General features: G+C 41.6%; 1 protein-coding gene across 15 annotated transcripts; it reads right to left on the bottom strand.

The window, feature by feature from the left end:
- Window positions 1-50708: 50708 nt before the first annotated feature.
- Window positions 50709-136895, bottom strand: EPB41L3 (erythrocyte membrane protein band 4.1 like 3; the record flags this gene model as incomplete). Of its 15 annotated transcripts, none has more annotated exons than XM_079717206.1 (21): window positions 50709-50819; window positions 51098-51178; window positions 51607-51705; window positions 52192-52323; window positions 53120-53503; window positions 54108-54230; window positions 63226-63417; window positions 64130-64165; window positions 67019-67072; window positions 71950-72513; window positions 76205-76425; window positions 79608-79783; window positions 80484-80581; window positions 84681-84833; window positions 90273-90360; window positions 90715-90933; window positions 92933-93008; window positions 98202-98244; window positions 99753-99857; window positions 133678-133875; window positions 136707-136889. In XM_079717206.1, 21 exons carry the CDS (start codon window positions 136887-136889, stop codon window positions 50709-50711), a joined length of 3336 nt encoding a protein of 1111 aa, XP_079573332.1. The 15 variants fall into 15 exon arrangements, with proteins under 15 accessions (XP_079573332.1, XP_079573339.1, XP_079573340.1 ...); XM_079717213.1 differs by having other exon boundaries at window positions 76205-76371; XM_079717214.1 differs by lacking the exon at window positions 71950-72513.
- Window positions 136896-144179: the final 7284 nt, after the last annotated feature.

Raw genomic sequence — 144179 nt, 5'->3', positions numbered from 1 at the left:
ACTGTTATGGCCTCTCCTGTTGAGGAGCACAGGCTCCGGACGCACAGGCCCAGAGGCCATGGCTCACGGGCCCAGCTGCTCTGCGGCATGTGGGATCCTCCCGGACCGGGGCACGAACCCGTGTCCCCTGCATCGGCAGGCGGACTCTCAACCACTGCGCCACCAGGGAAGCCCTAGATATACCATATTTTATTTATCCATCAGCTGATGGACATTTGGATTGTTTCCACCTTTTGGCTATTATGAATATTGCTGCCATGAGCATTTGTGTAGAAGATTTTTTTGTGTATGGGGAACATATGATTTCAATGCTTTTGAGGGTATAGCTAGGGGTGAAATTGCTGGGTCATTTGATAATTCCATATTTAGCATTTTAAGGAACTGCCAAACTGTCTTTTAAGGCTGCTGAACCATTTACGTTCCTACAAGCAATGTGCGAGGGTTTCTCCCACAACGTAGTCCATATTTCCTTTGTCCTCAACAAGCACCTCAGTTGGTTGTGGCTTTTTGCCTGGTTGGGTAAAACAAACATTTTTTCCTGAAGGGTCTGGGCCGTTAGTATTCCTGCGTGTACTGGGTTCTGTAGTTTTCCACTGACTTTAATTCCAGGGCACAGTAGTAATAAGGGCTCACCAATACTCTAGGCATACCCTTTCTTACTCCCTTGTGGAATAGCAGTCCACTTCCCCCTTGGGACGTAGGATCCATTGCCCCAGACAGCACAGTATCTCTTTACTCTGTCTATTGATTTAGAGGCAAGACTGGTTGGGTGGCAATCTTATCTTCCAGTTCAATGGAATCATTGTTGCATCTTTTGGTGGAAGCATTCCTCCCTTTAGAGTAAGACCTACAGGCCAGCAGAGCATGAAGTCATGGGAACAGGAAGCAAAAATGTTGCTACTATATCATTAGGGGTAAGAGTAAGTGGTTCTACTCCCATTTCCACTCCTTGATGCCTGGACCTGTGAATCCTGGCTAGGACAGAAAGAACATCGTCTATTGAATGCTGACTCAGCACAAGGTCAGCCTCCTGGAGAACCCTGCCCCAACCCTGCAAGGTATTGCCACCTAGCTGACATGATAACTGAGTCTTCAAAAGGCCATCCCGCTGTTCTATGGAGACAGCTGCTTCAGGATGGTGAGAAACATCTTAAGACCAATGAATTCCCTGAGCATGGGCACACTGCTGCACTTCATTTGCGCTGGAGTTCCTTGATCAGAGGCAATGACAGTGGGTGAGGCAATGACAGTGGGTAAGGCACTGTGGAAGCCCACAGAAGGTAGTTTTGGCAGAAGCATTGCATGCAGGGAAAGCAATTCTGTATACCAAGTAAGCGTCTATTCCAGTAAGAACAAAACGCTGCACTTTCCATGATGGAAGTGGACCAATGTAATCAACCTGCCACCAGGCTGATCACCACTGGGAATGGTGCCATCTTGGGGGCTCAGTCTTGGTCTCTGCTGCTGGCGGACTCGGCACTCAGCATTGGCTGTAGCCAAGTTGGCCTTGGTGAGTATATAGCCAAGTTGGCCTTGGTGAGTATAAGTCCATTTTGCTGGCTGCTTATATAACCCCCATCCCTGCCACCAGGGCCACTTTGTTGATGAGCCAATTGGTGGATGGCAGAAATGGCTGGGGGAAGGAACTGACTGGTATCCACAGAAGGGGTCATCCTGTCCACTTGATTATCAAAATCCTCCTCTGTGAGGTCACCCTTTGATAAATATTTACATAGGACATAAATATCTTCATGTTTTTCACTCATTCAGAGAGGTCTCCTCACATTCCTTTAAACCTTGCCACCAATTTTCCAATCATGTTCCTTACAAGTCCCTGACCATCCAGTCAAACCACTGGCCACAGCCCATGAATACATAATATTCAGCTCAGAATATACAATTGTACATCTAGCCATTTCTCCTTCCAAGAAAAATGAACAACCAGGTGCACTGCTTAAAGTTCTGTCCACCGGGCAGATTTCCCTTCAAAATTGTCCCTTAGGAATGTCCTAGAAAGGGCTTCCAGAATGCAGCTGTCTACTTTTGGGTGGTTTCTGGGTATTATGCAGAACCATCTATAAACCTGATCCAAGTTCTCTCTTTCTCTGTCAACTGATTGTAGGGAAATCCTCACTCCTCATAGGCACAGGCTGGGAGAGCAGGAGTGGAGACCATGGGCATTTGGGCCACTGCTTCATGTAACTTACTTGTGCCTTCAGGGCCCACTTGAGCCGAATCTTGTATATTCCACCTCCATTTGATGGTGGGGTGCTTCTGTGAACCCCCGACTTTATGGCTTGGTGGGTCAGACAACACCCGCAGTACACGATGGGTAGCACAGGGTCACACAATAACTTGATGGCCCATGGTTAATTGTTCAGCCTTTACGAAGGCCCAGTAGCAAACCAAAAGCTATTTCTCAAAAGGAGAGTAGTTGTCTGCAGAGGATTCCAGGGCTTTGCTCCAAAATCCTAAGGGTTTGGGGACTTCCTTCGTGGTCCAGGGGTTAAGATTTCACCTTCCAGGGCTTCCCTGGTGGTGCAGTGGTTAAGAAACCACCTGCCAATGCAGGGGACACGGGTTCGAGCCCTGGTCCGGGAAGATTCCACATGCCGTGGAGCAACTAAGCCCGTGCACCACAACTACTGAGCCTGCGCTCTAGAGCCATGAGCCACAACTCCTGAAGCCCACGCGCCTAGAGCCCGTGCTCCACAACAAGAGAAGCCACTGTGATGAGAAGCCCACGCACCACAACGAAGAGTAACCCCCGCTCGCTGCAACTGGAGAAAGCCCGCGCACAGCAACGAAGACCCAACGCAGCCAAAAGTAAAATAAATAAATAAATAAAATTTTAAAAAATTAGCCCTTCTGATGTATATGTGTGTAATGTACAGTGTATTGTTGTTGTAATTTGCATTTTCCTCTTTACTGATGGTGTTCAACACTTTCATGTGTCTTTTGGCCATTTGGGTAGCCTCTCTTATGGAGTGCCCATCTCCATTTTTCTTCTGGGCTGTTTTTTCTTTTTTTTGTAGAAGTTTAAAAAACATATTTTCTAAATTAAAGTCCATTGTTACACATATGTTCCTACTTTCTGCTTTGTTTTTAAACTTACAGTGGTGAATTTGGTGGATAAAATTTCTTATTTTAAATGCAATTCCACTTATTCAACTTTTCCTTTATAAGTATTATGGTCCCTGTTGATGAAGCCTTTCCTTATGTCATGCTATAAATTTGTATTATATTTTCCTTTCACATTTATATCTGAAATTCACCTAGAATTGAGTTATGTGTATATTGTGATGTAGGGGTCAGGATTTATTTTGCATGTTTGGATGTTCAGTTGTCCCAAAACCTTTTACTGAACGGGTCATTTTCCCACCCTGCTCACCTGTGTGACCTTTTCATAAATCAATCATCCATGTAAGTGTAGCACTGATTGTAGATTCCTTTCCTGATTGTAGGTTCTGTCCTCTGGTGTATTTGGCTATCCTTGCAGAAAAACAACACTCCCTTAATTACTGTAGCTTTATAATAAATCTTTTTATCTGCTAGAGTAAGTCCTCCTGTTTTTTCCCTTCAACATTTTTTTCAATATTCTTGGCCCTTTGCATTTTCAAATAAAATTAGAACTATTTTGTAAGTTTTTATACAAAAGAAACCTGCTAGCATTTCTTAATGGGATTTTATTAAATCTATAACTCTATTTGGGGAGAATTGACTTCCTTAACTTTAAACCATTAATATGAGTTCTAAGTCTTAAATGAATTAATCCAAGTCTTTAACTCATTAATATGTTATGTCCCTTCCATTTATTTAGGTCTCAATAATTTTTTTTAGTTTTTGGTGCAATGGTTTTTACACAGTTTTCATTTGATTTATTCTTTAAAATTTCATATATTTGATGCTATTTTGAATTAAAGCATTTAAAATTATATTTTCTAATTGTTTACTGCAGGTATGAAGGAATACACTTGGGTACCTGATGATATTGCTAAATTCTAATAGTTTTTGTCTTATTTTGGATTTGACATGCATAATTATGTCATCTTCAAAGAACACTTATTTTTTTATTCCAATCATTATGCCTCTTCTTTATTTCATTTATTTGTTTGTTTGCTTGTTTACTGCCTTACTGTGCTGGCTAGGACACATTACAGTGTTAAGTTTAAGTGGTAAGAGTTGTAAGACTGAGAACCTTGCCTGGTTCCCAACTCAGAGGGAAAGCTTTTGCTTTACCATGAAGTACAATTCTTACTATAGGGTTTTTGGTACTCTTTATTTAGATTAAGGAAATTCCTGTCTATTAATAGTTTGCAAAATGTATTGACCTTGGATGGTGAGTTTTATTGAATGCATTACTGTCTATCTTTTTTATGACCATATATGATTTTTTCTTTATTAAAATAAAGAAACGAATTGTAGTCATTACTTCTCGAATGTTAAAACAACCTGTGTTCTTAGAATAAACCCAACTTGTTAGCGATGAATTATTTTTATATAACTTGGACTTGATTTACTTATTTTTTTGTTTAGGATTTTACATCTATGTTTATAAGAGGTATTGTCTGTATGCATTCTTTGATTTTATTTAAACTTCCCCATAATGACAACAACTTCTTCCCAACAAGATGTTCTTGGTACAAATGAAAATGTTCTCATTGGCTATGAACTGAATCGTGTCCCCCTCAAAATTCATGTAAGAACACTAACCCCCAGTGTGACTGTATTTGGAGACAGGGTCTTTAGGAGGTAATTAAAGTTAAGTGAGGTCCTAAGAGTGGGGTCCTAATCCAATAGGACTGGTAGCCTTATAACAAGAGGAAGATCTCCCTCTATCCCCTGATGCATGCACTGGGGAAAGGCCACGTGAGGACATAGTGAAAGGCAGCCATCTACAAACCAGAAGGCGAGCACTCACCAGAGACCGAGTTTTCCTGTACCTTGATAATGGGCTTCTAGCCTTCAGAGCTGTGAGAAGGTGACTATTTGTTGCTTAAACCACCCAGTCTGTGGTCTTTTGTTATGGCAACCTGAGCAGACTAAGACATCACCTCTATCCAAGAAAGAAAGGTATAAAATCCCACCAGTTACATATCTATCCACCTCTGGGTGTTTTTTTGTTTGCTTATGTTTTGGTTTTGTTTTTCTTGGCCACGCAGCACGTCATGCAGGGTCTTAGTTCCCCGAACAGGATTGAACCTGTGCCCCTGCGGTGGAAGCTCCGAGTCTTAACCATCAGACCACCAGGGAAGTCCCTCTGTGTGTTATTAACTAACTGCTTTCCTAGCTCATTTACAAGCCCACCTGAGTACGCTCTAATGCAAAGACTAAACTGCAAAGTCAACAACCATGAAATTTCTTTATACCAAGTAATATAGAAAAGAGGGAGGATGGCAAAAATATTCAAAATATGCAAAGTCATAAAAATAAGCAAGAAAAATATGCCTCACTGCTACAGTCTTCATTTCTATTACTGACTGCAAGGCTGTAGTTGATAATAATAATTTCATTTTATTCTACTAACAATTCCATGGTTCCTGGGCCCTCAACCAGCACCTAAGCTAGTTGGGAATTTTTACTTGGTGAAGTAATCTGAAGTTTCATTTCTGAAGGGCTTGAGTTCTTAATGGTTCTGTCTTTGCTGGGTTGCAGTGGTTTTTCTGTTAACTTTTATAAATGGACAGGGAAGTAGTAAGAAGTGCCCCCAGGGAAAGTCTTCTCATGTCCAGATTTTATTCGCTGATGCCATTTCATAATAGAAATCGACATTGCACTGATTTGGTTATCAGAATCAATTTCCCCAACTAGTCTCTGTTAGTTCAGGGACATAGGACCTGAAATGGCCAGATGGCAGACTCTACTTCCAATCCAACACATCCTTTTATTGTGTCTCCTGGTGGAAGCATTCCTCCCTTGGGAAGTAAACCTTGAAACCAGCAGAAGCCAGATGTGTAGGAGTTAGAAGCAAAAATTCTGGGAATGGGTTTTAGGTTTAATAGTGAGAGGAGCCACTCCCACATTCACCTCTTAATTTCCAGACCAATATATGCCAGCAGTTAGAGAAATGGCATTATATATTGGGTGCTGCCTCAAAGCATATTCTGTATGATAACGTCCAACATAAAATATGGGGGGTGGGGTAAAAGGACAGAGTTTTTGTATGTGATCAAAGTTAAGTTGTAATCAGCATAAAACAGACTGTAAAATCTATAGAATGCTTTATGTAAGCCTCATGGTAATGACAAAGAAGAAAACCTACAAGGACTTCCCTGGTGACACAGTGGCTAAGATTCCATACTCCCAATGCAGGGGCCTGGGTTCCAACCCTGGTGGGGAAACTAGATCCCACATGCATGCCACAACTAAGGAGCCCATGAGCCGCAACTAAGGAGCATGCCTGCTACAACTAAGACCTGGTGCAATCAAATAAATAAATAAAATAAAATATTTAAAAAAAGAAAAAAACCTACAGTAGATAAACAAAAGACAAAGAGAAGAGAATCAAAGTATACCACTATGGAAAATCACCAATTCACAAAGGAAAATAGCAAGAGAGGAAGAAAGGAATAAGACAACTACAAAACATCCAGAAAACAATTACTAAGATGGGATTAGTAAGTCCTTACATATTAATAATTACTCTAAAGGCAAATATATTAAACTCTCCAATCAAAAGGCATAGAGTGGCTAAGTGGATTTTAAAAAAGGGCTCAACTATATGTTGCCTACAACAGATTCACTTCAGCTTTAAGGATACACATAGGCTAAAATTGAGGGTTTGGAAAAAGATATTCCATGCAAATGGAAAACAAAGAGATTAGTGGTAGCTATAGTTATATCAGGCAAATAGACTTTAACTCAAAAACTGTAAGAAAAGACGAAGAAGGTCATTATACAATAATAAAGGGGTCAATTCATCAAGAGGATATAATAATTGCAAATATATGTGAATCCACCATTGGAGCATCTAAATATATAAAGCAAATACTAAAAGATCTGAAGGAAGAAATAGAAAACAATGCAATAGTAGGAGACTAGAATACCTTACTTTCAACAACGGATGGATCACTCAGACAGAAAATCAACATGGAAATGTTGGATATGAATTATACTTTATAGCAAATGAACCTAACATACATATGCAGAATATTCCACCAACAGCAGGAAAACACATTCTTCTCAAGTGCACAGAGAACATTCTCAAGGATAGATCACAAAACAAGTCTTAAGAAATTTTTAAAAATTGAGATTATACCAAGTATTTTTTCTTACTATAATGGTATGAAACTAGAAATCAATAACAGGAGGAAAACTGGAAAATTCGCAAATGTGGGGAAATTAAACAACACACTTCTGATCAATCAATGGATCAAAGAAGCAATCAAAAAAGAAATTAAAAAAATCTCAAAACAAATGAAAATGGAAACACAACACACCAAAACTTATGGGATTCAGCAAAAGCAGTTCTAGGAGGGAAGTCTACTGTGGTAAATGCCTACATCAAAGGAAAAAAGATCTCAAGTGAACAACCTAACTTTACACCTCAAGGAAGTAGGAAAAGAAGAATTAACTAAGTTTGTTAAAGTTAGCAGAAGGAAGCATATAACAAAATCAGAGCAGAAATAATGATATAGAGACCAGAAAGATAATAGAAAGATTAGTGAAGTGAAGAGCTGGTTGTTTAAAAAGATAAACAAAATCGACAAACCTTTAAGCTAGACTAAGAAAAAAGAGAGGACTTAAGTAAATAACATCAGAAATGAAAGAGGAGACATTACACAGATACCACAGAAATACAAAGGATTGTAAGAGACTACTATGAACACCAACAAATTGGAGAACCTTGAAGGAATGGATAAATTCCTAGAAACATACAACCTACTAAGACTGAGTCATAAAGAAATAGTAAACCTGAACAGACTAATAATGAGTAAGGAGATTGAATCCATAATCAAAAGCTTCCCCAAAAAAGGGCTTCCCTGGTGGCACAGTGGTTGAGAGTCCGCCTGCCAATGCAGGGGACACGGGTTCGTACGCCGGTCCGGGAAGATCCCACATGCCACGGAGCGGCTGGGCCCGTGAGCCATGGCCATGGAGCCTGCGCGTCCGGAGCCTGTGCTCCGCAACGGGAGAGGCCGCAACAGTGAGAGGCCCGCGTACCGCAAAAAACAAAAGAAACAAAAAAAAACAAAAAAAAAACTTCCCCAAAAAGAAAATCTAGGACCAGATGGTTTCACTGGTGAATTCTACCAAATATTTAAAGAATTAATACCAATCCTCCTAAAACTCTTCCAAAAAATAGAAGAGGAGGGGACACTCCCAAACTCATTTTGCAAGGCCAGCATTACCCTGATAACAAAGCCAAAGACACTGCAAGAAAATAAAACTACAGGCCAATAGCCTAATGAATATAGATACAAAAATTTTCAACAAAATATTAACAAATAGAATCCAATGAACATTAAAAGGATCATACACAATGGTCAAGTGAGATTTATCCCTGGGATGCAAGGATGATTCTACATACACAAATCATTCAATGTGATACACCACATTAATGGAATGAAAGATAAAAACATATGATCACCTCAACAGATACAGAAAAAACATTTGACAAAATTCAACATTCCTTCATAAAAAAGTTCTTAACTTATTGGGTATAGAAGGAACATACCTCAACATAATAAAGGCCACATATGATAAGCCCACAGTGAACATCATACTCAGTGGTGAAAGGTTAAAAAAATTTCCTCTGAGATCAGGAACAAGACAACTATGCTCACTCTTACTACTCCTATTCAACATAGTACTAAAAGTCCTAACTCAAACAATTAGGTAAGAAAAGGAAATAAAAGGCACCCAAATTGGAAAGGAAGAAATAAAGTTGTCCCTGTTTGCAGATGCTATAATCTTATATGTAGAAAATCCTAAAAACTCCACGAAGAACTAATAAACCAATTCAGTAAATTTGCAGGATACAAAACCAACATACAAATATCAGTTGGGTTTCTATATACTAACAACAAATCAGCTGAAAAAGAAATAAAGAAAACAATCTCATTTAGAATGTCATCAAAACCAATAAAAATACTTAGGGATAAATTTAACGACGTAGGTGAATAATCTGTACGCTGAAAACTGTAAGACTTTGATGAAAGAAATAAAAGAAGACACAAATAAATGGAAAGATATTTCATGCTCATGGATCAGAAGAATGAATGTTCTTTAAATGTCCAAACTACACAAAGCCAAGTATAGATTCAAGGCAATTCCTATTAAAATTTCAAGGATACTTTTCACAGAAATAGAAGAAAAAAAATCCTAAAATTTGTATGGAACCACAAAAGATCCTGAAAAGCTAAAGCAGTCTTGAACAAGAACAATGGTGGTGACCTTACACTGACTTCAAACTGTATTACAAAGCTGTAATAATTGAAATGGTATGGTACTAGCATTAAACAGACACATAGACTAATGGAACAGAATCAAAAACCCAGAAATAAACCCTTGCATATGTGGTCAAATAATATTTGACAAGAGAGCCAAGAATAATCAATGGGGAAAGGACAGTCTCTTCAATAAATGGTGTTCAGAAAATTAGATAATCACATGAAAAACAAAGAAACTGGATCTCTACTTTACACCACTCATGTAAATTAACTTAAAATGGATAAAAAACTTAAACATTAGACATGATGTTGTAAAACTCCTGGAAGAAAACATACAGAAAAAACTCTCTGACATGGATCTTGGCAATGATTTATTGGATATGACACCAAAAGCGAAGTGACAAAAGCAACAATTAGTAAGGGGGACTGCATCAAACTAAAATCTTCTGCACCACAAAAGAAACAATCAAGAAAATGAAAAAGCAAACTATGGAATGGAAAATATCTGCAAACCATCTATCTGGTAAGGGGTTAGTATCCCAAATATATAAAGAACTCATACAATTCAATAGCAAAACTCCAAACAATCTGATTTAAAAAATGGGCAGAGGAACTGAGTAGACATTTTTCCAAAGAAGACATCCAAATGGCCAGAAGCACATGAAAAGATGCTCAACATCACTAATCACTGGGAAATGCCAATCAAACCCACAATGAGATACCATATCATGCCTGTTAGAATGGATATTTTATATATATATAAAAAGACAAGATATAACAAGTGGTGGTGAGGAGGTGGAGAAAGGACGCCCTTGTGCACTCTTGGTGGGAATGTAAATTGGTACAGTCACTATGGAAAACAGTATGGAGGTTTCTCAAAAAAATTAAAAATTGAACTATCATAAGATACAGCAATCTTCCTTCTGGATATACATCTGAAGGAAACAAAAATAGGATGTCAAAGAGATAACTGCTCTCCCATGTTCATTGCAGCACTATTCACAATAGCCAAGAATGGAAACAACCCAAGTGTCCATTGACAGATGAATGGATAAAGAAAACATGGCATGTATATATACAATGGAATATTATTCAGACAAAAAAGAAGGAAACCGTGCTATTTGTGACAACATGGATGAACCTTGAGAGCATTATGCTAAATGAGTTAAGTCAGACAGAGAAAGACAAATATCGTACAATTTCATTTATATGTGGAATCTAAAGAGTCGAACCCACAAAAACAGAGAGTAGAGTGGTGGTTACCAGGGACTGGAGGTGAAGGAAACGGGGAGGTGTTGGTCAAAGTGTACAAACTTCCAGTTATAAGATGAGTGAATTCTGGGGATGTAATATACAGCATGGTGCCCGTAGTTAACAATACTGTATTGTATTAAGAGAGTAGATCTTAAATGTTCTCAACACACACACAAAAATGGTAACTATGTGAGGTGACAGAGGTATTAACTAACCTTGTTGGGGTCATCATTTCACAATATGTATATATGTGTATCAAATCATCACACTGTACACTTTAAACTTACATATATGTCAATTATATCTCAACCAAATGTAAAATAGCTAGCTAGTGGGAAGCAGCAGCATAGCACAGGGAGATCAGATCGGTGCTTTGTGACCACCTAGAGGGGTGGGATAGGGAGGGCGGGAGGGAGGCTCAAGAGGGAGGGGATATGGGGACATATGTATACCTACAGCTGATTCACTTTGGTGTACAAGAGAAACTAACACAGTATTGTGAAGCAATTATACTCCAGTAAAGATCTATTTAAAAAAATAAACAGAAGAAAAGAAGAAAGAGGCCTAGGATAAACCCTAGGGAGAGAAAAGGAAGCTTACAAAGAATTAGAAAAAGCAGCCAGAGAAACAGGGGAGAAACAAGAAGAGTAGGTGTTGTGGTAGCTAAGGAAACAAAATATCTCAAAGAGGGAGATTGCAGTGGTGTCCAATGATGCAGAAAATGAGGAATGATTGGGGAGGTCTTTGATGACCTTGGCAAAAACAGTTTGGGGGAATGGTGAGGGTGGAGACCAGAAGGGGAGCGGTGGGTGGGCTGAAGTCGGAGAGGAGGCGAGGTGGTGGGGCAGCTGTGGTCAGAGTGGGGCGTGTGAAAGCCAAGTCAGTTTCCTGAGTTGCCTTTGCAATTCTTTCTCTGCCCACTGGCTCCCACCCCCGCCTCACGCCCACACGTGTGCGTTCCTCTACAAATACTGCTGGTGGCAGGAGCCCCGTACGTCTGAAATTGGGTGACAGACTTCCTAGATGTCTTTCATCCTTCATCCCTCAGGTCCACCCCCAGCAACCACAGGCGCAAATGGGTCGTTATCCGTAGCTTCCCAGCTGGCCTCCCCAAAGCTAGTTTTGTTTGTTTCCAATTTCACACGCCACACTGCCAACAACTTATAAAATGCAGACCTGATCATCTTTTCCCTCTGCTTAAATTAAGGACACTCCAGTGCGTGTAAGTTATGTGCGAATTGCTCAGCATAACCTCCTAGGCTTTCCAAATTCTGGTTCCTGCCCCTCCCTCTCCTCTTGGCCAATGAAGCTTACGCTCTCGCAACTACAGCTCCTCAGACTTTTTCAAACTAGCCCTGCTCTTGTGTCTTTTCCTTTTTCCAGGTGTTTGGAAGAGTTGCTACTCATTTTTCAAGATCAGCTTCAAGCACTTCTTCCATGGTAATCCCCTCCCTGTCCACCCCATGACCACTCCTGTCCTTCATTCTTTATTTCTGTTACTGTTTGCTACCCTTTATCCCATCCATCCTTTATTGTGTTGTATGTTTACCTTCCCCAGCAGACTATCACTTCCTGGATTACAAAAACTATGGTATTCATCTTTGTATTTCTAGGATTTATGACAGTGCCTGGCATGGTGAGTGAATCTTAAATTGCTGTATCAACTACAACTAGGGGAGCAGCCCTGAGATTTCTGATATCTCTGTTCCTGCTTTACCAATATCAGAGGTCTGTCTGCAGAGCAGTGCAGGATGTGTGCCTCATAATCACATTAAGTCCCCAGGTGTCCCTGGGCTCCAATGAGCAAGCATCCTCTCCTCAGCAGACCTGGGTCTTTTGTTCAAGTCCACCTGAGATATCAAAGACCTTTCTTCCCATTGTCAGGACCCTGGAGCTCTTTTCTTGGCTTTTCAGTCCAATCGGCTTCCTGAGGATTCTGCCCCAGAGACCCAGAGGGAGCCCCATGGCTGGGTGCGAATGAGATGCCAGATGGCTACTCCTTCTTGTCCCCTGACTGTGGACTCAGGGCTAAAGGCGATATTTGCTTCTGGGAAATATCAAAAGCTGGAAATAACAAAAGCTGCTGTAGCACCAATGAGGCTAAAGGCAATATTTGCTTCTGGGAAATATCAAAAGCTGGAAATAACAAAAGCTACTGTAGCACCAATGAGGCCAGTCTAGGTAAAACTGAAAAACAAGAATTATTCCAAATGCACCTATCCTTTACTCTTTGTTCCATCTGATTATACTTTTTCTGCTTTTATCCTGTTCATATCTTCTTTAGACCAGTTGACAGTGGATACAAACAATTTTTTTCTTGGTCACTTCTTCAAGTAGATCACATTTTCACTTGGTCTGGGTTGCTTTAAAAGTTCCCCCATTACTCGCTATTATAGTTTAATTCTTGAATTCTGATAGCATAAAAAGAAAGTGATTCCACGCTAGTATCCTGCTTGTGATCAGTTAGGCACGACTGAATTCCCATCCACTAAATTGATACCAATAGGGGTCACGGAAGATCGTTCTTAATAGGCCAGCTTGTAGTAATTGTTCCTGCTATAAAGTGATTTCCACTTCATTTATATAGTACTTCATTTTTTAATGTGTTCTAAGGAATAATCCGACAGGGTCTAATTCAACCATTTCTATAGATCAGTTATTTCAAAGGTAATAACTTGCCTTATAAAGTGACTGAAATTATTGTCACCTCCATGTGGGTTTCCCAGAATGGCACTTTTTGAACGAACCAGGAACATCATTATGTACTTGGGTCACGTACTACATATTTTTGTGTCTTTCTTCCTTGGGCAGATAAGACTGTAAAGGTGGTAGGAAAACACAGGCAACCAGGAACGAGGGCCTGGGGCCATCATGTAAGGCCAGACTCTTTCTCCCCTAATAGCCCAAATGGGGTACACTTCGCTGCCCCACTGTGTCTAGCACGTGGGGTTCTCCCTCTCTCTGTATGTGAGGGTTATAGACTAGGGTAGGGTCAAACTCCGATGATGTAATGAGGGTGGCAATCTGCTTGTTTACCTGGCCAATTTCACCCCTGTGTGGTGCAGGGCTCAGGGTGAATTGCTATTTACCTGTCTACAGGTCTACCTTGTTATTCTCTTGTTTCCTACATCCCAGGCTGATTTTGGCAAAGTTATGTTTCGAAGTAAGAGTTGTCATTTACTGAATTACTCAGTAGCTCCCAAATGACTTTAACGAAAGAATTAGTCATACTCCTTCCTGAGTGGTAACAATGAATCTTGACATAAAAGATGTGACTTCGTAAAGCCAGTGCTGCTCAGGACTGCTCCTAAGAGTCCCTTCACCAGGGCCACAGGACCCAGGAGGCCTTCAGGACTGTGACACCCAGCAAAGACACTGGCTATCTGCAGAGGTGGCCAAATTGGCTCTCAGAAAAATATTGCTCTAGGGCCTTGGAGCTTTCAAGTTTACTTTTGAGAATTCTCATTTCAGACAAACTCAGACCTATTGACTTGTGAGATTTGAGGAAAACAAAGATAATGTAGCGGAGATTTGCAGAGGTACCTAAAGCAAGTTCAGTAAGTGTCTTATTACTTTAGAAAAAGAAATGCCACATTCTTGGGAAATCTAATTTGTTCAATAACAAATCATCCCAGAAAAATGACAATTCATGCTTAAAATGTCATAAGACTTGTTGTACAATATTCTGGTGCTGAATCATTTATTCAGTAATATTGACTGTCACCTAGAGGTTATAGCCCAAAGGAAAATATCAAATTATGCGAGATTTTATCTGTAGTGCATATGTCAAGCTCAAAAGGAAATCATATTAAAGCAAAACCAAAAGCCTTTGAATGTCTTTCTGGATACTTGGAAATGGCAAACTGCTTCTTATATTCAGATTATCATTCCCAGGTGATGTCTTTTAGGTTGATTTCCCGGTTAATGTCAGAGATGATACCACAATCCCTCCATTCAAAGACTCGCCTAGTCTTGGATTGGAAGAAGGATTTATAGTTTCCAATGCCAGGTGTGAATGAAAAATGTTATGTCATGTTAAAGTCTCTAGTCAAGTGGAAACTACAATTAAGTTTGACCCCTGCCATCCACCAGATGGAATAAGAACTCTACTGATAGATAAAGAATCTGGCACACGGAGTGAAAATAATTTAGTGGAGCCCAAACCCATATCAGAAATACTATTAAATAGTCATTTGTATGTAGCCCAAGGGTGAGATTAGAAAGGCCCAGAGGTGCATTTTTATAACTCTGTCCTCATTTCTTCCAATGGCATAAAAGTCAAACATGAAATGAAGTGATAAGAGTTAACATTAACATTAATGTAATTAACATTAAATGTTAACATTTTCACATTAAGAGTTTTTTCAATCATACACTCTCTTTAGGACATAGCAGGGCAGGAGGCAGGGAGGTGGGAGTGGGGTGGAGGGGTGAACTAACCTATTGAATAGAATTCCTAAAAAAATTACAGGCAAATTGGCTTCATCTCTACATACTGACAACTAACAATGTGACCACCCAGAGGGGTGGGATAGGGAGGGTGGGAGGGAGGGAGACACAAGAGGGAAGAGATATGGGAACATATGTATATGTATAACTGATTCACTTTGTTATAAAGCAGAAACTAACACACCACTGTAAAGCAATTATACTCCAATAAAGATGTTAAAAAAGTTCTATTTACAATAGCATTAAAAAAATACTTAGGAATGAACTTAACCAAGAAGGCAGAAGACTTGTACACTGAAAAATATAAAACACTGCCAAAAGAAATTAAAGAAGACACAAATAAATGGAAAGACATCCTGCATTCATGGATTGGAAAACTTAATATTTTTAAGATGTTAATACTACCCAAAGTGATCTACAGATTCAATGCAATCCCTATCAAAATCTCCCAATGATGTTTTTTTGCAGAAATAGAAAAATTCATCCTAAAATTTATATGAAACCTCAGGGGACTCTGAATAGGCCAGACAATCTTGAACAAAGTTGGAATTCTCATACTTCCTAATTTCAAAACTTACTACAAAGCTACCATAATCAAAACAGTGTGGTCCTGGCATAAAGACATACATATAGACCATTGAAATAGATTAGAGAGCCAAGAACTAAATCCCCACATATATGGTCAAATGATTTTCAACACAAGTGTCAAGAACATTCAATGGGGAAAAGAATTTTTGCAACAAATGTTGACAAAACTGAATATCCATATGTAAAGGAACAAAGTTGGACTCTTACCTTATATCACATGCAAAAACTAACTCAAAATGGATTAAAGACCTAAAAGTAAGAGCTGAAACTATAACACTCTTAGAATAAGACATAGGGGAAAGACACATGTCATTGGACTTGGCAATTAATTCTTGGATATGACATCAAAAGCACTGGCAGCAAAAGGAAAACTAGATAAATGGGACTTCATCAAAATTAAAAACTTTTGTGCATCAAAGGATACTATCAACAGAGGAAAAAAGCAACCCACAGAATGGGAGAAAATGTTTGCAAATCACATTTCTGATGAGGGGTTAATATCCACAATCTGTAAAGAACTCCAACTCGACAACAAAAAAACAAACGACCTGATAATGGGGTAAGGACTTGAAAAGACATTTCTCTAAAGGCATGCAAATAAGCACATGAGAAGATGTTTAATATCATTTATATTTAGGGAAATGCAAATCAAAACTATAAGATACCACTTCACACCTATTAGGATGACTGTTATTAAAACAACAACAACAACCCCTGAGCCAGAAAATAACAAGTATGGGTGAGGAATTGGTGAAACTGGAACTCTTGTGCACTGTTGGTAGGAATGTAAAATGGTATAGCCACTATGGAAAACAGCATCTTATCCAGCACTTCTACTTCTGGGTATATACTCAAAAGAATTGAAAGCAGGCTCTCAAATATATATTTGTATAACCATGTTCACAACAGCATTATTCACAATAGCCAAAAGGTGGAAATAACCCAAGTGTACAACAGATGAATGGATAAACAAAATGTGGTGTAATGGAATATTATTCAGTTTTAAAAAAGAAGCAAATTTTAACACCTGCTACAACATGGATAAACTTTAAAGTCATTATGCTAAGTGAAATAAACCAGTCACAAAAGGACAAATACTGTATGATTCCAGTTATATGAAGTACCTAGAATAGTCAGATTCATAGAGACAGAAAGTAGAATGGTGGTTGCCAGGGGCTGGGGGGAGGGAGGCTGGGGAGTTATTGTTTCATGGGTACAAAGTTTCTGTTTGGGATGATAAAAAAGTTCCAGAGATGGATGGTGGTGATGGTTGCATACTATGTGAATGTATTTAATGCCACTGAATTTCACACTTAAAAATGGTTAAAATGGTAAATTTTATGTTACATATATTTACCACACATACAAAAAAATTGCAGGCAACCCTATAAGGAGGGTTTAGGGTATAATCATTTAAAGATGATAACTTGTGAATTCTCTCTGATAAAGTAACACAAAAAGCCCTCTGTAAGTAAGTCATGAATCATATTTCCCTTGGAGGTAAAAGTATTATATTATCTAAATATGTTCTAATTTCTAAATTTTAACCAAAGGAATAATAACAGGAAGTTAAAAATTATTGACTTATTGTTGATTCCCATACTTATGTTGTGAAAGCGTTAGAAGCATGAATGCAAAACATCAAGAATTAAACATATTTCCAGAATAATCGGTAGCTAAAAGAAAATGTAGCAACAGGAAGAAGTAGATTTGTTTCTGGAGAGAAGACTCAGATTTCTGAGCCTCAGGTTGTATTGAAATATCTCTAGGAATGTTGCCTTTAAATATTTATTCAGAAATGCTTCTGGGCCATTGAGGAAATGTGTTCAGGGACAGGAAAGACAGAAAAATAATTGATCAATAAAACTTTTAATTTTTTAATGTAACACAGAGTTTCTTCATAGCAATATTTACAATTTTTATGTTTAGTTTAGTCTCTCCTGTACCAGAATACAAGCTCCATGAAGATAGAGTTCTTATCTGCCTAAATCACAGGCGCCACTTTGTATACAACAAAATCTAGCACGTAGAGAACATTTATCATATACTTGCTGTATGAAGGAATAAATGACTCTTTATTTCTAACACTACCTAACACAGTGCCTTATGCGTGAAGGATAATAGATAATAAATAGTCATTGATCTGGTTATATATGCCAAAAGAAGACTGATGTTAATTGAGTTACAAGTTGACGATGGCACACTAAGGCTTTTACTAGGATCTCAAGGAATAGGTATTATATTTTACTTAAGGCTCCACTGATTGAAAGATGAACAATTATTTTAGGAAAGTTTAAGAAAGAAAAAAAATTGCTGATTAAGCCATGACCAAACATCAACTGTAATTGTAAAATCGCTTCCATCTTGATTGCAGAGATTTTAAGAATACAAAGAATGTGCATCTTAGGATTTAAGAGGTATAGTATATAACATAGAATTTCCCCTAAGACCTATTGTAATATGTCTCTCTTTTCATGGAAACCTTGGACTGAAAAGAACCCTGAAAAGGGCATTAGTCTAAATTTTCGTACTGTGCTAAGGCAAACATTTGTTCATAGAATGATGGGAATGAAATTCAGGTCCATATAAACTCAGTTATGTTTAAGCAGCATTTGAGACGTGGAAAAAGATGGAACTGAAACGCTTTCCCTCTTCAATCCTTACTACTTTATCAGATTCCAAGCACGCATTCTTATGAGAACAAAGAAGGAAGCAGCAGCAGCAGCAAGTATGAAGGGAGTCTGGCGGGAATCTTCTAAAGACCACCTTGTACCAATGACAGGTGAGAACCCAAAGAAGATGCAGGGAGACAAGCTAGGAGGCTCCCCAGTAAGTGATGCTGGTAGCTTGCACTAGGATGGTGGAAGTGGGGATGCAGATTCAGGAGACAGTGTAGAGGCAACATGGACAAAATTTGGTGATGCATTACATTGTTTTTGCTTCCCACCCCAATCATGTTTTTTAATTGTTTGGCAAGGACTTGTAGTGATAAATGCCTTTGATTCTAAGTTTAATTTTATTTATTTATTTATTTATGTATTTTTGGCTGTGTTGGGTCTTCGTTTCTGTGCGAGGGCTTTCTCTAGTTGTGGCAAGCAGGGGCCACTCTTCATCGCGGTGCGCGGGCCTCTCACTAGCGCGGCCTCTCTCGTTGCAGAGCACAGGCTGCAGACGCGGAGGCTCAGCAGTGGTGGCTCATGGGCCTAGCTGCTCCATGGCATATGGGATCTTCCCAGACCAGGGCTCGAACCCGTGTCTCCTGCATTAGCAGGCAGATTCTCAACCACTGTGCCACCAGGGAAGCCCCCTGATTCTAAGTTTAAACAGCAGCACACATAGGAAACATTCTATTATTTTAAAAAATGTATATTTGACTTAAAGTTTCTTTTAGTAGCAGAAATAACAAGATTCCCATATTTCTGAGCATATTTTTCATTTAATTAGTTTATTTTTATTTATTTATACTTTTAAATAAATTTTAAAAATTAATTTATTTATTTTTGGCTGCATTGGGTCTTTGTTGCTATGAGTGGGCTTTCTTTATCTGCGGCAATCAGGGGCTACTCTTCACTGTGGTGCACGGGTTTCTCATTGTGGTGGCTTCTCTTGTTGCAGAGCACCGGCTCTCGGCATGCAGGCTTAGTAGTTGTGGCTTGCGGGCTCTAGAGCGCAGGCTCAGTAGTTGTGGCGCACAGGCTTAGTTGCTCCGCGGCATGTGGGATCTTCCCAGACCAGGGCTTGAACCCGTGTCCCCTGCATTGGCAGGCAGATTCTTAAGCACTGCACCACCAGGGAAGTCCAGTTTATTTTTAAATACTAAAATTTTAAAGACAGAAAGAGTTCCCAGGGTCTGATTGGCATAGAATGATAAAGGTGTGCTGTTTCTTAAAGGGCCTGGCTTCAGGGGGTATTTAGAAATTAGGGGCTTGTACCCCTAAAAACTGTCGTCTGTGCTCACCGCACTGCTGTGGTCACAACCAAGTTGAAGTATCTTCTGTATGGATCCATGCAGTAAATTCTCATTGTATTCACTGTGAATTATCTATCCACCTATTGATAACCTCTAAAGCGCTAACAAAGAAGAAATAACATAAAGTTCCAAGTCTAGGGGTTCTTTGCACAATTACTATAAAAGGTAGAAATAACTATAAGATCGGGACCTCCACTGCCACCTGTGTCCACCTTTGTTCCTTTCCACACACTCTATTGTATTCTGACCTAGATTATGAACAGATTGAAAGATCAATTGTAAACTACAGTAAACAAAATTACATTTGTGTGTGTGAGAGATTTAAGAGTAAGACTTTCAAGAAGGAGAAGGTTGAGTAGCATAGCTCCTACTGAATTAAAATGATATAGCAAGGGGCTTCCCTGGTGGCGCAGTGGTTGAGAGTCCGCCTGCCGATGCAGGGGACATGGGTTTGTGCCCCGGTCCAGGAAGATCCCACATGCCGCGGAGCGGCTGGGCCCGTGAGCCATGGCCGCTGAGCCTGCGCGTCTGGAGCCTGTGCTCCGCAATGGGAGAGGCCATGACAGTGAGAGGCCCGCGTACCACCCAAAAAAAAAAAAAAAAAAAAGATATAGCAAGTTAAAAACAAGGGCAAATTTATATTTTTTAATAATCCTGTGTATATAATACAGCACTTACATAGGAAGTAGAAAATGCTGGAAGCCATTCATTCCACTCTATTTCCACTGCCTCTAACTTCAGTGACATCTGACAGAGTGGGGTGGACTTTTAAAGACACAGTAGAACCACGATCTGTAACTGGACAGAGAAAAAGCTAGCATTGAATCCTCAGCTCTGGCTAGAGGCTTATGCGTGAAGAGGCTTTATAGAGATCCATATCATTGGGACCGTCAACAACTGGATTTTTTACTTTCTCCCTAATTATACTCTAGCTTTAAGATTTAGGATTCTGGCTTCTACCTCATTCCACTTTATTTTCCCTCCCTTAATTTTTAATCTTGACTTAAAAAGAAAGACTTTAAATATATTCGAACACTGAATTCTACTTGGGCTACAGCAGGTGTGTTATTTTGAAGAAGATGAAGCTCTTTGCTCTATAAACATCTGTTATGGATTGAATTGTGTCCTAGGACGCTGAAGTCCTAACCACAGGTACCTGGGTAGGGGAAGTAAGGTCCTGCCAACACCTTAATTTCAGGCTTCTGTTCCCCATAACTGTGAGAGAATACTGATACATTTCTGTTGTTTGAAGTAACCCAGTTTGTGGTCCTTGTTAAGGCAGCCCTGGGAAACAGATAAACCCCTCATCTATCCATCTATTTATCCTTACGCCCATCTCCTCATTCATTCATCCATTCATTTAAATAATATTTATTTAGCACTTGCTGTGTATCAGGCAAAGTGCTAAATATTTCCAAGGAGGCCCTAAGACCTTTTTTTTTTTTTTTTTGCGGTACACGGGCCTCTCACTGTTGTGGCCTCTCCCATTGCGGAGCACAGGCTCCAGATGCGCAGGCTCAGCAGCCATGGCTCACGGGCCCAGCCTCTTCCCGGACCAGGGCACGAACCCGTGTCCCCTGCATCGGCAAGCAGACTCTCAACCACTGCGCCACCAGGGAAGCCCGCTAAGACCTTTTGATCTCAGGAGACAAGAGACTTTGGGACACAAGGAGGAGGGACTGACTCTTCCTGGCACGTGGAGACGGGGATAGGTGTTGATCGTGGAAGATGTAACAGAAAAGAAACTTAAAGAGTGGCTTTAAGATGGCAATGGTGGAAAAAACTTGCATTTCAAATATAAGAATTTAAGATGCAGTGAAAGGAATTTAGAGTTTAATTTTTTTAGCTCTAAATAAAGGAGACAGATGCCCTTACAGGCTGTGACTGGCCCAGCATCACACAGCTAGTGGTGGAGCCAGGATGAAAATTACTGAGAAGAAAAGCTTCTATGTGCTACCCACAGTGCAGGGGCTGTACCTGCACCATCTTCCTTAGCCCTCACCTCAGTCCTCCTTTTCAAAGAAGGAATCTTAAGGTCCAGAGAGGTGATGTGATTTGTCCAAGTAAACTGAATTGTCTATTAAATGGCAGAGCCCAGGTCAGAGCTGCCTTCAAAGTCTTAGGGCCCTGCATTATACAACATACCCCAGGTTTTAGAAATTCCAGATCTAGTTTTCTTTCCACTCTCCCACATCGAATTACAACAATTTATAAAAGATCACATTAAAATGAGACAGTTCCTTGTAAAGTCAATTAAAACTCCTGGAAAGAAACTAGAATTAAACATGTAATTGTGCCTTTAGGCCTCACATTCTTTTAGCCTCAATGGAATGTACTATTCATAAATCATGCGAGTGATACAAGCATATTCATGTATTCATATAAATATTGAAATTAAATTACCATTCCTATTGTCATTGCAATCGTCACAGATAATAGATAAGATTTATTTCTCTTTCAAATTTCAGAGGGAGAAAAATATAATGAAAACTATTGTTCTACTTTGATGTCCAGAGTGGTTCTGATACTAAGATGATTTAGTCCCAAGAATATTTCCAAACTGATTGCAGATGCATACTGATGGTCTTAGAGTTCATATATATGTACAATTTATATGGATAGAGAATAACTATGAATTATTCAACAAATATTGTCATACTAGGGTAAGGGGGTATCCCTTGAAACTTTAAGAAGCAAACTGAGGACTAATAAAAGTAATTCAACCTTTACAGAGCAATAGTCAATTTACAGATGCATTGTCCTAGGAGGTAAAGACAGTATAAACAAATTATAATGGTGTCATCATCCTGGGACTTTTCATGTTCTGGTCCATGGGGTCCAGGGGTAGGGCGGCCATGTTTACCAAAGGCTTGGGAAAATACATGGGAAGGAGCTACAGAGAACTTTTGATCCTTAAGTATCTGTCTCAGTGAATCTCTGTAAATCTTCCTTCTGCATCTTCAGTTGGTGGCTTAGTACTCAGACCCTCTCAGTTCTGTTAAATGAGGCCATCTTAGCATCTACCAAACATGGGTCACTTCAAGGACACCTACATTATTGGAATCTATAGCCAAAGGAAGAAAACCTCAAAAAAAGAAAACGAGTTCCTTTTCTGACCTCCTTGAAGCCTCCCATTCTAGACTTCATTTCCTGAAGATTAACCTCTTTCATGGAACCTCATCCCTGATCTAGGAAATGACCACACCTTCTAGGGCAAATGAAGACTTCCACACAGGGCTGTGGGATTTTTCTAAGAGGCATCCACGGGCATTCATTATATTCTACAGGGATACAAGGCAACCCTCCCACATTAACATAGAAGAGCCACACAGCCAGGACTGCCTACGGCGGGGGTGTGGCTTTCACTGATACGAGGGTCGGATTTTTTCACAGCTGTCATTTGTTCAAGTGAATCAGAAACTGGAGAAAAATCAGTGGGGCTCTCCTTAAGCATCATTTAAGAGTTTCAGGTCATAGAATTGATCCTACCTATGTATTTCTTCACTGAACTGTCATAGAAAGTGTAAGTATGTTATTTGGCTACAAAACACATAACTGATTTTCATTCCTGGCTTATAGAAATCAACCTTCTAACATTACAGTGTACCCTATAATGAGCCAGTTCTCCTACCTGAGTTAAAAATGATTTTCCTGATCTCTCCCTGGTCTAGTGACTTTGTTTATGGTATCTTTTCTCAACAACGGTTTTACATATTCTACAGTCTTTTTTCAAAAATAGCTTCTGGGTTTCCAGCCGTGAATAATAAGGTCTTCCTTGCTGTTGGATTAGATAAAGTTTCATAGCATTTCTTGTAAGTTTTTAAATTATTTTATTAACACCAGTTACATCCATTGTGCATCTGGCATGAATTTTTGGCTATGCCTAAGTTGGAGGCCGACTTTTATTTTCTTCTAGAAAGACAGCTCTTTACACCAGCATGTTTATTAGACAAACCGTTTCTCCCACGGGGTTAACTGTTTTTCGCGTAGTGATTCTCACTTACCGACGTTGTTTGTTGCTCCTTATTCTGTCCCATAGACCTGTCTCCGTTCTGACACCAGCACCATGTTGTTCTGATGGCGGGGGCTTTACTCTGGGTGCTACTCCATGGCCTGGCGCAGCCCCACGTGCACGCTCAGATCTCCTGCAGGGGGAACTCAGCAGCTTAGCTGACAGGAGTTAAGCGAGCTGCCGGGGCGCAGTGTTGGGGCCAGGCAGCCCCCAGCGAATGACTGAGCTGATGTGGCAGAGGCACGAAGAAGGCCTGGTCACTTCTGCCCAGTGTAGGAAGCCACCAACCGCGGAGGGTTGTTTTTTTTTTTTTGCAATACGCGAGCCTCTCTTCCAGTGCGGAGCACAGGCTCCGGACGCGCAGGCTCAGCGGCCATGCCTCACGGGCCCAGCCAATCCGCGGCATGTGGGATCTTCCCGGACCGGGGCACGAATGGACCGGGGCACGAACCCGTGTCCCCTGCGTCGGCAGGCGGACTCTCAACCACTGCGCCACCAGGAAAGCCCCCAACCGCGGGGGTTTTGCTCCACCCAGAGCTCTCCACTGGGTTGGCCGGGACTATGTCACGTCTGCAGGGCGGCTGAGGCTCTTCGGGACTCTTTCCTTTCACAGGTGTCAGGCCTCTTCAGGGCCTGAAGGCTTCCTCCATTTCATAGGCATTCTTTCCCCTTCCCTTCCCCCTCCCCAAATTAACCTCTTGTGCTCCTAACTCTATCTCAGTGTCTGCTTTCCAAGGACTCACACTTACACCCAAGGTGAATTCCCCTCCCCTCGCCTCACCAGATCTCCTTCTTCCCTTGGCTAGCCTTGGTCTTTTATTCTTCCATATACATATGATCAGTGTACTACAGAATTATTTCCATCAAAAAAAAGTTTGGGGGGCTTCCCTGGTGGCGCAGTGGTTGGGAGTCCGCCTGCCGATGCAGGGGACACGGGTTCGTGCCCCGGTCCAGGAAGATCCCACATGCCGCGGAGCGGCTGGGCTCGTGAGCCATGGCCGCTGAGCCTGCGCATCCGGAGCCTGTGCTCCGCAACGGGAGAGGCCGAAACAGTGAGAGACCGGCGTACCGGAAAAAAAAAAAAAAAAAAAGTTTGGGATTATAAATTGAATCACGTTGAATTTAGGTGTTAATTTTGGGGAAATTGACACAATTTGTAGTTATATATTTAACTGTGTATTTGCTTTATGTTTACATCTCCCACTAAACTGTAAACTCCATGAGGACAGGTATTTTGTTTATTTTGTTCACCGCTCTGTACCTAACGCATATCCCAGTGCTGGTTCGTAACAGATACACGATAGGTATTTGCTGAATAAATGAAATAGCCAACATCCAAGGCTTATCACTTTAAAAGGTGAATAAAGACACTTAAGGCAGGGATTTCCCTGATAGTCCAGTGGTTAAGGCTCTGTGCTCCTAACACGGGGGGCTGGGTTCGATCCCTTGGCAGGGAACTAGATCCTGCACGCCACAAGTAAGACCCAGCACAGCCACATAAATGAATAAATATCTTTTAAAAAGACATTTAAGGCAGGCAATATATGGTGAGGAGAGTAGTTGTTACTAATAACATGCTTTGGTAATTGAGCAATATATGATGCTGTTTCTTTTTTCCATAACCAACTGTCCAATATAAATGGATTTTTTTTATTTAAAAAATTTCATTTTAGATACATTAGCCAAACTTGGAATACATTTACCTACAGAAACAAAATTTATAAGTAGAAGTTAGATTATTAGCCTATTCCACAGTGTACGCAACTCAAAACTATACTTTGGCTTAAACAGGCTTCTGTGGCACTAACTGCTATTTGGAAAAGTACTATAATAAGAATAAAAGCATTAACTAACTCAACTGGGAAGACAGGAGATATCACTCTGCTCTCTCCTACCATCCCCACCACTTATAACAAGAGGAAAGGAAGCATAGCACAGGGAAACAGCAGGTTCAAATTACAGCCCTCTCACTCAGTGGCCAAATGACCTTGCAAAATTTACCTTTCTGTTTCTAAGCCTTATTTCTGTAGTATCTGTAGTGCGATGATGTTGTCTTTCAGCTCTTGTTCTTCATTAGGCGAGCATGCATCCAACTCACCTGGAGAGATCTTTTGAACCAAAACACAAGGGCCCAGATCCCAAGCTGGGATGGGGCCCAGGTATGTGGATTTAAAAGTCTGCTCACGTGTTTCTGATGGGAACTTGCTCTTATCAACCGGGAAGGTCTAAGTTATGCTGTAGTAATAAGGAATACTGAAATTCCTGTGGCTTAACACAGAAATTTATTTCCTATGCATGTTACATGTCCCATGTGGGTTTTGGGGGGTGGACTGCTCCACAGTTATTTGGGGCTCAGAATCACAGAGGCTCTGCTGTCTGGCACATTCCCAGACAGGACAAAAGAGGAGTGTCATGCACAAGCAATTAAATGTTTGTCCTGAAAATGACCTACGTCACCTGCTCACAGCATTTTGGCCAAAAGTAGTCACGTGACCCCGCCTCCCCACAAGAGGGCTGGGAAGTGCCCTCCTCTGGGTGCCCAGGAAATAAAGAACCTGTCTGGTGAGCAAGAGTAATGTCTACACACAGACATTGCTAAGAATGAGCGCATTCAATTTGCTAATTAAATGAGATACTAAAAATATGGTATTACTTATCTATCCAATATGGTAATCACTGCACATATATGGCTGTTTAAGTTTGAACTAAAACTGAATACAATTTAAATGCAGTTCTTCAATCACAGTAGCCATGTTTCAAGTCCAAAATAGCCAAATGTGGTTTCTGGCTCCTCCACAGGACAGCTTAGATGTGAAAGATTTCCACCACTGCAGAAAGTTCTGTTGGACAAGGCTGGTCTAGTCCACAGTCGGTTTCCTTCCTGTGTGCCATCATTTTATTCTATACCCGCACATGGCCATTAGTAGAAACTCTGACAACATGCTGCAACTACTCAGGAGCTTTCCACATGAAGGGTATTTGCAAGCTAGATGATCATAAGGCAGAGAATGTAGGTAGGGGCTGGGGGAAGGTGTGTGATACATTTTCAGGTTAGCAAAGCTAATGATAAAGGGCTAAAGAAGGATAGATATACATAAAAAAGGGGTCAGGTGGAAGACGTGTGGGTCAAAAAGGGGATAAAAATTGTTGTCAAAGCAAACCTGTAAGGATTACGATTAAGCACATCGAGAAGGCAGGGAGAATTGATTTTCCACGTTTTTACAAATAGGAATCTTATGCAGAGTAAGTGGACTAATCAACCTCCATCTCTACTGAAAACAGAATCAAAGGTGATGGGATTAAATTTGATTTATGTATAGGGTAGGATGTATTGGGTGAAAAATAGCTGATTGCGAATACTTATCTATAGTATTGTAAAATGGAAGCCGTATTATATTTTTATAGTTTGGAGAAGACTGTACCCTTTGAAAATGTGGCACAATACGGTGTAAAATTTTGCTGAATGACCTCTCGATGCCTCTTCTAAAGCTGTGATTCTATTTGGGGGTCCCTCACATATCCAGTGACCTATGATTCTGTAATTGTTTAGGACAGTGTCTCAAGTGTGGCCCGCGAGCTCCAGGAGGTCCCCAAGAACTTTCAGCTCAAACTGTTTTCCTAATAACACTGAGACATTGTTTTCCATTTTTAGTGTTGACACTTGCATTGCAGGTGCAAAAGCATTAGTGGGTAAAACTGCTGGCCCTTTAGTACAAATCCAGCCAGTGGGACAAATCTGTTCTAGCAGCCATTGTGTTCAATACAATGCACTTGCAGTAAAAAAAGAAAAATTTAAAAATGCTAGTTTCACTGGGATAACCTTGAGGAAGCAGTAAAAACTACTAAGTTTATTTGATCTTGACCCTTAACATATCTCTGAATGTTTTGGTGGTGAAATTGGAAGTATGTGAAAAGCACTTCGGCTGCTACCGGTGCACGATGGTTGCCTGGTGGCTATTTGAGTTTATCTCAGGGACTTCCCTGGTGGTCCAGTGGTTAAGACTCCACACTTCTACTGCAGGGGACACGGGTTCAATCCCTGGTGGGGGAAATAAGATCCTGCATGTGATTCCACATGTGGTGAGGCAAAAAAAAAAAAAAAAAAAAGTCAATGAGCTGCAAACCCAACTAATGGTTTATTTTATGCGATATGATTGACTGAGAGACAAACCAGAGCTAGTCAGACTTAGGGATTTGGCAGGTATTTTCTCAAAAACAAAAAGAGGTTCCCACTTCAAGGAAAAATACTTCAACTGAAATTATTTTTGCTAATAATGAAAGTCAAGCTTTCAAGTGAAAATGAGAATGGAAAACTTGTCTTTGCCACTGTAAGCTTTTCAGCTCTCTAAGCCTTGAAGATTTTAAATATTGTGACATTAGTGATTATACAAATGAAGGAGATTTTTTGGTATTGTATAATGAAATATGTCAGTGCTTAAAAGATCTGCGTAACCCAGTGAATGGTATTTTCCGAATGACCAATGCATAATATTACAATCATCACTTAAGTTGTAAGTGCAAGATACAAATCAGTGTACAATAATGTGATAGAGTGTGAGAAGTATGTTGATACGGCTTCAGAGTCCCCACATATCATATGTGGAGTTTTGGTGTCATATTAAAGAATGCACAAAATTTTGTGAAAAATATTCTTTCCTTTTCCAAGTATTTCTGTGTGAGACTTGATTTTCTTCATACACTTCAACCAAAATAATGTATTGTAACAGATTGAATGCAAAAGCAGATATTAAAACTCATCTACCTTTCTATTATTCCAGACATTAAAGGGATTTTTGAAAATGTAAAACAATGCCAGTGTTTTCACCTTTCGGCTTTGGAAAATAGACCTATTTTTAATAAAAATATGCTATGCATGCTAACATAAAATGGATTTATTATTTTAAAATGGATGTATATTTTTAACATTTCTCCCTTTAAATTTCTAATAACATAAATATTAGTAGATATAACTGACATAAAACACCTCTCTTTGGGTCCTCAATTATTTTTAAGAGTGTGAAGAGGTCCTGAAACCAAAACATTTGAGAACCACTGGCTTGGGACTTACTCTGCACTTTATAAAACAGAACACCATGGACAGCTCCTACAGCTGCTTCAACAGCACAGGAAATACCTAAGGTCTAGCACATAATAAAAAATGATAGAATTCCAAGTGTTCACTCTATCGATCTTAAACATTGCAGGCCAGGACAAACTTTTCAGGGAGTTTTAGAAAAATATTTCAGAATTGAACTTAGGGAATATTTATTGCTACTGATCTGTTCCTTAAGTGGACATTAAATTTATTTTTATTTAAAATATCTCACTAAATGATCTAAAACTGCCAGAATGACACATTAGGTGATAGCATGCTATATTGTTCATAAATATGAATAAATGTAAGCATAAATATGAATAAAACGTAAATCATGTTTAAAAGGCATAGTCATCCGGAAGAACAGTTTTATTTTTAAAAATGTACTGGAATTATATGAACAGATGCACTAATTGCTCTTTAGTTGCTATGCAAATGTTTCTAGGGTAAATTTTCTTGTTATATAAACTTTTCTACTACTTGTAGTAGGTGCTTATTTTATTTTTTTTTTTTTTTGGTGGTACGTGGGCCTCTCATTGTTGTGGCCTCTCCCGTTGCGGAGCACAGACTCCGGACGCGCAGGCCCAGCAGCCATGGCTCACGGGCCCAGCCGCTCCGCGGCATGTGGGATCTTCCCGGACCGGGGCACGAACCCGTGTCCCCTGCATCGGCAGGCGGACTCTCAACCACTGCGCCACCAGGGAAGCCCAGGTGCTTATTTTTTAAAATTTAAAGCCCTCATCACTGTGTAAGAATGTGGAATGAAACAACATGCACCGTGATTCGATAGGACAGTTGTTAGTTGTCAGGCACACTAATAAAAGCATCTAAAAATAACTACACCAGTGCGTTTCCTTCCAAACTCTTCAAGCTGCTAAGAGTTTGCTGTTATCTCTAGATTAGAAATGGCTTGTGATCATTCTGGTTTTTAAAAAAGGCAACAATATCCCATTTCAGTAAGTTCACTATATAATATTTTATTTTAAGCATTTCCCCCATATCATAAGACGTATATGAGAAATTTCCAAATGTTGTTAGATAATTACCTCCAAAAAATTGCATCTATCTCACTTTTTGGAATTACTAAGCTGATCTTTTGTGCCCAAAACAAGTGAGATAAAAAAAATAAAATATGGATAATATTAAGCAATTTTATTATACATGACCTTTCCAAATGTTGATCTCTTTGTTGACTTCTGGGGGTTGTAATAACCATCAAATTATATTTACATGTGAGTGAATAGAATGATATTGACATGGAGTGTATAAATATCTAAATATTGGCTTTTATGACAATTCTAACATTGAAGCTTCAAAGATACACAGGCTTTGGAAAAGAGGAACCAAATATACTGAGGTCATTTCCTTTTGGAATTACTCTGTTATCGTTGTGGGTTTCCCTTTAGTCATTGGAAAGACATGCATGTAATACTGAATAAAGGTTTTCATAATGAGATCTCATTTTTTTAAACCATATTTCATCCAAAGAATCAAATCTAATCTTGAATATTTACTAAACAATGTTCAAAATAGCTCCCTGAAGCAGAGAAACTTAACTCTTCTTACTTAATAGATAGAAAACTAGAGATCATGAGACAATTGATAAGTACCTGCATTACGGTCTGTGCTCATTGCCATGCTAGGTAGGTATTGCTAGGTTAACACCTATATTGAATATATTGAATATATTGAATATATTCAATATTCATGTATTGAATACATGATCCCAACCTACATGAAACTTACATCTAGTTGAGCAGTAGATGAAAGACATAGAATAGAGACAACTTCCATCCTAAGTCTGATTAAGAACACAGACAACGAGGCAATCAATTTGGATTACTTTAAACCGCTGAATAAGCTTTACAGACAGGGAATCCGAGTTCTGCAATCATGTATTAAGTGGGGCAGGACATGGGAATTTAGAAGTAGACGGGACATCCACTCTGACCACTGAAAGCTTAGAGTCTGGTGGGAAAGACAAAGCAATGCCTTCAACAGAATATTCTACATCTAACAGCAGACGAATGCAAAGGGGGCACTTTGGGGTGTTGCCCATGATGCCTGGGTCGAGCCCTGAAGAATGAGTAAAAGTTAACCCATTAGAGAAAATGGGACAGAGGCTCCAGGCAGAGGGAGCAGCGTGGATAAAGTCGCAGAGGGGTGAGATGGGACTTAGTGTGTAGAGAACAAGAAATTATTTACTTTAGAATAAACGCAGGCAAAGGCTGGTGCCACATCTACATCTGGCTGTGCATGTAGGGGGCAGCGGGTCAGTGAGGAATGGGGCTCAAGCTGGAGATGAATTTGGGTCAGGGTTGGGGGGACCAAGCCTTTGGAGGGTGACAGGGGACGCTTGGTGTCCTGAGCTCTATTTGACCCAGTCACACCCTGCACTCATATCTACATAATATTCTAATTATTTCAGGATCTTGGTTGAGAAAACCTGAGACTAAATGTCTTGCTGGTATGAATGGGGGGACCACACAGAGGAGGACCCAGGAGCCACTTCTCCGGGTGGGACAAGTGCAAAGGCAGGGGTGCAGAGGCAGCTGCCTCAGTCTGAGCTTCCCTAGGGATGAGGATACAGCCTGATGCTGTCCCTTGTACATGAGAATAAGCAGAGCGAGCTTATTCGTGAGATGCTGGGATGCAAGGAAATTCATCTCATTTCAATAATGTCCAGGCTCAAGAATCCTGGTGCGAGGGTTCAAACTTGGGTGCTTTGATTCAGGATCTCTGGACTCCAGGGAAATTAAAACCTGAAACTGAAACAGTTAAGGTCCCTCTGTGCCTGCTTTAGCTTAGTCTCTGGATGCTTCAGAGCAGAACTTCCTGACTGGTACACGGGAGCAGGTGTGTTGTGAAACGCTGATTCTCCAATAGTCTCTCGTCTTTGGCCTGGATTATTGTGAAGGCCTCCTAATGTTCTTTCAGCTGCAATCCATGCCCCTTTGTAATCTGTGATGGTTCATTTTATGTTCAGCTTGACTGGCTGACGGGAGGCCCAGGTAGCTGGTAAAACATTTCTGGGTGAGGATGTTTCTGGAAGAGATTAGCATTTGGTTCAGTAGGCTGGGTAAAGAGATGTGCCCTCACCAATGTGGGTAGGCATCACCTAAGCCATGGAGGGCCTAAATAGAAATCAAGGTGAAGGGAGAGTGAATTTTCTCTCTCTGGAGCTGGAACGTCCATCTTCTTTTGCCCTCGGACACCAGAGCTCCTGCTTCTAAGGCCTTTGGTTTCTGGAGCTTAATACCAGCAGCCCTCTGGTTCTCAGGTCTTTGGCCTCAGACTGGCAGTTACACCACCAGCTCTGCTGGTTCTCAGGCCTTGGAACTTAGAGAATTACACGCTGGCTCTCCTGGTTCTCCAGTTTGCAGACGGCAGGTTGTGGGGCCTCCTGGCCTCCATAACCACATGAGCCGGTTCCTGTAGTAATAAATGTCCTCTTCTACATACCCCTGTATGTCCATCGGTACTGTTTCTCTGGAGAACCTTGAGTAATACATGCTCTATCTTCAACCAGCAGAGAAAGTCATCCTTTAAATATATATGTTTCATCCCCCCTCTGTTAATGGCCCACATCAGCTTCTCATCCAGTTTAGAGGAAGTCCTCACAGTGGCCTACAGAGCTCTCTGTGGTCCGACCTCTGTTATGTCTCAGGTTTCATGTCATACTACTGCCTGCCATGGTTATCTGGCTCAATCTATGATTGTCATCAGCGTGTTTCTGGACCAAGCTGGACACACTCTTGTTTCACACTTTGCATATGCTCCTTATGTTGGCCTGGAATGCTCCTCCCACACAGCCTCATCTTTCCTGGGTCTTTGTCCAAATATCACCTTCTTGGTGAGGTCTTCCTTGACCATCCTATTAGACCATCCTAATAGACCATGACTATTCAAAATTGGCCAGCACTGCCATTGCTAAATATCTCTCATTTTTATTTTTCTCTGTATCACTTACTACTATATAAACATACTAAATATTTATTTTGTTTATTGTTTGTCTCCCCTGACTAGGATGTTAATTCCATGAGGGCAGGAATTTTTCATTATTGTTGTTGTTCAGCACTGACTCACTGGTATCTAGAACCTGACAAAGAATAAAAGATCAGTAACTTTTTTTATATGAATAAGTGAATCTGACCTAATTGATATAAAAAGTTCAACTGCATTTAAAAATCCATTAACCTTATCACAAGAACTTAAAATTATAATTGTCAATAGGAGAGCTGTTGCGATATTTAAATATAATATCCTTATAATATAAATTACATAAATTTAAATATAATAGCCTTATAAATTAAAAAAATTTAATAGTGGCTTTATTTATTTTCAAAATTTATTTATTTTTTTGGGCCACATGGCTTGTGGGATCTTAGCTCCCCAACCAGGGATTGAAACTGCGCCCTTGGCAGTAAAAGCACTGAGTCCCAACCACTGCCAGGGAATTCTCGCCTTATAAACTTTGAATGATTATAAAACCAATGGCTGATACATTTTCCTTACCTATTTATTTAGAAAAAGGTTCTCATCAAGGGAGACTATCAGAATTTGAAGAAATCATCATTAAAATTTCTTGTTCAGGAATAACACGGAAACATTTCAAGCATACAGATATTAAAAAATACATTCATAGAAATATGAAACCATGTAGAGTTTATCACTAACACTGAAAATATTTTAAAATATTATTTAAAAATCAGAATTATTTCCCCTAATATACTGTCTTTACATTTTATCATGATTCTGTAAATAAAAAATAATATTTTTTTCTCAAAGCCCCACAGACATCCTCAAATCCTTCCATCTTACTCCATTTGCCATGCAAAATTATGATATATGATGTGTGCTATTAAGTAAATAAGGTAGGGACGCACTAACATAAAGGGCTCACCATCGATGAATGTCCTGAAGTGTGAATATAGGCTTGAGAGATGGGGACCCAATGTGTCTACAGTCTAGGTCATGGGGTGGGCTGGGAAGTCTGTGGTGTTGAAGCTGAGAAGGTGGGTAGGTTCTGCCTGTGCGTGGCCTTGAAGGCCACGATGAACAGTTCGGACTTTATTTTATGGGGGTAGAGCAAGTGGTGGCAAATGATGTTCATAAAATATTAGACCATGTCTACAGCATTTCAAAGGCCAAATGATCTATCGACATCCTCACAGTGGTCATTATTTGCATAGAACATGATTTTCATTTCATTGAGACCATTTCATTGGTCTCACCCTTTCGGATTCAAGCCCAAATCCACTCCCTGCCCCTAGTCTATACTGTACCCCCTCCTGCACGAAAATCAACCTGATAGAGACAGCTGTCTTCTAAATTTGTCAATTAGCCTTGACCACAGCCTGTTTAAACTTGGAGGGCCATGTACACAGAAAGCCAAAGCTGCTTGTTCTTCTTGATAAAAGTATGAGAAGGTTCTTTTTGGGGAGGAAGGTGCTCCCATAAATTCTGCTGTGATTATCCAAGTATGGGAGATTTTGCTTCAGGAAAGTGGCCCTTTCAAGTGGAGTCCATGCCTCCACGATCAGGACATTAGCAGCTGTTCCAAGAAAGGAGGTGAAAAGAGGGAGCTGCCAACCTCAGAAGCCCGGACAGCATTCTGCAGTTCCCTACACTGTAGCCGACCTGAGTTACCACCCCTGAAGGCAAGGAGTCTGCAAGCATGGCCCTGTCAGGAATTAGAGGAAAGTGTTAGATTTCAGGTCCTATAGAGGATGGCTAGGAATGCTGTCCCATCCAAAAGACTGGAAAAGTTTCTAGGAAAAAGTAAGAGCTGGTGATGTCCAGGCTGAGCAGTCCTGATGAAAGACAACGCAGCTGGTGGAGGAGATGGGCCATCACGGGATTGAGCTGATTGATGACAAGCTGGCCAGTGGCAACTCTGAATCATCTAGGGTGGTCTCAGCGCATATATGAAATCAGAGTCAAAACCTCAATCTAGACAAATAGCAATGTGATGATCTTGACATTGGGCCTCAAGATTCAGGGGCTGGATCATGTTGAAAGACTTGGGAGAACGGTGATGGCCCCATGGGTCCCCCCAGGTGTAAAGCTGGTTGGATTCTCTCCAGAATGCCTCCGTGCCCTTGATTCAACTCAGGTGGGCCGTCCTTCCTGTCTGGGAATCAGGATCAGATCTCATCAACTTCAGTGATCACTTCAATGGTTCAATAAACATACGTATCTCAGGCACTGCCTTTGCTGCTGTGAATGCAAAACATAATGTAGTGTGTGTCCTCTCAAAAATGGACTGCCTGGTGGGATTTTAGACTGCTGACTGAAGACCAGTGACTGATCCTGCTAGGGACACTGGAGCGGGAGGGGGGTGGTGAGCCCCGGGAGGGATTTGCTCTATGTTCACTTTGAAGAGAGGTATTTTGAGCAGGATCTTGGCCACCACCACGTGGGTGAGCTTGCCAAGATGTGGATTTGAGGCTTTCCTACACCTGGGCAGCCGTGGTGACTGTTCATAATCCAGACTTAGGGACTAAAGGTGAACCCTGGTGATTAGAATCTTGAGATTCGCTGATAAATAGCTTCTTTCCATTTATGCTTTTCAAGAAACCCTCAGAGTTGAGCCACACTTCTTGAGTAGCAGTTCAGAGCTAACTTTTAACACCTTATCAACCAGAGACGTACCCGAACGTTGTTGGCCAGAGACGTTTCAATATTCACTTACATAACAAATCGTCAGCCACAGGCATTCGTTTCTGCAAAAATCCCCCAGTCAATGGTTAAGAATCTGCCTTCCAATGCAGGGGATGCAGGTTCGATCCCTGGTTGGGGAACTGAGATCCCACATGCCGCAGGGCAACTAAGTCCACATGCTGCAAACTACAGAGCCCATGCGCTCTGGAGCCTGCGCGCTGCAACTAGAGAGACACCCTCGCGCCGCAACGAAGAGGCTGAGCACCGCAACTAAGACCCGATGCAGCCAAACCAAACCAAACCAAACCAAACCAAACAAACAAATAAAAAACCAGCCCAATACCTGAGGCTAATGAAAAAAACACCTTGAAGTCATCACACGGTACTAAGTCTGAGCTTTATGAAAGGCCAGACTCAGGGTGGCAGTTAGGCAGGTTCCCCACATTGAGTCAGGAGGCAGCCAGCTAAGGGTCCTTCTGGTCCCAAAATACCTTGTATCATTTGGCTGCTCAATACTGGATGACAGCTTTTCTGAAATCAAACTAGGTAGCATTCCGTAAATAAATTCAAGCCTCCTGACAAAACTGTTGAAAGCAGAGCAAAACGATCCCTGAAATATAGCAATGTCTTGCAACATTGCTGCAAATACACTGGAAAGTGAAATGTTATATGAATCTGACAACAGTTAAATTTAGAATGCATGTGACATTTGCGTGGGCTAAACCTCCATCAGGCAGAAGATGCCTAGGGAGACTCTAAAATCTGGTACTGGTATTTTCTCTTCTTTGAGTTAGGATAAAGGAATTACACCACTGTTTGAATTACCTTGCATACGCAAAATTATATACTCTTAAAATACTTGAGTATGCTAAGTTTGCATTTAAGATATAGTTTGGAAATGCACACAAACTTTCTCTGTGTAAAAAGGAATCAAATTTATAAATATACAACGACCTAACTGAATGCAAAATGAAAACGTTGATGGGGGGATGAATTTTCATAGGCAAAAAAGAAAAAAGGTAATTGGGTGAGTTGATTTATCAGGCCCTATCTCATTCCCAGAACCAGCTGGATAAGCCCATGAGTTATGTTTGTTGAATTCAGTCTGAATCATGTTTGCTGTTAACCTCTTCCTTCCACTCACCCTATACCCATAGTATAGGTGGGGTGGGTGGGTTTTCCATCTCTTAGCAACAGTGCAGAAAAAGTGTTTCCACTTTAAACTAATTAATATGCTCCATCAATCCTGGGCTTCTCTTGTTAGGAGTTCATCCCTAATGTATTAATATTTTGCTGATGTGAGAAGGAAGCCGCTGATCCTTCCAATAGCGGGACCCCTGAAGGATGCCCAGCCTACAGAGTGTATGTGGCTGGAAACTGTTTCTTTGACAACAGACTTAACAAAAGTAAGGGAAGGTTTGGCCTCATTAGTACCATTCTTTTGTTTTTTTTTAAAGGCAAATAAAAAAGGCACCATCTCCTTTGCCTCCTTTGTCCTTCAGCATATTATTTCATAAGTTCAAAAGGGTTATGGAGGTGTTTTACCTTTAACTTGTCTTAATTCTTCAAAGTTACAGGTCTGCTTCAGTTAATATTTCATTTCCATAAACATGTTCTAAATTTAATTCAAAGGTGAAGGGAACTAGAACCTGGCTGGGACCTAGTGTTGAGGGGCAGGATTCATAAAGTTTATGACAAGCCTAGACAGTAAAGCGGGGCCTCAGAGAGGTTCTGATGTTATTTAGAAGTGACAGCTTACACAGGAAGCACAGAGTTGGAAGAACTGAGCTGCAAAGAACTAGCACAGTCGGTGCAGGTGCAGGTACACATGTATGATTTCACTTATTTGGAGTATTCCTCTCCATGGAAAATTACCCCCCCAACACACCCCTGGACAACTTAAGCTACGTGCTGGTTTTGTGTGGGTCACATTCAGCTCATCAGATAGCTCAACATCCCCACCCCTTAAGCCCTGCAGGTTACATTTCATTTGTAAGAAGTATGAAATCCAGAACACATGTTCCAAAAAACCAAAATGACGCAAAGGTTCTTGAACTTATAGGCCAGCGCACAGAACCCCACTTACGGTGGTAACTGCAGCGGAGTCAAGTATTAATGTTACTAAACCAGGTTCGTTTTGCCCAACGCCCAGCGAGCCAAACGCTGAGACGCTGAGCTTTGCAGCAGTGAGAGGGTTTATACACAAGGCAGCTGAGCACAGAGACGAGAAAAGAAAGCCTCATCATACCTGCCTCCCGGAAGTAAGGGCCTGGGGTATTTATGGGATGAGCTGGCGTCTCGAGCGTGGGGAGCGTGGGGAGCGTGGGGAGCGCGGTGAAAGGTGATGGGAAACAGGGGCGTCATCCTCATTCTGTGCAGGCGCAGCTCAGCCACAGCCTCTGTTCAAAAACCGAGGCGCTTGGCTCCATCTGAGGGTGGTTTGGAGCCCTCTGACGTCAAAAGGTCATCGAGCGGACATTCGCGCATGCCCAGATGGAGGGTCAGGAGTCCTATCCAGTTTTAAGCAACCCAGCTCCAACTAGACACAGCTGATCCAAGTCCCTGGAAGACAACTTGGGCAAACATCTCATTGTTTAAGCTCCGTGCAGCTCGAGGACAAGCAGGTCTTTTCCAGCAACCATTAAAAGGACCTTGATTAGTGAAGGCAGGTTACAGGTAAAATGGATCGAACTGGTGATTACCCACGATTTCATCACCGTGATGTAACCGTCAGGCAGAACATTTCTATGAAACCATTCTGTTGCGAGATGCCAGGAGCACACTGTGGTGGGCCCCTTGCACTAGACCAGCGGGTGGTGGGCATGGAAATCCCTGGAGGGCAAGGCCAGAAGAACAGGGCCATGGGGTTGAAAAGCAGTGCCTCTTCCCTTCCTAGGGTTTGAATTTGCCTCTGGGCTCGGTTGGAAAGCCCTGCAGTACCTGAGCGGTGTCTGCCTGGGATGGGGCAGGAGGCAGCAGCACAGACTTGCTGCCGTTGGGCAGAGACATCATTGATAGCACCCGGGCATCATAACTAGAAAGGCGCTGCTTACATCGTGCCGGGCACTATTTGAATCGTTTTACATTGAAGTCATTCTCACAGCATATGACACTGCCATTTCTGTAGGTCAGAGCGGGTCACACATTGTCATTTGACATTGTTCAGACGAGCACTTTACCGACTCCACCTGAAGATGTGAAGGGAAGATCTTAAATAACTGCCCAGCATCACAGAGCTAATAGGTGGCTGTACAGGTCAAGTGTTCTTGCAGGGACAAATGGCACCCTCAGAAGAGTATGATGGAGACATTAAGGAAAGACTGCTTACAGATGGGGTTAAGTGAACTCAACAAGAATGGGGAAGCTTCTGGAAAAGCCAACCTAGAGGGGTGTGGTGAGCACCAGGAGATGGCTGGAGCTGTAAGCAAAGGGCTGAGGGTGTGTGTGTGTGTGTGTGTGTGTGTGTGTGTGTGTACGTACAGGAGGGGTGACTTATAAGTCACCTTGTGCATGGCCTTATAAACAGTGCTAACATTTTTCTTGTTTCATGTCAAAAAGGGCTGAAGTCAGGTGTTTATTCTTTATAACATTTAGCACCTGTCAAAAAATTCTGTAGGAGCCATTCTGGGCACAGCAGGGCCATCTCATGGACCATGGCAAGAGAATGACAGCTAGATATTAGTCATGGGTTCTTAAATAACATCCACTTATCATCAACCCTTTATTAATAGGTACCCAACTGCCCGGGACACTCAGCTAGACTACTGCCTCCCCGTGGTCTCCTGCTCCTGCCAGATCACGTTTAGGAGGAAGGAGAATGACAAGCAAACACGCCAACACCAGAATTTTCAAAAGCCGTCCGCACGCAGAGCAGCCAGTCCTTGGTAAGTTTTTGGACTCTGCCCATAAAGCCCGACCTCCCTCTCAACCTTCCTACTTTACACCGTCTCTTGCCAACCCTCCTGCCGCTCTGACTTGCTGTGTTCGTGTGCTCTTACCTGTGACTGTCACCTGGCCCCGGGCTCACAGCATCCTCTGATTCCTGCCAGGTAACTCCAAGCGCAGACCCAGGCTGTGCTGGCTGGTCCCTCTGGTCCCGGTCCCCACCTTCCAACATGCCCCCTTCCTCCACTGACTCCCACCCACTAACCCTGATGGATGGAAAAAGCTCACTTTCTCAGAAATGACTAGAAGAAACCTGAGAAATGATTCCTACACAAGGAAGCCAAGCTGCCCCACCCTGAATGTTTGAGCATGTCTTCAATCCTAAGGGTAATTTCACCTGCTTTAGAATCTAACAGAACATCCCAGCCAATACCAGTGACACCCAAAGCTGGCTAGATTTCCCCAAATGCTCCTGGTAATCGAGCTCTCTCCAAACAGAAGGGGGGATGTCATGCTTCAAATGGATCACCCCTGTATCTTTTTTTTTTTTTTTTGTGGTACGCGGGCCTCTCACTGTTGTGGCCTCTCCCGTTGCGGAGCACAGGCTCCGGACGCGCAGGCTCAGCGGCCATGGCTCACAGGCCCAGCCAATCCGCGGCATGTGGGATCTTCCCGGACCGGGGCACGAACCCGTGTCCCCTGCATCGGCAGGCGGACTCTCAACCACTGCGCCACCAGGGAAGCCCACACCTGTATCTTTTTGTAGGAAACTCCCCTTCACCTTAAATTCAAGTTTTTAAAAATTCAAAGCACCTAATGTTTGCACTTTTCAGAAAGTCACATAACAAACAGGCTGTCACAAGGAATTTATTCCAAAAAGCAACTTTCAGACTCTGAGGTCAGTGACGGCCACCTCCTTCACCTCCTGTCTCCACGACACTGTGTAGTGAGAAGAAATAATATATGAAGACTCTGATACACGGAAAAATCCTTAAAGAGTGCTTTGAATTCTCAAAAGAGAAATTATTCACAGTTTTATTGGCATTAAGTATGTTACACGGTATTGTCAGCCTTTCAACATTGTTAAATCATGTATCAAAGATATGGCAAAAACTAATCAGACTGTCTGTCCCACCTATTTCTGGTAATTGAGAGGTTTTATACAAAAAAATTCCATTGAATTCTTAGTTCTCTCTTTTCAAATAGTTCCGATAATTCTCCTTGTACTTGAAGAACATGCTCTTCTGTTTTTAAACTTTCCTTACATGGAAAGTTAACACTCCTATAGATCTAGAATTATAAAGCTGGAAGAACTACTGGATAAGAAATCCAATCCAGCTCCGAGCTTCTTGCAGGATATCCTAAGCCAGTCCCCAGAGCTGACATCTTTTGTATGTGTTGCTTTTCCTTACCATCTCTAGAGAGGAGATTCCCCACGACCTCCATCACCTGCTCCAAGTTATAAAAACCCTTTCTTCGCCCCCACCTTTCTCTTTACAGCCCTGACTTTGGACTTCAGCTGTGGCTCCTTCTGGGGGTGGGCATTGCAATCAGTAGCCCTTTGGTGACTCTCGGTCACTTGTACTGGCATTGTCACTCTGGGGACATTTCCCTTAGACCTCTGATGGTCTCCACTGTCATTTAGGTTAACGTTTCCGCAGTTACCAGAGCAGAGGACAGAACTGGTAACAGACGGCTATTTGGAATCATGAAATGCGAGCCTGAGGAACCATTCCTGCGTGAGAAGCTTCTAGCATTTCCTGTGTCCTGCTCCTCACCTTCCCACCACCTCCTTTGTCTGGTGTCCGGTGGACGCTCCACATCCTTTAAGGGTCGATCCCAATGTTGCTTCTCCTATCCCACCCTGGAGAGGCTCTTTCTCCTTTGGGCTAATTGTCACCACTATTACACCTCCCATCACATCTATTGCATACTGACTTTTCTGTCTGCTTGCTCACCTCTTTACGAGCATCCTTCTGAGTGGCCACGATTGGTTCTTCTCTAGTGTAGTTTATTTCAAGGCTTTCTGAGCCTATAGACCTGTCTTGGGTGATTATAACAAGCTAATGCTGAAACACTTTGGGGGGGCATCACTGCAATATTTTAAAAATCATTTTTGGTGCCTCTTTGGAAACTTCCTACTTTTCTGTCACTTTGGTTATTCTTATCAATGTTTACAAGGCAATTCCTGATGCCCCTTAAAGGTACAATTTCTTCGACCAGAGTTGTTATTTCCAGCCTAACTACAGGTGGTACTAGCGTTGCCTTCATCACCTTACCATCGTGCTTCTCTTAGTGTTCCTGGGGGCCACACCCTCTGTATCTCTCAAGCTCCCAATACGTGGGGGAGATAATGGTATTGCCTTAGGCTTATTCAGCACTAGAAACGTTCCTTATGTGACTCTCAGAATACTGTCTCAATAAATCTTCACAGTAATTTGTATGTGGATAAGTTAATTTACTTTTCTAGAAGATGAATCACAATAGGTCAAGAAACTTGCCACCCAGCTGTTCTCCTAAATCAATGCTCTTTCTACCAGGCCAGTAGTTGTCAAAGTGCCATCTCCAGATCCCTGGCATCACCAGCACCTGAGAACTTTCTAGAAACGCTCATTCTCAAGCCTTGCCCCAGACCTACTGAATCACTGGGGGGCGTCCGTGTATTCTGACGCATGCTTGGGTCTCAGGGCCCCTTCACGAGGCCAGTGAGTCTCCACGCTGGCCATCCATGGCATTTGTCTGCGATCTCTTACAAAGCAGTAATGCTGGGTCCCACCTCCAGACCAATGAACTCAGACTCTCCGGAAGCTCAGACTTTAGTATCATTAAAAAAAAATCCCCAAGTGATTCTAATGGGCATTTAGGCTTAAGACCCACTGCTCTGGAGGACGCAGAGCCTGTGCTGCCTGTGAATTCCTTCTTAGTCCTTGGGAAGCATCCCCAGGAAAGGTGTCGGACATGACCCAACTCAAGCACACAAATGTTCTGTTATCACTTATCAACTCTCTCTCTATTCATACAAAAAGGACCCATGCAAATATAAAATCCCTCTACAGAAAATTAATATAGTTAATCCACTAATATGTGCACGCCCTTACACACACACACCTTACCTGACAAGCCATGCAAGAATCTTACGAACATGCATGTCTAGGTTTTGGATTCATGCTGAACGTTGCGAGGCATTGTGCTGGCTGCCTCGTGGGCATGGTTTCATTGACAATATCAGCTAAATTCTCACCATAGGAAAGCATGAGGTCATCATAAACACGCGTTTCTTTTTTCCCCTCTGAACAAAGTGAACACTGACCTGGATACAGGGAAGGATCCTAGCTAGGGTCACTCCCATTGCTTGAATCCTAACAAGAAAAAGATTTTTGCAGCTTCTGAATTCTCTCCAAGCAGAGGGCTATTTTTTTCCTCAAGCAGAGGCAATTTGCTCTTCCTGAGATAAACGAGTTTGGATTCTCACATACAGAATAAGGGATGCACAGCGTGGAGGGGAGAGGAGGACAAATCAAGTCATTACATCAAACTGCCATTTTCTATTTTACAAAGAACTTTCTCATGCGTTCCTATTTGGTAAGGTACTTTGTCAAAGAACCAAAGGGTTTTCACCATAACAACCTTTGTAGTTGGCTACTGTTCTCTTTTTGAGTCAACCGAGGCTCAAATGCTTAAGTCACTGCCTTAAGGTGACAAAACTCATTAAGTGGCAGGGATTGCTGAGTCCAGAGTTTATGGGTTTTGTTTTTGTTTTAGGCCATGACTGCTTAAAGAAGACAGCGCTGGTGAGAGACAGCTTTATGGAGAGAGAAGTAAAGGTTAAGCAAACCCAGAAAAGCACTATCTTTCAATTATACTGTGGTAACACTTAAAAATTACTTGCATGGTATACTAAATTACTACCCTTAAAAAGCAAACGCACCACTTAAACCACTAATGTGCAAATTCAAGGCAAAGCTTATTCATTTGGAAAGATCTCACACAGAGTGTTACTATAAATAACTTTAATATCTGTAATAGAAACTCATCTATCACCATTCTAATTAGAATGTGACTAAAGAAATCAGTATTGAACAAAGGCGTTTGTAACATTTGGTGCGGGTAATAATGGCTTTGAAGTTCCAGGAAAAAGTCAGTTTTCCAAATTTTTCCTCATTTACATCTCACTCAGTTCCCAAATAAACTGTTTTTAAAAATATGTATAATAATGGTGACAGACACTTGAAGAAACTGGAAAAGTAGAATCGCACAAAGAAGAAAACAAATCATTACATATTTTCCCCTTAGAGAGAGAAAATCACTGCTACCACTTTGGTAGATGTCTCTGCATTTTCTGTGTCCAGATAAGCAATTTTGCCTACTTAGCATCATAATGTATAAACTGTTTTTCCCACTTTTACACTTATTAGGATTATTTCCTCTATCACGTCAGTATTCTACAATTTTGGGGGGTTGCACAGTATACTGTCTTATGTAAATACCATCATTTATAAATTTTCCACTGTGCTGAATATTTAAACACTTTGGTTTTTATGAGCAACACTGTGTTCAACAGCCTTATACGTTAATTTCTGTAAAGCTCTGTGCCTTATTTAGGAAAAATTCCCAGAAGCGGATTTGCTGGGTCAAAAGGTTTGTGAAATATTTAAGAATATATGTCTTAACTGAGTCTACTGCAGACAAATTACCAACCTACACTCCTAATACAAGTGGCTTTTGCTTTGCATCCTCCCAAAGCTTAGAATTACAATGATGTTTTGGCCAACTGAAGGTTGGAAAATCATACTGCATTAAACTCTGCATTTCTTTGTCATTGCTTGTCTTCGGGGATCATTTAGATTTCAATTTTTTTTTAACATCTTTATTAGAGTATAATTGCTTTACTTTGTTGTCTTAGTTGCGGCTGTATAACAAAGTGAATCAGCTATAAGTATACATATATCCCCACATCCCTTCCCTCGTGTCTCCCTCCCACCCTCCCTATCCCACCCCTCTAGGTGGTCACAAAGCACCGAGCTGATCTCCCTGTGCTATGCGGCTGCTTCCCACTAGCTATCTATTTTACATCTGGTAGTGTATGTATGTCCATGCCACTCTCTCACTTCGTCCCAGCTTACCCTTCCCCCTCCCTGTGTCCTCAAGTCCATTCTCTACATTTGCATCTTTATTCCTGTCCTGCCCCTAGGTTCTTCAGCACCTTTTTTTTTTTTTTTTAGGTTCCATATATATGTGTTAGCATATGGTATTTGTTTTTCTCTTTCTGACTTACTTCACTCTGTATGACAGACTCTAGGTCCATCCACCTCACGACAAATAACTCAGTTTCGTTTCTTTTTATGGCTAAGTGATATTCCATTGTATATATGTGCACATCTTCTTTATCCATTCATCTGTCGATGGACACTTAGGTTGCTTCCATGGCCTGGCTATCGTAAATAGTGCTGCTATGAACATTGTGGTACATGACTCTTTTTGAGTTAGGTTTTCTCAGGGTATATGCCCAGCATATAAAAAAAATGGAATAACCCAGTTTTACTTAATGAGTAAATGCTCATTCAAACATGAGGCCACCTCTATGGCAAGTCACAGCAGACACTTCTGACACAGGTTAATTTACTGTAGTGAGAAAGATAAAAGAGCATCTGTGGAGGTACAGCTAACCCTCATTGGTAAGTTAGGGCAATTTTAGATCCCTGTTCTAGACTCCATGCTGATTTTTTAAAAATAGCTAGGATTGATGCTGACTTAGAAAATAACATAATATATGTGCTAGAAGGAATGAAGGAAATGGATTAATTGTTTAAAAAAAAATGGACTGAACAACTCTATAAGGTGCATGATCTAACTCACTGTGTCCAGCAGGAGGGACATGGTGGTTCTGGGAAATCTGAAAGGAACAGGGAAGAGAGAATGGGAAAATTCTTCTGGGAGAGTGAAACTGCATGAAATCTCCACATTATTAGCGCTGCCCTCATTTTTCTCGCTGGGGCAGTGATGTCTCAGCATCAGTGCAGCTCCATCCATTAATCACAATACTGAGGAAGGAGCAGAAGTGTCCACACAGGCTGCGGTCTCACGACTAGGTTGAGCTCCATGCTGGCCGCAGTGGACAGAAAGCATGCAAGGAGGGCTATTCCCTCGACTTGGTAATTCACTCTATGACTCCAGAGAAAACATCATGAAGATTTTTTAGGGCTTGGCAACTCCACAACGAATGTTTCTGCAGATCCCTGTGTGATTATCATGGAACTGCAAGTTACCAGTAGGCTGGACCACAAAGCCTTTAGGTTTGTAACTTGTTTTTCTGCTCATTTGAGAGACCCACAAATTCCTGTTTTCTTATGACTCTGGACCTGAATCTTAGAGCAAACTAAGAAGCAAACATTTCTTTTCTGGGAGGCAAAGAGCTAACTGTAGTAGAAATCTTCAGTTTCTGCAAGTGTAGTAACTAGGGTCTTTTATACACCTCACACAATGCAACAACAGTTTTCTGTATTAGTAGTATTGGCTAAAAACAAATGTTCTGAGATTTCCTAAGAGTTTAGCAATAAGCACAAGCCAGTTTTATACATTAGTGGGATCTAGCTTTAAAACTGTTGGATTAGGGAATGTGAGATAGTGACTGATTAATCTCCAAATCTGAATTTTAAATTTGTTGGTGCTGTGAGCAGAACCTGTGACTTGCTTGTGATCAACAGAATATGGCAAAGGTAATGGGAAGCCCCTCCCTTGATTACGTTACGTTGTATAATACTCTGTGTTTTGCTAGCAGACTCACTCTAGGGTATCCTCCTCCATTTCTGGCTTCAAAGAAGCAAGCGTCCAAGGGCCCTACACAACCAGAAGAAGAATTCTGCAAACAACCAAAGAGAACTTAGAAGTGTATTCTTGGGACTTCCCTGGTGGCACAGTGGTTAAGAATCCGCCTGCCAATGCAGAGGACACGGGTTCGATCCCTGGTCCGGAAAGATTCCACATGCCGCAGAACAGCTAAGCCTGTGCGCCACAACTACTGAGCCTGCACTCTAGAGCCCGTGAGCCACAACTACTGAAGCCTGTGCGCCTAGAGCCTGTGCTCTGCAACAAGGGAACCCACCACAATGAGAAGCCTGTGCATCACAATGAAGAGTAGCCCCCGCTCTCCGCAACTAAAGCCCATGCACAGCAATGAAGACCCAACGCAGCCAAAAATAAATTAAAAAAAAAAAAGAAAAAGAAAAAAAAGAAGTGGATTCTTCCCCAGTCAAGCCTCCAGATGATACCCCAGGCCCGGCCGACACCTTGATGGTATCCTTATAGAGAGGACCCAGTAAAACCATGCCTGGACTCCTGACCCACAGAAACTGTGAGATAATATATGCATGCTGTTTTGTGCTGTTAATTTGTGGTAATTTGTTATTAAAGCAGTGAAAAGCAGATACAGATTTTGGTTCTAGAAATAGGGCACTGCTGTCACAAGCACCCAAGTATGTGGGAGTGGTTTGGAAAAATTCTGAGGAGCATAATAGAAGGAAAAGAAAGCTGAAAATGTGTAACTCCCTTGATAATGTAGAATTTTATAAAAATGAATGGGGCTTCCCTGGTGGCGCAGTGGTTAAGGATCCACCTGCCAATGCAGGGGACACGGGTTTGAGCCCTGGTCCAGGAAGATCCCACATGCCGTGGAGCAACTAAGGCCGTGCACCACAACTACTGAGTCTGTGCTCTAGAGCCCATGAGCCACAAATACTGAGCCCACATGCCACAACTACTGAAGCTCACATGCCTAGAGCCCGTGCTCTGCAACAAGAGAAGCCACCCCAATGAGAAGCCTGCGCACCGCAACGAAGAGTAGACCCTGCTCTCCACAACTAGAGAAAGCCCACGCATGGCAACGAATAGCCAATGCAACCAAAAATAAATAAAATTTTAAAAAAATTATTTAAAAAATCCCAAGAAAGAATGAGCCCTCACTGCTGAGGACAGAGAAACCTGAAAACACTAGGTTTGGTAAACATGGCAAACATGGACAGCATGGTGACTATAATTAATAATAGAAATAAATATATAGTATTATATATTTAAAACTTGCTGAGAGTAAACTTTAGAAGTTCTCATCACAAGAAAAAAAAACTGTGACTATGTATGGTGACCGTGGTACCCAGCTTTATTGTGGTGATCATTTCAGAATATATACACAATATCAAATCATTATGTTGTACCAAGAAAATACTATATGTCAATTATACCTCAATAAAAAGTTTAGAAAAATAAAAGAGTGAACTTTTTGGACACAAAGTAAGCATATCAGATGCAGGCATATCAATAAAGGGTTAATTTTCATATCAATAAAGTGTTAATTTTTCTCAACACGTTTCTTTGGATTGGCTTTAAACACAATGAAAATGATGCTTCAGTTCCTAAAATGAATACTTAGTACTGACAGTAAGGACAAACTGAGAACTCCTTCAGAGATAAATGACAAGACTGACTCCCCTCAGTAAAACTAAGCTCTGTGGTCAAATCTAGTAATTTTCTGAGGGAGAATAAAACATTTTTTTTAGAGTTTTTTGAAAAGTCCAGAAGTGAGGTAAGAAATGCCAGCGAATGCATTTAGGCGTTAGGTGGGCGGTTGGTAACAGAAAGGCTGATTCTTAGTCCCCGGCATGCGAGCAGCTGGATGTCAATGAGCTGCAGGAACACTCACCGCCCTGCAGACCCAGCTGCTAACCTGCTCATCTCTGGAGAGGATGTGAGGCAGAGGTGTCTCTCTGGTAGATTAAAAACCCCCCAGAAACACTGGGATTATAGCACAGCCTCTCTTCTAACAGAAAAATGAAAACTCTGAAAATGAGATTCTGTGATACTAGTTGTACTTTTCAAGGCCTGCATAGGCAACCAACCATTTATCTACACGTATTTTGTTCCCCATCTGTCTACACTTTTTATCCTGGAAAAAGACAGGCTTTCTCTACCCTGAAGATGAATGAGGCCTTTGATGTCATGCAAATGTTAGCTCTGGGCCAAACACATACAATCCTGAAAGTAGTACACTTAGAGAATAAGAGGTTTAAATGCATTTACCATTTTTATTTTGCTATGCGGAAACATACATTCACCATGGCTGTGCGATGCGGTTGACAGTGAAATGGAGAATATAACTTTTTGAAGGCTATTTATAACTAAACACTAAATAGTTTTATTACAGTGGAAATTCTGTACAGTTTAAGGCTTGGCTCTGAACTAGACTGCAAATATGGACCAGATTTGGAAATAAAACACTTTTTTTCAAGTAAAAGAAGAAAAATCCATTAAAAAAATACAAGGACAAAGAAATGAAGAAATGAAGAAAGAAAACAAAGCAACAGAAGCCCAATGGGTTTTCCCGGAGTGAAATTTCATCATACGGTGAACTAACAAAAATACAGGTTTTCTTTCCAAAATAATGACAATTTACATATTTAGGACTTGTTAGGGAACTCTGGGAAGCTTTCCAGACTGAACACAGACCAAAGCGGACGACGGGGAAGAAATCACATTAATATGCTAAAGTCAGTACTACTTTATAACGGTTAAATTAGATTACATAAAGCAGGATTGTGAGCATTAAGTATTTCCAGAGGATCGGAGAGTCGTTACTGCTGACAGGTAAGAGTAATAAACCAGAGGAAATAAGTACAAGATTCAAGTTATTTAATGAATAAACTCGGTTATTGGCACATCTAATCTGGGAAAAACCTGACACACTGGACTAGACAGCTTCTAGCAGTTTAGGGTAATCTTTGTTGATCTGTAAACAAAAGATCTGTCACCTAAGAAACGGCAATTTTGTTTAGACTTTAATAATAATCAGCTATGAAAGGCATGGATTGTTTTATGTGTTACATGAGATCACGGTTTCTATTGTTGGTTATGAACGTGCAGGTGTAGCTGAGAACTTAGACACTGTGAAACGTAAAAATGCTGCTTGTTTTGTAATTGTATCGTTGCTTCATGCAATATCAGTTTAGTGATGCTGACTCAGATTGCTTTATTATGGGAAGATCTCTGCCAGTGTCTTTATTAAATGGTCAAGGTCAGTTCTTCTGGATTGAAATTGTCCATGGGCAGATACAAATCAGTGGGTTGGAAGAGGAAACTCCATATAGACTCTGGTTTTTCTAATGGTTTGCATGACTGGCTTCAGGTGCAGCCTAGGTTATTCCTGTAGAAGAGAGATTTGATCAGTTACTCATTTGAAAACACCTGAGTTTCCCTCAGATCGAGGTCATGGGAAAAGTATCTTGTACGGTTATAAAATGCTCTTTTTGACAAGATACTGTAAAATACCAGTGTACGTCACTGATAGGCTTTCTCTGAAATAACCACATCGTCACCCAAGTGGCTGAACTCACTGAAGAGAACTCTTCTTTGGGTTTTTTTTTTTGCTTTCTATCTTCCAAATTAGCTTCTTAATTTGAATATAATGAGTGATTTTTCTATTTTTTTCCTTTGAGAGAAGCCACTCATCAATCAACATTAACCAATGTTAGAGAACGTACTTATTTCATTTATACATGTAAAGCATTTAAGAGACTTTTATCACATAACCAAGTGTGCAAGGAGCTGCATTCAGCATTCAAAGCCTTCCAGGGATGCTCAGGGCCCCTCGAGTTCTCAAGGGGCGGGTTAGTATGCATGACAAGTCTGTGCACACACAGAAGATGCTGTCTGCTCATGATGTCGGCCAAACAGTGGCTGGAAAGGCACGTGCTTTCTGGAGGAAAGCAGGACCACAAGACTGTATTTTTGCTTCCTCCTGAGACACAATACTACACTCGGGAAAAACATCATCCCAAAGCATACAGGAAATAGAGGACATCCACAATGAGAGTGAGTGCTCTGGTCTCAAATTGTAAAACAAAGCAAAACCAAAAACATAAACAGGCTAGAACCAAACACAGTGGAAGAGAAAGCTTACAATGGGATAATGCTGCCAACAGAAGGAGAACAGGCTGTATTTTATTTCCCTAGTATTTGGAACACACAAATTGCACCTCTCAGAACAAAACCATCTTAGTTCTGATTAGGCTACATGGCAAGTGAAACCAGATCTGACCTTTCAAATGTGGATAATGAGAGGAGCACAGAGCATGCATTAAAAGGGAACATGCGCAGGACCATGCAAGCAGACTCTGCTTTCTCTTTATCCTCTAACTGGCAGGGGATGTAAAAAGTCCACAGTATGGAGCCTCCAAATATGAAACAAACCAGCAGCCGCAAACCAATTTTCCATCCTCTTGATACCCAGAGCCCTGCAAATGCCAGTGAGAGAAAAAGGAGAGGGAAGAGGCAGGGGGAGGGAGAGAGGGAAGCCCTGGGCCACATGCCAGCCGAGGCCAAGCCTAGAGAACCAGCGCCACCTCTTACCTGGGCTCAATCCTCTCCATCTTCAGGGGTGATCTCTGTCTCTTTATGGACCACTACTTTGGTCACTGACATGTCAGGGTGCTGCTCTTTGGCCTCTTTAATTGCCTGAGCCAGTGCCTATCCCCAGAAAATCACAGAAGGGCAAAGACAAAAAGGAGGTGGGACGTGCAAGATCAGAGCCAGGTGGAGACTTATGAGCAAGATCTATATACACAATTTACAAATGGGATACAATGACTGCAAAGGGGGGGCGGTCATACGTTGCATATTGGAAAGTTAATTCAGAAAACTGTTTAGACTACAGGCTGGACTAGAAGGACAGCTCTGGGAAGAGTACAACCAGCTAGTGTTTCTCTGTCTCCCTGCCAGAGTATCTACCCTCTCTCACACGCTACCTGGTCATGGTCAATGTCCGCGTCTCCCGTGATGACGATTCGCTTCTCGATTCTCGTCTCTGAAATGCCTCCTTTCACAGTCTGAAAGCAACAGATAAGCATTATGAATTTACCATCGCTGTTGACTGGGGGAAATGGCGGAAAATGCTGACACAGCTTTAAGTTGCATCATTCATTCTTTAAGAATTGAAACAGAATCCTATGGCAGTTATTTACAATTGTTAATTTCAGAAGTGAAGCCAGAATAGAGGTCCTTCGGGTTTGGCTGGCTGGTGTTTCTGGAACATCTACCATATGCCATGCACTGGAGTTAAGGGTTATGCAAAGGGCATCAGAATGCATATTCTTAAACGGAACCTGGCATGTGAGGACAGATGCACCACAAATACAGCAGCCGTGAGAGCTCCAATGCAGCTGCCTGGCATCCTGATATTCACCTATCTGCTGGTGCGGCCCAACCCAGAAGCTCTGAATGGATACCTTCCTGTATCCGTTCCCACTCCACTTACTTTGGTGATGTGGGTGGTGGTCGTGGTGCTAGTGGTTTCAGATGTGATCGTCTGTGCGCTCATGAGCACACCTGGCTCCAAATCAGCACCAAGATCAACCTAAGCAAGCAAAGGGGGAGACGCCACACTTGAATATTGATGTTACCTCTCCAGACGTCTGCTGTCTTGGTTTAGGGCATGATGATGATTTAACTATCTGCACAATCACTGTGCTGTTCCATCAGCATCTGGGAGCTGCCACTGACTAAAGACTGAATCAAACTTGGCCATTGTTAACCCTCATTAAAAAGGTGGGACTTCAGAAATGTGACCAGGGGCTGGTTGAGCTAGTGTTCTTCCTTATCTATGGCTAGGGATATAGATTTCTGAGCCTCTTTCTACATTTCAAGTTATGTGAAGACCTGCTTAAGTCACCTGCTCTTCCTTGATTGGTAATAAAATTACAATTACTGCACCATTCTTGATGGAGACAGTTGGGTCCTCTGAGTCTCACAAATTAAATATCATGTAGTGACACTTAAATGCACGAAGCCATTCAAGGGGTAAAACAGGTGCCAGGGCTCTGGCCTTCCTAGACTGTCTTACCTGTGATGATTCATATGTTATGGTTTTTGTTTCTGTGTGAACTACAGGCACTTCCTTGGTAGAAATTTCTAGCTTTACTCCTCCTGGTGAAACACTGCCAAAGCTGATGGCTTCTGTCTTCACAGTTGATGACTATACCAATGGGAAGCAGGCAGAGTGGCTATTAAATTTTGCAAACACATACCTTTGTTTTTTTCCCTCCCCTCTTGGTGGATATATATAAGCACAGGTTGGTATGAAATAAATGTTTACATTTTACATGGGGGTCAGTTGGGGAATGAGGCACACAACAGATACATGTCAGTCTCCCAGAATTCATATGGAATGTTCCAGGTGCAAGAAAATATTTCGAAGGAAATTGAAAAAACCCACTTTTTTACATTCCCTCTCCTCTATCTCATAAACTAATTTTAATAGATTAAAAAATCATAAATTAGCCTTTTATTGAAAAACTTCTTAGACAGAAGAAACAAGTAATAAAACATTGAACCACTGCCCCTCACCTCACCCCCATGTACTTCAGGAATTTCAATAAAAGAGAATAAAGAATAAATTCTAGCACTTGGTGCCTGGGCAAGCCTGGTTTTGGTCCTTCTGGATAAGTACACTGATCAGAAATAAATTTATCAAGTTTTCTAATATCTTGGCAGGCTATGCATCTCCCAGGTTTATTGCCAGCCAGTTACGGTAATTGCAAAGAGAGTAGAAACCATTTCCTGGAACTTTAGATTGTGAATAATCATTATATATGTTTGCATGGGACCCCAGACCAGCATGGAGACCCCATAATTGCCATGCAAGAAGGCAACAAGAGGAGAAACAAACTGCTCTTGGAAAAGGAAGAAAATTAAACCTAGCCCTGCCTTTATGCTTAACTAAATTTCAGGGACTTACTTCAGCACTAAAAGTAACATTAACTGCTAGTTACCTCAAAATGAGGTTCTTGTTCTGAAGCCTCAGAAACGTGGATGGCTGCACTCTGCTCCTCCTCTGGCTCTTGGGAAGCAGCTGCCACTTCTCCCTGCTCGAGGACAGCTTTGTCGGCCACCTCCCCTTTTTCCTCCTTCGCTCCCTCAGTCAGAGCAGAGACCTCCTTCCCTTTCACATCAGAAGCATCAGGAGATGCTGCCTGGGTCACAGCATCCATGTCATCTCCAGCTGCGTAAGAAGCATCCCCACTCGCATGCACATTCATCACATGTCTTTCCTCCACCAATGCCGTTTCCTGCACAACCTTCTGGGTGCTAAGTGGCTGGGGGCGCTGGGTTGTTTCCGTCTCTATTTTGCCAGACTCCGTCTTGGTTTCCGTTTTCTGCACGGAAAAAAAATTGTGGTGTCAGTGCAACTTTCCACAAAGCAAAGGTCAGAAAGGAAAAAAAAAAATGCAGCCATTCACCAGGGTACCTAAAGCCAGTACCAGTGCTTATAACCAGCAACGCTTAGAGAAAATATAAATTAGCTTTCATTCCCCCCACCAGAATCTTTGATGCCTGCCCTCTGCCTGACACATAGCCTCGAACCTGTGCTGCTTCTTCGGATGTCGCAAAAGAAACAAGAGTGCAGTATAAAACACAATTAAAAAACCAAAACAAAATGAAAGCATTGGAGCACATGCATATTGGTTTTGGCTACTTCCTTAGACCTAACAGGTGACATAAAATGCTTTAAGAAATTAAATGCTGTTAAGACGTCTCAGCACGATTGCTTTCTGAACATCTGAAGTATGTTCTTGTAATGGAACTAAAGACACGTGATGCAAACGTGGGACAGGTACAGAGGGGTGTAAGTGAAGACCCCTCTCAGGTGTTTAAAGCAAAGCCACTTGGATGCAACACACACACACACACCCCAAAAAGGCACAAAGAAAAGGCAAAGAGGCAGAGACAGAGACACCGAGGATGGAAACAAAAGGCCACCTGCACCCAGCTTTGAGAAGTGGAAGTAACCCCTCCTATGAATTCTGTCGGTTTTCTCGCAGACTCTAATAAGCTGAAGATTTCAGAGCCATCCATGAGCTTTTCTCCAGAAGACTGTTTAGTCTGAGTGAACAGAGAAATGGAGAGTCAAGCACAGAGGTCGGGACACAGGAGGGCATGTACTCATTCACAGCTGGTTAGACAGAACTGTAGGCATGGGACCCAGGGCGAGGGACGGAGGGATCTACAGACAGATTTGGAAACACATAGGAATGGGAAATCAACAGCAAATCGGGGTGAGCAGGGGCTCTGGTTTGGTAAAGCGGAGAGAGTTCCTGGGGTTAGGGCGGTGCTGGGTGAAGTGGATCCTTTCACCCTGCACCGGCACCTCAAGCCCCGGCAGCACCACCCCACCTCGGGGACAAGAGCTGGAAATAAAACGGCAGGTATCTCAATGCTCACGTCAGACCGCGGTAGACTTAACCACGAAAACAACAAAAAAGCTTGGGTTGGCGGCTCTCAACATAAGCCAAACAGCAAGAGAAATGGAAAGGCTCGGGGTGGAAGGGCTGCCTCGGCAAACGTCATGCTGGAATCGGAAACGGCGGCCCAAAGGCGGCACCGGTTACCACGACTTGGGACGTGGCCGACTCTGTGACAACGTATCGGGTGGTGGCGACGGTGACGGCCGGTTCCTGGGAGTATCTCCACTTGGACAGGCTCTTCCTGCGGGGACTGAAGGGCCCCACCTTCAAGGTCTCGGCCTCGGCCTCGGGCTCCGCTCTGTCCAGCCGCTCGCCCTCCAGACTGGCATCCCTCCCGGGCACATGGCTTTTCTCAAGAGCATCATCCTCGGGGCTCTGCTGCCGGGACTCGGCTTCCCTGATGGGGGCCAGTGACTCCGACAGCCTCCGCTTTGGAGTGTGGACCTCAGGCCCCCTCCTGGTCCTGTCCTCGGTGAGGGCTCCCAGGACCTCGAACTCTGCCAGGACAGGGGGAGTCTTCACGGACTCGGCTAGTCCCGGCTCAAGAGGGGAGGGGGACACCACCTTCTCCCCTTCTTTGACTTTTCCTGTCATAGTGACAATTTTTCCGGACACGGTATCGTAGGACTTTCCAAGTGTGTATATTTTCTGTTTGTTCTCTTCCTTCAAGTGCATTTCTCGGGCCAAGTCTTCGAAGCTCTGCACTTCAATGGCGCTAGATCCTAACAAGTCGGCGGGGATGTCATCAGTTCTAGTGCTCACGGTCACCACCTTGTACGTCACAATCTTTTTTGAATCACCATCAACTACCTCAGTGGGTATTTTGTCTACAATAACCCAGTCCTCTGTGCCCTATATTTGGAATATAAAAGCTAAATTAGAAGTTCTGATGGTATCTCACTTCTAAAATAAGAATCCTTTAAGGCAATCAGGGTGAGAGCTACACTCAGGCCTGGGAGGTGACTGCACAGGGCTGGGGTTATTTTTATTAATTATGGCTGCAATCTCTTCCCATCTGAAATTTATTAACTCTAACCTGCAACTTGGAATACGGTCTGTGTGTAGACTCGCAATTTCAGATTTCTTGAAATACTTTGGTGGTAAATTTTGCAAAGACTATATTTGATCTTATGCTAAATGTCTGATCATTTTGTATGTCAAGATTAAATAACATTTTTGAAGCTGTTGTACAAGTTATTTAGCTTTACTTGTGTGGACATAGAAAAGACAGTTTTCCATGTGAAACAGAACACTGTACTTCACACCTGTTGTTCTCACAGAGAACGTGCCAGCATTTCCACAAATTTCTGTGAAAACCATTTTCCATGTTTGTGAATTATACTTCCTTATATGGGAGATGGAATCCACTCTAGCACTTATTATCCAATAAGTATTCAGTGCACCTGTGCTCCAGGCATTGTAATGAACTATTTCCCACTGTTAGGACACTGTCGGAGCCTCTCAGAAATAGGTCACAGTGGTCTGTACACTGTTCCGATTTTATTTACAACCGAAGTTCATCGTCTCAGGAGTTTCTTTGCCAGTTTCCTTAGTGTTAGTTCCAATAAGGCAGAAGAAATGCAAGTTATGAAACTTCTGTATTTGGGGAGCCTACCAGGACGCTAGGAGGTAACTAGTCTAACAGGTTACAGAGGGAAGAGAAACCAAGCCAGGAGCGAGGGAGCACCTTGGTTTACATTTTAAACTTGGACGTTTGCTACTTTTTTATTTATCCTAGCCTGAATCTAGAAATAGGTGGGCCTTAAGAAAAAGGATTACAGATCCATCTATAGGCTGGTGTCGGATTAAACAAAATGAATTGAAAAATAACCTCTAGGGTCGATGGGACAGTTTTCTGGAAAATGATTTGACGAGAGGTAACCACAGAGCCTCCTTCCTGAATTTTCTTTATCACACTCAGCTAGTGGGAAAACCACTAAAAGTTCAGAACTTTCAAAATCAGTCAAGGTCATCTAAATTAGCATCACTCTATGGGTGAAAGAGGTACTAAAAGGTCCAATAATATCATTACAAAGTATAATTATAATGCTTCAATGACCACACACAGATATAATCACCTAGGAGCAAAAGCCACAAAGAAATGACAGCTAACGGATAACTAAAATAGTAACAAAATTCCCTACTTCCCTCCCCAGAATCTAAACAAAAATGATATACCTACCTTAGTGGCAAACAAGGTAAATTTTTAAAAGAAAGGAAAAACTACAGACATTTTAATGACACTGAAATCTGAAGAGCAATTTCCTTCTGGAAAATTCCTTAATGTTTGTTTTTTACCTGAGACTCAAAGAATGGAGAGCTTCCTTGATGCAAAAATAGAACCTTTTCAGAAATCTCTCTTTCTTCTTTGGTCTGTTTGAATAAAGGGGGTTGGGTTGGAGAAGAGGAAGCAGACAGTTTCCAAAAAGGCAAGTTAGGAAGAGAGTTCTTTTCTTGTGCTACACATATAATACTCATTCATTTTTTTTCTGAAGAAGTAAATTAGTGCCTATTAATTTGGAAAATGGTCTGAAGCCATCTCAACATTTAATAATTATTTCCCAAGAGTAACAGATTATGTTTTGAATCTCCGGTGTTTTTAGGATTCAAACATTTCTCATTTCTACAAACACAGAATACGCAAGAGTGGCATAAAGAACTTTCTGGCCTTTCAGTAGTGTTCATATGTCAGTGACCTGCAATACTGTAAAAGTGAGTATTAAAATGAAAATGTTAAGATTAAAAAAATTAAGTTAGGAATAAATCCTCACTTCCATGTCTGACAATCTCTTGATCATATTCCCTACTGAAGTGCCGCCTGATACAGAGAAAGGAAATACACATGGGTCACTGCATTAGCTACGAATCTGAAAAACCCAGTTATGCTTAGATTGATGTCTTTATTCCACAAATAAACATAAGGTTGTAGCTTTATTTGAACTTTTATAACATGGCAAATAATCCTGAAAAGTCAACTTCAGAATATCTTGGTGAAGAATTAAGTATTTGAAGTCATACTTGTCTTTAACATATAAAATTTAAAAGGACATTAAATATGTTATGTTAGAACAGTTTTTTTTCCTTTCATCTTTTTATTGCTTCCTTTAGTATTAAATAGGCATAATTCAAGGGGCAATACGTTAGCTACCGAGCCTGTCTCTGTGTACAGTACACGACTGCATAGAATAGTGAACAAAAGGATATTTTGGTAAAGTCATCTAAAAATAATAATAGAAAAGTTCAAAGTTTCTAGACGAATGGAACTTTGAAAATAAACCCTCTTGTTGATAAGTAATATAATTTTATGAGAGGTATTTAAAATTCCTAGGTATGTATTTAAAAAGCTATCAGTACTATATTTAATCGTTTGCCTGCAAGAGGTTATAGAGGAGCATCTGGAATTTCTCTGGAATGACCTGCTGACAGATTTTGATAGCACTGTCCTCATATGCTCCTTTTAAATGAGGAACAAATAAGACATTTCAAAGGGGGAAAAAAATCCCTGTCCTGCCCCATTTTGGAGAAAGATATTGCAAGAGACAAAATGTACCACGTGGAATCATTCAATGTGGATTTATTTTTTAAACTTTCAATCATAGCCTCTTTTTTAAACAGAAATAAGAAACAGGAAGTCAAAATTATAGATACTTTGCAGAATACCACGGCTAGGCCTCTAATTATAATCACTGAACTAAATATTTTCCTACAATGAAAGCTTAAAAATACAACAGCAGTGGTTTTCAGCATATCCTGTTATCTGACATCAACTAATTTTAAAAAGTCTGTGTCTGTAAGTAAAAATGTCCACACTGTCTGCATCCAGAGCTGTGCATGTCCCATAATAACGGAAAAGGGTAACATAAGGGGATAGATGTTATCATTAAATCCTGTATACTGTCAACCCCAATCCAGTGAGTTCTGCTAAAGTTAAGAGGTACTGATAAAGAAAAGCTGATAATCGAAACATTTACTAGGGGTTAAGACAGAGTCAGATGCACACCCTGACTATTTCATTTAGTTCCTTAAACGTTCATGCCTGTGTCACAATTGGGACACAAGGCCCTACAGTGGCATACAAAATTCACAGAGGTGTTACTTGCTCAGATGACTAAGGGTCTCTATGGAGCTGTGACTTTCATTTCTGCTCGGGTCAGGGGTTCTCAAATTGGGCTGTGAATTAGAATTATGCGGAGAGCCTCTAAATAAGAGTAATGTGTGGGGTGCACCTCTGACTAATTAAATCAGATTCTGATGCAGAACCCAGGCATCGGTATTTTAAAAATCTTGTAGGTGACTGTAATATGCATCTAGAGTTGCACCCCAGGGTCTGAATGGAAAGTCACAGAAGTCAGACTCACAGAATGGAGATAATTCTCTCTACCCATGAATAGATGATCCATAGTGAATGCATATTTTGCCCAATTTAAGGCCCATCCAAGACCTGAATAGCAAAAGTAAAGCTGGACAAGAAAGCAGAAAAATGCATAAAGAGAGTTGATTCTAGTTATTCATGGCAGTTGTGTTCTATGAAGTTGCCGTAACACTGAATTACTGAGTACTGAACCATAGCTCCTAGGGGAAAGACAGGGTCAGGTTCCTGGGAGCTTCTGGCCATGAAATTTTTGTCAACTGATCAATGCATAACCTTGTTTTATGTGTGTTTCTGTTTAAAGACCCCTTATTTAATATCTATTATTGATCCATTAACATCAAACTCACAGCCAGCAGCACTATAACTTATCCTGAACAAAGTGTATCTGACACATATTTTTCTATAAGGCACATCTCAGCCTTCTTGTACTTGGGAACACTAGACAGCACTTCAGCACTATGCCTGGAGGTCATTTTAAATAGCAAAATCACCAACAAAAAAACACAAAAAAGCAAAAATGTGGCACTAAACAGGCTGTGAAACTTGTTGCCTGTTCACCTTACCTGGGAAGGTGTGCCTTGAGCAATTTTTTTTTTTTTATCACATTGTACCTGTCTGTGAATTATCGTGAAAGTGCTGTTAATATTGATTTTAGGGTTACAATAAGTTTTAGTGAGTAGGTGAATTTGCACAATAAGGAATCTATGTATAGGGAGAGTTGACTGTATTAAGCTTACATACCAGTAAAACCACCAGCCACCTTAAAAAAAGAGGACAGTACTGGCATGGCATAAGTGCTAATGTGTATTGCATTGTGGTTGGGATTTGGAAACTTTTAATATTCAAATAACCATGAAGGAATATCTGCCCAATATGGACTAGGCCTAGGTATACCACAAAAGGCTGTCATGGGAAATATCTGTGGACAGAAGATGTACCGGAAACCCTTCACATCCCATCCATCTATCTTACGTTTGGAGGGCCCTGTATGTGGGTTTGCCTATTTTCCAAAGCTAATGATGATTTGCTATTATTTGCTTCTTTGGGGCATCATTGCTACTTGTCTCCTGTTAACTCAAACATTTGAAACTTGAAACCACTGGCAATAAAATTCCCATTTTATAATAAACATAACATCATATTCTTAGAATATAATCACCATTACTAGCTCACTATATTTCTAACTCCTAATTTTTCTCAAATTGGTCATAAACTGGTTGCATAGAAATAGATTTACTTAGGGTTTGACCACCACAGATAAAGAAAAAAGGTGGTCACATTAAAAATCAGGCGTCATGGGCTTCCCTGGTGGTGCAGTGGTTGAGAATCTGCCTGCTAATGCAGCGGACACGGGTTCGAGCCCTGGTCTGGGAGGATCCCACATGCCGCGGAGCAACTAGGCCCATGAGCCACAGCTACTAAGCCTGCGCGTCTGGAGCCTGTGCTCTGCAACAAGAGAGGCCGCGATAGTGAGATGCCCGTGCACCGCGATGAAGAGTGGCCCCCGCTTGCCACAACTAGAGAAAGCCCTCGCACAGAAACGAAGACGCAACATAGCAAAAATAAATAAATTAATTAATAAACTCCTACCCCCAACACCTTCTTTAAAAAAAAAAAAATCAGGAGTGATTACATTTTTTTCAAAACAACATTGTATCACTGAGATTCCCCAAAAAATCCAACTAAGTATGGTGTCACTGAATCAGTTTCTTTACCCTTCTGACACAAGCAATATTACTTTGAGAAGTCACTTTAAAAAAGTAAGTTACATATTTTCTTTTAGAAATAATTGGACCTCTTTCTAAACTGGCCAATTATTGTTTAATTAATTTAAAGTGGGTCATATTAAATAAAAGGATAACATCAAATGAGTAATTTACTTAGAAAAATACCTCCCCTCTAAAATGAAAATCTTTTGTTTAGGTGTTTTTAAACAAATATGCTTTGTGTATGCCTAGCTGGCTGGGAGGATAAAATTATCTTTTGTGCTTTTCACAAAACCAATAACAAAAGCCAATATTAAGTTTTAATACAGAAATGAACAAGAATTTGGAGCGTAAGAACTTGCCAGGCTGTCTCCAGGGCCCTCAAATGGAGGATAAACTGGGTGTCACCAAGGGCCCCGGGAGAAGGGTCGGATGGGAGCCCCAAGGCAAGGGAAGCGCGTATAGCCCTGACCTCCCAGAAGGGACCTCTCTTCCTCTGGGACTTGAAGCTCCTTGGAGCTGCTTTTTCAGAGCCCCTTTGATAACCAGGGTTAGCCAGCCTTGTTTCTAAGAAGCTCTTCTTTACATCTAGCAAGTCTCCCAACAATTTCCTCCCTTCCCGGTGGCCGTGGAGTCCTAAGGTACAGCTTCTGCTCACCACTCAGCAGACACTTGAAAGCAGTGACTAAGCCAGCTGCTGGTCTCCGGTCTACGTAACCAAACTACTTTGTGCTTCTGCAGAGGACATCTTTCCTCCATCCTTTAATCCTTTTAAAACAATCCTTTCTTAGGTCTACTGCAGTTTCTCTGCACCAACAGGGAATAAGGCATCCACATCGAGGGTTAAGTTCAGCGTATTCAAAGCATCACCTCTTAAGTTATTAACATTCTTTGGGGTCATCACCGTTATTCTCTAAGAATTAGAGGATTTAATAAGTGAAAAATTTATTTTACTAGTCTAATGACCTAGACTTCGACAGTCCCTTGTTTATTATCACCACCTTTAACTTCTCCAAGCAACTACCCGAACTTCCATTCAAAGGGCTGCTACCTCGCGTGTCCCTGAGTGACAGCAGGGGAAGAGACGCCTGACCTTTTCAGTGGCTATTTATTTTGTGTTTTTGTAATGTAATCCAGTATCTGCCATCTTCAGAGCCAGCATGTCCTTCCTTATTTCCAGCCCTCATAGAAATAGGGTAAACCAAACTTGACCAGTTACAATAAAACTTATCTGACTATAACTGGCAGTCTTACTAATGCAGGAACTACAATATTTAAATCAATCAGGAAAATCTGAAATTTTTGTGTCTTGAAACTCAAACAATCTGAATGAAACCGATGTTTAATGGTACAGGAATACTTTGGTCACAGGACTTTTCATTTATTCTGCATAAAAAGGCCCTTTACAAAGTAATTCAAATGGAGATATACCTTGTCTTTTTTTTTAAGTGGGATTGGAACTGTCATGAACATCATGATTGTGGTCACTTTAGATAAACAGCTTTCAAGGGAAGAAAGAAGTTAATATGATACTAGAAAGATGCTGTTTTAAAAAACTAATTATTTTGAAAGACAGATAAAGTAAGATGATGTGTAACAGTTGACAGTAAGATTAGTACCACTGCCACTATGGGTCCCACACGATGGGAGCCTTGAAGTAACACCAGCTGAATCCTCTATCTCTTTTTTTTTTTTTTTTTTTGCAGTACGCGGGCCTCTCACTGTTGTGGCCTCTCCCGTTGTGGAGCACAGGCTCCGGATGTGCAGGCTCAGCAGCCATGGCTCATGGGCCCAGCCGCTCTGCAGCATGTGGGATCTTCCCGGACCGGGGCACGAACCCGTGTCCCCTGCATCGGCAGGCGGATTCTCAACCACTGCGCCACCAGGGAAGCCCTGAATCCTCTATCTTGATGTACATTTAAAGAGCGATTTCCTAAATGGAAGACTTACTCAAAAAGACATTCTGGCCTTTACTTTCCCTATTAAAAACCAAATAAAAACGGATTATAAGTCATAATATATATGTTTATATACATAAATCAGTTAAAATAACCAATTTTTTAAAAAAATATATATGCTACAAATAAAAATGAAATAAAAAACTGAGTATACCCATAAAAACCTGGTGTAGTAGTCCCAGAGTAAAGTATGCCCTGAAATGTTACCAACTTCAGAACACTGTTTACTCAAACATTAGACAATCTCAATAGGCCTCATCTTGCAATTGATGAGAAACAGTCATGAATTTTCAAGGCATTTCTTAAAGCAGCAGAAGTACATTCAGAAAAACTGTTGGTTCATTAAATACAGTAGGTCAACGTCTCCCAGCTGTGAATCTAGAATAAGCAGATCTGAACCAGAGCTTCCTTGTTCGTTCCAAAGCACCATGGGATGCGATTACTCACTCCTTGGCCACCTAACATTGTACTGGCTATACACAGACAAGAGGTGAGATTCTCTACTCAGAAGCCTGCCACATCCTTTCCCTGCAGACCCTGCAGAGGAGCGAGGCTAGTGAACAGAAGACAGGTGCAACCCAAAGCCTGAATACCGACCTCTTCAGGTACCAGCGGCTCGATCATGGGTGCCTCCTCCTGCCGGGCGGCTAGTCGCACGGGGGAGGTGGAAAGCCTCTTTTCCCATTCGTTCGTGATGGCAGTGTCTGTGGAGGTTTCTAAAAAGGTTCTTTTCAGCTCACTAATATTGGTCTGATGTTTCATCAGGTCATCTTGGGTTTTATCTAGCTCCTATATTCAGAACATAAAGAATCCAACAGTCAACATTTTACGTTTGTTTTCCTTTCTGCGTGCTCTCTCTCGTTTTAAAAGTTAGGTCATTATCTCATTAGTAGTCAAAGTAAAAGAATTCTGATCAGGGCTCATGACACTACCACAAACACTCTGGTGAAAATGTGGTATTTCCGAGGGAAAACAAAATCTAGTTCACGCAAGCATAAAAATCAAAAGTTTCAAAGGTCAACTGTTAAGACTGTAATTCACATGTAACCAGAGAATTAAAATAAATACACAAGGAGGAAAGGGGATCTATGTCTAGGAGAGAGGAAGGAAGCGGAGGAAGCTGAGAAGTCAACCGCACGTATTCACAGGTGAGAACACACCCTTCATGCATCATGGTACGAGCCCACAGGTTAAGCCACTAAAGGAAAACCAACACACACAAGCATGCACTGGTATATACCAATACCAACCTCTAACATAAGATTACTATGTTTGACATACACATTTTCACCCTTTATTCGTTTAATCAGACTATTCTGAAAAAAGTGGAGAAGAAAGGAAGGTAAGGGACATGATAGTCACATGAACAAGTGTCATCCTCCACACTGCACCAACACACAGTCACCACCACGGAGCATGCTGCAAGATCTGAACACCACAGACAAACAATGACTTATCACACGCTGGCTTCTGCTTTTGTGTTTGATTTGGAATTTTCTACCTGTGCCTTGAGCTCTGCATCTTCCTCCTGGTCCGACTGCCAGCAGCAAGAGAGAGTGGGAAATAAAGTCTTACCATGCCATCGACTCTAAGATGGAAGGATGGGTCTACATAAGCCAGCTACATGGGGGCGCTAGTTTGTTCTTATGTGAGAAGACATTTCTTTCTTATATATAAACCACAACGTTCTCACACACAAATTATGAAGCTTAATAAGAAGACAGGAGCAAAAGATTCCTTGCCCCATGGGTCTCTGACATCTTAACCTGGACACTTCCAAGCGTGATGAGCCCACACGTGTGCTTGGGAGGTGACAGCTAGGACTTGGCGGGCTGTCCTTAAAAGACGTTAGCAACGGTTCAGGAAGTGGGGGAAGCCAACATTGAAATTAAAATTCACAAAAACGGCTATGAATATCCAATGATGAGAGCTCCCTTGGAGTGTAGGAGTCCTCACAATAATCCTATGAGGTTAGCTATTATGATCCCCAATTTGTAGACTAGAGAACTGAGGCACAAAGAACTTAACACAGAGGTTCCCACATGAAAAAATTTCTTGGAACTTTTAATTTCTTGAACCCACCTACTTAAAAACAAATTTGGGAGAGGAGAGGGCTGATACGGATGGGGTAAGTGAGGAAATTAAATAGACTACCATCAACTACAAAAATCAACTATAAGACGCGGTCCAGAGTGAAATTATGGGTGACAAGTGGGTGACGCCAGAGCACATGGCCTTCAGCAAATGGATCACTTTGTCTGGGTCTCAATGGGGAGCAGACTATCTAACCTACATGCCCCACCTTGCACTGCTGTTACACTGGCTCCGGAAAAAAGAGAAGGGAAGCGTTTATAAGAAGCGTTAGAGGGCTGGAGGCATGCCGATTCTACAGAGATGGTGGGTTCATAGCTCTTCATTTTATTTTTAAGCTTCATAACCTACCTATGTTATACGTCTTCGCTTGCATGCTTCAAATGTTATATAACAAAGTTTAAAACTGCTAGAGAAATTTATAGTATTTTTTTTCCTCATAGCTGAGTCATTTTTTTAACATCTTTATAGGAGTATAATTGCTTTACAATGCTGTGTTAGTTTCTGCTGTACAACAAAGTGAATCAGCTATTTGTATACCTATATCCCCTCCCTCTTGGACCTCCCTCTCCCCCCACCCCATCCCATCCCTCTAGGTCATCGGTCATCACAGAGCACAAAGGACAAAGCTAATCTCCCTGTGCTATGTAGCAGCTTCCCATTAGCTACCTATTTGACACATGGTAAGTGTAAATATGTCAATGCTACTCCCTCAAATACCGTATATTAACACATACAGATGGAATCTAGAAAAATGGTACTGATAAACCTAGTGGCAGGGCAGGAATAGAGACGCAGAGAATGGACTTGTGGACACAGGGAGGGGGAGGGGAGGAAAGGCTGGGACGAATTAAGAGAAATTTAAAGTAGTAGTATTAAAATATTTTTCATTTACAGCATACCTTAGGATTACAATGAAATTTACTGAATGTATCAGTAGTTACATATAACTAATTCTTACAAAATTAAGATGCAATTGTTATATTTGGTGTAGAAAATGATTACCCTGTAATCAGTTTATATGTGATTGCTTAAAAGAACCAGGATGATAGTTTTACAGTATTATCTCTAAATTAAAAAATGATGACTTCCAAACTTTGAACTGAACTCTGGCATTTCCAAAGGAAGAAACAATTAAAGTCCATTTTGAAATGTTTTTCTGAACATATTTTCAATGAAGTGATGTATAGATACTACCTATAACATTTTTAGTTCTTCCTAAATACCCAACTAGAAAATATTGTTATGATTGGATAATGTAAAAAACAACCTAGTGTTAAACACTATCACAAAGTAAAAAAAAAAACTCTGTTAGCACTTTAGGAAATGAACATCTTGACTTCCATTACTACAGATAAATATTGTTTTTACAGAAATTTTAATTAGTTACTGGTAGAGAAGATTTAAAAAACAACATAAGCCATACACATATTTAATGAACCCTAAAGAATTAAGAAAGGATAAATAAGAGCACAGCATCACTGGTCACTGTGATAATTTTTTTCCAATAAAGTACTGACAGTAATTTGTTAATTTTCTTTTCCTTGGAAAAATTCATTTCTTTTGAGTGACCCAGACTACATCCAGGCTATGAAAAATGAGTTAAGAGAAGTATTATAATTTTAACAAGCATTTTGACCATTTGGGATTTTAAAGTATATCTGTATTTAGTCAATAAGCTAATTACATAAATTGTACCACCCACCCCCAATTATGGCTATCATGCGTAAACATTTGGGATAAGGGAATACATTTTAAAAAATATATACACACTACTGCATATAAAATAGATAACTAATAAGGACCTACTGTGTAGCACAGGGAACTCTACTCAATACTCTGTAATAACCTCTATGGGAAAAGAATCTAAAAAAGAGTGGATATATGTGTATGTATAACTGATTCACTTTGCTGTACACCTGAAACTAACACAACATTGTAAATGAACTGTACTCCAATAAAAATTTTTTAAAAAGTATTACCAATTTAGCCAAGGGTTCTCAAAATGTGACCCTGAAATGGACAGAGTCACTGTCACCTGGGAACTTGTTAGAAATGCAAATTCTCCAGTCCTACCCCAGATCTTCTTCTGAATGAGAAACAGGAGGATGGGAACCTCCAAATGACTCTGATGCAGGCCAGAGTCTGAGAACCACTGGTCCAGGCAGTAGAATATATTTAACTCCTACTGTTAAAAGTAGAATTTCTCTCCACTCTAAAAGGCAATATGCAAAGTTCCTAAACGCAGAACCAGCATTTTTGTTAGGCAATGGGAGGCACCCACAGTGACTGTACCAACCTCAGTGGCGGTGGTTTCCCCATCAGCCGCAGTGTCCGTGCGCTCACTGTCAGTCTGTGGATCACAGAGGTGATCAGGTTCCAGGAGGAAGGCAGGAAGAGAAAACAAAACCATCCCGTCAAGCAGGCATGCCCAGGTCCTACAGTTCAGTCCCTTTTTCTGTGATCTGTATCGCACTACCTTCCCACAAGAATGCAGGTTCAAACAAAAGCAAAAGAAAGGCCAGAGCTAGGTTCCATCAGCAGAGACACTCAGAGGAAGACCAGAGGCACACGGCCTGCGTAACCACAGGACGTGTATTAGCCAAGTTGACATGTCTGCTGCCATGTCATTCTTTCCCCCATTTTTAACTGAAACCCCGAGAAAGAGCTCCTAAAAATGTTTAATGCAAATAAAATTGCTGTTTATATATTTTAAAAAAAATTCTAGGAATAGGTCACATTTGAAAAGTAACTTAACATGTCAATTTAAATAAAAAGCTACTATTAACAGTCACTGGACTTTCAGCCCCTCATTTATACCATTTTGGTAATTTGCATCCATCTAAGACCATCAGGCTGTCTGCATTACCTTTTAATTATAAAAAGCACATGCCAGTGGCTCACAGGCATATGTTTTATATATGAAAAATGTAACTCAATTCTCAAGTAGGATTGCTAACTAGATATTTTTAAGACTATATGTTGTTTATTTCGTCCCACCCTCCAATAGAAAGAGGTATAGAGAAATATGTAATTAAATATCTCGTTCCAAAATAAACATTCAAATGAAGCAAATAATAATAATAGTAATGAAAAATAAGGAGAGAAGGAGGGAGAGAGACATCTACTTGGACACAAATAAAACAAAGCACAGCATTTGACAGAGCCTAGGTTTTCAAGGGAGAATTACAAAAGTAACTTCAAGACTGATTTTTAATCTGTTTTTATAGCGGTTTATGAGTTAAAACAAAAACTTTTTTTTTCTGGAGGAGAGACGAGCCACAGCCATTGAAATTGGGACATCTCAACGTCCTATATAATATTAACCGACCTTCCCTTCTCAACTCTCAAACTAGTCATTATTAAAAGTCCCTCGAGCGAAGTTGTGCGATTAGTAATTTGTCAACAAAAATCCAAACTGGGGGCTCTAAGGTTGTGAATCTGCCTCTTAAAATAACCTCTCATTGCAAAGACCATGGATTATCAGCGGGAGGGCTGGGGCAGTGCTCTTTATGTCTATGTGACTCTGGCTGGGTTGACTTCTTGATCCTCTCCCAAACTTTCATTTTCTATATTCCTAAAAGAAAAGGAGTTGGAACTCATGCTTGGCCTGTGCACCTGAGGTCTCCATCCTGACAATCTGCTCCTGTGCCTAAGAGGGAAATCCTTTTCAGTAGGTTGGTAAAGAAAGCATGCTGAGAGCTTTCATGACCCGACCACCTTGGCAACACCTGGAGGGGGGTGGCTATTAGTTTTCTTATCAGGGTGATCACTAGCAGGGCATTAGCATAGCTTCACCAACTGACAGTCTAGGGCAAGGCCAGTTTGATTTAGGAAGAGAAGCAGGTCACTGTTCAAGGGTATGGGATAACCGGAGGAAATCTTAGGCTTTCAAGAACAAATAAGAATGACTTGAGCTCAGTGTGTTAACTAGTTGTGTCAAAGGCTTCGAAAGTTCTTGAAAGTATTTCTCCTCCTGCTTTGATTATTTCCCTTATGGCTTTAGAATCCACTTCAGCAGCTTTCCAGGCATCTTGGCACTGGAATTACCGCCATGGTTAAGACTGAGGGTGTCTCAGGGCAGACTGACATCAGCTCAAATCCTTGCTATTTATTTAACTCTGTGGCACAGGGGGCAGGTTTCATATTTTAATCCCAATTTCCTTCTTGGAAAATGGGGAAAATCATAGCCCTAACTGTATCAGGTAACAGATACTAAGTCTTTATGCAATGCCTGACACATACACACAGCTAAAAATGCCTATAAAAATCATAAATATTGATATCAAAACAGTATTTCCTAAGTATTGCTATTATTTTTCCTAGCTATACACAAATAAATAGCAGCTTAGGCCATATCTAAACTCCCTCAACCCCCTACTCAGCACCTAGTCAGTCATTCAACAAACATAGTGCCTGATCAATAAACAGTTAATGACTGAAGTACTAAAGGCTGAATAAAGCAGCTTTTATAGCAACTTTTATTTATATAATATCCTATGTCTAAGCAAAACTGCAAAATGTATGGCATGCCATGGACTATCATATAATGTGTTTACACCATTTAAAATGTTAAACAAGTGATCAATCTTTTCCTCTAGACTTCATCCATCTCCTTTTTTGGTATTATCAAAAAATTCTTCAGAAGTTGACACATAATTACGGTAAGCTAAATTCATCTTACGTCTCTGGACAGATGTAGATGATTTAGCATTCGGCCCCTCCTTATCTGACCAAAATTCTAGAAGGACAAATGAAAAAAAAAAAATAGCTAACAGCTCTGTAGTTTGAAATGACTACAGCTCTCTGCACTGGGTTTCACTCTTGAGAAGGGCTGGGACTAATTAAGCCACTACCACATGTGACAGATGTAAGCAGTGATGATAAAATATTTAAAAAGAATTAGAGTCATTAGTGATTTTGCAAAACCAAAGTGACGGAGCTGAACCGTATGTTACAAAGTCACCCGGTTTAGCTGCCAAAGCACTTGATGCCCAGGGAATAAAACAGGCCGTGTCAACAAATGGCGAGTGTTTTTTTTTTTTTTTTTTACCTGAATGACCTACATCTGAGTTCCCTAGCTCAGCTTGAACCAGAGCTCACAGCTCTTAACACTTGGGGTTGAGACGACATCGAACAGATGGCCAAATACAAAGTCATGTGGCAGGAGAGCCGTCATGGGTGACCGAGGCTGGAGGGGAGGACTAGGAAGGCCGCCTCGGCCAGAGATGGTTCACGGTCTCAGAGGCGGGTTTACATGTGGGAAACACCAGCCACGCGGCCTCCAGCTTGTGAGGAGTAACTGCTGTGATTTGTTTTGCTGATGTAATGCAGACATGCCCAAGTTGAACATTAATTTTCATGCACTGATAACAACAAGATGTACACCCTGGATTAGGCACAAGATCTGTGTGGTTTGCTACATAAAAGTTCAGTTATTTAAAATGCAGAAAAACATAAAATGGCAATCTTTTCGCCTTCTGTTGGCTTGATGACTAGCTCCATTGCTAAAGGAACAAAGATGAGCAGGTTGGAAACCAGCTAATATTATAAACAGTTTTTGTAGATAATATTGTGTTCGTAATAACTGTGGGTTTGGACCTACATTATTGGATTATGTTGCTACTATGAGAAACAGTGATATTCAAACCTAGGATTTAGAGTGGTTTTTCTCTTAAAATATTTTCCACGTATGAAAATCGTTACACATAGATAGATTTGGAGCTAAGTCACAGGGGATCCAAGAACCTTGCAAAGGGCTCTTAGGCAATATCAAATTGAAAAGCCTCAACTTTTCTTGAGAACATCTTGGAGACCATTCCCACTTTTTTCCTGCTGCTGCAAAGAAACAGTCATAATACCACTAAATATAGATACGTACCTCACAATGCTATCCACTCACAGGTGCAGCTCGGATTACCATTTCTAGCTGAGCATAGAACTGAATAGACTTTCCTTTTTTAGTGTTGCTTTGACTTTGTGATTTTCTTTTTTAATGCTAGGTGTATTGGATTTGGCTCCTGACATAAAACCCTCCAGAATTGCTGGAGGAGCGGGGCGGGGTGGGGGGTGGGCAGGCATAGGCAGGAGGGTGGGTTTCAGCCAGGGGCCTGTTGGCACTTCTGTTCTTTTCCCCTGCGTTCTATTTAAAGGCTGCACAAAGGGAAACCGCTGGGCTGTTCACAGGGCAATGGAGTGGAGGGAAAGGGGAGCAATTAAGAGGAAACACTACCGGCTAGGACGTCACCTCCCCCAGTGGCTCGGATGAGGGACGGGGGGCTGACAGGCAGCCTGCTTTCACAGACGGAGGCTGAAGGCTCAAGTCCTTTCCTGGTCGCTAGCCGCAGAGGCCCATCCAACTTCCCAGCCTCACGCTGGAACTGAGAGAATGGGTGCCACCCAACAGGTGCCCTGGCATTGCTCGTGCTCATGAAATTTCAGCCCACTTTTACAGCGTATGGAAACCTAACAGGAGTATTTTCCTGATTGTGTTTGGAAACTGCTGTTTTCAACTGCCGCCCTTTCTGGTCCTGTTTCTGGCCCTGCCAATGACCAGTGTCACTGAGCGTTTTAAACTGCTCCAGCCCTTCTTTCAGACCCAACACACCCACGGGATCGGGCTCCCCTCATGGAGTAACAATGACGGTCTGGAAATGACGATCAAAGAGCAGCGGGGGCATTTCAGAATCTCCAGGGGGGAGAGGGAGGCATTTAGAGTCTTGGAGAGCTACCCCGAGGGTGATGATGCACCTGGACGGCGCACCCTGAGCGTCCTTTACCCGGTGTGTATCACCACCGTGCATCATTACAGCAGGGTACGTTTTGGTAACTTGCCGCCAATCTAGGTGAAAGTTACTCATCTGTCTTCTGTGTCATTTCCTTTATTGAATGAGAACCGAACAGAGCCTTTAAGTCGATCGACCCTGAGTTCTTATGTAGCTAACGGGTTGTTTATTTACAATTGGCTCACGGCTGAGTCCTTCCCCACCCACTGGAGGCGGTGGGCGGCAGTGCGGTTCCGGGCCGGGCTCAGCCTGCTGCATCCACATGGCATTGTGCCTAACCCCGGGGCCGGGTCGCAGCCCCTGCACACAAAACCTCTGCACAGATTGGCACAGACGATAAATGAGGCTCTGAAAGTGGGACCACTATCGCAGCAGCCGTCTGAGACTGTTTCGGACCGCGGCCCCGAGCACGACAGGGACGTGTGTTCTATGCCACGGTACACACCTCTTCCTCTGAACTGTCACTCGGGTCATTGTCTAGTGAGGCACTCAAGGAGGCCGCCTTGGGCTCCAGGCAGCAGAGGCACAGAGCCAGAGGGAAGGAGAGAGTGAGGGCGTATGGCACTGAGAAGGAGGCGGAGAGCAGGAAGAAGAAGATGAAGAGGACGCAGGGCACCAGAGAGGGCGAGCGGATGGGGAGGTAATGCTGCAAGCTCTGGGGCAGGAGGCTGCTCTCGGAGAGGCTGGGGAAAGACAGGTAGCCATCGTCATCCAGGAGAGAGGGGAAGGACTCGGGGAGTTGCAAGGAGAAGGAAAACAGCGTGGCCCCTCTGCCCGGCTGCTGTTTGCAGCTGAAAGCCACATCGTGGTCCCCCAGGCGCGGCTTCCCTCGGCCGTCAGAGTCCGAGGCGGGCTCCCCGTGCAGGTGCCCGGGGTCTCTGGCCGGCTCGACCCCTGGCGGGGGGTGCCCGTTCTCCTTACACCTCCTGCGGAGCCCTGTGGGAGATGCAGGGGGAGAGCGGGCTGATGGGGGGGAGGGGGGACATGAGTCAGTGCCAAGCCCGGGTGACTGATGTGAGAGAGACAGCGAGAGAGACAGAAAGCAGCGAACAGAGGTGCAAAAGGACAAAAAGAAAACTGCAATTAGTTAATTTTCTTATGGGTACCGAGAAAAAATCGTCAAACAAGAATTTCAGCACTAGGGTTGTTGGTGAATTTTAAAGTATTCAAGCTGCATGCCAACGCTGCCACGAATGGCCATCGTCTTCCCATTAGACCCTCAAGTCAAACACAGGGTGGGCTTGAAAAAAAATCAGAACCGAAGGTATCTGTGGGTAATCTCAATGAGTACGTTTCATATGATGCAAAACTTCTGTTTAGACCAACAACTCTAGAAATTTTTAGCATGCTGAGAGCAAATGTAACTCTCTGATAACTTAAAACCAAGACTTTCAATAACTTCTCCTAATCTCCAGCTACCAGATCTGTTACTAGGGTTCAGTTGGATTAAAATGACAATGAATCCAATTTTTGATTAGTAAAAACAAAATCTCTAGCATTACTTTTCCTTGGTTAGTCAGTTAGAGCCAAAGCAGGTGGGTTTCCAAATCAAGAAGTTTCTGACCCCACTCCTACCCGTAAGCAGCTCCAATTAGGGAATTCCACAGTGAACACCGTAGGAACCTTACCTCTCCGTAAAGCACCGAGGCTCTTTTGAAAACTCCTATTTTGGCCCGTTACCCATAATGTACATGGGGGAGCTTAAAGAAGTGGTTTCAAACAAGCTAACTGGCAAAAAAGAATGTGTTTTCTTGTGATGTGGTTTATCAGCATTTACTCTGTATTACTTGTGGTCCATAAATAATAGAAAGATACAATTTCCCCACCTTCCGGTTTTTCTTAAGAGGAGCGGTAGGCTTAAGCCGCCTGGTTTGAGTCCTTAAGGGGACGATCAAGGCAGGCATCCCCACAATAGTGCTCCTGGGGAGGGGCATGCAGGCTCCTGCAGGGCAAGTAAGGTTCTTTACACCCTTCCTGGTCCCCGCAGTCTCCGTGACCACAGCCAGCTTTCTCTGCAGGTGGTGGAGGGATGCTGAGCGAGAGGGGTGGGAGAGGCAAGCAAATGCCAAACAGGACCCAGGACCAGCGTGGAAGCTGCTATAGCCGAGTTCAAGCCAAGGTCACCTGGAGCCTGAAGATGACTGAACTTCTGCTCGTGTGTGTGTGTGTGTGTGTGTGTGTGTGTGTGTGTACCCACATGCGTGTTTCTGCCTAGTGTCCTGAGAGCATGGACATTATCTGGCCTGCTTTGTGACGGTTATCCAACCCTGATTTGGTAAATATAGAGACAGAGGGTAAGAAAATGCACAAATAAAATTATATCATGGATCTAGTAGAATGTAGAAGTGTCTCTTTTTTGGTATCAGACAAGTATGTCTTTTCCTAATACTCACATCTGACGTTAAACGCTGTGTCTTAAACAAGACCCTGCACAAATCTCACTGAGCTGAGGATAATGTACAAGTTACAAGCCGCCTTCTGCCCGTGGAGGCTGCCCCGTCACCTGGGGTAATCATTAGTGGGGAAACACACCTCCTCTCAAAGGAATCTAGGGACGAGTCGCTTAAGAACTATTTTCAGTAATACATTTTCATCTTGGTTAAAAAATGAGCACCTTCTACGTTACTTTTTGAAGATAGAGGAGAATGAAATGATGGCTTAATCTTCCATGTTGCTGATTAGAGTGGTTTTTGAGCAGCTTTTTTTTTTTTAATTAATTTTATTCTTTTTTTTTTTGGCTGTGTTGGGTCTTCGTTGTTACGCCAGGCTTTTTCTCTAGTTGCGGTGCGCGGACTTCTCATTGCAGTGGCTTCTCTTGTTGCAGAACCTGGGCTCTAGGCACATGGGCTCCAGCAGTTGTGGCACATGGGCTCAGTAGTTGTGGCTCGTGGGCTCTAGGGCGCAGGCTCAGTAGTTGTAGCTCACGGGCTTAGTTGCTCCACGGCATATGGGATCTTCCCGGACCAGGGCTTGAACCCGTGTCCCCTGCACTGGCAGGTGGATTCTTAACCACTGTGCCACCAGGGAAGCCCTAGGGTGGTTTTTAAAGACAGCTTTGCAGTGGGGGAGATGTAGACAGCCCTTCAGCTCCCTCAGCAAAAGGCCTCGGCCACGGCCTCTCAGAAGGCATCAGGGTCACAGTGCTGGCTTCTCAGAGGCTCCGGCTCTAAGAGAACAGTCTTCTTGGTCTTTCTAGTCTCCCATGGCATAAATGGCACCAAGTGATGCTGGCTTAGGGCTCCATCTCATGTAAACAAATCGCTGATCTTTTAAAATCAAACAGAGTGGGACTCGATCGTTTTTGGAGCAAACGACAAGTCATTTACTTTTATGGGGCACTTAATCATATTAATCATATTTATACATCCCTCAGAATGGAGTGTTGGCCTGGGCGACTTTCAGAAATCATGGGACACGTTGGCTTTTCAAATATATCATCTTCTGATCGTGACCTAGTTAGAACCCGCCTTAACTGAAAAGAGTGTAAAAACAAAATTCAGAACAAAGAGCATTTTAACAGCAAAAGTGATCCAAATATCCTTCCATTATGTCCTATCCTGTTTTTATTTTTGTGTTTGGCAAATAAATAATCTTACCCTAAGAAAGGATGATGGACTGGGTCACTGGGATGGTCTAACATAAACAGAATGATAATACGTTTGCCAATCTGCCCATTTAGAGGTCACTGTTAAATTCTTATCCAAAGGAGCATTTTTCTACAGAGTCCCAGCTGACTCTCTGCCCTGTACTCTGCATTTGAAGAGCCCATGTGCAAAAGAGCACTTTTGAATCAAATTTGCCTAAGTTTTAGCATAACCTCTAAGTTATACGGCATTTTTATTCTGCTGTTTCCTTTCACTCTGTTCTCTGTACATTCCAAGACCCACTCTTGTTTCTCCATTATTATTATGTATAAACCTCCTGGCATGTTCTTTGACTTTTAGGGAGCTGCTCTGCGACATACAAAACCCGGAACCAGAAGCAGGTTGTCTATATGGTTTTTGACTTTCATTTTCCTGAATGGTTGCTTTATAGTGATGGACCTCCAGAAATAAACATAATATTTAAAAATAAATTGACTTTTGGATGAAATGAAGTGACCAAGTTCAATGAATAAAACACCCTGGAGAAATTACTGCCAAGTTCGTCCTCCGCCTTCCCTTGCAAACTTCGACCTTAATATCCCTTTTCCAAAGCACATCCACTGGCTACCTTGATGATTAGGTTAAGATGATAAGACTGAGAGAGCGAAACAGTGGAAACAGTGTATAAGTACGCAGGCTGTGGTCACTCAGCTACCTGCAGTCAGAAGAAGGGCAAAGCAATTACTGTGCATCTAGACAAACACACAGCCCTGGGTAGGAGGATGGGGCCAGAAACAAAGAAAACAGCTTTAGTGACAGTTCTGAATTGTGAGCCCAAACAGAAAAGTGTAATTCACTACCAAATGTATTTTGAACAGGACAGCCGTTCAAAGTCTCACGTAGCACCTCAGTTGTTCAATAAGAATCTCCCGAAAGTTAGAAAGGGCTTTTGCAGAGGAAAAGTGCTGACAGAGGACCTACTAATTTAAAAGTTGACAACACGAAGGTGACTAATGCTGAGATACGAATTAGCCTAAGTCTTATTCACATTCCTGGCTTACGTCCTCAGTCTTATTCAGGAGTTCTTTAGAGAGTGCACGGGTCGGGGAGATGTACCTTTCCCTCGGGCCGTACGGCAGCGACTGGTGTGGCTTCCTCGGCCTTTTGCCGTCTGTCGTCTTCCTCGTCCCGCTCCTCCTCTGCCTTTTTCTCCGGAGTCACAGTGGTGATCAAGTTGGTCTGAGAGATGCCCTTTGTTGTTATGTACTGGCCAGTACCAACCTCTGCAGCAGACACAGAATCCTTCATGTATATTTCATGGTTTTCATTCACTGATGCTAAAAGCAAATACAATTGGAGAAATGAAGACCAAAACAGTTAAGTCAGAAGACAGACGGATGCCACCCATTGCTCCCATTACAGCAAAAATACCCCTATAAAATACCAGGTTTCTCTTCAAAAGACAGGTCAGCCCTGCAGGTACTCTCATCTAAGCAACGCCACAGATTCATCTTTCTAGGACACCCATAACTGCATTTAAGCGTGATTTCAATGCTCATCTCTCAAAGCCACCAGAATAATTTCCATCCACTCTCAGGCTCTCTGGTGAGGACGTGTGTGAGGGTGGAGGTGAGTGGAAGGATGGGGGGCTGAGTGGCCACCGAGGCCACAGAGTAACAGGCGGGGCACCAGCACCAGACACTTGGGGGCAAGTTCCACAACAGTAGACAGACAACTGCCCTAGTGCACTTGACTTTAAACAGAGCTTTGGAAGTGCCACTCATTAAGGAGCGCTGAAGTGTTTTTTTAATTATTGTTACTATTACTACTATTATTAGTGCTTGGAAAGTCTATCACTTCTACAATATAAAAGCTACATAATAATAATGAAAAGTAACCATCTGGGCAGAGATGATAGAATTCAGATGGTAACTCTTTTCAACTGAAGTGCAGAAATGTTTTAATTTCTACTGTGCTTTAAAAAGACTACCACGATATGCATACATTCATTCATCTCTAGTATTTTGGGAAAACAAGACAAATGTTGCTAATGAAATTCATGCAAGTGCAAAGCACGCAAACATAAGAGAGAACACTCAGCCTCTCGTCCCAGCTAAAATGTCTTAGTGAAAGAGATGCTTAATTTAGTTAGACTTTTGAAATTTGGTACTCATTCTTTTAGGTTTTAGGTACCATAAAATTTACTGAAATTTAGAAAGGCTGCTTTTCAAATCACAGGCAAAATTTAATCTGCTTTCATATTTTAGGAAGTTTAAAACATAAATGTAAGAAAAAACTCTGAAATCCTTTGAATAGTAAACCATTTTACTAAAATACCTTCACTAAGATATTTTACATCTCTTACTGATGATGAAAAAGCTCATAGGAGACACAGTTTCCTAAAAGGCTTGTTAGGCTGTTCTAATAGAAGATGCAACCTTGCAAAAAGCAGTTTCTATTCCAACATGCAGCCATGGCCCCCCGAGCAGCAGCACAGAAAACATACGAGAATTGGCAGGACCCCAAAGAGTGAGAGACAACACATACTAACATCACTTTTGGGCAGGGAGAAAGAGACAGCATGGAATTAGTACATTGATTTCACAATTGTCTTCTGTCTTCTCAGCAATCATTATCACACAGAAGGTCACAAGGAAAACAACATTCACAACAAATGTGTCCCCTTGGGTTCACATCGCAGGACACAGTGGATGACATTCGGGGAAAAAAGCTGTGATTCTACACAAGTTCCTCCAACAATGACTTAGAGAACACACACTAGTTTACACAGACTCTTCAAGGAAGAGGAGATGAGGCGCCGCCAAGAGAAAGTGTCATTGTCAATGTGAATTTTTCAGTATCTTAATCTGACTCAAAACGGTCCTAATAAACAGTTTTTCCCAAAAGTTTGGCTCTCAGAGATTCTAAAAACGGAACATTGTTATAGAAGGTAGAGAATGGTAAGACTGACTTCCTAGGCCAGCTCACAAAAGCCTGAAGAATGATTATCAATATACCTACTGAGATCATTATGATTACATCTGTAACAAGACTGCTTTCACCTACGTCTTATTCACTCTTCGCAACAACCTGTCAGAGGTGGCCTTGATCCCCCCTTACAGATGACGACTAAAGCTGGGACCTGCAGACAGCACATCATCCACCCACCGCTGTACAGACAGACGGTCTGGACATCGGTCTGAACTTATCTACGCTAGGTGAGCATTCTTCCCACTTCACTAATATAATTTATAACAACGATACAGCACTAATAACACAATTTTTACTTCCTCTAAGTATCCCTTTGGGAGAGTAAAGTCTTCTAAATCAGGCAATCCAGGGAGTTCACTTCCCTACAAGCCACATCGGGGTTTGGCGAAATGGAAGGAAGAACTGAGACTCCATGGTGAGTGGGCAGCAAAAAAGGTCAGGAGGGAGGTGATACCAGGCACCTGTAACTTTTGTTTGTTTCTATTTATGCTTTTGCTTATTATTAAAATTGTATACACATGCTAGAAACTTCTCTTTTTATGTGCCCAGGATAAGTCTCCTATAAAACATCTCACCCCCAAGGCGCTCTGGATTAGGAGGCAGAGGTCTGGCCACAGTCGTGCCCTGGTGTCTGGGGGGAATGGTTCTGGGGCCCCTGTGGATAACCAAAGTCCACGGATGCTCAAGTCCCTTACACAAAATGGCATACATAGTACAACGAATACAGTTGGCCCTCGGTGTCTGTGGGTTTCACATCTACAGACATAGAGGTTCCGACTTTCCTATAGCTGCCATGTCTTGGAGCAGAAAGCATATCTGCATGTAACTCTGGACAGCCACAGAAGACTGCTCCACAAAACAAAAGCCTGCTAAAAACTCATTATTATGCCTTAAAAATGCTACTTAAGTGACTCTCTCCCTGTGGTACTCACACATCTGACTTAACGGTAGAGAACATTTACACAGCAACGCTCTCCCAGTCCATCTGGTGTAGTAATTAATATTAACCAGGACAATTTCCTTAGAGCCCTTTGCTCTGTTATTTGAATGTCATCCTTTCTATCAGCTATTATTCACTGACTGATAAAAGTCACGCTTTATTCATAACATTTTTAAAGAAACAGAGATAAATCTAACGCATGGTTTTCTTTCGGAAACAAATCATCTAAAACAAACCTGATAATCATTTACCATCTGCTGAAAAGAGAAACAAATTACTTATAAGTATGTGATTACTATATTTAGAATGAGAGCACCCTTCTCCAAATTCAGGGTGCCAGCTTATGAAAGCTACTTCATTCCCCAAGTACCATTCTTTTGTGTGATTTTATATAAACCTACCAAGAACAGACATTAGACTCACACAGGCACCTTTTTTGGGCGGTTGGTTAAAATTGGCCACTCAGCTGAAGACCAACAAGTGCTCTTCCTTTCACGCTATCCCAGAACACCTATGTCCATCAAAGGCTCACGATGGTTTCACGCTGCTCGGTAGCCACTAGCGATCATTAAGGGGAGCAGTGCCTACCTCCATCCAAGCTGCGAGACATGGTATAACGTTTGCTGGACGAGCGTTCGAAGTAAGGGGCTGGGCGGTCTATCAATGCACTAGCTCTTCTGGTTTGGGCTTGTGTTCTGCCACTGTAACGAAACTTGGAACCCAAGGTAAGGAACTTCTTTGGAGGTGCTTCTGGTAACAACAGTCTGGAGATATTAAAGGAAAAACATCAGCAAGACTATTAAGCCACATACTAAGAATGCTAACTTATTGACTCTGTTCTGAAAGGTAAAGTGCTGTGTGTACTCAAGGCTGAACCCCCAACCTGCCATTCAGTGAACCTGATTTTATAAGGAAAAAAATTACTTCACACAGTGTATATCAACTAGGGATGCTGTAGAGAGGCTAGAAGCAAACCAGGGGTGGAGCTGGACTAGATGAATTGGAACATCCTATGGGACTGGAGAGTCTGTGGTTCTACACACCCAGAGAGCAATTAAGTAGGTGATGTTAGTGAAGAACAGTGATAATTTATTACTTTGTAGACACAAATCTGAGGGCTTTAGTACTTACTGTATGTGGGCAAAGGGGTGCATGGTATTGAAAAGCTACTGAAAGAGTAAGGAATGGATTGGACATCTGAAGTGGATGTTCTAGAAAAATAATGGAAAACCACTAAAGATAATGAAGGGGAGATGAGACAGATAAGTATCCGAAAAATTAAGGAAAATCCTTCAGATTTAGTCAGAAGTTCTTTTAGGATTTATCAAGAAATCTGGCAGCAACAAACTTGAAGGAATAGAAAGGATCTTGTGGTCACATTCTTTCTAACAACCTTTTATCAGTGTAGGTGATTCCAATCATTCTAATTCTTCCTTAGGAAAAACCAAAATGATCTCTACCCACCTGAAAAATGTATGATGTTCCACACACACTTTCCATAAACGCTTGGCCGCTCTATGGTTGGGCAGCTTAAACCCGATGGTGCTTTCAAATTGTTCAAACTAAATTTAAAAGACATATTGAAGAGTAGAGTGAAGTTTGGAACCATAAATAACATGAAAGCAAATAATATACAAAGTCAAAATACCACCCACAAATTTTTTCTTTACTCCCTAAATCAATTGCTATACACAGATTTCATGCTATACACACTCATTAAAAAAAAAAATCTCATATCTATTCCTTAAAATGCTGGAGGTACAACCACATTATGCATGTAGTAAATGTTTCACATACAAGGATGAATCTTATGAAAACTAAATGCAAAAAAAGAAGAATATTTGTATTCCTTCCAGAGACCAATTTGTCCTGATCTGATTTCTAAGCCTAATCTTCATAGTTTCTCTCTGACATCATGACTTCAGCTGGAATGCACAGAAATGAATAAAATGTTTACAGTCTATAGCATTCTCAGGATGACGTTTTCTCCTTGTATCTGGTCTGGAAATATGCACATATCCTAGGTATTTGATGACTTGGTATCAGATACTGCTGATTTTATTGTGCATTCTAATATGCATTATCATGTTAAATGCTAACATCTCTCAATATTATACAGTCGTCCCTCAGTATCCAAAGGGGATTGGTTCCAGGACCCCTGTGGATACCAAAATCTGTGAATGCTCAAATCCCTTACGTAAAATAGCATACTATATATGCATATAACTTATGCAAACCTCCCATATACTTTAAATCATCTCTAGATTACTTATAATGCCTAACACAATTAAATGCTAGTAAACAGTTGAAATACAATGTGAATGCTACGGAAATAGTTGCCTGCATGCAGCAAATTCAAGTTTTGCTTTGTGGTACTCTCTAGAATTTTTTTTCCCAAATATTTTCAATCCATAGTTGGTTGCATCCACAGATGCAGAACCCTGGGATAAGGAGGGCCGACTGTATAAGGTCAGGGATTGGGAGAACACATTTTCATATTTTTCAGCATGTAGAGTTCAGATGATACTCCATCAGCCATCTGCTTTTTCAGGGTGAGATAGCTAACTTCCAGAGTAATATATTTTAATATTACTGTGGCAGATACTCAATAAATTTTTTTTATTTTCTGAAGACAGGATACATCAGGCCACCAGAGGGCAATCATCTTAAACAGTAAAAGGCTTCCCAAAAGAGCTCAAACCCCCCAGACTACTGGTATAATCGATAGCAAAAGTACTTTATGTGGCAAAGAACCAAGGGGAGGGGTCCTGTGCGAAGTACATGAACTTTAGCTATTCTGGACCTCTGTTTCGTGTTCATTGAGTGGGACTGGCCAGGGGGAGAAGGGGAAATACCTCACAGGTGGCTCTAAATGCAGTTGCCTTCCCCATTTTCTCCCTCTCTCTGAGGTTCCTGTCCAGGGACGGTCATGAAACTCACCCCCGTCCAATGGACCCAGTCAACCGACAAGCCAGAGGAAGGGACCTTGACTAAACCATCCTCCATTTACTCATCCTGCATCTCACATGGACGACACGCCATGCTAAGGCCAGGGGTTTTACAGAAGAGTCAGCTAGCTCTTCCCGGAAGAAGCGGGAAGCCGGGAAGATTCTCTTACTGCTCTGTCCTGCTCAGCACAAAGATGAGAGAGATCCTAGCACTTTTTGAACGTTTCTCTCTCTCTCTCTGTGCTCTGTATCCACTTCTTCCAACCGCTTCAGAGCCTTCGTGCCCCCAGTAATTCCTTCTCACTCATTCTTCTCAGCCTATGAATATGGTTGTAAAAAAGGGGGGGAAAACGACTTTCTATGAGCGTGTTTCTGGGGAACCAGAATCACTGCTAAGTGTCAGGAAGGGAAGCCGCTGCTGCTTCACTCCTCGCCTTGCTGCTACCCACCGGGGGCTCTAACCCTTTCCTGAACTCTTACTGCCGCGACAAGACCTGATCGTCAAGGTCAACACACTTCCCTTAGTTCCCACCCGAGCACCTCCTCTGTCCCGTCTGGCACTGCTGGTGAACCAGGCTCCCTGAATCTCATCTTCCTTATTTATCATCCATGACTGTTTCTGGCCCTTTTTCTCTTCTCTGGCTGTTTTTCCTCATCTGCCTCTGGTCCTTTTCTGCCTACCCCTCCCTCAAAAAGTGGTATTATCCAGAATTTTTGTTTTAGGGTTTTTTCCGCTCTAACTTCCTTGTTCTTGGTAATTTCTTCCAGGCCTAAGGCTTTGAATAAAATGTATTATACAGCTGATGACACTGTTTAAATCTTATATTTCTTACTATGCAAGGATCAACCCCACCCCCACCCCCACCCCGCCAAATCTGTCCCAAAAGGAATTTCAATCTTGTTTTCTGAAATTCTCCCTTTTTCTCTCTGGTAACATCATCACCATTGACTTCGCTCATGCAAACCCAAAACCCTCTGATTATCCTGGACTCTCTTCTTTCCTCTTTTGATCCTTCCCCCATCCTGTCTCCAGGACCTACTGGTTCTGCCTCTGAAACCTCTCTCTCAAATGTGCTTCTTCCATTCTATTCCCACAGCCTCTGCCCTAGTTTAGGTCCTATCACATCACATTACTAACTTGCTGAATTTCATCCCAAAATATCCATCGAGTATGTCACATCCCAGTTTAAAGTTCCCACGGCTCACTATGGTCTCAAGATGCACTGCTCCAACTTCCCCTTCTGGCCCCTCACAACACCTACGCTCATTTCACATCTACGGAGTGTTATCACACTTGCATCGTGATGCTGTAATTGCAAGTGTGTGAGTTTTCTCTGCTAAACAGAAACTCCCTATAGGGCAGGAACAAGGTCATATTTATCTTTCTATTCTCAATGCTCAACACAGTGCTTGGCAATATATAGATGCTCACTTAATGTTTCATAAATCAAACATACCTTGGTTATAAGTTTAACATGCAATCTTTAGGAAATATTTAAAAATGACTTTAATTTCAGATATTTATATGAAAAGCTCGTAGAATATTTCAGTATTCATCGGCAAGTTTGATTTTATATTTACGTTAAACACGATTGCTTGCTTTATAGTCTTATTCTTTAAACTTTTTTTTGTACTGAGATATAACTGACATTTAGCATTATTTTAGTTTCGGATGTACAACATAATGCTTTGATATTTGTATATTTTGTGAAGTGACCACCACAATGAGGCTAGTTAATATCTATTTCCACACAAAGTTACAAATTTTTTTCTTATGATGAGAATTTTTAAGATCTACTGTCTTAGCGACTTCAAATACACAATACAGTGTTATGAACTACAGTCACCATGCTGTACATTATATTCCATACAGTGATTTTTAAATTGTGTTTTCCACCAGTGGTGAGGTTAATTTTGAAGACAGGAGATAATTCTATATTGTACCAGAAAATGTTCAGAAACTAAATGAGCTGCAGTCTTAGAGCTTCAACTGCCTCCATTATATTAACTACACTAATTAGAACTTGGACATATTTATTATCTATTATGAGAAAACAGCAGATATTTACTACATGTCAAACCACTAAGGAGGACATAAGCTGACCATGGATGGATGCTTCTGCCTAAGGAGCAAGGATTAATTAACAATTTTGATTCTTTCATTAGCCTCTCTGATTGAAAAACAAAGGGGAGAAATACATTAGGCTACAGAACTTGCATAATTTGTACCCAGTGTCGCTTGTTCTAATCTTTCTTATACTTTGATGCATGTTACCTCTAAGCTATTCCCTTTAGGGTACTATAAGATTTGCAGGACAAGAGAGGGGACACGGAGACAGATCAACAGGACCGATGGGAAGAAATCTATTCTTTATTCACAAAGAGGTTTAGCAACTAAGAGTTTCTTTTATACCGCAGCTTGAAAAATACAAAACATTATTCATGAATCTTGATTTTCCACTGAAATATATAAAAAGAAAAGCCTTTCAATTAATGTATGCAGTGGGGAAAAACTAGAACAACACAATAAAAAAGAAGAGAATATCTTATTTATTACTGTTTATTGGACAAACCTACAATAAGTTCTCTTAGGCATTTAGCTATAACTCATTATGTCCTGCCATGTTCAGAACGTGTGAGCAGGGAATTTAAATTTTTGTTTGCTCTTTGGTAACTTTCTTCCCAACGTACATGCAAATTGGGGTCTACTTACCTCTCCCGGCCTGATCTTAATGTAAAAGTTGCTCCGTTTGTATGAAATCTTTAGAACCTTTGGCCAGGCAAACCTGTTGATGCGTAGTCGGTCACGATAGATCAACAAACCACTTGCACACACTCCTAACATGATTTCAACTCCTTCAGAATCCTGGAAAATGGCAGCAAGAAACGATGGATGAGCATCTCGCCTATTTCCATTTATGGTGGGTACACTACTTAAGCCTCCAAGTCAGAACCTATAATTAACTACCTGCAGCTCTAATCTAAATATGAAAAGTACTGTAGCACTTAAAAAATATTACCACTAAATAATAGCCTTTTGATGAAGATATTTATCACTATGGAGATTTGTTAGTGTAAACTCTGTTCACCCAGGTATCTTGGACTTACACAGCATGTCAACACTGCACACAGAGAAGGTCACCCAGGTGAAGGTGTGTTAGTAACAGTAACGATCAGAGACTCAGTTCTTATTACTGAGTGCCAGGCACGGCTCTGACCACTTTACATACATTGTTCATCTTCACTAGGATAATTCTGAGATAGCTGCTATTATTATTCCCACTTTACAGGCAAGAAAACTGAGGCACAGAAAGGTTAAGTGGCCATCCCAGTTGAATATGGGCAGCCTGCTTCCAGGGGCAGGACTTTTAACTAATACGTACACTAACACAGAGACCCTCCCATCCTTTCCGATGAGTGTTTTGGGGTTTGCTCCTTTAAAAAGTCTTGATTCTCTGGGGGGTTCCCTGGTGGCACAGTGACTGGAAGTCTGCCTGCCGATGCAGGGGACATGGGTGCGTGCCCTGGTCCGGGAGGATCCCACATGCCGCGGAGCGGCTGGGCCCATGAGCCATGAATGCTGAGACTGCACGTCCGGAGCCTGTGCTCCGCGACGGGAGAGGCCACAACAGTGAGAGGCCCTTGTACCGCAAAAAAAAAGTCTTGTTTCTCTCTCTCCGTGACGGGAGAGGCCACAACAGTGAGAGGCCCATGTACCGCAAAAAAAAAAAAAAAGTCTTCTCTTTTTTTTTAAACTTAATTTTATTTATTTATTTATTTATTTATTGGTTGTGTTGGGTCTTCGTTGCTGCGTGTGGGCTTTCTCTAGTTGCAGTGAGTGGGGGCTACTCTTCGATGTGGTGTGCGGGCTTCTCATTGTGGTGGCTTCTCTTGTTGTGGAGCATGGGCTCTATGTGCACGGGCTTCAGTACTTGTGGCTGGCGGGCTCTAGAGTGCAGGCTCAGTAGTTGTGGTGCACGGGCTTAGTTGCTCTGCGACATGTGGGATCTTCCCAGACCAGGGCTCGAACCCGTGTCCCCTGCATTGGCAGGCAGATTCTTCACCACTGCGCCACCAGGGAAGCCCTTGATTCTCTTTTTGTATACCATTACTGTCAGAGTAAAATTCGAATATAAAATAGTCTTTTTAAAGTACGAGCGTACTCCCCAACAGGACCCCAACACACACTCACCGCCCAGTGGTGCTCACTTAACCACTTGGCTCACATACATAAATACAGATGCATTTAATATATGCTTATAGATTTCTTTTAAAACAAAAGTGGGATCGTGCTATATTTGCAACTTTGTTTTGCTGCTTGTACAGTCCATCTTTCGGTCACCTCCTAGGGATGTGCAATGAGGGGTCCCCAAGGTCATCAGAGATGTTATATAAAGCTCAGGAGACACCCCACGAGCAGTCTACGCCCCCTCAATGTTGTGTCCCGGTGAAATCAGGGTAAAGTGAACATCTGTGGTGGCCTGGAGTGGGGTAAGAACAAAGCACAGAAGGCAGTACTGGGTGTGACGTGCGGTCCCCACCCCCCGTGTCTCACTGGCTGTTGGAAGCAGGGTGTCGTGGAGGTGAAGCTGAGGTCTGAGACACAATCATCAGCGGGGCTGCCCCGCTTTAAGTCACTGCAGCCCCAGCAAACGCGGGGAGGGAGACATGAAAGAATCCAAATGGGGGCTTCTGACTCATCTGTACGGGGGTGGGAGGGACTGACTTCCTAAATCTCACCAGTGCAAAGCACAAGATGAACATTTCCAGAATCAGAAATAAATATTTTGGTCCCTCTCTGGGAACTGTGAGGTTACACATACAATTTAACTGATTTAAAATGAAATGTTTTTCCTTGGAAACGTATCACTCCACTAGACACAAAAATCACTCTATAGAAGTGGAAGGACTTGACGGCAGGATATTACAACATAATCAGATTTGAGGGGAATTCAAAGGCTCCACCACCATTTATCAAGGGCTTTAACCTGAAAGAGCAATTTACAGAGCTATGACCTGATGCTGGAAGTAGGGCGGTGGTGGTGGTTGGGGGGCACGATGGACCCTGAGATCTAGCCGATCTGCTCCCAGGACCACACAGGCGACCCCCCAGGTCCTGAGCAGAAATGTCTGCATGATGAGCAGGGCTGCTGGAATAACGGCTCCTTGAGTCACTTTCTTTGTGATGAAGAACATAAGTGTAGGAAGCACCCTGGGCATTTACAACCTCTTCCATTATTATCTATTTTAAATCACTCCTTAGTATCTTTGAATCACAAGAAAGTGGAATCCGTTTGTGGGGAAGATCGGAGGCTCCTGCGATGCATCCTCCCTTGCCGTCTCCCACACACTTCTCTGGGTCCCCACAGCATTAATATAGCCAGCACAGCCCGAGCCAGCGGTGCTGCCACTAACCCATTCCTCTTCCTTCTCCAGACCCAGGCTGGTGGAGAGCAGCCTCTGTTTATCCTGCTGACCTGGCCACGTGGTCAGCACAGCGCCTGCCTAACACGTGTTAAGCCACTACTTGTTTGCCGGAAGAAAAGGCAAACGAAGAAAGAAAATGGCAGGAATAAGTGGAGCTTAAAATTGATGAACGTTTCCATTTCATTCGTGGCACAGCAACCAAAAAAAGCATACTTTTGATATCAAGGTTACTGCCGCAGCCCATAGCAAGGTAGTAGCTTGATAAATCTTCTGTATCAAAAGCTATAACCGTGGTCTTTCTTGGGGACATGTGTTTCCCTATCAATAAACATATTTAATGCTCCCTTTAGCAGGGAGCATTGAAGGAAGCCCTGGACAGCCTCAGCCTGTCCTAATTAAAATAAACGAAGGTACTATTCTCTTAACTTAAAATCACTGTTCCATCTTTCCCATCCTTTATTATCTCCTGGTCCACGGGATACCCGATATGGATTTATAACTACATTTCAGAATCTTATATGAAATAAATGACTCTGACAGAGCCTATTCAGAGTGACATTAAATGACAAACAAGCAGACAGTCTTCCTAAGAAAAAAACCAAAGCACTTAGAACAGGTTTTCCAAACCAAGGGACCTTCACCTAATATGGATATTTATTCTTCATACAGAGCTGTGGAGTCCAAGATCACAGTTCAGAATTTCTAACTAGGTCCTAGAGCTCAGGGCCTTTCAATACTATCAATGGAAGAGAAGCATCTCACTTATTACCGGAAATTAGCTCTAATTTAATTCAGTAAACTTCCTTCTTGAAATGATGGAGGGCGTCTGCATGAGAAAATGAAGTCCATAACCAAATCATTTGTTATACTTAGTATTCGCATGAAATCCTATCACAGGCTGCATTGGCACTTCCTTAATTCTCTCTCTTTTTTAATTGGCATAATTTCAAATCACATTATTGAATGACAAAGCAGCCATGTATTTTAATTCAGTCGCTATAGCCATGTTAAGTGATTTCATTTTTCCTGATAGGAACACAGATACATGCTGAGTTGCCCTTCTCCTAAATGGAGGCCCTCACCTTATATCTATTTATTTATTTTCCCCTGGGCAGTAAGTGAGTCGTCGTGTGTAATGTGACTCAAAAATAGCTTTCAAGTCACTCAAATTTCCAGGCTACCTTCATTTTTGTCGTTTCCTCATCTTTTAGCCACGTAGGGAAAAACTCTAAGAGAAACACAATCTTAGTGCGTGTCCTTATTTTCTTTTTAAATCCTCATCCTACCTTATATCTGGCATAAACTATAAAATGCTATGTTATCCGAGCACAAAGTAAGTGAAAACATGTAATAATTAACTGGCAAGTAAACAGAGCTACACCTGCTGTTGTAATTACACAGAAATGTCAACGAGCTTGGCTCTCCGGTACCAGCACCCCTGGGGTGAGCTCTAGCCAATTCTCAGAGATTTTGCTCTTGTTGAGGCCTTCAGGCCTCAGAAGTGCTCACCCTGAGTGATGTACAAAATGATCCACAGACGCAACCAATTCGACCTGCGTTCATTTGATCCTCACCATCTTCCTGTCCAAACTCACTTGCAATCTGTCAGGTCCCCAAATGCAGCATCAACAGAACGTAGAGATCATAGATTTTCCTCCTAGGGGTCCCCAGGGTTGTTGAGATGTTTGCCTAAACAAAGCTGGCTGAAACCCTCTTCACTTCTTGGCCCCAAACTTGACTGTGTAAGACACTCGCTCGGCTGGCAGCCTGTTAAGTGCATGTTCTTGTGAGCCCCAGACTGTGTGATCATGGCCACCCTGTCCACCCGAAGTAAAGCCACATCCTCACCCAGGAGCGACATCATCATGTCAGCCCATATCAGAAGAAGCTGTCCCCGAACTCCAAGTACTGATCTTTTCAGTGCTGCTGAAGTACCAGAATCTATCCCTAGGAGCCTAACACATTTCCTATGTTTTGCCGATAGAAGTTTTTGGGAAACCTTGCCTCTGCTCCCACAGCACTTCTATTCACAGCTGTTCAGATAATAGACTAACAGTCCATACGCTCACTCTCTCACTATTGAAAAATACAGAGATTCTGGAAAAAGTATGACATGGAGTAAAAGCTGCTGATACATCCTCCCAACCTCAATCCAGTCCAATCCTGACTTCTCTCTTCACAAGACTCTGGAACCAAGATACAGCCTCAACAATTCATGCATCGACTAGGCAATCTTTTCTTTTCTTTTTTTTGGACAGGCAGAGAGGATTTATTTATAGAAGAATTATTTATTACAGAGAATGTCCTGAAAATAAACTGACCAAACACTACAATTCATGTGCTGTATGTAAGGATGGAGAATCCATTTTATTACACACAGTGACTGAGAAAGTTCAAAACAAAACAAACCCAAAACTATAGTGCTTCTCCAGTTCTCTCTGCCCTCTTATCTTATCTCTTCCCTCTTTTTCTTTCTTTAAAAGACAAGTTAGGCAAAAAAATAAATAAAATAAAAAGGTGACAGCGATGAGGTGGAGAGCAGGGCTATTCTGGGACTCAGAGCTTTTATCAGCTCAGAAGATGGATCAAAGCTGTTCCCAGGAAAAGTGAACCACTGTGTTAGACTAGGCAATCTTAGCCTGGCTGGTTAATTTTAACTGAACTTCAAAATAATCATCATATTTCAAAGCACTGATTATTTGTCACAGTATCTAAACTTTACAGAGAGTTTCTAAAATTTAACATGAATTTTCTGAGTGCCTGGTGGGCGTCACAACGGGGCATACACAGTACTTGGCATATAACGTTTGTGACAGCTGGGTCCTGGACGCTGTTAAATAAAATTAGATAGAAGGCCTGGAGTTTAAAAAATGCATACCTTGGCATGATGTAAATCCACCCCATACATGGAGAGCTTTTTGGCATTTTCCAAGAAATACATCTCTGCTTCTGCGGGTGTCATGCCTCTGATAAGAAAAAATGAGAGGTATTACAATGCTGTTTTTGTTTTTTTTTTAACCTGGTGGAGCCATAATATTTTCCACTTAGCTCCCTTGCAAGTTCCCACAGAGGCACCAAAAGATTTGTACTCTGGGGGAGGCGGGGGGAGAATAGCAGGAAAATGGCTTTTAGCAGAAACATCACAAGGACATCCCGAGTAGGAGTGTAACTACCCAGAACTGTACCAGGTCCAGAACCTCACTCTGCTGGGTCCCACCCTTAAGGCACTGACTTCAGTCCCAGGGGAAGCAGGTGGTGCAGGGGATGCCCACCCACCGAGCACAGCTTAAACGGACGCTCTCGGGGCTCCTGCCGCTAACCTGTGGCTCTTGTGCAGCTCGATGACTTTGTCTTCTAGATCTTTTGTGTGGTTTGGCGCGAAGCGGAACTCGCTGATGTAGTCACTGCCACACTCGTCTGGGTCGTAGTCTCCCAGTTCTGACTGGACGGTGTACGAGCCCAACGTGGCAAGGGTGACAGAGGAGCAGGGCAGCCTGCCAGACACGATGTCATCGCGCAGCTGTAAGCAGAGGTAGTACCTTCCAGGAGCCAGAGGACGGGCAGAAAGCCAGCGTTAGGAGACGGCCCAGTACAAAGTGGGCGGCAAGCAAGCACTCCCTGCAGAATAATCCACTAGGACACATTGTCTAGCATCTGTATCTGGATCTGGATCTAAATACTAGGGGAAAACTTAGCTACAAAATACAATATTTAAGGGCATCTAGAGGCAAGTTCATAATAATACAGGGATTCATTGATGAGGCACAGAGTAAAAGAAACCTACAGACTATCTCTCTAACATTAAGATAACGTTGAAAGTCAAACAAAATCTCTGGTGGGGGAAATTATAATAAAAAAATGGTGCTCTTAAATATAATGATTAGGCCCCAACTACCTAAAGGAAGTCTCATTTTGCTATCTAGATGAAAGGTCCTGCCACACGACCAAGACAAATTGCACGTAACTCAACGGCTGTGCCATCGTGAACACTACTTGCAACTTCCTGCGTTCCTGATGAGGGGACCTTTCTCCTGGGTCAAGGTCTCATTTTTTTCTTTAGATAACTTCCTAGAATTCAACCGTTACGAAGACTAACTTTGAAGAATTATTACCTTAAAGTCGCATCACTAGAAGTAAACAATTCTAAATTGGGGGACTATGAAACATTTTCCATATAATTTTGCCAATATCATAGGCAAATATCTCCCTTAATAGCTGACTTTTACCTTCCCTGTTATTCTGCTTCTAAGAGTGACAGATATACTAACAGTAGAAGACTCCAAGGTAAGTGGGAACATTGATGAATTTTACTAACAGTCTTCGTGGCCCAGCATACGAGTCTAAGAATAAAATATACCTTGTACCTTTCACATAAGAAGCGAACCGTTAATCTGTTGAAGCTGAGGACTATGATAAAGTGTTAAGGTCCCCTCTAAATACGGTTTTAAGCTGATTATATAAGTAAATGCCATGTAATCCAGATACAAAAATTTCTACACATTTCACAGGCCTTACACACATGACACAAATGGAAAGGAATCATGCACTAGACTCCAACTCAAAGTATATATACGCTCTCTAACCATAAATTAGCTACAATTAAATAGTTCCTCGACTACTAAAAAGTATCTTTATATAAGAAATTACAAATTGTTTTTTGACTTAATGAAAATATAAAAGAAATCTTCTGGAATTAGTTTTTCCCCTTCTCCTAACATGTCTGCTGAAATGATTTTTCATCATAGCAAGTGACTAAAGCTTTCTGAGTAATTTCTCTTTCCTGAAAAGTCTGCCAAGAAGGGTTGTAAGGCCACACTGCACAGTATCACTCTGACTGGCTATAAACTTACTACGAAACACAGTGAGAAAACCAAGGATTCCAAAGTAGAAAGCATTAGAAGAGGCCTAGAGGGACACACAGCAAACCCAGAATGGCTTCAAAAAGAGATTCTTCCTTATACTCAAAGCTCAGTCACCAAGCCAGACTGTTAGATTCCTTTCTTGATGCCTTTTCTCTAAAACGAATGAAACATCTTCCTTGTATACAGAAGGTGTGGAAGGTACACTCTTAGGTGTGCACGTGTTTATGTGCATTTGTGTGTGTGTGCGCACGCCTGTGTGATTTTTTAAAACAGCCACCACGTATCAGACTGGTTATATAAAAAGGCATAAGCATCCGAAGACACACTTTTGCTCTAAGTTTTGAAGCAGGAGCACTAGGAATTGTCGTATCATTTAAGGCTGAATCCCATTGAATTTGACTGTGGTGGGTAGATGACAGCATCTCAGTTCTGCGTGTTTTCCCACCAGGGTCAGGCAGAGGGAAGTAACAGCTTAGCACCAAAGATTCAACTGGGAACAGATATGATTTGGCAAATCTTCTCATCGGATGTTTGCTCTCATTCAGTTGCCTTTTGTTTGCCATGTCAGTGTGGATGACTGTAAGGTTACCAGATGTAAGCCTGCCCTCCTCCCGAGAATTTAAGAGGAGCACAACTCCCAACATGCCTGCCTTTTCCACTGACAACTTGCAAATACCTGGTGATATCTTCAGAGAGCTGGGAAGGGTCTGGTGGGTAAAATTTCACATTAAATGAAAAGTGCCAAGCACCACCTGCAGAGAGGAGAAAAAATCAGAATAAAGTCTTAGACAATCCCTTTGTACTTATTATACTAAGCAGTAGCTAGAACTGCCCTAACTCCAGGCACTAACACCCAGGCAGCTTTTAATCATCAATGGAAAATAGGGAAGTCTCCTTTCAGTGAAATTCACAGGTAACTCAACCTTCCTCCAGTTTCTAATCTTCTGCCCCATCCAATCCTTTACTGGGGTTTCTAACTAGCAAGGAAATTGACTAAACTTCCTCCCTTTCTCAGAGACAAAGGCCCTGGGAAGAGGGGAAAAAAGTAAACGAGACAGATAAGCCTCAATCAGACGAGTCTAGGGCTGACCGGATCTATTCTCTGAAGTTCTGGAGAGCTCACATACCAACATTACAGCCAGAATCCCATTTCCTTTGTCCTTTCTGCTTTGTTATTACAGGTCAGATCCCATAATAATACATGTCAAGGGACTGTTCAGGGTATCTTTATTTTATGGGAAAGGTTTGCTGTCATATTAAGAGATGAGCTGCTCTGTGGGCCATTCGGAAAGTTCTCTTCTTACTTGGGGAAATTTCTGATGGAAGAGACACTGCGGGTATGTACTGTGCATGACCAAACCCAGCCCTCCTCCTCAGCCCCTGATCAGGACGGTCCTCACTGCAGGCGGCCGCCCCTCCTCCTGTGGCATCTCCTATGGCCTCTCCAGCAGGGAAGAGGGTCACCCAGACGTCAGCTCACAGGCACCTGCTCCCCAGACTGTCCATATGTAAACACGAGACATTACAAGCCTTCCTGAGTGCTCCGTTTTATCCATGCATTCTCTAGTTGTGTATACCTAACCATGTTTATCACTGTAAATGAGAATGAAACCCACCTGTTCTTCTTTTCGACATTTACTCTCTCTGTGATCACCCCTGTCACTTATTTTCACCTTGGTCTCTCCGCCTGGCCTTTTAATAAATGTGGTACATTACTGAAGCCTGGGTGCTCCTTCGCCGGGAACTGTTTCCATTTCTTGCCTCCACCCAGTAAGCACACTCCAAGGGCCCAGGCCCTGCTCGTTCTGAACAGTGGCTTGGAGGACCCTCCTGGTCTCCCAGCTTCGGTGCTGGAGGCCTTTCCTCGGAGCCGTGGTCTTCCTTTTGCTCTGTGATTCATGACCTCGTGGTCCAGCCCTCATGCTTCAAATGCCCTCCTAAGACTTCCAAACACCCCCTTCTCCCATTCAGTGACTCCTGGAAGCTCCATTCTCTCCCGGAGTCCTTCCCAAACATTCACAAGAAAGGGACAACATCCTAAGTACCTCCCGGCTCCTTCCTTTGAACTGTTCTCTTGCTTGAGTAGCAAATACTTAGCTGCAGAGGTCACCTGTATTTCTGTCACCCATGGCATAGTCCATTCACTAATGCTGGTTTATTCTGGACACCACTATTCATATTACACTTAGAGGTCCACCTGGCAGGGACACCATTTGAGTTGCCTTATAAAGGACTTGGTATAGGGACCGGGTATTACTGGGTGTTTTGTGTCACATTTCTAAACCACTAAGAAAATATTCCCAAAACATGGGCTGTAAGAATTACAAGCCATAAAATATCTGGCAATCAAACCTATTTCTAGCGATTATTTTTCCCACTGTTCTCAAAAACGTCCTCGTTATTCTAAAATTAACAAGTCTGATTTGGTTTTACCTTCCTATTGATTCCTATTCACCTCCTGCTAAAATGGAATGCTTGCCAGCGGTGAGGTTCATAATGAAAGCTGGTTTCCCCGCAAGCAACTGGAATGAAAGCTAATGGATTCGTTATGGGAAATGATTTATTGTTCTTTTATAATTTTTATCCACTTCAAAGTGAATCCAATGAATCGTTTAACAATGTAATTAAACTCATAATAAATTCAGGGTAAACACTCGAAGTTGGAAACTAAGAGGGAATAAAAATAGAAGAAAGATATTTCAACGCGAAAATCCTCATTACAGGAAAGTGACTTTCAAATGATCGTGGGCCTAAGAAGCATCGGAGGGGCTTGTTAAAAATGCCAATCCCTAGGCCCTACTCAGAGGTTTTTATTCCGGAGATGTGCATTATGGCCCAGGAACTTGTGATTTTAATAAACACCCTAATGGTTCTAATACACCTGACCGTACTTTGAAAATCACTAATCCCAAGGAATCTACTTTCCTAAGGTTACAACCCAATCAAATATGAGGTTTTGCTGGACATTATTTTGAAACGGTGGGAAAGTTTAAGGAAAACACAATCTACACCAAAATCAAGGAAAAAAAAAATCCAGTGAAATGAGGTGTAACATTTGAAATAATGAGAGAGGCAGATTAAAGCTGAAACACATATCCTCGTAAAGAATCTGGCAGAAACAAATCACTGGGAGGCTATAGTTATGCCATAAATAGGTTTGTGAGCCTGTGTCTGATCAGATGACGGCTCTGGTTAGAGACGGAAATGCAAGAGCTTGAATGCATTAAAATGATATTCTATAATGCTGATACAGGATTTTAAATTCCAAATTTATGATAATCAGAAAACTGTGAAACTGAAGAGAATTCATTCTTATGAAAAAATTCTAATTTTAGTCTTCTATGCCTGCCAAATCTTAAAATTTCTAAAAATACTACGTTTATAGCATAAATCACTATATATCATATATTCTATATCATGAAGTTACTATATCATAAATATACTATATATCAGAATATATTTAGAAATTTTAGATCTGCTAGGCTAAAAGATGATTGGAATAAGAATTTTTTTCATAAGAACAAACTCTTCAGGCTCAGGATTTTCTATTTCTCATAAATTCATAACTTAAAATCTTTATCAGCTTGATTGACATTTGCCATTCTCTTGAAGATCTCATTCTAGAGACCTACAGCATAAAAATAATGGCAATATCCTTTTATTGTTGATATTTATGTTCAGAAAGAGGAGGTGATTGTACAATAATTACATTAGTTCTGATAATACTTTTCTGCCTTGATAGAATGTACCTTTTGTGGAAAGAAGGCATCTTGTGCATGGGAAACAATAAGGAATATAGATAAAAACACCAAATTCCATTCCTAAAAAATTCCAATTTTTTCTTGTCTCCTCCTTTATCTGCATGATTGTCACTTGGTTCTCCTTATGTTGCTGTCACAAACACTGCCTAATCTACATGAGGAAAATATCCTTTAAATCTCATGTTCTGATTGTCCCCTAAACTTCATCTCTTACAAAGGAAGGTCGGAGACAGGATAAATGGGAAATGAAGGAAAAAAAGAATTCCATTAACAGCAGAAAAGAAAATTAACTGTTGTTACAGCCTTTCTTGTCACAGTATAATGACTTACCCTTGAACATTTAATATATTTTCAAAGTGATCTGTAATTATAAAATCAACCAAGTACGAAACAGTGTTTCATTAATTAGGTGAATATAGAGGACTTAAAGCACATGAAATGTTAAGATATTCAGCACATCTGCTTTTAATAACTCCATAAAAAGATCCTGAGAACATATTAATCATCTTAAAGTTTTTACTAGGACTCTGAAGTTTTCACCTTCTTATCACAACTGTAGCTGTCCCTGGTTTTAAACCCTAAATTTAGTTCTATCAAACTACTTCACTATCAAGTTTCTGATTAGAGACCACACCAAATTCCTCTCAAAAGTATGGTAAAGATGTTTTCGTTGTACAAAGAATCATCAGACTCTCTCATATCTAGAAGCATAGTGAATTTTTTGCTTCTTTTGAGGTGTTATCTAGTATGAAGCCATTTCAAACTGCTCGCTACTAATTACTTTTTATTAGCATGTAGGGTATTTTGAGACCTCAGAACATTCAAAGGCACTAGAAGGATTTGCTTTCTCTTTTAATACTAACTTTGATGGGAATGCTGTTCCTATTAATAAATTGGTCTTAAATTTAACCTTCAAATAGAATCGGTTGTTCTGGAAAATTAAACTAGATTTTATTGATAAAAAATGAATTGCTTGAAAAAAAATTAACTAGTTAGTTGAAATTATAAAGTATATCCATGTTTTACCATTTATCCATAGTAAAAAGCAACAGCTACAGAAAAGACTTAAAAATAAAAATGAAAAAATTCCTCTTTCTTAACCCCCTACCCTGCAGTGCCACTTCTGGAGGTATAGGTATTTCCACATACCTATATATGCATTATATGCATAACTTATTTTAAACAAATATGAATTATTTCTCTAAGGTCTCACTAATGAGAGCTAAAACATATTTATTCTACCTCATTCTATTTAACAGCTACCTAGTATTTCAAGGTATGGCTATTTCATGATCAATTTAATCATTTCTTTATAAATGGATATTTAAGTTGCTTTGAGTCTTCTATTGCCAATGGTATGATAATGAACTTTCCTACATGTACAACACATATGTACACACTCCTCTCTTAAGCAGACACTGGATACATTTCTACAAGTAAAATCAGGGGTCAAAGAATAAGCACATTTTAAATTTTAATAAATACTGACACAAAGTGCCTTCTTAAAGGGTTATATTTCTACCAATTATGTACAAAATTGCCAGTGTAGGGCATTATTAAACTTTTAAAATCTTTGCTAATCTGAATAGGTGAAAAATGTCTCATTTTAATTTGCATTTAATTATTACTAACACTTAGCACCTTTTCTAATACTTATTTGCTACCTGTATTTAAATTTTCTGAGTGGCTCATGTAATTGTTTTGTGCGCTAGGAAATGTCCATTTCTTAAATTGCCTTTAGGGCTAAGAAAAGAAGATGTCATCAGACAGTAAACTTCAGTCTGACTTGTTACTCCATTTCTAAGCTATTAAATGACTATTACTTTTAGCTTGACTGCTTGCCTTGCATACTTTGGTGGCAGTTAGGCTTAATACAACATTAATAATTAAGTTTGAAACTTTTAGATGATTGCCAATGGGGGCATCACTTGATTAAATCATATCTCACATCTCTGAACAGGCAAGGGAATAGGTCAAGTGTCATGTCATTTTATTCCCAGGTCGCAATAATTAATAATGGGTATCTGAGCTAGACCAACCTGCCAAAGATAAAATTTGAGATCTTAATCTGTCTTTCAAAATACTGTATTCACACCAGCCATGTGGGTATGAGCTACCATTTCAGATAACCCCACTCTTTGAAAATCTTCCTATTTCTATACATAATAATCCAAAAGAACTTACTTCGAATCTGTTTTTTAATTTCCTTGGAAGGGTCCAACCAATTCTGAAAAAGAAGTGAGAGTCTGAATATGAATCAGAGAAGAATGGAGATGACTTAGTGTTGACTGGGTAGAGATGAACTAAACGTATTGGAGAAGGAGTGGCTGCCGGAAGGCTCCCCCAGCTGGGTCCTTCCCCTACATCTGGTGCCCCTTCGCTAGTCCTGCGAGGGCCCAGGCTCTGGTCTAATGAGGAGATGTGTGTGTACACAATTCAGGCTTTTCTTTTACAACAAGTGCCTTCAGGGGTTCAAGCCAGCACAGAAAACAGAGGAGAAAAAATGGTGGATTCTATGTTCAAACAAGTTACAAGCATGAGATAAAGATATAGTCATCCTTTGGTAACCACAGGGGATTGGCTCCAGGACCCCAGGTAACACCAAAATCTGAGGATGCTCAAGTCCCTTATATAAAATGGCACAGTATTTGTATATAACCTATGCAATGCCCCCATATACTTGAAATCATTTCTAGATTATTTATAAAACCTAATTCAATGGACATGCTATGTAAATACTTGCTGGTGCACTGGCAAATTCAAATTTTGCTTTTTGGAACTTTCTGGAATTAAAAAAAATATTTTTGATCTGCTGTTGGTTGAATCTGCAGATGCAGAACCCAAGAACACAGAGAGCTGACTCTGCATGTAACTTGACCACTGATGTCCTAGCCGTTCAGTCCCATGCAGTGACTTCCGTGATTATAGATTTTAAGGCACCTTCTTAGAATGCTTTCCTAACAAACGAACACCTGTTTGACACTTACGATTTTCCTCATCAGAACACTCAGGTGTTTAATAATGAAGTTAGACATCATCCACGGAATTCAGTAAAGATAAAGTCTGATTCACTAACGAACGACAACTGAACAAGTGACGTTTAATGAGCACAATTGCTGTGGCTCAGTTTCCAGCATTAAGAAAACAATTTCTTCCTCCTTATCTTTCAGGCAGTTGGGGGGATAAGTGAGATAAAGGCCTGAAGAGACTCCAGCAGGTCTAAGAGTCTACAGAGGTTTTACATGTAACATTAAACGTGGACTGAATACATTAACTGCTTGCCCTGTACATGAGGTCTGTACATGATTCATCTTATATTGTGATTCAGCAAGAATATGAAAGTGTAATAAGATGAATTAATAAGATGGCATCCAGTGAACATGTTTTCTGTATAATTATCAATGTATGTGATTCTCATTGGCTCAAATGCATGGAAATATATCATCCCCCCAAAGCACCATATAAAATGCTTTTCTGGAACCATAAGGAACTCAAGCATGAAAAGCAGAAACACTGACTGACTGACTGTTTCCGAAAGACTCAAGATTAAAGGAAGTTGTCAATAATTTCCTTCATGAAGAAATAGGTGATTAACAGCATTTAGGGCCTTGGATAATAAATGTGAGGGCGTGGGAGTACGAGGAGAAAACGATTTACCAATTCAGCTTCAGTTCACTTTCTTGCAGTGAAGCGCAGCTGAAGCCGTAATACTTTGTATTGCTTTCAACCACTCACCTTCTGGTTTTCAGCATCTTGATATGTAAGCCCAAAATAGTCTTTTTCTAGCAAATTCAGATGTTCACATACTTTATCAAACAGCACTTGGCCTCTGGAGCGTTTCTATGGAGAACAAAACAGAAAAACAAGTCAACACACACCAAAAAAGTTCTCTCAATTGTCACGAACAAAAATGGGTAAAATTTAAAATATTGCTTGTTGTAACTGTTCAGTAAATAACAAGCAGGTTTGATCACTTTACCATCTCTCTCTTTTTTTTTTTTTTTTTTTGTGGTACGCGGGCCTCTCACTGTTGTGGCCTCTCCCGTTGCGGAGCACAGGCTCCAGACGCACAGGCTCAGTGGCCATGGCTCACGGGCCCAGCCGCTCCGCGGCATGTGGGATCTTCCCAGATCAGGGCACGAACCCGTGTCCCCTGCATCGGCAGGCGGACCCTCAACCACTGTGCCACCAGGGAAGCCCTACCATCTCCTTTTTAACTAGAAAGAAGGCTCAATAAAGTGGACCTAATCCTACAAGAAGCAACTCCTACAGAACAAACAAACAAATAAATAAATAACTCCTGTCAGTGAGTAAGTACAGGCGACCTGCGGATGATTTCGAAACGGAAGTACTTGGGGGAAATGAAGTGGTGCTCGGAAGCCTCAAATATATTGTGAGGGCTTCCCTGGTGGCGCAGTGGTTGACAGTCTGCCTGCCGATGCAGGGGACATGGGTTCGTGCCCCGGTCTGGGAGGATCCCACATGCCGCGGAGCGGCTGGGCCCGTGAGCCATGACCACTGGGCCTGCGCGTCCGGAGCCTGTGCTCTGCAACGGGAGAGGCCACAACAGTGAGAGGCCCACATACCGCGCTAAAAAAAAAAAATATATATATATATATATATATATATAGTGAAACACAAAAATCCTGACGGTGAGAGCATTAAAGGGCCAACCACAGCTGTGTTTCAGAATACCCACACTCACTCCCCCCAGGTGATCAGGTTCTGAGCCTGAGAAGAATTAACCCCATTCCTTGTCTTATGCAGAAGTCCCTTTCAAACTTTCTATCCCAGTCCTTACTTAGAAATTCTAGCTATGGATCACTTTCTAAAGCCCGTTAAACTTTATTAGTTTTTGTTTACAGCCACAAATTTCAACTTTGTATCACAGAGTTCAACTTTTTCTTAATTGTTTTTTTAGAGAAAATCCTTTCTATTAAACATAACATGTTCATTAACTTTAAAGATTTAAATGATCATTTATAAATGTAAGATGTAGATATATGTGCTGTATTTCTGGCCATAAAGCAGTCAATTGGAGAAAGAAAAAAAAGGCAGTCACTTGGGGAAAAAAATCCATCAGCTTAATTTATGGTGATATACAGTATCATATTTTCATCAAAGGTCTTTTAAACTTGGCCTTGGAGTCTGAGATGGATTAACTGGAAGCAATTAAGCTAAACTACATTTTGTTTGTGCAGTACCAACATTTCACATCTCGTACCTTAAGCGTATTTCTCTTTAAGATTTAATGTAGTAAGAGAAAAATAAGAAAATTGATAAACAATGGGCATATCAAAAGAGTTAAGTATCCAGAAGACGTGCAAGTGGTATGTATTACTGTGCAACCGCAAATATATTGGAAATTACTTAGCCCCCTCAAGCATGACTATTTAGGAGAAAAGATAAATGTAGGATAGAAAAGTGAAGCCTGAATTGTAACCAGCTGAATAATCAATGTTGTATTTGAAAAAAGTTTAATAATGTATGAAAATAAATTACATGTTAGCTAAACTGTGTAACATTGTTCAATGGATATAAATAAATGGTATGACAATGAAATGCTGCTCGCTGGTTTAAATCCTTTATTTGTAAATAACAGCATATTGCTTCTGAATAATGCTTAACAAATTATAAAGTTTGCACCAAAAAAAAACTGGTTCTTCTGATGCTTCCATTGGTATGGTGTCCAGTTTAGAGATAAGAACACAGAGGTTCAGAGGAGTTACATGGGAGAGGCAGTCTTAGAGCTGTCTATGACAGTGGCTTTAACAGGTAAACCTGGCTTTGAGTCTTCCTTAAGTCCCTTGCAGCTGTGCTGACCTCGAAGCTTTCCCTCTGTAAAACGGGTATGATACCATCTACTTCTTTGTAATGGTTGACATTAAAATGAAACAAAGTATTCCAACTTGGTCCAGTGATAACACATGTCAAGCGTCCCACAAACGTCAGCTATTGATATTATCAGCCTACGTGATTGATAACTGGCAGAATACGTAATATAGAACTCACTAGGCATTTTTGTGGTAGGAGCACATATACAGCTCCTTGTGGTACCAATAAGCAACCTTAGTATTAATATGCCCTGCTCTTTCTTCAGATATCAATTATCTGCTTACTGTCTAACTGCTTTAACTAGAACACAACACAACACACACACACACACACACACACACACACAAAATATACACCAGTGTCTGGTCAAGTACTTTCTCAATGAGTAAAAACAAAACAAAACAAAACAAATACAATAAACCTTCCTCTACAAAGCCTTCTACATCCTCTGAGCCAGCAGACCACAGCCAGGCCCTCAATGGAGGAATTATTCTGGCCATGCTGCAGGTGGCCTTGGGCATTGTTTTATTAGCTGTCTTCTGGCTGCCGTCTTCTTCCTTCTGTCTAACAGGTGGAATGATTAGCTCAAGCACAGACCACTGTACTAACTGGTTCTTAATTTTCTGGCTTCACACCATTTGATTGCTATTAATGAACCACAGCTCTCTCTTGAACAGACCAGATTTTTTCTTACTATTTTAAACATATTTGAACACTATAAACAGTCCTTAAGACAATAACATAGTGGACCATTCTTCACTCTGAAGGGTTTTTGGGTTTGTTTCTGTTTGTTTGTTTTGGCCCTAAGAACTAAGATGGATTGTCTAGAATCTGCTATAGATGGTTATATGTAAACAATGAAATTCCTATCTGCCAAACATCACCACAGCCGCCAGCCAGCTGGATGACTCTGGAAAGGTCTCTCACGTTATGTGGGCCTTCACCTTCTCATCATTGAGTGAGGATATATGCCTCCATGGAGCCAGGTGATCACGGGCTTGAGGCTGTAACTGGGCACCTGTGCTCATGGCCAACATCACTAACGATCACAGCTCACTCCCCCGTGCAGCCCAAATGCGGCTTCACAGCCCTTCCACACACGTGATGAGAAAGACCCTGGCAATGGATGGAGTTGGCACAGGACACAAAATGGGACTATTTTGCAGCCCCGGACAGGATCCCCTCTGCAATTACTCCCAACTCCCCCAAATTCTTGAGTCTTCTTACTCGGATAATTTTTTTCTAGTGCGTTATTTAACTTTTTAAGTCAATTATTTCTACATGTTGACACTGTGTGCATCTTTAGGTAGTAACATCTAAAATATGACTAAAGCTCAACCGTCACTGGACCTTTTAGAGAATTTATGTTAAATATTCGGTTCCCAAAGATAGGATGTTCATTAAGTGATCAAATCTAGGCACCTTACTTTCATTGGATATGTTTATAACAGCTATAATGAGTCAAGAATTCAGTAGAAGCTAGTGGGAAGCAGTCGCATAGCACAGGGAGATCAGCTCGGTGCTTTGTGACCACCTAGAGGGGTGGGATAGGGAGGGTGGGAGGGAGGGAGATGCAAAGAGGGAAGAGATATGGGAACATATGTATATGTATAACTGATTCACTTTGTCATAAAGCAGAAACTAACACACCATTGTAAAGCAATTATACTCCAATAAAGATGTTAAAAAGAAAGAATTCAGTAGCTTAAAAAACATTTTTTGGACAGAGGTATTCTAAAATCAATGGGTAATTTACTTAACTGGGGACGATGAACAGCTTTTAGTCTCATTTGCTGTTTCCTGTGAGTTGCTAAGTCATGTCTCTGACTCAGATGCATTCGCAGTCTACATAACCATTGACTTTGAACACCTGGACATTAAGGAAAGTGGATTTTGCTTTCCTGGAGTAACAAACCAATAGTGGACTGCCCTCTCTCTACCCTCTTTTCCCACTTAAAATTGGGTTTCTGTTTCTAATAGAGAAGATAAGATACGTCCATCATCACCACTCAAACACAGCAGATGAAATAAGCTTTCCTGCAGCATTAATGAAACTTCCTGCAAGTCCAAGATAATTCATGATTTTTACAATGTTTGTAAAACACTGGTTCTCAAGGTCTTATCAACCAGCATCACCTGGAAGTTTACATTAAAATTTTTATTTGTACTTTTATTTGTCTAAAAACTTTAAAAAATTAATTTCAGAATGTTTTAGGATGGGAGAATTTCAAACATTTCCCAAAGTAGAGAGAACAGCATCATGAAAGCCTGCATACTCATCACCCAGTTTTAACAAATGCCTCTGAAGACCACAACTTTGGTTCATCTGTAGTTCTGCTCCACTCATCCTCCCCCTGGATATTCTGAAGCATCTCAGCAAATAATTTTGTCTCTATTTATCTTAGTATGTAACTCTGCTCTTTTAAGAAATGTAATCTCAATAACTTCATCACATCTAAACAAAAGTAGCAATCAGTTCATAATATCACCAAATATCTAGTCAGTACTTTAATTTCCCCAATTATTTCAAAGATTTTTTTTTCTTTTTCATTTTCTTTGATTAGCCCATACACTGCAATCGGCTGACATATCTCTCTGGTCTCTCTTAATCTGCAAGTTCTCCATTTATGTTGGTTTTCCCCTTGAAATTAACTTGTCTAGGAGACCAGGTCATTTGTCTGTAGAGTTTGCTCAGTCTAGACTTGCTGTGTGCATCTCCATGGTGTAATTTAACATGTTCTTTTGTCTTCTGTATTTCCTGTAAACTGATAGTGAAATCTAGAAGCTTGACCAGATTCTTGTTCGACTGGTTTCCATAAATGATGCTGTGCAATTTCACCAGGAGGCATAAAGTTAACTCTTGCCTTTTTGTGATATTAGCAGTCACTAATGATCGCGGCCCTAGATGCATTAATTTGAGGTGGCAAGATGGGGATATTCAAATCCGAACCTTGGTCCCCCATTTATTAGTTGGAGTATGTTTATGAAGAGACATTTCTCTTTGTCAGAATTATTTATCCAGTGACATAGTCTGATGATGGAAGCCAGGATCAATGCTCACATCTTTTCCTTTATCTAATTTCAAGATAACGAGTTGGCTTTCTAGCACCATCCAGAAGTCACCAATTAGGATTTTTGTTTTATATTATCACTATGAACTCATGGGCTAAATCAGGCTTGACATGTTTCAGTCCATCACAGGTGTTACCCATACTGATGCTCTAAATGTCCCCAAGTGCTCTGCCTTACTTTTTTTTTTTTTTTTTTGCGGTAAACGGGCCTCTCACTGCTGTGGCTCCTTCCGTTGCGGAGCACAGGCTCCAGACGCGCAGGCTCAGCGGCCATGGCTCACGGGCCCAGCTGTTCCGCGGCATGCGGGATCTTCCCGGACCAGGGCACGAACCCGTGTCCCCTGCATCGGCAGGCGGACTCTCAACCACTGTGCCACCAGGGAAGCCCAACTGCCTTACATTTTGCCTGTCAACTCTCATCCTTCACAATGCTTCTCCAGTGCCACTTCTTTACAGCATTTCCTGTCCTCCCAGCCAAATGTGATTTCTCTCACCTTTGGACATTAGAGCACTTTATGGTACGAAGAGGGCACTTTCCATATTCTGCCTTATATCACAGCTGTCTCTCTCTGCACTCGCCTTATATCCTGAGTGCACAGAGAGTCATGTGCCTCCTATATTTATTTTTTATGGAGCCTCATTTTGGTCAAATACCATTAAGAGAATAAAAAGGTAACGTGATGAAACTTAAAATTTTTCTCACTAGCATATCATAACCAGTGTTGCCAAAGCAATATTTTAAACTAGTGGTTTTTCAACCGTGGATCCTGGGAGCATTTAAAATATGCCAATACCCAGGAACCCACCTCAGGTCAAATAAATCAGAATTTCTGAAGGTGGGCACAAGGCCTTTGTATGTTTTCAAGGTCTCATTTGCAGGCATGGTTGAAAGGTACACTTAAGTTTACAACTTAAAAATTCTTAAATGGAGAACTCTACAGCAAATTTTCTTTTCTTTTTTCTTTCAAGCCTTCTTGTACCAACACTGATAGCTGCATTATCATAAACTTTATTTACACACACAGAGAGTCTTAAAATCTTAAGACACCCTTTCCAACAAATTTTCTTAAGAAACGTTAAGTTCTCAAGAAATGAAGAATGAGCCACACGCCGAAATAAAATGATACAAATGAGCAATGATAAACCACCAAACTGTAAAACCAACCAATAAACCAGCCAAACAATGAACCTGCATTTAAAGCTATGAACGAAATACTCAAAATAGAAATGTTTTCCAGTTTGAATTTTTTTTTTAGCTCTCCCTTGGCAGAGCTAAAACATACAGACTTTAACTCAAGAACCTGATACCTTACTAAAATATGACCCAGGTAGGTTAACAAATGTCTTGATTTCCTCTTTTGTGAATGAGCAAAAGCATTCACATCTTCCCTGGCAGGTTAGGGAGGTGATGGAGAGTAACAAACACTGGGCACTGAACCCAGGGGAGGATGGAGGGAGGAGCTGCTCTTGATTGACAGCTGACCAGGAGACGGCACAACACCTGTGGACGCATCCTCCGAAATGAGCGCTGCCTTGATGCTCAAGTCCCTGGAAATCCTGTCTTGATCTGTGCTCAAGTCATGAGCGCACAAGCAAATTGTACTAAACCTCAGCACAAGACTTCAGCAGAATCTGTCTTTCCTTTCAGTCTCACAAAGCTATGAATCAGCCTGGGGAAAGGCTAAAAACTGAAATTAGAGAAATTTGTAAAGTCAAGTATAATCTTCTTGCCTTAGAAGACGGGCTGCAGTTCTTATTTATCTGAAGCTGCACAATCACAAAGAAAATGAGGCAGCGCACATCGTTCTGCCTGAGAACTGGAGCTAATCAATGGTCCCTACTTCTTGGGCGGGGGGAAATGTGGAGGGGCGGGGGAACCAAAGCCATCAGCACCAGGGCGTGTGGATATATCCTTGAGGCTCCGCGGGATCTATGTGCGCATTTCTTTAAACCGTCACTGAAAAAAAAGCCTCTGTTACATTGGCTTAGGCTTATACCACGTGTGTTAATACAAGGAAACATATAATATTGAGACCGTTCAGGGAAACTGACACTTCCGTACCCTTATTTCAGCTGCTTTGAAATCTGAGGGAGTGCCAGTCTGTAAGCACTTTATTCTTTCCATTGTGTATCTTCTTCAACTGGGCTGCTGATTTTCTTCTGAAATTATACATTTCTGAGTATTGTTGCACTTTGTGAACTTGTATTTCTGCTCCCTGAGGACAGGAAACTGTGCAACAGGAGCACAGGCTCCAGACGCGCAGGCTCAGTGGCCATGGCTCACGGGCCCAGGCGCTCCGCGGCAATGTGCGATCTTCCCGGACCGGGGCACGAACCCGTATCCCCTGCATCGGCAGGCAGATTCTCAACCACTGCGCCACCAGGGAAGCCCTGTGCAACCTTTTTAATGCCCCCGACAGAGTGTCCTAAACACAGAAGACATTCAACATATGCACCCAATAAGCGCTCCGGGCATGAATCTGAAGGAGGAATTTCTCCTCACATTATCTTCGATTAATCTCGATGAAAAATGCCATCATTTTTTTTCATGCTTCCTTCCCTAATTGCATATTTCCACACTGAATGCTTTTCCATTCTCCTCACTTCTAAAGGTCAACTGGAATTCTCTTCATTTCTAAATGATGGCAACACAATTTGCCTGGTGTTATAGGAGCATGTGGAGAGCTCAGCAAACTAACTAAGCCTAAGCTTGAGTCTAAATCGGACACCTGGACTCCGTGTAGGTAATTTTTTCCTGGGTTTTCTTTTTGCTCTGTCAGATAGAAAAACGTTCTAACACAGTCTGCCCTGAAATTTAGGTGGTTAAAAAAAAAAATCTACACTTAGAAAATACCAAGAGGAATAAAAGATGATGATGGTGTCTGGTCTGTGACAACAGTCCATAAACACTTGAGAGAGATCTGAGGCCGGGGAGGTCTAAGAAGCAATATATGGCCCCAGCTGCCCTGTGTGCATCTACTTCCATTTGGGGCTTTCTGTCTCAAGTGTACTTTCAATGCCAAGTTTAATAAGCACAGTAGGAAGTCCATTATCCCCATCACTATCGCCAGGATCCATGCCCAGAGGGGCAGGACCTAGTCTATGTACTAAATCCCAAGTGTGATCCAGGCAGTGAATTCAGAGGGCTAAGGTGAGAAGCAGAGATGATTTTTTTCTGCCTAGATGTTACATATCTTGCTAGCTCTTTCTTTAAATTCACAAGCCATCAGCTTTTTAGAAAACCACAATAGTTCTTTTCACATTATTAATAAGTCAATCAATGATTATCCTGCCACTTTCTTAAACTCAGTTCAGTTAGCAATAAAGATCTGAAGTGGCCTGTTAAAATAAGAACCTGGGACCACTTTCTGGTCTTGCTAAGTTTTTAAACACAGTGATTTTTTTTTTTTTTTTTTTTGGTACACGGGCCTCTCACTGTTGTGGCCTCTCCCGTTGCGGGGCACAGGCTCCAGACGCGCAGGCTCAGCGGCCATGGCTCACGGGCCCAGCCGCTCCGCAGCATGTGGGATCTTCCCAGACCGGGGCACGAACCCGTGTCCCCTGCATCGGCAGGTGGACTCTCAACCACTGCGCCACCAGGGAAGCCCCACAACAGTGATTTATTTCCATGCCTCAACTGTCTAGAAACTTAGAATTCATCTAGCATTATTTAAATATCTTCAAAATGTAATTTTAAAGATATTACTCCTATCCAATTCAAGTCGGTTTTCCCACCATTCTATTCTAAGTGAGGCATATCAGACAGTCCCAGTGCTGGACCCTGGCTCTACAACTAGCTGGCTGTGAGGTGAGACGGTCACTGAACCTTTCTGAACTTCACTGCCTTCATTAAAAAATGGAAATAATATTGGTCCTTACTCATAGGAGTGTTGCATTAAATCAAACACAGGAAAGCATACGTATTGCCTAGCCCATGGGAAACGATAACCAATAAATGCTGGTGATTATTAGTAGGCCCCTTTCATAAGAAGCCCAATAAATTTAGGTTTTCTAATGCTGAAACTTGGTATAGAGATTGACATACCACTGATGCCTATTTCATCTGCAGTGAAATCATCCCATGTCTCTTGTGACAAACAAATCTCAGTGTACAGGTAAAAGGGAGAAACGGTTGAAAATAGTATTATTGTCAGTAAACCAAAGGTACATTCAATTATACTTTGCAAACACATACAAAATGGTTTTCAACAGGCACTGGGTATACTGGCACATTTTGGTACATCCTAGGCCAAAACATGATAGTTACATATTATCATAGACATGGAGTGCAGCACAACCAAAACAAGAAGGTAGAGTTCAAATGCAGTAGAGTCGACCTAGGTTTGACAGAGATTCTCTGAAAAAATACTTTTAGCACATACATGGCAAGAGTCCATTTGTGCACATGAAGCCCCTCCACCTTTTTTAGAAAGATGCCTTTTTCTTTCAGCCACAATCTGTTTCTGTCTTCATTTGTTGTCATTTCAGCCTCTGTTTGAAATCAGACTTTTGTGCTCAGAGCCATGTACCGTGGTAGATGATAGCTTTTCAGTGAAGCGTGCTGCTTCCTGGCAAAAACATTGGGCTCGCTTTTTCACAAAGAGTTTCACATCACACATATGAGATGTTGGCAGCGAGCGGTCAGACAACATTTCCTGCTGTTCATCTGCTAAGGATTCAGGTCACTAAGCCAATGTGTGCAAAATGAATGCAGAAAAGGAAGGCCTTGGGAAGAGGGATGCTTGAAAGAGACACAGACTTAAACCTGAATCTTGTAAAAGAACCACAGGGCCTAATTCAGAATGACGCGGGACTCTGTGAAATTCTTCCTGGGAGAGGAAGTACTTATTTCTCCTTTCCCAGACAATTCTCAAAAAAAAAAAAAAATCAAACAAAACCCAAATTGTGATTTATAACTCATTTGGTCAAATAAAGCACTGTGGGCAATGCAAATGTTGACGGTGAAAACACAACTTTTAATAATATACATTTAATGAGTATGAATTTGTAGAGTGGCCACTTTTCAGTCCTATAAGGCACTGATGATCCAAACCATATAATAACAGTCAGTGCTTTAAACAAGTAAGTCTTAAGTGAACCAGCATCCATCAACTGTTTCCTCTTACTAACAGGACAAGGCTGTGAGTAGTCACACAGAGGAAGGATTTCAGGGTTATTATGTAAACTACTCACATAACTAAAAAATGTAATTATATCATTTCTCTAGTTAAAATAGAGGTTTTAAATTAAAATAATTGTAAAACCTATGAAAGACCTATAATGAAAACAAATAAATAGCAAAAAATAGGACAGGTGATGACACTTTCAATGATACTTAGGGTCAGTCTGGCCTTCATTGAAAGCATATCATATTTTGGATTAGTATTTAAAATCCAGTAGCTGGGGGGAAGCCTTTGTAATCATCTAACTTTTTGATTCTACTTACATGTTCTCCAGCCTTGTCGGACACGTGCAATAGCCCGTGTGGACCACCTGGGGTACCAGCAGGTCTACACGTCCAAGGTTGGGATTGCTTTTGGACCTTGCTGTCTCTATCGGGGGCATCCTGGTTTAATGCTCTTGGGCTCGCAATCCTGAAAAGCCAGCATTAATCCTCTCAGCCCAGCAGTTCCCACAACTGGGAGTGGGGGTGGGAGGAGCCTGCTCAGCCCTGTAAAGAAGCGAGACCCAGGCCTCGTTCTAGAACCAGACCAGACTCGTCCCCTGGGGCCAGCACGAGGTCCCCTCACTGCAGCCGTCCCAAGAGTTCATTTAACCTCGAGAGAATGTTAGTCTCTGCTGACTCCTGAATCTCAGATGGTGATTTCTTTGAGTTTTGTCATTATCATTTATTTTTAAAGCACGAATTGCATTATCAAATGGCAGTAAATAGCAATCACAGAAAAACTGAAATGATTAGGCAAACTGAATCCAGAAGACAAATGGCTTTTAAAGTAGGTACAGCCTTTTGCCCGAACAAACAGCTGTAACGTTCTTTCATTGACAGGAAAACTTAAAACCATTCTATTCAAGCAAAAAGTAAAGTACTACACACTCAGATTATTCTGATTTTTCCTGTGCTCACAAGAATGCCACTGTCTTTCCCGGACCTTATCGGTGTTCAGCGTTGAACTGGGAGGTTCGGGGCTGAGGGACTTTGGGAAGTTCTTCGGGACTTGAGTGATGCTGCTCCCCCTTCTCTGAAGGTTGAGCCTCTAAGCCAGTCCTGCCTCCTCCCTCCTGGCTTAACAAGGACTGAGGGCAGCAAGATGCCTGCGATCTCGGAGGCTCAGGAGGATGTCAAGTGAAATTCAAAGGAGATGACCCCGGGGATTTTATCAAATGTATTTTCACTTCTGTCTTTACATTCAAAAACTCTTTGTAAGAATATACCCACGTGGGAAGACCAGAAGTTGGCTATCAGACTCAGCAGTGAGAGCACAGACGGCCAGACTGAGGATGTGGTCAGACCCCATCATCACGGTGGGGGAGGTCCCGCCTGCCTCTTTGGCTCCCCCCGCGGTGCCCCCTGGCCTGCCCCGACCCCCTACTCCATCACACAACCTTCCTCCAGCCCCTCTCCCTAGGCTTCCTCCTGCCAAAGTCTGCACAAGCCACCTTCACACCCTGGACCCTTCCACCCGCCCAGCCTTCAGATCTCTCCTCAAGCACCCCTTCCTCAGGACTCCACCCGCCGGCCTCCAGGACCAGGTCTCAGAGAACGCGTTTTTATATCTTCTGCATTGCACTTGTCAGGGTGGCAATTTCACGCTGCTTTGTGTTGTAATTTGAGTAATGGTAATGCCAGCCTCTCAGGTAAGCAGTTTTTACCCACAAATGGATTCCCAACACGTACCCCTGTGCCTGGCAGAGAGCAAAATTAATATTTTTTGAAACAGGAAAGAAAATCAAGCGAAATAAGTGCATCTGGGGTTTATTTCCTGTTTCAAAGCTCTTCAAAAAACTGCTCTGTTCTTTGAAATTTATTCAGGATCAGTTTATTTATATTTTTCTACTACGTGGGTATAATCTGCTCTGGCCAGATCTAGAGTGTTGGATTTTTTTCCTAATTTCTGCAAGAAGACAATATTTCATTCCCACAGGTGGTAGACCTATTAGCTTTTTTTCTTTTTTAACATCTTTATTGGAGCATAATTGCTTTACGATGTTGTGTTAGTTTCTGCTGTATAACAAAGTGAATCAGCTATATGCATACGTATGTCCCCATATCCCCGCCCTCTTGCGTCTCCCTCCCACCCTTCTTATCCCACCCCTCTAGGTGGTCACAAAGCACCGAGCTGATTTTCCTGTGCTATGCAGTGCTTCCCACTAGCTATTTTACATTTGGTAGTGTATATATGTCAATGTTACTCTCTCACTTCGTCCCAGCTTACCCTTCCCCTTCCCCGTGTCCTCAAGTACATTTTCTAAGTCTGCGTCTTTATTCCTGTCCTGCCCCTACGTTCTTCACAGCCACTTTTTTTTTTTAGATTCCATATATATGTGTTAGCATACGGTACTTATTTTTCTCTTTCTGACTTACTTCACTCTGTATGACAGACTCTAGGTCCATCCACCTCACGACAAATAACTCAGTTTCGTTTCTTTTTATGGCTGAGTAATATTCCATTGTATATATGTGCCACATCTTCTTTATCCATTCATCTGTTGACGGACACTTAGGTTGCTTCCATGTCCTGGCTATTGTAAATAGTGCTGCAATGAATATTGTGGTACATGACTCTTTTTGAATTATGGTTTTCTCAGGGTATATGCCCAGCAATAGGATTGCTGGGTCATATGGTAGTTCTATTTTTATTTTTTTAAGGGACCTCCATACTGTTCTCTATAGTGGCTGTATCAATTTATATTCCCACCAACAGTGCAAGAGGGTTCCCTTTTCTCCACACCCTCTCCAGCATTTATTGTTTCTAGATTTTTTGATGATGGCCATTCTGACTGGTGTGAGGTGATACCTCACTGTAGTTTTGATTTGCATTTCTCTAATGATTAGTGATGTTGAGCATCCTTTCATGTGTTTGTTGGCAATCCGTATATCTTCTTTGGAGAAATGTCTATTTAAGGTCTTCTGCCCATTTTTGGATTGCGTTGTTTGTTTTTTTGATATTGAGCTGCATGAGCTGCTTGTATATTTTGGAGATTAATCCTTTGTCCGTTGCTTCATTTGCAAATATTTTCTCCTATTCTGAGGGTTGTCTTTTCCTCTTGTTTATGGTTTCCTTTGCTGTGCACAAGCTTTTAAGTTTCATTAGGTCCCATTTATTTTTGGTTTTATTTCCATTTCTCTAGGAGGTGGGTCATAAAGGATCTTGCTGTGATTTATGTTGTAGAGTGTTCTGCCTATGTTTTCTTCTAAGAGTTTTATAGTGTCTGGCCTTACATTTAAGACTTATTAGCTTTTAAAATTCCACCTCAAATGTTGCAGGTTAACTTCCTGATAAATTTCTCAATTTCTCCCAAAGGGTGAATGGTCTTGAGCTGGCGCTTCACTCCATTACTTTCATTTGATACACCCTCTACCCCTCACGCTGAAATAGAAAAACCCAAGGTGGGTTATGGTTTTTAAGAACCTTCCATGACTAAACTGCATGAGATCAGCCTGAACTCCCAGGTGTCAGGAGTCCTGCACCTGCTCAGGAAGTCTGTCTGATGAACGTGGAGAGCAGTTCCATGCATAGGACGGGGATGCGTCCTGGATTCTCCTTTAAAAATTCTTTTTAAAATGCCTGGTTAAGTAGCAGATTGCAGAGTTAACTACTAAGTGTGCAATTGGTCCTGCCACCTAAAAACTTTTCTAAAACTGAAGTCAATATTTTTGTAGGAGCCACAATATTTAATGGGCTTACAGTTAATAATCCTATAAAGGGAATGGACTCATTCACACACCTAGGCACAGATTTTCCTGTGAGGTTACCTTGAAGAGTACAGAGGAACTTATACTGCTCAAGCATTAAAGTTTTTCTGAGCTGAATCATTGAAGTCCTGCTCTGTCCACAATGTCAGGGTCCAGGGCATCCTTTGTCTCCACACTGGCCTAGATCCAAATGTCTGAGGTGTGTCTTAACCTCACCCTCAGGCATTTTTGTGGCCACGTCCTTGGAGAAGGTGGGTGACGGTCTTTCTGTAAACACGCTCGTCAAGCCCTCACCTCTTCTGAGATGTCAGTAGGATCCCTAGTTCTGCTGTTAAAAAATATAGTTCTCCACTGAGATGGCAACTTAGAAAGCTGCACATCTTGGATACTTAAAGCATCATCTCAAACCGGCAAATCATTACTTAGCACTTCTTAAAGGTTTGACTGAGAGAATCAACCACCACTGAGACTTTCCTCACGGCTATTCATAATCTCCCAGAAGAAGCTGACAGAGAGCTTCTCTCAAACGACGGGACCGGGAATGAAAATTCTAGCCAGCAAGTGGGGTGCTTTTACTGTGTGGACGCTGTGAGGTGAGCGCTCTGAACACAGGTTTTTATGGGTTCATCTCTTTCTGGCTTCTTCCTCTCATTTTCTCTTGGTCCTGCTTTCTGCTTATTTATTTTCTTCTCATCATATTATGTGTATTTCTGTAAAACACCTTAAATCCTTGTGAGAACATGGCTGGGTATACATTGTAGAAGCCCCAAGTTAAAATAAAATGTATTTTTGAAACAAAGTACCTTTACAATTTGAATGGGTTTTTTGTCCCTATGACGACGACTTCTTGACCTAGTACTATTAAGGAAGCTCAGCAAGACCTGATATTCCCGACGGTGCCTTTTTTCTTTTTTTTTAAAGGAAGAACTGGAGATATGAACTGAAGCATTTTGCTTGGGGTAATTCTTGAAAACTATCCCGTGTGCTTTACAAGTTCAATATAGGGGCATTTCCCTAAAGACCGTGGTGGCTCTTTCAGTGACTTTATTTGCCGTCACCATGGCATTCCATAAGAAATAACAAGTCTCTTTATTCCTTCCAGTTTCCCAAACACCATCCTAAGAACCAATTCTTGTGCCGGCTGTACGTCTGCATACCATCTCTCCTGCCTACACGCGGCCGCGGGGTGAATGAGGTGCATTTCGAAGTGTAAATATGACTTCGAGATCAGAATTTCTTTCACCCATATTAGAAAACGACCCCAAATGTGCATACAAGTTAAACACAGCTGTCTGTCACATGTCCGACACAGCCAAGATGTCTTGTATGTCAACGAGAAGAAACCCCCACTGATCAAAGCCTTTCATGAATTAATACCTAACCCGGCCATTTAAAATTGCCATTTGTAGAGACATCCTGGACCCCAACTGCAGGAAACAGTGTCACTAGGCAACACTAACAAAATAGATTGGTTTTGGCAGGAGAAACAAAAGGAAGACCCAAATTCCATTTATCTAGAAATAAAATATCCACAATAGTCATCTGACAAGGGAAATCACACCAGGTTATAGGAAGCTGATGTTCTTGATGGAAGTGTGATGTGTTCCAACAAAAAGATCCCATAACTTAGAATCCGTGACCTCTTCTAGAAGAAACAAATAAAAACTTGAAAGTGTTCTGGCTGGTCAATACAACCCACAAAATTGAAGAGGAAAAGAGTCCTTGGCTTTTTGGCCGTCGAGAGAGGGAACCTGGGGCTCAGCACTAGATGCCCCTCAGCCCCGGACCAGAAGGAGGAGGAGGATGGGGAAGGGGGTGGTATTTCCTGAATGAACAGCAGGGCGTGACCATAGACCCCGAACTGGAAAACTGCTGGCGGCTACGTATGGGGGGGTATTTTTTTCTAATTTGAGATTAAAACGTTCAAGAGAACTTTCTGAATACACCGCCCCTTCACAGTTACTTAAAGATCACGATGACACAGCACGCTAATGTAAAATTAGTCCTAACAGTCTTCTTACATTGTTCCAAGAAACAGGGATCAGTCGTTCCTTACAGGAAATATAATGTTACAGTTCTTAACACTTTGTATAACTGAAATTCTAATGTACAAAAGACAGAAAAAAGCCCAACTAAAGAAATAAAAGGGTGGCACAAGAATCCATCACATACTGGCACAAAAACAGAAAGATAGATCAATGGAACAGGATAGAAAGCCCAGAGATAAACCCACGCACATATGGTCACCTTATCTTTGATAAAGGAGGCAGGAATGTACAGTGGAGAAAGGACAGCCTCTTCAATAAGTGGTGCTGGGAAAACTGGACAGGGACATTTAAAAGTATGAGATTAGATCACTCCCTAACACCATACACAAAAATAAGCTCAAAATGGATTAAAGACCTAAATGTAAGGCCAGAAACTATCAAACTCTTAGAGGAAAACATAGGCAGAACCCTCTATGACATAAATCACAGCAAGATCCTTTTGGACCCACCTCCTAGAGAAATGGAAATAAAAACAAAAATAAACAAATGGGACCTAATGAAACTTCAAAGCTTTTGCACAGCAAAGGAAACCATAAACAAGACCAAAAGACAACCCTCAGAATGGGAGAAAATATTTGCAAATGAAGCAACTGACAAAGGATTAATCTCCAAAATTTATAAGCAGCTCATGCAGCTCAATAGCAAAAAAACAAACAACCCAATCCAAAAATAGGCAGAAGACCTAAATAGACATTTCTCCAAAGAAGATATACAGACTGCCAACAAACACATGAAAGAATGCTCAACATCATTAACCATTAGAGAAATGCAAATCAAAACTACAATGAGATATCATCTCACACCAGTCAGAATGGCCAATATCAAAAAATCTACAAACAATAAATGCTGGAGAGGGTGTGGAGAAAAGGGAACACTCTTGCACTGCTGGTGGGAATGTGAATTGGTACAGCCACTATGGAGAACAGTATGGAGGTTCCTTAAAAAACTACAAATAGAACTACCATATGACCCAGCAATCCCACTACTAGGCATATACCCTGAGAAAACCATAATTCAAAAGGAGACATGTACCAAAATGTTCATTGCAGCTCTATTCACAATAGCCCAGAGATGGAAACAACCTAAGTGTCCATCATCGGATGAATGGATAAAGAAGATGTGGCACATATATACAATGGAATATTACTCAGCCATAAAAAGAAATGAAATTGAGCTATTTGTAATGAGGTGGATAGACCTAGAGTCTGTCATACAGAGTGAAGTAAGTCAGAAAGAGAAAGACAAATACCGTATGCTAACACATGTATATGGAATTTAAGGAAAAAAAAAAGTCATGAAGATCCTAGGGGTAAAACAGGAATAAAGACACAGACCTACTTGAGAATGGACTTGAGGATATGGGGAGGGGGAAGGATAAGCTGTGACAAAGCGAGAGAGAGGCATGGACATATATACACTACCAAACGTAAGGTAGATAGATAGTGGGAAGCAGCCGCATAGCACAGGGAGATCAGCTCGGTGCTTTGTGACAATCTAAAGGACTGGGATAGGGAGGGTGGGACGGAGGGAGACGCAAGAGGGAAGGGATATGGGAACAGATGTATATGTATAACTGAGTCACTTTTTTATAAAGCAGAAACTAATAAAAAAAATTCTAAAAAAAAAAAAGAATCCATCACAATGAACAACACTCAATTATTTCTCGGTGGACAGCACCTGGGGCAATCCCTGGCCTCCTGTTTTCTACATTCAATAGTGCCACGCCTTGATGGCAGTTAGAAAGTGATACTGGGAACGCTGGCTTATGTAGATTCTCTCTTGGATCTGTTTGAAGGAGACCCACTCGACCATAATCACTGCTGTAATGTCCCCATGGGGTCAGGCACGCCTGGTTCCTAAGCTGGGGTACACTCCCACCCCAACTCTAAACATCAGTGTTGCCCAGAGCTCTGCTGTTAATGCTCTTCGCACTCATTCACTGGCCGTCTGCACGATCTCATTCACTCGTGCATGTGAATTAGTGTGAGAGATATTGGCTCCCACAGAGCCTACCAGCCTGACTTCTCTTCCAAAGGCCAAACAATGTATCCAACTGCAACAGTAGATTGCTACTTTTGTATTCCAAGCACCCTAAATTCAATAGGTTTAAATTGGATTCACTATCTTCCTGCACAAACTTTTCTTCTTATACTGTATTCTATAAATGTGGATGCCATTATCAGTTACTGTCTCTTCCACTACCAGCATCCTTGCCCACCCATCCAGTTAATCAAGTTTGCTCATTTTCAGGATAGTTCTTTAAAATCCATTCTCTTCCCTCTGTCCCACTTGCCGCTGTCTTGGTTCTGGTCCTCAGCATCTCTTGCCTGGTTCATTGTGATGCAGCCAGTTTCAAGACTCTTCCTCCTCAATTTCTATTTAGTAGAAGTACTTTTTCAAAACACAAATGGCCAAATAGCTCCCCTCAGAAGCACTCCATCACCTATTGTGATTTCTCATCTCCCTGGTGTACATGCCCCACATGATCCCTGGGACTGCGGATAGAGTGGATTTTACTTTAATCTAATGATTAGGTTACATTAGCTGGCACAGCTGACCTTATGACAGGGACATTGTCCAGGTAGGCCTGACCTAATCAGGCCTGAGCCCTTAAAAGCGGAGAGTCTTCTCCAGCTCATAGCAGAAGTGGGGTTGGCAGAGAGATCTGAACGTAGAGGGCTCTAAGGTGAGTGAGGTTCTCTGTTGCCAAGATGGAGGGAGACTCACAGACCGGACAGCCAACTCAGGAGCCCCAGGTGGTCCCCAGCTGACAGCCATCAAGACAGTGGGGACCTCAGTCCTACAACCAGGAGGAAATACATTCTACCAACAGCATCAAAAAGCATGAAGATGCATCTTTCCCTAGACCAGCCTCCAGATGAAGATGTAACCAGTGCACAACATGACTTCTGCTCTATAAGACCCTGAGCAGAGGACTAGCCAAAAAATGTGAGATGATAAATACGTGTTGTTTTAAGTCTCTAAGTTTATGGTAATTTGTTACACAGCAGTAGAAAACCAACATATACAAACAATACCCAACCTTGTTAGCAAGTCAAGCCCATCCTCCCTCATGGGCCCTTGGTCTTCCTTTCCAGCCTCAGCTGCTCCTGACATTTCAAATTCTCCCTGTGTGCTTTTCACATCTCCTTATCTGCCCAAATTCTAAAGAGAATTATGTAAATATCCTGAGTGTAATTAGAATTATTCTGGAAATACAAAAATAAGTAAATAAGGGAATGCCGCTTGACTTAAATATCACTGCAGGGAAAGTCAGCCAACATATTCTAATAATAAATATCTATCTGCCAAAAAGTGATCGGACACGTGCTTACCATTTTTAACAGCATGAACCACTGTTGAGGAATCTTTGCTTGTAAGGAAGTATTTACAGACAGCTAAAGCTCTGGAGTCATGCTTTTTATACATCAGCCCTATTTCAAAACCTAGATCCTAAAGAAGAAAGAAGAATCCAAGAAACGTGCCTCAAACAGCCACTCCCAATTTCTTCAGGCAAGAAAGCTCTCTACAATAGCAGAGGATCCGTCCCAGCATGAAATGGAAGTGAGATGAGTAGATTTCCAACTCTTTGCTTTTTCTGAGTGGCTCCTATTGTATCCCTAGTTATTTTATTAAAACCCAGCACATCACAAAACTCCTAACAGGGTAAGAGTCAAAGACTCCCCTATTCTCTACTTGCTACACAAGGGCAAATATAGGATGACCTGCACTTTATGAGACACTTAAAACCGAATAGTAAAGAAGCCCCTTCGAATACACTACTCAGAGGTGTTATGAAAGAAACCGGAAAATACAAAGAATCAAGGCTTAGTGGAACTAGAAAGACCATTAAGGGACTTCTGAAGGGAACGAGCATGAAGGAAACGCGGTGTGACCTCGTCAATCCCCTTCTCTAATACTTTCCTACGCACCTCGAGGGGTTCATCCCCGAAGCCAAGGACCACTGCCTCCTCACTCACCATGAAGTGGGGGTCCGCTCAGGAAAAGAAGCTAGCACTGAAAGCCAGAAATGGGGTGCATATAATGATTTTCAGAACATATTCAGGCTTGTTAAACACCTACTGATTCTGACACAACAGCCACAGACCCTTAGCTGCATCTTCTGTCTGATCTCAGCAGGTGTAAGCCGGACAGGGTGAGAAAAGCAAATTTCCTGTTTTCTAGGTCAGTGTCTTAGTCCTAATAAGCTTCTAGGTAAATGGGTGTTAAATCTTAAACACAAGCACAGTTACCTCCTGTTCCTATTTAATACGATCATTCAGCATTTCCCAAACTGTCAGATGAATGATTAGCTGATATGGAAGCACTGATAATATTCTTTCCAGGTTGGGAAAAAAACCCTAGAAAGGGAGAGTCAAGATGAAATTCACTTTCTTGCATTTAAGAAATACTTCCCAGTGTCTAATATACTCTTAGGTGATAAGAGGAAATCTCTAAACAGTGTGGAGGCTACGATCCTGTGGTTTTGTTGTTGTTGTTGAAAAGACTTAACATTTTTAGAGCAGTTTTAGGTTTGCAGCAAAATTGAGGGGAAGGTACAGCGATTTCCCACATACCCCCAGCTCACATATATACCTGTGCCCAGCCTCCCCCATCATCAACGTCCCCAACCAGGTACATTTATTACCATTAATGAACTTACACTGACACATAACACACCCTAAGCTCCTAGTCTGCGTTACAGTTCACCGTTGGTGTTGTATATTCTATAGGCATGGACAAATGTATAATAACATCATTGTATCAACAGTATCCTACAGAGAATTTGCACTGCCTGAAACATCCTCTGTGCTCAACCAATCCATCCCTCCCTCCTCTGACCCAACCCCTGGCAACCACTCATCTTTTTACTGTCTCCATAGTTATGCCTTTTCCAGAATGTCCCGGAGTAGATGGCATCATACAGTATGTAGCCTTTTTCAGATTGGCTTCTTTCACTTAGCAACATGCATTTAAGGTTCCTCCACATCTTTTCATGGCTTCATAACTCATTTCTTTAGAGTGCTGAATACTATTCCATTGTCTGGGTTCTAACACAGTTTATTTATCCATTTACCTATTGAAGGATAAAAGCAAACCTCTAAAATGTATGAAGCTATGACTCTGTTTTTATGTTAAAAATCTACCACTCTCTATACAGAGTCTTTTATATTTATATTCTTAGAGATAAGGCCCAGAAGGATCTTCCTTATGCTTTATAGCGTGAAAGTTCCATAAGGTTAAGGAGCCTTTCAAATTAGCCAGTCACTGTAGGTCCAGCAGGGTTTCTGGAACCTGTAAACACTCTCTCTTCCACTCACAACAAGTGAACTCTAGTTTACAGGTGAGAAAACAGAACACTTTAGAGGACGAATAGCTTACAAACAAATGGCAAACCAAGATGCCACCCAGGCTGGCGCTACTATCACATACCGCCTCCCACAGTTTAATATTCTTAGGCTCAAACTTCAATTCTTGGGCTTCCCTGGTGGCGCAGTGGTTAAGAACCCGCCTGCCAATGCAGGAGACACGGGTTCGAGCCCTGGTCTGGGAGGATCCCACATGCTGCAGAGCAGCTAAGCCCATGCGCCACAACTACTGAGCCTGCGCTCTACAGCCCGCAAGCCACAACTACTGAGCCCACGTGACACAACTACTGAAGCCCGCGCGCCTAGAGCCCATGCTCCGCAACAAGAGAAGCCACCACAGTGAGAAGCCCGCGCACCTCAATGAAGAGTAGGCCCCGCTCGCTGCAACTAGAGAAAGCCCATGCACAGCAACGAAGACCCAATGCAGCCAAAAATAAATAAATAAAAGAAATAAATTTAAAAAAAAATTTTTTTTTAATTCAGTGTTTTAGAGAGTCTACTGAGAAAACTTATTCTACTGTACAACTCTCTGGTCTGCTTTGATTCGTGATACCTTGATATATATTCAATTATTAAGACACCGGTACATTATGAGTTTCATAAACACATTTGTAAAAGCCTGGGTGTGAATTATCCTTTTTACTAAAACACTACATGCCAGTTCCACTGCTGGATGAAGGGATTCAAACTAAAATTAGAGTTCAACATTTCCACTATTCTTTCACGGACATATTTCGAGCAGTGCAGCATATTTCAAGCAGTGCAGCATAAAAACTGACAGGGCAAGGACCTAGTGTATAGCACAGCGAACTACATTCAATATCTTGTAATAATCTATAATGGAAAAGAATCTAAAAAAGAATATATATACATATATATCAATATATGCATAAGTGAATCACTTTGCTGTATGCCTGAAACTAACACATTATAAAGCAACAATATTTCAATAATAATTTAAAAAGAAACTGACAGAACAAGTGTCTTAGCAGAAGTCCCCAGCTACTTAAGAAAGTTAAAATTTGACACAGCTGTATCCAATTTTAAATTAATTTTGGGTTTTTAAATGGCCCTCTGTTTACTGGAGCAACTACAGATGCTCTGAGCATGTCTGTCTGATACAGAAACCTTGAGAGAATCAGTAAATAGAAGGAAAATATAAAACCTTGGCAAGAATGATTAATAATACCTTTTCCATGTATCGACAGCCCCAAAGGAAGCTTGCGCTTAAAGCTAATACACTATTAGCCTCAAAATAAGTGCCCAGACTGGCCAAGGTAATTTATTAGTTTATGGCCAATAAATGTCAGGGATTGCATACATGTTACTAACAAAAAAGCAGGGAAGGAAGCTCTTCAGTTTCACTAGGTAACATTTTAGCAGAGCTTTTCCCTCTCCATATTTCCTCATTGACTTCCCCATCTCCTATTATTTATTTGCCATATCCAAACAGCAAGAAGACTGGACTGAAATATCACTAGGATGGATTCTCCCTTCTTCCTTTGCTATAGACGTTAACATGATCATAGGAATACCACAAAAGGTATTCTTGAGTGCAGGTGAATATCTCCTTTTAAGTTACAACGTTTTTCAAACTAAGAAGTCCGTATTCACCTCCTTTCTTGTGCCAATCAGACGCTGGACCATAAGGCGTAGGTGGCAGCTAAATCCTGACACTAACTGCTGCCTGTATGCGCTTCCCTTTTAAACCAGATTGGCTGGTGCGTGGATGCCAGTAAGTGTGTGCAAGCTGGTTCTCTGTAACTATTTCACCGCGTCCCTATAACAGGGCCTTCAACATCACACTGTCCTCCAGGCTTCCTGAAACTACCTCTGAATTTTGTTGGAATGTGTGTGTACACACACACACCACGTACATAGTTTGCAGGACTGAACTAGAGTTCACGCCCTCCTCCGACCCTAAGAACCTGTGATTCTACAAGACTTCAGCTCTGTAGTCAAAGAGGTCATGGGCGCTGTTCGTAGGCGGCGGAATTTTGAGACAAGATCAAAGACACCCGCCTCTGAAACTGAAGGTAACAACAACAAAAAAGGTAATATCAAATTCAAGAGATGGTCCACCATGTAGAAATCTTCTCAGGTTATTAACTAACTTTGAAATGATTTTCTCATCTTGTAGTTGATACCAGTGGTCTTCTTCCTGAACTTCCCGCAGAGCCAAGACTACGTCAGTGAAAAGAAAGGCGTCTATTTAAATGCTAACTAAAGGGAGATGCTAGTATCTTGAAAATTATAACCTGTCTTTCACAGGGGAAATGCTGTAATTATGAAATGAACTGGCAATTGATCAGGAAAATTAGAAAAAAAAAATCACTGGTGAAACCTGTTTCTCTCCAGAAGGCATGGAGACTATGGCCCCAGTTCAGACGTGCCTTTCCGCTTTGAGCAGGATGGTGTAACAGCTGTACAACTTGCTTCAAGTCATTCTACGTTAAGGCAGAGAGGGGAGTCGAGCCTGGAACTCTGTTCCCTTCCCCAGTTTGAAGAGCTTCTGCATGATACCCCCCCAGCTGTTTTCCCCTTCTTACTCAAAATAGTATTGTTTTTCTACTCTTCATAGAGTATCTTTTTCTTTTTAATTGAAGTGTAGTTGATTTACAGTGTTGTGTTAGTTTCTGGTGTACAGCAGTGATTCAGTTACGTGCATATATACACATACACACACACACATATATATAAACATATATATTCTTTTCCAGGTTCTTTTCCATTATAGGTTATTACAAGATATTGAATATAGTTCACCGTGCTAAACAGTAGGTCCTTGTTGGTTATCTATTTTATATATAGTCGTGTGTATATTTTAATCCCATACTCCTAATTTATCCCTCCCCCCTTTGGTAACCATAAGTTTGTTTTCTATGTCTGTGATTCTCTCTCTGCTTTGTAAATGTTCATTTGTATCATTTTTTTTAGATTCCACAAATAAGTGATATTATATGATATTTGTCTTCGTCTGACTTGCTTCACTTAGTATGATAATCTCTAGGTCCATCCATGTTGCTGCAAATGGCATCATTTCATTTTTTTTATGGCTGAGTAAGTATTCCTTTGTATATAAATACCACATCTTCTTTATCCCTTCATCTGTCAATGGACACTTAGGTTGTTTCCATGTCTTGGCTGTTATAAACAGCACTTCTATGAACATAAGGGTGCGTGTATCTCACAGAGTATCTTATTTCATGACAGTACAGCCAAAAGCAAAGCCTTGGCAATCCTTTTGCGAAATTAGGTTTAAGAAGTCTTGAGAAGGTAACATCCTTTCCACTGACTCAATCTGTCTCCTGGATAAGATCTGCCCATAACCTCAGGGCCCTTTTGTTTCCAGGGGGGAGGCCTAATTACACCACTTCAGCCAGAGTCAAGTTGCCCCATTTATTAAAAGGAGAGTGCCTTTAGCGTGTCTGCTTCCAGCTGCCAGCAGAGGGGAGGGGAGGAGAGAGAAGAATGTAGGGGTGAAGCGGGGAAGAGAGAAAGGAGATGAGAAAGTGAACAGAGGAGGAAGCCCAGTGTGGCCTCACTTCCTTCTCCTTACCCCCAAACTACATGCATAACTAATATAGAAACATAAAGTAGAACTTGAAAGTTTCATCACAAAATTTAGAAAAACTGGTCCATTTGATGTCAAATGCTTACAGAATTAAAACTAAAGCAGATAGTTAAATACATTATTAAATAATTTGAAAAGCAGATCTTTCTCCTTCTATTTCTCTTTGTGTCCTACTATTTCACAAGTCCATGCTGGCAGTAAATACTGTATTTCGGTTTGTTCTGTCTGCTGCTAGAGACTTTGGATGTTTTGATGCCCCCAGTAAAGAGCGTCCTGGAGCAAAAGGTAGGAGATGTGGGTTCTAGCCCTTCTCGGCCCTTTCTGGGCTGTGTGTCCTCTGGCACAGCATGAACTGCCCTGGGCCTATTTCTTCTTCAGTGAAATGAGGTAGGAGACAAAGTTATCCCCAATGTCCCTTCCAGATCTAAGACTGTGGACCCTATGAGCAAGACAATGCCCTATCTAAGCTTGAAGTCTTTGTCTCTCTTGGTTTTCAGTGCCTGGAACGTAACAGGCCCTCAAGAAATACTTTATATCAAAGCCTCTGAAAAATTAGTAAAACTCCTTGGCATCTTTTGCACACTGTGTGATGTTAGTTCTAGGGACCGGAACTGTTGTAAACAAGAAAAAAGAAGGCTCATTAAGACAAATCATAATTAAAACTTGAATGATGCGCTCCCTTGTTAAAAACTATTTTGGTGCCTGCCACGTACAAACTGATCAACGTCCTCAAGAAAATACAGAGATTTGAATGAGGTGCCTGGTGGAGACAACATCTTAAGAGATTTTTGGAACCTGTAATAAAGGTCCAGTTCTAGGAAAGAGGCTGAAGAAGCTCAGTGGTGGCGGAGACTCCTGTCCGGCTTGGCCCTGCGTGAATGCGAGGCTGTGGTCGCTATATGAGGGATCAGTTGCCGTCCAACAAGCTGGGGAATGAGAAATGCCTTGGACTAAAGCAGGGAAGAACTTCCCTTGCTTCTGGGGCTATGGCTGAGTTAGAGTGGACACGAGCTGGCACCTGGCACGTGAAGCAGAATGGTGCCAGGCAGGATGACGCTGACTAGGAACTCAGGAGCAGGGTTTCGGTCCTTTGCACCTAAGAATAGCACTTGGAGTAACATGTATTCTTTTTTTTCCCCCAAGATCAGGAACAAAACAAGGATGCCTACTCTTGCCACTTTTATTCAACATAGTTTTGGAAGTCCTAGCCCCAGCAATGAGAGAAGAAAAAGAAATAAAAGGAATCCAAATTGGAAAAGAAGAAATAAAACTGTCACTGAGTGCAGATGACATGATGCTACAGACAGAAAATCCTAAAGACGCCACCAGAAAACTACTAAAGCTCATCAGTGAATTTGGTTAAGTTGCTGGACACAAAACTAATATACAGAAATCTGTTACATTTCCACACACTAACAGGTAATTCTGTCTTTTATATGCTCTTTCCCCAAACCTCAAGTTAAGCCTGAACCCCGGTGTGCTAAGCGGACATATTTCTGGAGAAGCAGCCACGAGAGAGCAGGACCCTCCTCCGCTGAGCCCAGGGGAAGGTGTCAGTGGCTGATCCATCATCACCTAAGGCCACAAACAGAGTAAAGGAAGTTAAAAGATTTTTTTCTAGAGCACATGTGAAAACTCTCAGAGGGGGAAGATGCTGAAGGAGGCAAATTTTAAGCAAGTCAACTAGATATAAAAATACCAAAGTTTAATGGGATTTGGTTGGAAAAACAACAAGCAAAGTAAAACCTCAAAGTTTAATCACACGATGGTGAGAACTAGAAAACGTGGATTATTCTTAAACCTGGAAGATTGCCTTCTTCACCAAATAGGTAATGAATACCTACTATGTGAAAGTCAACCACCATGTTATATGAAAGACAAAGATAAATAAGACACTGCAGGCTGGAACGGGTAATGCACATTTCGCTTACGAAGCCCCTCTGCCTGAACGCAGAGCACAGAAGTCCATTTCATCAAATCAGCAACACAAAGTAGGTGGAAAATACAACGAGAAAGCCAAGAGTTAAGGGAACAGCGGAGTGAAAAAGCAAACCTGGGGTTTCGGCACCGCATGTCAGAATATTAACACCTGGAAAACAAATCTCCCATCGGGCCTTCACTCCATTTGACAACTGAGAGTGAAGTCAAAAAGAACTCCCCAGGGATTATTACCTTTGATAAACAATCACCCCAGTATGCACAGGCACTCAGGTTCAAATTCACTCAGCTTCCAAAACACAACCCACGGTATGGTGATATGCCCCAGGGTTTTACCAGTTTTATTTCTCGACAAATATACTTGTTTTTAACCTTCGTACTATGTAGGGTGTTTACTAGACCATGCCTGCTCTCATGAGGGATTATCAGTCTGTTACTTTTTGAAAATGAAAACCAGGAGAAAAGTTTTAACAATTTTAATAAAAGGGTTTGTTTTTCTTAGTCAAACCTTCATGAGGTCATATCTGAACACCTTGGGAAGGCTGAACATCGACTATGTCAGGTAAATAAGCAGGTGCCTATTAACTGCCCTCGTGTGTAACTGTTCCCATGGTTGCACCAAAGAGTCATCACACAAGGGAACCAAGTTAATTAAAGCCCTGCCGTGGTCGGGAGTCCCTGGGGGGCACTGATCTTCAGGCAGGAAAGCTGCTGCTGCAGGACTGGGCCACTCGGTTACAGCACGTGGCAGATGGTCTGATGTAGTAAAGACATAAAGTTGAACAGAGACCCACTGAGAGGTTAAATCGTAATTTATACGATTACACAGAATCAAAACCTCTGACTTATGTAGTTGTTGAAAGAACAATACTTGCAATAACAATAAAAATTCTTATTTTTAATTTTTTACAATTACTATTTCTTATAATCCATGAAAGGCAACAGGTGCTCTATCCAACTTTCTGGATTATGGCAATTCTATTTGATGTCTAGTCAGGAACTTCTAAAGGGATCGTAAGGCATTTTAATCATGTAACCTAGAGAAGCTGGAAAATTCAGACACTGATTTTGTTTTTCCAACCAAATCCCAGTGAGTGGAATACATGAAACAAAAGTATGACTTGAAACGCTAACTGGATCACGGGCAAGACAGAGCATTTAGAGATTTTTAAAACACTCCCTTCCTGACCAGTAGTCAAAAGGTGACAAAAGCACATTTAGGGGATGGAGTGCAATAAATTCCCTTCTCCTCTCTGGCCCCTTGGAAGCATCTCTGGGTGGTATCAAGAAGTGCTTTTTGGAGTGAACGCCACTGTTTCTCCGATTCCGGCAGGATCTGAATGGTACTCAGTCATGGAGCCCATCAACCAGCAGGCCTCTGGACACAGCCAAACCTGAGGGAGGGGGTGGGACAGGCTTTTAAGGTTTTACTGCTGCACTTGAGTAGCTTTTAGATTTGCCCCAGTCTAAAAGGGTGCAAGGGTCTCTCCAGCGTGGCTGAGTCACTGGTACTTCCCCTGGAGTTCCAGGCCCGCGTGGGGTTACCTGGGACTCAGAAGCACTGAGTCTCGCTCACTATTTAACAGCAACGTGCGGGGCTCAGGAGAGAGAGCCCAGGTCCCCGCGCACAGAGAAACACGGTGCAGCCTTGTGAGAAACACCTGGCCCACCTTCCGTCTCTTTTGCAGTTATGCTCAAGCCTCCTCCACTGGTCAGGTTTCTTGTGGAGAACAAACCAAACTACACCTCAAAATGGCTTAAGATGTTTCTATGTGCAGCAGCACACCTATATTAGGAAATATGGACTCAAATTTCAAATCCTGTCTGACTTAGTTTCCTAAAAGCATATCAGACTAGACACAAATGAAACATTTCTAACTGGATGGTCATCAGGAAATTCATCTACTCTAATCAGACTCAGATGAGTCCAGGAACCCAGAAGTAATGGGATTGAAATAAACATGATAAGCACTGCTTCCTGCTGTGAAGGGGGTACTTTTATTTTCTCTTTTAAAATTCAAGTTCAAGAAATGAACAGCAACGATGAGGACAAACTGGCCATAGGAAGTAGCCTGCATTTTCTAATGGTCCAGTAAAATGACAAGAAGGGAACAGCAGTATTAGCGATTATGCTGGCGTATGTGACAATCCGGTAGCCTACAAACATTGCCCAAACGTGTATATCAAATTACTTACTGTTAAGACCCTTTCTTGTATTTTACTCATAGTAAGATCCTTTTTCTTTTTTTAATTAATTAATTTTATTTATTTTTGGCTGCGTTGGGTCTTCATTGCTGTGCACGGGCTTTCTCTAAGTTTGAGGCAAGTAGGGGCTACTCTTTGTTGTGGTGTGCGGGCTTCTCTCATTGCGGTGGCCTCTCTTGTTGCGGAGTACGGGCTCTAGGCTCACGGGCTTCAGTAGTTGTGGCACGCGGGTTTCAGTAATTGTGGCTCACGGGCTCTAGGGCGCAGGCTCAGTAGTTGTGGTGCATGGGCTTAGTTGCTCCGAGGCATGTGCGATCTTCCTGGACCAGGGCTCGAACCCGTGTCCCCTGCATTGGCAGGCGGATTCTTAACCACTGTGCCACCAGGAAAGTCCTATAAGATCTTTTTATATTTTAGATAATCAAGACTAAGAGTTTGAAAAAAAATTACTGAGGAAAAACATCTCTCAAATGGAAAAACACTGAATGCCACAATGATCTAAGCCTATTGCTAGAGGGAAATTCGAAAACTCCAGTGTAATCGGTAAGGTCCTCCCATCAGAACACCGGGGGCGGGAATTGCAGACTTAATCAGTGTCCAGTCACTGCTCTCAGAAAGCAACTGCTTCTTGTGTCTTGCTTTTCAGGGTCCTGGCTTTCTACCGCTGTAGCACTGCTGGGCAAGGGGAAATGCTACCTTGTGCTTTCAAAATGCAAGAGAACTATAATGAAGGCATAGAATAAGCCACAGGGGAATAACTGCTAGGCATAGAGAGCTCATTAAAATAAAATGCCTTTTTTGATGCCTTATTCAATGCAACAAACGTTATGCCTGTTATTGTCTCCTGCATCCTGTTCGTAATTCACAACCGCACGTGTTGGGGGCAGGGGTCGTGGAGGCCATCCTGCTTCTTCGTTCAGAGCTTGGTGCCTCTTCTCTCCGGGATCTTAGAGCAGGAAGGGGCACGAGAAGCCACTGGGTCTGAGATTACACCCAGGAGCCGCTGGTTACCAGAGATGCACCTGTGCTTTCTGCTGGAATCCCAACAGCAGAGCACACATCATCACGAGGTTGACAGTGACCACTTTAAAACATTCTTTTTCTGCTTATTTAAAATCTGACTTCCTGTAACTTCTTCCTAAGTTTTACTTCCTATACGTTAAAAAATGTTATGACATTCAATGACAACCCTTCCAAGTAACTGGAAGTAGCTGTCCTGTCTCCTCCTAACCCTTTTTCCATCTTCAACACATTCTTTCTTGAATCATTTCGCATGGGAAGGTTTCAAACTACTCACCATCCTGTAATTCTCTGCTGAATAAGCTTAAGTCGGAGTTCACTGCTATTATCATTGTTAAACTGGTACCATTTATCAAGAATCTGCTACATCCCAGAGAGTGTAAATCAGTTATCTGCTTTCATCTTCTCAATAATGTCTTATTTCACCCCTATTTTCCTGGTGAGGAAAATGAGGTTCAGAAGATTTAAGAAGTTCCTTGAAATCACTCCCCAGTCTGGCGGCTCTGGAGCATGTGTATCATGTGTGAATTACACAAATGGGACCTCCCAGCAGGGGAACGGGGGACGACTCACTGCCTTCCACAAACTAGACACTACACTCCCTGGAGACAGCCTGTGATTTCCAGAACATTCCTGACAGCCACACTGCACTGCTGGTTCCTGCTGGGTGTGTAATCACCTTAAACCCAAAGATGAGTTTCACCCGAACTGTTACTAAGTCTGCCTGGCCCTTCCTCTAAACCTATTTCTGTTTTGCACTTGATCTTTAAAAACAGAGAGAAGTTTTACCTCCCCTCCTGCTAAATGTTATCTTGCTACTTTGCTTTAGTGTCCACACCATCCATTTAAGAAACCTGGATTCTGACACATGGGCTGTTCCTTACTTCTAAAGCCCTTATCACTTAAAAAACTTGTCCAGCTGTTTTTGCGTGTGTGCTGTGCCTTCATCCAAGATTCAGTTAACAACTCAGTTTTGAGGAGAGTAAAGGCTGAGGGACACCTTCTCTAGGACAATGTTTTTCAACCTCTGTTTACCTGCTAGACCCCGTGTACCTCGCCAGCAGAGCTTTACTTTTCATAGTTTGTATCTAAAAGCAGAGGTATTTTGTTTTTGTTTCGTTTCATTTTGTTTGGTGCGTTGGGTCTTCGTTGCTACGTGCGGGTTTTCTCTAGTTGCAGCGAGCGGGGGCTACTCTTCATTGTGGTGTGCCAGCTTCTCATTGCAGTGGCTTCTCTGGTTGCGGAGCACGGGCTCTAGGCGCACGGGCTTCAGTAGTTGTGGCACGCGGGCTCAACAGTTGTGGCTCGTGGGCTCTAGAGCGCAGGCTCAGTAGTTGTGGCGCACAGGCTTAGTTGCTCCACAGCATGTGGGATCTTCCCGGCCCAGGGATTGAACCCGTGTCCCCTGAATTGGCAGGCGGATTCTTAACCACTGCGCCACCAGGGAAGTCCAGCATTTTGAATCTGCTTTTTCAACTAGCATCTCATCGCCACCTTGAGAACCACGTCACCGATTCACGACCCATTTTTCTTATCCAGCTAGTAGGTGACACACAAACCCATTTCACTTTAGCATCTCCATGTTTCTCCATCTTCTCCATGGCTGTCAGGATGTCAGTAGCGGCCACACCTTCTTCTGTTGTGACACTGAGAATATTCTGCTGACAAGGATTTGTGTGTCCCAGAAAAAAAGTTACTCTTAAGAATCTGACCAATTCATAAAAATACCCTATTATAAAAGAAAATAGCTCACCAACCTTGCCATGCCACTCACAATCTTCACAGTGACATTAAAAGTAACACTGAATGGTACCCAGAGTTAATTACAAACCAAAAACGCTGTACTGAAAAACACAGATTAGCTGGAATGAATTTGAAGCACGGGATATAAAATAAATTTAGCAAAAGGATCAGCATGACGTGCACTGGGGTCAGCCCTGAGGCATTTATTCTCCCTACAGGAAACACTATCAACTTTCTTCTAGACTGTTATTTAGAAAACTCTGGTAGTCGTGACTAGAGGACTGCCAGGGAACCCTATTTATCCCATTACATAGATACAATCAGTAGAAAGACTTGCCTCCAAGTTAAGGAAAAAAGCTCCTCTTGACTTCGATGAATTTTTCCAGAAGGGAGATCCACACTGGAAAAATGCAACCTCGCTAAAGGTTACAGAAGTGCTTTAAGCTTCATAGTAAAAGCCAGGTAAAAGTATATTATCGGATCTTCTCATTTCCAGAATAAACATCTAAATCAATAATCGAACACTCTGGGCTAAGAAATTAGCCAAAATCAGAGCCAGCGAAATGAAAGAAATGGACCTGTGCATTGCAAACCTTAGAACATACGTTTTATTCCCTGTAGTAACCCACTAATATTTGTCATGTTATAGGATAACAAAAATTCTCTCAATTAATATATGGTAGACCGAATCTCTTTTGATCTAAGAGTTTATCTAAAACTTTTTTTCTACATCCCTGCAATCTGTAATAATTTGATAACCGCCCCCCACCCAAATGATGTTGTCAGCATGAAATGGATTTGAATCTTCTGTTCCAAGAAAAGCACTGGTGCATGAGTGCATTATGCAAACTATAAGGAATGAGACGGGGGCTGTTGGCAGAGAAAGAGGAGACAACTGAACGCGGACGATGGGGGATCAGGTGGGCTTGCTGCTGGCTGTGTCTTGAGAAAAGAGAAACGGAAATGCATGGCCACACACAGATGAACGCTGGCTGCGGAGCCAGCAGATTCTCAGCACCCTGGGGCAGAAGAGGGGACCAGTGGAAGCATGTGGTGGGTGGGGCTGGCACAGAGGGATGTGCGGTGCCCATGTAGGACCAAGGGCAAGAGGATAGAGGTGGGAGAGTAGCTCTCTGAATGAAAATATTCAATCTGAAATGGAATCAACTTACAAAAAGAGCAAGCTGCTGCTCCCTCCCAGCTGGGGGGAAAAGACGCGGGAGGTGGTGGACGGGGCAGACCTGATTCTCCGGCCAGAGTTCACGCCCGGCCTGTGTCCTCGTGATACCCGGGAGCTCAACAACCATCCATCGCCGCCACTCTCAACAGCCTGTGTCGCTCTCACTTGTTAACCCGGTCTGGCCAAACATCTCTGACAAAAGTCATTCACCTACCCCTTCTCTCAGAAGAATTGTTTTCTTTACAAAAAAACCACAGAGGAGCACACCCCTTTACACTCGAGCTGCAATGCCCACCACCACGTCCATTTTAAAAACTACCCGTTCTCCAAGCAAGAGAAGGACATTCACAGTTCAAATCATCCTACCGCTCCTGTATACAGAAATCCACAAGTTTCTACCAATTAACAACTTGGCCGTAAGTTACGCAAACAGAAAAGGTAAAATCCATTTCAATGTTAGCTCATAGCCAGGATATTAAAGAACACTTGATTTTTAAGGCCTCCAAAACGTTTTTCCTACCATGGAAAGTATTAGAGATTTCTTTTTTTTTTCTTTCTTTCTTTTTTTTTTTTTAAAGAAGACCACATTTTTCTCTTGATTGTAACATTTTGGGGACTTTATAAGTATTTTCAGTAATTTGATCCTCTGTGGAGACTTCGGAAATAATTTTGTGTTTAGAAACTGGGTCTGAGTAATTTTCCAGAGTTCTGGAAAAACAAAGAGGCATCTTGTATGCTTTACACCAATATTTCCTAGCTCTCAATATCTGGGACAAAAAAAAGTTTTAAAATATACATTTACCTCTACATCGCAGGTATATTCTGATCCATCCAGAAGTATCACTTTGCTCTGCATGCTTTTAGGCTTTTTGACAATCTTTAATGGAGATCGAGATAGTTTGCTGCTCGATGATTTCTGAGAAAGTTTATCGTCTTCAAATTGCTGATATTCGGGCTGTTTGGCAGGTCCGGCAGCAAACTCCTGGTCCTTGTCAGTGACCTGTGAAGAGCAAACAATGGACAGTTTTCATTGCAAGACAGGAAATAAATATTGCATTGCTCAGGCAATAACAGGCTTTCCTATTTCCTAAAGGATGAGGGATGTCTGAATTAGGATATTAGGAATGGATATACATATACAAATGCTTATAATGCTAACAGTCACACTTAAATAACTTCTGCAGTTTAAATGTACCCATAGGGCCTTATTTCAGTTTGACTCAAGGATTTACATTAGCAGTGCTAAGTTCTTAGCAAATGCCATCAAGATTCCACTAAGCAAAGGAGGGTACAAAAATGGGCTCCTGACTTTTTAAAAAGGCATTGGCTTTCACAGACATAGTGGGAAGACTTATGGTTACTGGAGGGGAAAGGGTGGTAGAAGGATAGATTAGGAATTTGGGATTAACGAATAGACACTACTATATATAAAACAGATAAACAAGGACCTACTGTATAGCACAGGGAACTCTATTATCTATAGTAACCTATAATGGAAAAGAATCAGAAAAGGAATATGTATATATATGTATAAGTGAATCACTTTGTTGTACACCTGAAACTAACACAGCATTTATACTTCAGTTGGAAAAAAAGAAAAGGCACTGGGTAGTATAAGCCTTAAAAACAAAGAAAGCATCTAAGATTTAACCTAAAGTATTCTGCTTCTTTCATTCACTGGATCCTCCTTTATCCCATGACCCATAACTGTCCCATAAACATACCAGGTATCTGATAAATTGTAAGGCCTACATAGCTTCAAGTATTAATCTTCTCAGTAATTTTACAACTGTTAAAATATCTGATTTAGCTCTAACTCAATTCAGTGAAGCCAGCAGCACTGAAATTCACTACAAAGTAATCCCTTAAGTCTGCTTCCCCCTTCACTGTAATGAGCTGGTATAAGAACAGATCAAATCTGTCCAAAAGCTTTAATCTGCTTTCAAATCACAACAGTCCAGTCCAAGCTAGACTCAGAACTGCAGAGGACAGCCTATGAACAATAAAATCCTCCCCTCAGTCAGTCCCCTTGGCAGTCTCCCTGTGCACGCCTCTCCAACAACTCTTTTTCTGCCCTTTTTCTATGTATTAAATGACCACAGCTTCCATGGTCTGCAAATACACTCTGAAAGTCCAAAGGAAGATATGTTCTGAAACTCAGTTTGGGCCCCTTACATAAGCACAAAATTTCCTCTCTCATGAATATGCCACCACCCTGGTGGCGAAACTTCATGGGCTGGAGAGTAAGACCATATGACAGTTGCAGCTTTCTCAAGGTCACCAAACTAGTCAACTGGAATTCAGATCCAGCCAAAGCCCACGCTTTAATCATCACGAGATACCAAAGCACACTTCATTCTACCTCGAACATAACTGGGCACCCGATGTGAATCAGAGAATCTGAGAGTGGAAGAATCTTAGAAAATTATCTTTTCTGATCTCTTCGTTCTGTAAATGAGTAAGCTGAGGTCCAGAAGACTCGAAAGAGTTCTGAGACCACTGAGATAACCAGGGGGGAGGCAGGGCTACAGTCACGTGACTCTGCCGCAGTCACCCTTCCCTCCGGTGGCTTCGAATCACTCCTCTTTAGTTTCAAACGTCTGACTACAGAAAGTCAATCCATTTATTAAATACACATGTCTAATCGTGTCTGGGTATGGAAACTCTTCCTTCTCTCCAATTTCCCCCACTTTCACGTTTATTTCATTTCAGAGTTAAGAGGAAAGAAGACAGAAAAATCCAGTCTAGTAATTTTAAAATTCTCAAGATCTGAAAATTAACAAACAAAACACTACCACCATCACGCCTCCACAAAAAGAAAAGATAAAGGAAAACCATGATGACAACACCTGCTCCTTTGATGCTGTTTGACAAGTTGAAGGATAACCCCCAGCTCCCTGCACAAAATGTCTGAGATCAGACAGAGCGTCTATTTACAGAGCATGAAAATAAACATTACTCTTTATACCAGTTAAAAGCGGAACTTAAATACCATGGGAAAAGAAAGAAAATAATCAGGCTGTAAATACATAGTGGTTTAAGGCTATACCAATGTGTTGTGTTTTCCAAAGACATGATGCTTCCTTCATATCTCTTAACATCTTCTAGAATTTCTGGCTTGACACAAATACTTCCAACCTATAAGAGGTCAACCATGTGTAGGGGCTCCCAGATTTCCTTAACCCATGAGTCGGGACCCTAAAACATGCTCATTCCAGGTTTGAAGTTTCAAGCCAAAGAAATTTAAACACGGATTCATTCAAGACCCGGGTATAAATCGTGCTTTATATTTTGTAGGAAAGCTTTTAAAAGGAATAATCACATATCCATGACAACTTAAACATGTTTAGGTAACAGAGCTGAAAACAGACATGTCCATGGGAGAGGGAAAGAGGCACGAACACCCACTATGAGCAGTTGGCAACCTTAGGGTCAGAGTGGCCCCAGGGAAAAATCACAAGAGCTCTGAACCCAAGGCTTAAATAAACAACCGGGCGCATAATTAGAGCTGCCAGAGTAGTGTCTAGCCTCCCTGTAAACCCAGACAAAAACCACTTGACGGGCAGTCCAGATTTCAGTGTGAGTTCAAATGCTTTCATCAAAGGAAGGCGTCACCAAGCAAGGCTGTGGAATGTCATTCACTGAAAGCCTTAAAATAGCCTAACTTTCCATCTGCCCAGGACCAGAAGGGGCCAAGCAGATGACCCCTGGTGGTTCCCTCTAGTGCTAAGAGGCCAAGATCAGAGCAGAGCCTGGAAAAGCTCAGCAAACATTCTTTCATGGGTTTTGGGGTGGGGGGATGCTCACAAGTGCGGGGTGGTCCAGGCTCACCTCCTTCCTCACGGGCGTGCTGTGTGCTGCCGCCTCCTCCAACTGCTCTAGTGCCTGGGGCTGCTCTTCAGTGCCCGGCTCGGCTGCTGGCTGTGCCCCCAGCTGTGCCCCCACGTGACCCTCCTGGGGCTCGGCCTCCTGCTCCGGCTTCGATTCCAACTCTGATCCCGATTCGGTTGTCATGGTCGATTGTTCTGCAAGCAGAAAGCAGGAAGGGCCCATCACTCAGTGCCATGACCTCCCCCAGGCAGGCAAGAAAGGCAGGAGGTTACAGTGAACAGCTGAAGGGAACCAGCACAGGAAAGATGGAGAAACGCTAAGAACCAAAACACGAGCCCACCACACACACCTAACAGCAGCCTTGTCCAATTCACCACAAGGACGGGTGCCCGTCGACGTCTCAAAAGGAACGTTTAGTAGTAAATGCTGATTTGGAACGATCACGGGCTTTATTCCTATTAGATTTTTGCCACAGATGACCATGAAACGACATTACCGTCATAATAATTACCTAACTTAGATACATTTTTTTTTTTTTTTTTTTTTTTTTTTTTTTTTTTTTTTTTTTTTTGCGGTACGCGGGCCTCTCACCGCTGTGGTCTCTCCCGTTGCGGAGCACAGGCTCCGGATGCGCAGGCTCAGCGGCCATGGCTCACGGGCCCAGCCGCTCCGCGGCATATGGGATCCTCCCAGACCGGGGCACGAACCCGTATCCCCTGCATCGGCAGGCGGACTCTCAACCACTGCGCCACCAGGGAGGCCCACTTAGATACATTTAATTTCAGAAAAATGAATTTTCTGAATCAGCTGGAGATACATTTTAATCTCTGACAAGGATGATCTAGTAATGGAAGCGGATGCACTTTCTCATTCCCTTTCCCCTTCCCAGGGGCCCCACTCTGCCCTTCCACACCCGTGAATCCATCCATTCTTCTGTGAACAAACACCCTTCCCCTCTGTGATTTTCCAGTAACTGTTATTCCCTTTTCTTCTTAAATAAATTTACTTATTTATTTATTTTTGGCTGCATTGGGTGTTCGTTGCTGCACACGGCTTTCTCTACTTGCAGTGAGCGGGGGCCATCCTTCGTCGCGGTGCGCGGGCTTCTCATTGCGGTGGCTTCTCTTGTTGCAGAGCACAGGCTCTAGGTGTGTGGGCTTCAGTAGTTGTGGCTCACAGGCTCTAGAGCGCAGGCTTAGTAGTTGTGGAGCACGGGCTCTAGAGAGCAGGCTCAGTAGTTGTGGCGCACGGGCTTAGTTGCTCTGCGGCATGTGGGATCTTCCCAGACCAGGGCTTGAACCCATGTCCCCTGCATTGGCAGGTGGATTCTTAACCACTGCGCCACCAGGGAAGTCCCTGTTATTCCCTTTTGAACGAGCAACCACAGTACATCAGCGGCTTCTTCGGTGTTGAGGAACCTGTCCCGCACTGGACCAGCCCTGGCCACAGCGGAGGGAAGCCAGGTAGCATCACCGCTCCCGCTCCTCACAAGTTCACTCTCAAAGGCTTCTTCCTGGTTCCCTCCTATTTCCCGTGAGTGTTGAAGAAGTCTGTCCATCTCATATCCCATCATGAACTCAAGCAACAGATCCTGACATAGGATAATCTGCTCTTACATCCTAAAAAGGATGTCCTAAAATATAACTGCCATCTCCTTATGATTTACTCGTCAAGACATAAGTATTTTGTGCCTCAGTTTCCATATCTGCCAAATGAGAGCATTGAACATGATCACATCTAAAGAACCTATTTCTTTTCTTTTTTTTTTTTTTTTTTTTTTTGCGGTACGCGGGCCTCTCACTGCTGTGGCCTCTCCCGTTGCGGAGCACAGACTCCAGACACGCAGGCTCAGTGGCCATGGCTCACGGGCCCAGGTGCTCCGCGGCATGTGGGATCCCAGACCGGGGCACGAACCCGCATCCCCTGCATTGGCAGGCAGACTCTCAACCACTGCACTACCAGGGAAGCCCAAGAACCTATTTCTTGCTGTTACTTCTTCCTACTACTAATAGACATGCTGCTACAATTAAAGCCATTTTTTGCTCTAAGCAGCAAGAGAGCTGCTATACCAATGGTCACCATGTCATTTTAAGTAATTTCTCATCTTAGCTATGTGGTAAATATCTCAAAAATGAATATCTCAGATAATCACATAATTTCCCTTCCTAATTCTATGGTAAAAATACCATGAGCAAAGGGCTAGTGTAATACTTTAAGCAAATGATACACCCGTTAGTATGAGTAGAATTTTTATGAAAAATAAAATCCATAGTAAAACTACCAGTTAGTTCCTATTTTCACAATACACATTGGAAGATGCTTAATAATTTGAAGAGAGAAACATTACAAATACCAATCTATCTTATAAACTAAATGTGGTATCTGTGCTTTCCGTTTAAGGTTACTTTTTACAATCACCAGCTGTTCTGTCTGTTGAATAAAAGACCTGTCAACCTGGCATGTGCTCAGTTACCCAATGTAAATGTAAATATCAAGTCCAAATGCAAAGCCAGATAGGGATCTACATAAAACTAAAACATTTTCTCTTTCCTCCTTACATTTTAGATTTTCAAGCAAATCTTGAAGGCAAATATGATATTTGCATTTTTATGCTTATACTGCAAAGTGTCAAGTCTACAGAAAAAACATTGGAGGAGGAGGGAGAGGTGGTGATTGTATAATTCAGAGCCTATGGCTGAATTCTACCTTTTAGGAGGGGGAGGATTAATTTTAATAATCAGTTCAACTCACCCAACCCTTACTGAGTACCAAATATAAGTCAAGCACTGCTCCTGGTTTAGAGGCAGAGATAAATATGTTGTAACCCCCTACACCCTACCTACCTTCAAGGAGCCCAGAGTCTGTGGCTGAAATAGACTCTCTCCAGAATCTATTTTTTCCATCTTTCTTTTAGTAGTCAAACTTTCAGTTTCAGCTGGCACGTCTCCACCCAGTTGGAGACCACAGTGAGTTGGGGCCATGTGATTAAGTTGGGACCCATGATACGATGGAGAAAATGTATTCAATATTTAGGTCATCTTCATAAAAAGAAAGCCACTTGCCCCAGATTTCCCTTTCCCATTGTCTGGAAAATACTGACTGATGTCATTACTACAGACCTGATCATGGAAGCCCCAAGTTGAGGAGGATGCCAGAGCCGCCCCCCTCAGCCGGGGCCCCGAGATGACCTCATGGAGGGCAGCCCACCTGCTCTGGATGGTCACACAAGGCAGAATCCTTCTGTCTTCTTTGCACCTCGGTAAACCAGCCCACACCGAACCTAATACACATTCTACAGATTAAAATTCTACCCAAACACAGACTTGAGTGGCTCCCATCTTACCAAAACAAAGTAGCCTTCTCTTGATCTCACATCCTCTGGCAGCTACTACCATATTTCCCTGCTCTCTACTCATAACTTCTCAAAAGTCTTGTCGACCCTGTCTCACTTCCTCATTTCCTCTTTCTCTGCCACCACTCCAGCCTGATTCCATCGGGGTTGCTCTTGTGGCCACTCCGGAGGATAATCCACTCTTGCCTGTCTTTGTCTCATTTGACCTCATAGCAGCCCCAACTCAGGTGATGAGACTTTCCTTGTCAACATGATTCAGAACACCCCACACTCTCCTGCTTTCCTCCTATCTCTCTGGCGACTCCTTTGCATTCACTGTTACAGGTTACTCCTTATCCAACCTCTAAATGTGGGAATGTCCAAGAAAACTCACTTCTAGGTCCTCTTCTCTTCTCTGTATTTTATTCCCAGCGCTTTAAATACTTCCCACATGCCAACGGCTCGCATATTCACATCTCTGGTCCAAACCTCTGTCCTGAGCTTTCAGACTAGTGTCCAACTGCGCACTGGACACTCCTCACTGACACCTCACAGGCACCTGCTGATTTCTCTCCCCTCCTCATCTTCCCCACCTCAATAAGTGGCAATGCCATTCCTTCAAGCTAGAATTCCGGAAGTCACCCCCTGACATTTTCCTTTCCCTTGTCTTCCTTATTAATATACAACAGAAAGTTTTGCAAAATATTTAATTTTGCAAATATATATATATTATATATATATATATATATATAAATGTATACTAAAATATATCTTTCCAAAACATATCTTGCATTGGTCCCCAGCCACTAGGCCAGCCGTCATTTCTTCCCTGAACTCCTTCAGTAACTCCCTATTCACTGCCTCGATTCCTATCCACCTCTATTCTGTTGACCTTCATAAAACATAAATCCAGGCACATCACTCACCACAGAAAATCCTTTAATAACTTCCCAATGTGCTTGAAGTTAATATCAAAACTCTTAATTCCCATGGCCTTCAAGGCTAAGCTGAGGCCTCAGCATCCTATCGACACCCAGCGGCATGCCCATCCAGCCGTCCACCTGAGATCCAGCCACGTGGTCTCCGGCCAGTGTGTAAACCACATCAGAGCTTTGTTCTGCTTCAGAGTTTTCTAGACACACTGTTCTGTTTGCTGAGAACATTTTTTCCTCTGCTCTTCAAGTGCCTGACTCCTCATTCCCAAGTGTTGGCTGAGAGAGGCTTTCCCTTGTTGCACAGTTATCCTAATTGTGCCTTATTGTTTCCTTCCCATAATGCATCAAATTTTATTATTATTCACCATCTCTCAACCTCCTTCCCATATACTCAAGGGGGGAAATCATGTTTGTTTATATCTGAAAACTAGAACATAGTGGGTATTTCAATAATAATTTAATGAATGACTAAATAAAATCAACCCCATTTATTATATAACTATGCATTTAAAAGTGTAATAACTCTTCCTTATAGTTTTTAACCACTGTAAGATCTCTCTTAAGGGTGGGTAAAGAGTAGATATTTCTACTCTTTAGAAATAGAAAACGTAACTCAGTTACAACTTTCAAAATCAAATCTCTCAAGGTAATAGACACTATTGTTCTGTTCACAGTCTAATGCTTTTATCAGTAGTTGTAAAGGTCTTCCAGAAACACAAAAAAGAAAATGTTCAGGTGGTTTAGAGAATCTCTATAAAAGAGTAACCTAAAAGCCACTAGGTCATGAATTTACAAAGTAAAACATAAATGACTATTAGAAAAAGCATATTTTAAGAAGATGCTTAGCTTTTCCTAGACAGGACAGTTCTAGCATATAAATCATATTATTGAAGAAATCTGAATACCTTCAATATTTTCTATCTTCTATGAATATCCTACTTAGGGTTCTCTGTTGTTATTATCTGTGTTTCAGCAGATAATGGCTATAACTTAGTAATTAGATGTCAAAACTGTCACAGAAGCAGAAAACCAGAATCATATCTCAAAATTAAAAAGTCACTTTAAAATCTATGTATAATCTTTATAGATACAATACAAGAAAATAATCAGCAGCAAATAAGTTGCCATGTATGGTCTTGGGTGACTAATTTTTTTTTTTTACTCTCCCACTTCCTCTTCCATAAAACAAGGGGTTCGGACTAGAAATCAGTGATGACTAAGTGAGGTGGGGGTAGGGGACGGGCTAGGGGTGGTGCAGGGGGCAGTGAAAGGCTGGAAACTTGAGATCTTCTTTCCGGTTAAGCTGACAAACCTGCTGCCTCTTTCACCATGTTCTCCCAATTTCCTTACTACTTTTTAAACCTAAGGACTTTTTACACAAAAGTCGTTGTGGTATTATACATCTCACATCAGTGCACTCTAAACTTGAAAATGTGGTTAAATACGTGTTAAGATAAAAATCTTTCTAAACATGACATTAGCCCCGGGATTCACTGTATATGAAATAGAAGAGCAAAATCAGTAAAGGAATAATCCCAGTTTTGATTTTCACTATGAAACCATTCAGTACCTGGCTTTTGTCTTTAATTCCATACGTCGTCCCAAAGGCAGAGAGCCAGCTCTACAAAAGCTGAATAAAAACGCAAAATGGACATAGCCCAGGAACCACCTATCAACTACTTAAACAGTAAAATAACCTACCATTATTTTCTACCTATGAATACACTGTATAAAACCTTACCTGTCACACATCACATAAATCACAGAACCTCAAAACTCAAATAAAATCCTATGCCCTTGTCAAATATTTCCTAGGTATATCATTTCCCCCGGCACTATATGCATAATACAAGGAATAAAAATCATTGCTGTTTTTTTGTCTAATTGTAATAAAATAAAACTTCCCTTGCTGTTGAGAGATAGTAAAGTAAGAAACCTTAAAAATGTAAGGCTTTTAAATTCTGGAATCTCACTAGAATCAATATTTAATTCCACATATCTGAAAGGGCATAAGTTTACCTATGAGTAAACAGTATCGACAGCCTCAATCGGTCAATTCAATTTCAAAACTTTTTTTTTAATAATCCTCCTCCCTACCCACATGCCAATATAAGCAAGCAATAAAATGATTTTTAAATGGCACACAATGAAAATCATAAGCATCTAAATACAGTCCTTACTTTAACTCATTACTTTAATAATTCTAAAGTGTACACCTCCAATCTTATACCCAAATGCCAAAACATTTTTTAAAATTAGATTTTCATGATATTTACATTGTTTTGGCTTTTTCTTTATAAGACACTCATTCCCTGCTTTCTTGGATGACCCCTGGCACTTGAAATTGCACATTTTCCTTTCCAACTCACTACAGATGACTATTTTCCAATGTTCCCTTCTCTTCTGATAGATTCACTCTGGACTACCTATAACTGTCAGTCATTTCAGTTACTGGAAGTAACACCGTCACCTGCAATCACAAACGGAAAGCGATACAAAATGCTTATGCTTAGCCTTGGCTTAAAAAGGTCTGGAATCCCAGGAACTCCAAACCCTAAAAGCTGGCGTAAGGACATTTACTACGTGTACTGGGATGATGGCGAGAGGAGTCCTTTATCTTTTCAAGAAACATAAATTGTATTTCATTATGCCTCTTCTCAGGGACGTATTTATTAAATGACTACCAAAAGAAATGGTAGTCAGCTTAAGAGGCGGCATTGTGCAGGTGTGAATGAAATCACTCCCAATTCCCAATTCATTTCACCTATAAAAAATGGTCATTGGCCTGCGTTCCAGGCTTTGTTCCTTTTCAGCTCTCATTTTTTACTCTGCAGAAGAAAAATGTCAGTTTATCCTCATCTTTTCCACTTTTAGAAGCAGCATCTCTAAATTTAACATCTCCTAAAAAGTGACTGCTAAATTAGCTTCTGCATTCAAATTTACGTACCTACCTCTCTTGCAGATAAGAAAATTCAGTGATATTCTATTAAAAGACACAGACCTAGGACTTTAGTGCAGGAAAATGCTCCATAAAAATCTCTGTCCTTTACATAGAAAACAGGATTCCTACAGAATAACAAAGCACTTCATAAAGAAAAACCCTTCACACCAGTTACCTGCCTAGAGGGTTGTAAGACTTAAGACGATTCTTTTTAAAAAAAAAACAAGCTTCCCCCCCCCCCTTTTGTATTTCAAACATAAATGTAC

Source organism: Hyperoodon ampullatus (genome assembly GCF_949752795.1).
Source record: "Hyperoodon ampullatus genome assembly, chromosome: 13".
NCBI classification, from domain to species: Eukaryota; Metazoa; Chordata; class Mammalia; order Artiodactyla; family Ziphiidae; genus Hyperoodon; species Hyperoodon ampullatus.
Note: the sequence above shows the minus strand (reverse complement) of the source record. Positions and strands in the feature narration are given on the sequence as shown.